The 110,647-nt window shown below is 33.6% G+C and overlaps 2 protein-coding genes across 3 annotated transcripts; one reads left to right on the top strand and one right to left on the bottom strand.

Annotated features, from left to right (window-relative positions):
- Window positions 1–5,309: 5,309 nt before the first annotated feature.
- LOC129234581 (phosphatidylglycerophosphatase and protein-tyrosine phosphatase 1-like) lies at window positions 5,310–24,621 on the bottom strand. The gene is made up of 4 exons (XM_054868604.1): window positions 24,268–24,621; window positions 16,639–16,719; window positions 14,458–14,649; window positions 5,310–5,597 (listed from the first exon to the last, which is right to left on the bottom strand). The coding sequence occupies exons 1-4, from the start codon at window positions 24,403–24,405 to the stop codon at window positions 5,475–5,477; spliced, it is 534 nt and encodes a 177-aa protein (XP_054724579.1). The 5' UTR covers window positions 24,406–24,621; the 3' UTR covers window positions 5,310–5,474.
- A 268-nt stretch (window positions 24,622–24,889) lies between these two features.
- On the top strand, window positions 24,890–52,071 carry LOC129234580 (UDP-N-acetylglucosamine--dolichyl-phosphate N-acetylglucosaminephosphotransferase-like). 2 transcript variants are annotated; one of them, XM_054868602.1, is made up of 8 exons: window positions 24,890–25,193; window positions 27,971–28,091; window positions 31,837–32,050; window positions 33,380–33,526; window positions 33,614–33,698; window positions 37,649–37,837; window positions 38,735–38,978; window positions 51,609–52,071. In XM_054868602.1, the coding sequence occupies exons 1-8, from the start codon at window positions 25,045–25,047 to the stop codon at window positions 51,705–51,707; spliced, it is 1,248 nt and encodes a 415-aa protein (XP_054724577.1). In that variant the 5' UTR covers window positions 24,890–25,044; the 3' UTR covers window positions 51,708–52,071. The 2 variants fall into 2 exon arrangements, with proteins under 2 accessions (XP_054724577.1, XP_054724578.1); XM_054868603.1 differs by lacking the exon at window positions 51,609–52,071 and adding an exon at window positions 43,396–44,655.
- Window positions 52,072–110,647: the final 58,576 nt, after the last annotated feature.

Here is a 110,647-nt window from a genome sequence, read left to right as displayed (position 1 = left end):
CATCGTGATGAATGGTAGAGAAGAATAGGTAGGATAGAACTGTCTGCAAAATAATATCGGAATGCATGTTCCCTTACCTCAAAATGTGCATATACAATTTACATACAATTGCAAAAGAAGCTTCTGATTTTTACTTTCTGTTATAATTCTATTCAATTCATATCACATTTTGGTTGTTAACTTCTATCTGCTACTTCACTTGTTTTTTCTCATAGTCTCAGGAGAATTGTAGATAAATGAGTGGTGAGGATTGTCTTTTTTTCTTTTATCAGGTTCAAGAAAAAAGGGGAAAAAAGTAATACATGTAAAATTGTCCGTCTTGATATGTCCATTTAACATGTTTTTTAACTTGAGTCACCATCTTTCCTGAATTGTGGCATTTATTGCATTCAAAGGTATATAATATGGCAATGCATTGCTTTGATTTATTTTTACTTTTTATTTTATGTTGAAGTAACTTGACTATAGTGCATTCTGGGAGAAGTGAGAAGGCTGGTGTTTGGTGCTAACATTTGCCACTTTCATGAATTACTAGTTGGATTGGCGGTTCTGTCTGCGCAGGGTTCGAACATATCATGATATTTTCCAAAATATTGAATATATCAGATGTTTTGATACGTCCGATATTTTCAATCAGCACAAACTAAAATCTTCAAAACAGTAAATGCATCCTTGAAACACTGTATCTTCTTATATTATTATTATAATATTTAGACTTAAAATTAAGGTTTCTTTCATTACTTCTATCTAATATTTCATTTTACATTTTCACCAATTTTAATGGAGTTAATTTAGCATTAGTTGTTTTACTCATTTTTCTTCTGTTAACTATGTTATATACTTTTACACTGTTGTATGATGCAGAAATAAAAAATCTGCATTAGTCGGTGCAGTCATAAGACATTTCCTTTTCGTTTAATATTTAATTAGGCACTTTTAATATGTATTACAATAGGATCCTTTCCCAAATTTTAAAAGTTTTTTTTTTTTTGAAAGAGCATGCTTAAAAACATAGGATTGGACCATTTTTTAAATAATTTGGCTAAATTTAGTATTTTTAAAATTATTTTAATTGTGCTTTCATTGTTTACTACTTCTGCGGATGACATCACAAATGATGAAATGCCACTCACTGATGCCATTCACAGATCATAATATTTAATTTGCATCTTTACTCATATGTAGTGGCAACGATATGGTTGATAGCAAGCTTAGAGCGCAATATTTAATTCGCTTCTTGATTATCATAACGTTGAGTCGCCAGTGAAGATGTGCAAAAGTACATCATTTGCAATGTCATAAAGACAACGCCTTGTTTTCAAAATTGGACACTTTAAAAAATAAAAAATTGTGCATTGGGAAAATGAAATTTTTTTCTTGCTCCATGTTACTTTTTTTGCTTATTCTATCAATTGCAGTGACTAAAAGTAATAATTTTGACTGAAGGAAACAACTTAATCGTTACATTACTAATATATTTATGAATATAACATAAAAAGAAATATTACGCTACTTTGTTTTTTATTGATGTATTAATACATCATAAAAATATAGTACATAACTTTTAGGTTATTTTTAATATTAAATAAACAATATTACTATGATTGATAGTTTCTGCATTGGAAATACCGTAGTTGAAAAAATATTGGAAATATCAAAATATGATATTTTCTAAATAAATATTGAATATATATCATGATATATATCCGCTGATATCTATTGGCAAACCCTGTCTGTGAACATTTCTCGAATCTGATTGGCAGTTTTTAATCATACAGACACCAATCAGATAACAATATGGCTTAGTGTTGCATTGCTTTTTGTGTACTTCCACCATCACTTCTTGCTAAATGCACTAAAAGTTGTCAAATCCTTTAAAACTCATTAATTTTAACTCTTAGAAATGAGTCAGCATCCAGTGAAAAACCTGATGCCTCCTTCCTGAAACTATAAAATCGATGCAATTTTCATTACAAACGTGTGTTTCACTTTTCTTACATTTCTTTTGTGGAAAAACTAATCTAAACATAGATATGCATGACAGTATATTTGGGTATGTAATTTAAAATAAATGAGGAAAAATACAAAGCATTTTGATACTGTAAATCAATAGATAAATATTAATTGGAAATCAAGTCGCCAATTTGGGAAATTTATCAATACTTTGACAAACAAGTTGATATGCATTTGGATGTTTTCATAATTATGAAGTGTTATATGCAATATATGTTTATATGCATTGCTTTTCAGTCCAATGCAATTTTTTTTTTCTTATCTAGGTTGATTTAAACAAAATATCTTTATACATAAATGGCTACTTCTGTATGTATTTATGTCCGGGATAATCTTCAAAACTACTAGACCGATTTTAACAATTTTTTCACCATAGATAGCTACATTATCAGGGAGCAACTTAGGCTATAATTTATTCCTAAAAAACTTAGTTTAAAAACGTTATGATGGAAAACGGAAAATGTTATGTAATTTCCTCATTAAATGATTAAGTATTAAAACCCATTGTTATGAAAACTTGTTGCCTTACAATAGCAATATTAAAAGTAATTATAACGAAAATTTTGAATCAAGGCTTCTTCGGAGTAAACATGAGTTTAAAGTCATTTAAACATTTGGAAACTCGACTTTTTGCACCCTTAAGGAAACATAGTAGAGAGCTTTTTTTTTGTGTGTGTGTTTGTACTATTTAATTAAATAAAGCACACAGTTTTTTTAGTGATCTTTGTTTTTGATAGTTCATGTTTTGGAAATTCTTCAAATTTTTATATGCTTCAATTGGTGCTTTTGTTTCTAAGTGAATACTCGTTCGTTCTTTATATTTATATTGCTATTTTACTTTTATGGGTAAGGAAGTTTTTTTGGTAATTTGAGTTAGGAAATACTGAATTATTTTCCAAATGACATACCCATATTGTCTGATGCAGAAAAAGAACTTTTTTGGAATCTGCAATTTTTGAAGGGTGAGTTACAACCAATGAATAGCGATTCTGATGCAGAAAGCGATAATGAAACTCCTATTAAAACTTCAAATGCCTTACATGGCCTGGAAACAAAAAAAGTATCTCATGTTTCATGCAGCTGGCTGTAAATGACCCAGTATTTTCTTCACTCCATAAAGTCCAAAGAGAACTATTTCGAGTCAAATATAAATTTTGACCTTAGTTTCCTGTTTTTAAAAAAATATATACAGATTTTTATTATCATTTTTATTTTTTCGATTACTGTTTCAAAAGAAGTAGGTAAAGTCAACTATGGTTAAAGAGTATTTGGTTATTATTATGGGAAAATCATTTCTGAAATATTTTACTAAAATAAAGAAAAACACTAAAAATGTAAAAATATTTCAACGAGTCATGTAATCAAGGAACCTATTTGAAAGTTCAGACACTTTAATTTTTATGATTCAGCACTACATATATAATCTTTTTATCATCAAATAAAAAACTACTGAAGAAAATACAAAACAATGATTGAATAATTTTATTTTGGGGGGGGAAAAGCGCACATACGAAAATAGTCTATTTTTGAATTGAAAATGTATGTCTAGAAAAGGTAGCTCTATAATAGGTATTGAAAGACTCCACCAAGTATAAAATCCTTGCCAGGTAACAGAATGCCCGTGCAACATAATTAATGAAACTATCACATCTTCACCCAGTACTTAATAGCAATATATGATAAGATGAAAAAAAATGTAGTGCCATTCAAACCTGCCATGTTTTATGACTTAATTGTAGTATGGACAGAAACAGGTTAGGTTTTATGATTCTACATTCATAAGTAATTTTTCTCCCCAATGTACTTTAGAGTTTAAATTATTTTAATGCACAAAAACATGGTGATTATAATAATACTTTATCATGAAGTTGTTTAATATGAACATTTTTTGAGCAATCACATTGCTTATTGTTCTCATTTGACTGTTTTGATGTCCTATGATTTTATTTTCCCCCCGCCTCCCTCTGCAGCACCACCATCGACCTCCCTCGCGATGCTGTTTCTCTAGTGAAAAGTCTCCAGGTTGCGTCCATATCCTACACACACATATGCATACACACTCCTATATACACATACATACACACATGCCTGCACACAGACACAAACACACACACTCGTGATTGCGAAAAACATAACTTGAATTCCAGATGTCAAAGTTCAAATTAGTTATTTATTTTTTTTTTATTTATTTATTTTTTTTTTTTTGTTTCTTTCTGAACAGTATTTTATGCTTACTGATTATATACATTTCAGATAATATAGGCTAATCTTAGTGATGCATTTTAATTATGCAAAACTTAGTAATTTTCATACTGTAGTAAGAGTTTCCTTCTTGTTTCAAATTTTGTTCTTTTTCTAAATTACTTTTTAGCCCATAAACTTTTTTTTATCCTAAAAATAAATGAGCAAATGAATAAAATTTACGATTTTTTTCTACTTGTATGCAGAAAGATATTCAAAAAGTAAATCACTTTTACAATTTTTTTTAATGCAATAACTATTTTATAGGTAATGGAAATTTTAAAAACTGGCTGTGCATGTATGATAGTGAAAATATCATTTAACACATGAAAAGTAATTTAGCTACACTTATATATAGAAAGTTGAGAATAATATCATAAAATGGATGGTTACTTTCTTTGCTGATTTTTCAAGTAATTTTCTTTTCTGCTACTTTTTTTTTTGCTCATTCCAAGTTTTTATCTTCCCAAATAGCAGATTATTTTGGTTTTAACACCTGAAAGTAACTCACCAAAACAACACTTGATAACATTTGTTACATTTTATAAGGGTTGATTTTAGTATTTATAGTCCTGAATTATAATCCTTGGCGCTTTATTTTGAATAGTTCTTTTTTTGGCGGGCAAAAGCCTTAAAATTAAATGATAAGTCAAAAAAGCGGTAAATTTTATTTTCTGTATAATTTTTTTAAAAAAAAGATGAGATATTTTTTAATGCTTACTTTAAAACTCAATTCAATTTTAAGTCTGAAATATTTGTTAAATTTCAAATGCAAACTAAGTACAAAAGAAAAAATCTTTAAATTACAAATAAACTTCTGAACAAAATATGTGCTTGCTCTAAAATGTGGATGAATGGATTTTTTTTTCTGTTATAATAAAACTATAAAAAATGACACTGAAGTAATTTTACACTTGGTTAATATGAACACATGCATCTTATATAAATAATAAATGAAAAATCAAAATGTAAAGTATTGCTAATAGACAGCAATAGATACACAAAATCAATATTTAAAATAAGTTTAATTTTTTGATGAATATTGGATTAAAAAAATTAAAAAGTCATGTGTTTAACTACTATATTGTTTCCTTTTTATATAAAAACTTTCTTATAATAAGGATTCTAAAGAGGTTTTTTTTTTCCCAAAATTGAAACAGATTTTTGTGCTTAAGAAGAAAATAAGAAGTTGGGCACTTGAAAATCACAGGTCAAACCACTTATTTTGCTACATTATTTTTATGGAAAATGTTCAGAGCATCCAATTGTTTTCGCCCCAATAAAATATGTGGTCGTCGACGTCGCATCAATTCTACAGCTTCTTCTGGAGTCGACTTATGTCTCTAAAGATAAAAGTTTTTTTAAATAAAACATACTTGAAAAAAAAAGTTCTGACATATATATATATATACTAAAATCACAAAAATGTTCAAAATGAAATGCTGAGTTAAGATATTCAAAGTTTGAAGCAAAAAAAAAAAAAAAATAGTGAACAAAGACGAAAGCTAATTTTTTATATGGTCTCCAAGTAATTCTTGTGTTTTGAGAAATAATCTCTATTGAAAAATAATAACCGACACAAAAATTTTTGAAACATTTGTAACCAAAATTCAAGGAGATAGAGTTCAAAATTAGTAGGGACCATGCAGAAGGCGAGATTGGAACATATCGCCTTTACAGAAAAATAACATGCTGCTGAAGTAAAAAAACAAAATATTTATATTTTTCATTGCTATTTTAAAATGAATGTAATGCTTTGATAAGGAAAAACTCTTACAATTTGAAAAAACTCACTCTAAGCAACCCATGGGTGCTTACAACCTTCCGTCTCAGGACGGATTTCCGTCTTGGACAAAATTTCCGAGACGGAGGTCGGGATGGAAAGAAATTCGATGACTTACTTCCAGTTTTTACTTAAAAAAGAAAGATTGAGTGTTTGAAAAATATGCTTTAATTACTGGACCGTTCCATAACCACGAATTTACATAGACATTCTCTCGGTTTTCGGCCGTGGGCTTGTTTTGTTTGCAACGTGCTTTTGGAGGCGTGCCTTTTCGACTCGCGCCGTTTGATTTTTTTAGGTATAAGCTGTGTTATTTCTAACTCACTGCATTGCAGACCGAGGAGCTTCTCGCTATTCTCAGTGATTTTTCGAAATAATCGGCTCAAATTGAAAATTATCATCCTTTCGTTTTTTTTTTTTTTTTTTGAAAACTTACATGCATAAATGAAAAGTACCTGGACGACCGAGCCTCGCTCGGCTTTAAAGGAATTATTTTTTGTCAAAAAGATTCTGAATGTAATTAAATCAACATTTTGCTTTAAACTATCTGTTACGTTTGTTTCCACTATACAATTTTCTTGTCAGTAATTAAAATATTTTGACCTTAGTTTTGCTATGGTGTAATCGTTTTTTAACCGAATACTTCCTTTCATACTATGATGCGTTTCACGATTTTATCCCAATCGAGATTTTCTTTTTGAATAAGTACTCTTAGTTTTTACGCCAGAAAATGCTACATACAGCATGATATCCATCAAAACTGATGATCCACAAACCATTCCAACAAATGATAAGAACTGTCTTAATAAAACATAAACAATCTCAAGCCATACACTTCTTCAAAATAAAATTTAGATGCGTGATTTAAAAAAACATGTTAAACTATTTGAAGTGTAAAAAGAAAATAAATAAAATAAAATAAAATAGGATGGTCAAGCAATAGTTTCACTTAAAAAAAGCCTTACATCGACTTACATAATGCTTTTCAATTTGTTTTCAGCCAAGTGTGTTTGAAATTAACCAAAGTGGCCAATATCAGCCAAGCCTGGCAACCCTAAGCAAGTATAAAATTTTAAAGGGAGAAGAGACAAATTTTCATTGTTATGGTTGCAAATCGTCTGCCTGATGCGTCAACTCACAGTTTACTTCAAGGCTTAACTCAATTTGACTTTATATTAAAAAACTGTTTTTCGTAAAAAATCGCGTTTTTACAGAAAAAACACTGATGTAGATGAACTTAGAATGCAAAACTACAATTAAATCTAAAATTTCATCCAAATCGTTAGAGCCGTTTCCGAGATAAGAAATATATATATATACCCACAAGAATTGCTCGTTTAAAGATATGAGATTATGTATGATCTAAAATGTCTTAAGAGTTGAATCTAAATCACCGATTGAGAGTGATTGCTGACAAGACGAAATGTTTTCGCCACAGCAAAGGGCTTCCACATACCAGGTAAAACTGAAACTATCAGGGATTTTGAAAATTTTAATGAAAATGGAAAGTTTTGAAATAATTATGAGGAAATTTCAAGCTGGTTGGTAGCACCGATGGGCAATCGTTCCTGCATTTTTGACAAAGACTTGAGGAATCACTAAAGTCCAATGTCATTCATTGAATAACACTCGCTAGAATGGAAATATGGGGGGAGGGGTGAGAGATATAGAGAAAGGAAAGGAGAAAAATAACGACAGCACGAGTTTGTGAAAAAACGCTGCTTTTGCAAAGAGGGTAAATCCACAAATTAACCCACGATACTGACATTTTAAAACGTTAATATCTTGGACAATCTAAGAGGGGGGGGGCTACTTAAGGGCTCTAGTATAAAATATTGAAAAACTGAATTGAAAGCCATTTCTGAAGCTAGGAGTGATTTGATATTTCTCCTCTGCAAAATCTTACAAATTTATAAGTCAAAAAGTTGTAGGCTGTCTTTAATGATGTAAAAGTGGGGAAGGGGAGGTTTAAAAAAAATCGTAAACTGTAGTCTTAAAAATACTAATCTAGGTAATCTTTGGTGAATTTATGAGAGATGGTTTTGGTGTTCTAACATGAAAATGTTTTGTAGCTGATGTATTTAAAATTATTTGAGGCTATACTTAAGTGACCTAAAGGACATTTGGGACCCTCTCTCGAAAAGTGTTTGTAATTGAAGTCTTAAAACTTTAAGGCTGTCTTTGGCAATGTTAAGGAGGGAGCTCTCTTTTGACGAAATTCCGAAACTGGAGTCTTAAAAGTGCAACTTTAGACCGTCTTGGGGTTCCTCTTCCCCGAAAAATATTCAAAGCTGAAATATTCAGAACTCAGCTTTAGGTAATCTTTGGAAGACTTAAGAAGAGGGAATTCGAAGGCTTTCTCTCAATAAGTTTTAGAATTTAAATTCTTAAATATTCGGTAATGAAAAGGGGAACCGCAAATTTAAGTCAAATTAAGTGACCTTAGGGAAAGCAGTTCTTCGGGGGGGGGGGGGGGGGGGGGGGGGTGGGTCTCTCTCCCAGAAAATTTCTCCGTTCTAAAGTATTGAAATGCTATTTTGGCTATTTTTAAATGAGGTAAGAGTTGGAGAATTCAGAGGTCTTTCTCGAAACATTTTCGAAATTGAAGTCTTAAAACTTTGGGTTGTCTTGGGCGATGTGTGAGGGGAGTTGCTCTCTCAATAGAAAAATAAATCTTAAACAAAAACTTACACTGCGTTTAGTAAACACAATGAGGGGAGGGGGTATTCCTCACCCCAATCCGAAATATTTCCGTTTCTGAAATTTCAAGAGCTTTGTTTTGGGGTATCTTTGGATGACTTACCGGGGATGGGTGTAGGAAGATTCTTTCAAAAAGTTTCCAAAATTAAAGTATTAAAATTTTTAGGCGGTCACAAGTAATGTTTATAGATAAGGGGCGTACTATTCTTACAAAAAAAAAAAAAAAATTAGAAACTGAAGCCTTAAAAATTGAAATTTAAGACATTTGTGGTGAACTCAGAGGAAGGGGTTCTGGAGTTCTCTTCCAAAAAATTTTTTTATGCTGAAGTATTTAAAGCGCCGCTTTAGGCTGTATTTGAGTGCCTTAAGATGGATGTGATTCGGGGACCCTGCCTGGGGTTAGGATTCAGTTCCCCTATTTCTATTTTTAATTAATGAATATTGGAAAGGGTACCTTGTTTAAAAATATCTATGTCACTGAAGAGATTTTTTTATTACTAATTTCACCACCTGCTATCTTATGAAAGTATCCTTTTTCAAATGAAGACTGTTTGGGGGAATGGTGCCAGTTCATTATCATTAGTCGGCCATACCCTCCCCCCACCTCTCCTTCTTTTCTGGTATGTTGGCGCTACTTTGGGTAAACTTTCCAATCAGAACTGATTTATGTTGCAAAAGTGAAAATCTCATGTCCTAAGCGATTTTATTGATACAATAAAAATGTTTACGATCGGCAAAAACTAATGGTGAGGAGCTGCGAACGCTTTTACCCCTAACCTTATCCAATATCGTCTAAAATTGCGTTTTTGGAACTTCAATTTCGAAATATTGCTGAACTAGGGTTCCTGAATTCCATCCCTTCAATAGTGCATTCAAAACGTGTATAAACGTTATGAAAGATGGACTACAATTTCGTTTTTAAAGCTTCAATTTCGGGGAGAGCCCAGAGCGGCCCCCCCCCCTTTATTATTTTTGAAGTTTGCCCAATAATGTGATTTTGGGACAATCAGTTTGAAATAATTGATGTAAGAATCCCTGAACCCCTCCTTTCCCTGAACTTTACCAAAATGGCCTACCATACGTTTTTTGGACTTCAATTTGAAAAAATTTCTGGGGGAGAGCCCCCCCCCCTTCTTATTGCCGGATTTTAGGTTTTTTGGAATTTGATGTCAAAACGCTTAAATATTATAATTTAAAGGCTTAAAATTTAAATCAAACGGATTCCCAAACTGGCATTGTTAAAATCTACAACATTCATACACATTAACTTTTCCTTAAGCCCGCGTGTGGGAGGGGGGGGGGATCTGAAAATATTTTCCGTCTTGAACACATCACCAAACTTGCACCCATGAAGCAACCACAAGCAGCAGTAGAAACAAATTTCAAATGCTCCAAAGGAGTAAAATTAAAAAAATTTTGTGCGGTTACATTAAAATCCCATATACATAAAATATGCATTCCTCAGTAAAAGGTAAAAATAATTTGTATTATGAAAATATTTAAATAATTTTGTTTTTCGGAAACATTTTCTGTATAATATAATTGTCTTTTCATAAATAACTGGGGTCATATTCTTTCACAAATATAAATCTTTTATTCTAATTTTATAGATGAAATATATCTTACCTTTTATTGAGGAATACATGTCATATGTATATGGGATTTTGAATGTAACCAACAAAAAATTATTAATTTTATTTCTTTTGGAGCATTTGAAATTTGTTTCTACCACTGTTTGCACCATTGGTTGCAATTGACACATGCGCGATGACTTTAAAAACGTGTACAACCAAGGGCATATCTAACTCAAGCATGAAAGGAGGGGGGGGGGGGCAGCCGTAGGGAAGCCTTGATGGGCAAATTTTGTTTCACGATATGGCAAAAATATCGCCATTCGGAAAGTTTTGTTTCACGATGTGTTAAAAATATCATTCGGCAAAATTTGGAGTTCCATTAGACGAATTATGATCATTCAGGAAAATTTGGAATTCCATTCAGCCCATTGAAAGTTTCCACCCTGATAAAATTTGAAGTTTGGGGTGCACCTGAAAAGTGCCATCATTTGGGAAGTTAGGAGACTGGTTTTTAGCACCCCCTCCCTGCACCTTTTTTATTCCAAGATTTTGGAAGCAATGAAATTCTAAAATGACGGCAGTATTAACCCAACTAAACACCAATTACTTTCCCTTTTCAATGAGCTCCCAAAGAAGATGTATACACTTTCAAACTTAGGAACAAGTTACTACCTCTGAACTCTTTAATAAATTTAGAAATTGAAGCAACCGTCAATTATTATTATTTTTAAATTCAAAATATTTTTTATTTTTGAGGTTGGGGAAGTGGGAGCTTCCCAACCTTGCTCCCTTCTGAATAGGCCCATGGGTAGAGCTGGCTATCGCCGACGAATATTGTAAAGCGCTAACTCTTTCATTCTAAGCAATCTTTAACAGCTGGCAGCCCCCACTTGCGGCCATTTTTGCGTGGGCAACCTTAGTTTATCATGTTCAGAAAAAAAAGCTTTAATTTGATATATAAATGATGACTATACTTTATGAGTGCATAAATGTGTACCAATAGTACCCCTTTACATGTGGCTGGGAATAGGTAGCGGCCAGTTGTGCAATAGCAACCTTAACATTTCAAGTTCTTTAGGTATATTTCTTTGGAATAGAGTATAGTTTATTTTAATAACAAATGCGTCATTTTTACCCCAAAATGTCAAACAATATTAATTTGATAAAAAATACTTGCATGCACTTCTTGCTAGAGAACTTTGCCAAAACACATTGCCCCCTTTCATACTGTAATATAAAAAATTGATTTTGACATTATACTCAATGAGTACAGAATTCTGCAGCCGGATCTCGTACTACAATGGGAAATATGCATCTAGGACTAACGGTTGCCAAAATAGAGGTCTTGCATGTTAAATGGGGGCATGCTATATAGGTATAACTAAGAACAACTGTAGGATATCTTACTGTTGTTTTCATGCCTTAGATGATCTGATATTGCTTTTAGTGTAGAACTAATACAGAGTAATTTTAGCTAGTTGCATAAAAAACTTCATAAGAACCTTAAAACTGGCCTAAAAAACTTCATAAGAACCTTAAAACTGGTATACAGTATATTTGAATAAAATTGCATTACTGACATTAAATTTGAAAATGACATTTTGATTATATGCTGTTTTCACTAATATATTGTTTCACTCCAGTCCCTTGAACAATGCATAAATAATATTTTACTGTACATACAGTTACAATAAAATCTTCTACTTGTTGATTAAAAATAAATGTTTTTAAATTCAAAAAGAGATAAAACTTATTCTTTAACATCTCAATGAAAGGTAAAGTGAGTTAATCTAGTGTTGTGCTTTTAACTACATATGTAGTTTTTCAATAAAGGGTTGTATTCGTTCAGACTGGAAATTTTTATTGTTTGGTAACTTGTTTGTGATATTGATTGAAATATTTTCCTTATTCCATAAAGGTGTTGAGTTCCTTTTCCGCAACACCCAGAATCTTTTCTATCAAACCAATGACTATCCGCATTAGAAGCAGGCCTTAACTATGGAGGTTTGACTGTGTTGACGAGGATTTTAAAGAACAATTGCACTAACTTTTAAAACATCTGAATATATAAAAGCACTCTCTTTGGGTGCGCCACTAATTTGAAATACCTTGTCTTCATCACATTTGCCAGTCTCAAAGACCCTCTCACCTACCAATTGCTTGGTGTATGGGTTTTAAATGCTCAGATAAAATCTGAACAAGTGAGTCCCGGAGGAACTTTATTTAAATATAAAAAAATAAACTGATTATTAATTACAATTTTGACTTGTTAGCTACATTAAACAGTAGTAATTCAACACCAATATATGTTACAATTAAGACAAAAACAATGCATTGCAACTTTATAATAATACAATAAAAACATAATGTGCAAGCAAGAAAGTTATTATTTTATAAAAAATAGTGCAATAAAGTATAGGAAATTGAAAAAATAATAAAACAAAATTGAAACAACAATAACTTTTAAATATGAGCTATGAGGATAGCTCATACCTCATATAAATAATAACCGATGATCGAGTAACTCACTTGTTTCAACAGTGAAACTCTCGCCACGGCATGATAATTTGATATTATGATTTGGTAGAGTTTAACATGCAGGGAAAGCATTAGGATAAGGCTGAACTCGATTTGGTGACATAACTGTTTTACTGGTAAGGCTCGTTTTAGGAGGGCGAAGAAATGTAAAAATGGTCAACAATGATCGCTATCTACTGGAGTTAAAGGTTAATCCACTGGAGTTAGGGTTAAAACTAGAGACGTACCGAGTAGCACTTTGGCCGAGTACCGAGTACTCGGCCTTTCACTACTCGGCCGAGTTACCAAGTACTAATAATGTTTTAAGAAGAACCACCGACACACATGTGATGAATTTTGAACTTATTGGAATAGTAGTAAAGACCTCCTTGTCCATATAATAGTTTTTAAAACTAAATTCCTGCTGAAATTTAATTACGCGTTATATAAACAATTTTGTTTGTGTCAAAAATTTAAAAAAAAATTTATTTTAAAAATTAAAAATAAATAAATAAAAGGTGTGATTAATCAAGTTGGAATTAAAACAAATAACAGTGAAATCCCTCTAATGCAGACACTAATAGGACAATTTTTTTTGTCCGCAATAGAGAGATGTCCGCTGGACAGGAGCTTAATAATGTTGTTTGCATTGGAACTGGGGAATTAAAAATTGTCCGCATAAGAGGGGTGTCCGTTAGGAGGGGTTTCACTTTATACCAATCAATTATAGTTATAGTCCGCCAAACATAAAATTTTTTTAAAAGCTGATAAAACAAATGTGCAAGAACACTGCAGACACATGTTTCTGCCCCCCCCCCCCCCGTTACAAGGAACTTGTTTCAGTGTATAACATGTGAGCTAAAGAATGTAAAGACACACGGCAAAAAAATCTGACTTTTGTCGGATGCCTTTAAATCCACGAGCTCCCATTTTGTGCATTGAAAAAGGAATTCCTTGTAACATTAAAACACGTGTCTGCAGAGTTTCTGCATTGTACTTTTAGCGTTGTTTTATTACCTTTTATTTTTTAAGCAAAGGTATTTTTACATTTTTTATAACTAATTTTTGTTTGTAGCAAAAATCCATTTTTAATATAAAAATTCCATATTTTCTATACTTACCTTTTTTGCGTAATTTTTAATAAATAAGTTTTATAAACTTTGGGGACATTAAAATAAAGATTTATTCCATTGAAGCATTACAAACTTCATTATTCTCAAAATTTAAATTTGACTTATAAATTTTAATTGTAAATGATTGCAGAATATAATGCTTGCTCTTTTTTTTTTATATAAATTTTAGTATATGTCTTGGACAATATTCAATTTTTTGCAACTACTCGGTATTGGCCGAGTATCTGATCAGAATTTGGCCGAGTACCGAGTACTCGGCAAATTGGCTGAGTGGGCCGAGTACCGAGTAGTTACCGAGTACTCGGTACGTCTCTAGTTAAAACTTAAACTACCAAAATATCACCAAGCAGGCAATTGCTGCAATCAAATGTAGAAGCAAATAAGTTAGCTCAACTGCAATTTAAATTTCAAATATTTTTGAAAAAAAAACATTTAAGAATTTAGCAATGTATTGAAGAGAAACTAAATAAATACACAAGCAATAAATGAAACGAACCTGCATCAAATAACATCCAACTAATGTTGCACTTCGCGTTCGTCCAGCTTTACAATGAACATAAACGCTGTTTCCGGTTCCAACAAAATCATTTATGAATTGAACCCCATGAGCTAGTTTTTCTTGACTTGGTGCATGAAAAATGTCTTGAGTGCAGAGTTGCAAAAATTTCACCCCTTTGCTCTTCCATTCCTGCACAAGAAAACTGCATTACGTGATACCCATGAAAATCATGAAGTCAATTTAATACAAACTAAGATGATGTCAACTATAATATTTTCTGTATGTACACATTTGCTAAATACAATGAACTCCTGATTATCCGTGGAATAGGGTGGCACGGTAACGGTGGATAATCCAAATAATAGGTAAAAAACGACATTTGCTGTATACAGTAAGTATAACAAAAAATATTAATAACAATAAACATAAAAAGTATACTGCAAAAAATATTAACAACACTCACACATACTTTAAATTGTAACTAAAAACGTTACTACATTGCATCTACTAATATTGAATATAAAAAATGTACATAAAATCTAAAAGCAAACAATAACACAATCATAAGTTTTAAAAAAATTATGGAAAGATCTACAGATAATCCGACCACCAATAATCCGGAGCTACTGTACAAAAACAATTATCTCTATATTTCGAAAGCTATTCATATATTACCAGAGAAGCTCACGAAATGGCGTCCACAGTGCAAACTACAGCATTTAAATTTTTAGGGGGGGCTGTGTTTAGGGTTTTGTTCTCTTCATCTGAATTGAGGGAGGGCTCGCATTTGGGGGATAATCTGTTGCATTTGAAGGGGCTGGGTATTCCAGATATAATAACTTGAGTATAAAAAAGATGAAAGTAAGGCATCCTGCGGTTAATTTTTTTTAATCTTAATTATTTGAAATTTTAATCCTAAGTGCTCTGTCAACCAAAATTTATTTTTCATTTTTTATAACTTACAGGAAAAAAAAAAAATCTTGAACTTTAATTTTTAGTAACAATGTACCCTACACAAGTGTACAAATTGGTTATTTTTCCTATATTTTTCTAGGGCTTTAGCTTTTATGAAGTATTTTGAAATACAAACAAACATGACGATGAGCATAACCTGAAAATTTTAACATGTTTTAATTTTCTCATCTTAATAAATATTACAAGTAATAATAAAGGTGAATCAAAATGATTGAGAAGTAGAGACACCTTTTCAGAAACTATCGTTAATTTAAAATTTCATCTATTGCATTGAATATGATTACAAGCAAGAACAGGGCAGATCCAAAAATATAGATAGGGGAGGGGGGGTAGAAAAATTTTACCTTTATCTTTCAGCGATAATCTTATACTGCCCCTCAGCATTGTTGGTGGAAGAGTCAAAAACATAAAATTGGTAAAAATGAGGTGGATCAGTAAACATTATAGGCAAATCATGACTTCTACAATATAGCTCATTATCAGGTAGCACACTAGTTTCCAATTGCAATTTAACTGTAAACAGACAACAACGCTTCACGAAAAAGCTTGTTTCGTCAACACTTCATGCTTTTGTTTTCAATAGGTTTTGAGGTGGACTCATCCAAGAATGAGTGCTAACAATGCTGAGGTGTAACAAGAAAGCTTCCTTTTTTTTTCTATTACACTAATTGAATAAGTAATCTATTCAAGCATTTTTTTTTCTTGTATCGAAGGAACAATTGCAAATTACATTCTATAATAAAAATATGAACCTTTTACAAGTAGAAAGACATACAGTCAGGTCATAATGACTATTGGTGAGTGTTGTCATGCAAATCACAAACTGAATTGACAACTCAACAACTTCAACTTAGAAATACAATATGATGGCAACAACTGCAAAAATGTTAAGAATAGAGAATCATGAGTTTTCATTTCCATTTACACATTAACTTTAAGGCAACAAACAGACTCTGCCTTAAATCTTCAAAAAAAAAAAAAAAAAAAGTAATCGAGTGTATTTAATACCTTGTATTTTAAATACAAATTTAGCATTGGGAAAAAAATGGAATTTTAAAAATGTTCAAATGAAAGTCAGTCATGGCGCAGACTGCGCCATTGAAATTTTTAGAGGGGGGGGGGGTTAGACATATTTTTGTTTTTTTAGGGGGTAGTCTTGCTCTTGGACCCCTGAAAATGCAAGAGTATCTATTCAAAATGTACCTGTTCTGTTGTCACCCATCTTTGAAGTTCAAAATCCTCATTCATAGATACAACACCTCTTACGTTTTCATTTTCTATCAGCTAAGAAGGCAAAAAGTAATTAATGACATTGCTTTGATACAAACAAAAAGTGAATAGAAATAAATTTTAAAAACATTAAAGTATAAAAACACTAAAATTCAAGATATTTAATTTTTAGTTTTTGTAAATTGAATTTGCAAAGAAAATGAAGGAAATAAGGGTATAAATATAATTCACACTTAATTTGCACATTTTCAACATTACTCATTCATAAAATGTGCATATTTTATGAAGTGCTGGGCATGTTTTCAGATGCTGCACCTATGCAAGTGGAGCTAGATTCATAGGTTCCTATGGTACTAATTGAATAAAAAATATAGAAAGACATTCATACAAAAAGACTAATTGTTGTATGAATTGATGTTTTACCATCCAGTGGCGCCGACTCCATGGGGCCTGAGGGGGCCCGAGCCCCCTCAAAAATTTTTTTGAGGGGGCAGAGCCCCCCCCCATGGGCGGATTTATGGCGGGGCGAGGGGGGTCAATGCCCCCCCAGTCTTGGGAAAACTTTATACATGGTAACAACACACCTTCAAAAATGTGAAAAGAAAAAAGTCATGATTTTTTTTCTTTTTTGAAAAGTTCAGAAGTGAAAATGAAGAGAATAGCGACTGTCCTTTTCTGATGGGGGGAGGGGGGGCAACGTACACTGTATTACAAAGACTGAAGCTGTTACCGGGTTGTTGAAGTGTGTTGAAAAGGACTACTTTGAATTGAAAACCATTAGAGCAAATATATGAGAAAAAATATAAGTAATCAGCCGCTATACTTAAAATAATCAACGACTGTTTCAACAAATTGAAAACTAAAACAAAGATTTAAAAAAAAAAAAAAAAAAAACTGGATTTACCTATAAACTAAACAAGCTATAGTTGAGGGCACCCGCTTTGTTGAAGGCCCCCAACTCCCGGAAAATTTCATGATTTGTTCTTTAAAGAAAAGAAGAAAAATGCTTGAAAAAATAAATTCTAATTTTTAAAGTGCTTGAAAAACCTTGAAAATTTGGGAAAGTGGATACAAACCATAAATTTAAAAATTTATAACAAATGATGGGGAGGGGGGGGGGGGAATGCTGAAATGTGTCAAGTTTAGCTCCTTGCCACATCCTGCATCAAAAATATAAAAATCATGGTTCTCACGTTTCTGTAGCATATTACTTGAGATAAATTTTTGTGACTCACGTGTTTCATATATTGCTGTTTATTTAATCTCGAATGCAGTAATTTTGGAAATTATTTTGTATTACTTGCGTTTATCTTACTTCTTCTGCATATTGTTAATCTGCTCAGCCCAGAAGGAAAAAAAAACTACCTCTTTTTTTTTCGTTTTTTTGCACTACTTGTAATTGAAAATAAAAAGTTGTTGTAATGAAAAATCAATAGTTTTTTTTTTTTTTTAAACTTAAAATGTTGTTGTTGTTCCTGATGGCCCTTGGAGCACCCAAGGTAATGAATAACAGAGGCGTTAATCCACTTTTGAGGCTAATATGAGCGGCTTCCGTTTTGACTGAGCCCCATTTTAGGTGGAAGTCCGACTTTTGCTCAGAAACATTTGATAGATAGCACAATTCAGATTTATTACAATACAAGGAATTCAGAAGAACACCCAGGGCAGTAGGGGGGAATCGAACTTGTGCCTCTATGCATGCAAGCAGTTGCTGAGCAATACCGCTTGGCCACCGAAGCCCCAAGCTTAAAATAGTTGTTTCTTACAAAGTTAGAACAATACTGTAAAACAGTACAATCAAGTACTAAATTTCAGAGACTGGAAAGGCCAATTTAAGTGCCTTAAATAATTTTAACTGTTCTCAAGTCCTTGAAACGGATTAGATGAGTGTTTGAAATTCCTAAACAAAGTGTGCTTCAACTTTATTTCTTATCAAGTGTATAAATTATGAACTGTCCAAATGGGCCTATTTTATAAATCTATGCACCATTTCTTTTAAAGCATTTTTTTTTACTATTGATCATTATGTATTTAATTCAATGTTGTATTTGTCGGTGGGTTGGAGGCGTGATCAAAAACTGATTGAATTGAACCCACAGCCAAAGTAAGCAAATAACAATGCATAATCTTCTATTCTTTCTCGCTTTTTCTCTCTGAGAACTGTTGTAATTGATTTGTCAACCCGAAAACAATTTTTACTGTGTATTATTGTAATTTAGAAAAGAGTGTCTTGCTATTTGTCTCCGAGATTTTAGTAGTTCCAATTACCCCTTCTAAGGCTTCAAAATGCAGAATTTTTATATCTATTTTACAAAAATTCCTCCGGGGGAGAAACCCTCGGACCCCCTAAAATTGGAGATATTCTACCCCCTACTTAAAAGGGACTCCATTTTCCACCTTAGACCTCATGTATAATGCATGGGGGGGGGGGGCTTTAAAAAATGGCCTTTTTTTGACGCCGATAGAGAAGTTGACCAGATTACTAAAGAGACTCAAACCCTGAAATAGCTTAGAGGGCACACTATATCTAAAACCAGCCAGTTGTAATCAATACAACTGATAATGCTAATAAAAAAAAATGCTGCCCCCCCCCCCCCCCCAGGAACTCAGTTCTAAATCCGCCTATGTCTTAAGGTCAATTCAAAAAGGACAGCATGAAAACACACACTAATGAAAACGACACACAAAAGAGTAAAGCATGGACTTATGCATTACAGGAAGAAGACAAAACACATGAGAGTGGGGAGGGGGGCAATAAAAATGTTGCTAAAAAAAAATCTTGCCCCCCCAGGAACTCAGTCTAAATCCGCCTATGCCCCCCCCCCCCCAATAATTTAAGAAAATTATTAGCTATTTAATGCTTTCTAAACTCAAATGTGTCTTAGTATTTTTTATTTTCCTTGTTTGGAGATAGTTACCTTGTAAAATACATTCCGTAATGTGTGTGTGTGAGTTAAAACAATTATTTCAGTAAAAAGCAGGTTAACTGAAAAGCAGAAGCGATTGAACAACTTGGCTGTTCTTCATAACCACCCCGAGATATTTTGGATGAATTGAATATTTGACAAGTCGTCAACGACTTCAAATTCAGTAGTACTGCATTAGTTTTTTTTCAGATACTAAAATATTTTTAGGGCATAAGACCCTATAAAAATTGGCTATTTACATACTATATTAACTAATATTAAACAAACTAACTTTGGGATATTATTTTCATTTAATGAACTCTGAGCCTTATTCAAAGCAAGTTTAAATTAGCTATTTCACTTATTAATCAAAGTGCGACAGCAATATTTTATGATTTACTTTTTAATGATAGTTTAAGATTTATTTAAATATAATTTCAATCTTTTTATAGATATATATTCACTGTTCTATAATAGTCTAAAAAACAAAATTATTATACTATAAATTAAATTAAATTTTTACAAAAATACCGTACAAGTGTTTTTTTTTTCTTTTTTCAAAACCAAAACGTGTATCGAGTTAGCAAAAGGGATTCTAATATTGATAATATATTGCTCTAAAATGCTCAAAAAAACTGCAAAACTTACTTTTTCCATCTCCAATTTAGAAAATTTCCTGGGGTTAGATCCGCGGTATGCCTCCCCACCCTACCAATTTTTTGTGGGTAGGCGCCACTGGGAGTGCCCTTCCATGCAAGTCAAGTTGCCGTACTTTATATCAATGCCTAGCCACTGCACTGCACGACGACTTCCCCCCAAAATAGAACTGTAAAAATGTCCCTCATTGAAGACAAGTGACATGCTCTAATTGAAACAGAAAATTTGCGTACCAATTCTTAGATTGACTTTGAAAACGCTATGCACATATTGTTTGTTTGTATAAATCAGAAAATATGTAAATTGGCATTTTCAAAGTTCAAAAATCTGAACTTTTATTTTTTTGGAAAAGGGCAGGGGGGGGGGGGGCCGTGGCATACCCCCTGGATCACCGGTGATGTTTAGCCCCCACCCCCCAATAATTTTTGCAAGTCGGCGCCCCCCTGTTACCATCAACTAGGAATTTCAAGTACAAAAAGAAAAGAAGTATAGAAACACAATTTACTTTTTCAATGCCACTAAAACTGAAAAAAAAAAAAAAAAAAGAGTACTGGTATTGCTTTCATACATTTCTGATACAAAAACTCAGATCCCACCTGCATAGCCTGGAGAGAACAACCAGAATTATATGGCTTAGGTGCTTAAAAATTATTGCAGTAGAAAATTTTGTCTGATTATTTTTTTTTTTTTTTTAAATCAGGGGAGAGTTTTTGTTTTAACCAATTTAAATCACAGACTAATTTTCAAATGCAAAAAAGAAATTGCATAGAATAACAAGCCAGAAAAATTGGTATTTGCACTAATATTTATTCATATTCAGTTTCCAAGGCTAAGAAAGCATAGAAGCTCAAAACAAATTTCATCTTTCGCAGGAAGTCCACTCTTGAATAGTATTAAAATTTTAGACATCCAAGTATGTTTTCCACCACCAACTTTGTGAAAATATGCTAATTGCACTTTATATTAATAATCTCTGCAAGTGTAAGTCCAATAAAGATGAGATAAGGTTAATAGATAACAATACTCCGGGTAGATACATAGTATCCTTAATAGGCGGTTGCATCTTTTAATATTATTCAGGTTCAGACAATGCAAAGATACATCCAGGGCAAGTCAAGCCCTCGCCTCAACTGCACTAAACAAGTTAGATAGAATTCTAGAAAATTTTATTTCATAACTGGTCCAACTGTTGTCTTTTCCAAAGGAGATTTCATGTGAAAATATTTACATTTAATTTATCTTTCACATTGGTTATTTTTTCATACTGGTTAGAACTAGATAAGCTGATCTTTTTTTTTTTAAATTAAATTTTCACTAACACCCCTTTTATCCATACAGCTCGAGCTTGATCCCAGGGATGGGAAGAAACACACCACTTCTCTCACACTAAAACACAACCCATATGAAAATTAAGGCTTCGTGTTAGAAGGGAAATAGTTTCAAGAGAAAAGTAATGAAATCATGAAAATGCCACAAAATAGTGAACTGTACAAAAGTAGGGCAAAAAGCTTGAACAAACCTTCTCTTTATATAGTTAAGACCGTACCCCAGATCTGGAGATTAACCGGGTCCAAACCTGTTCCAAAATTATAGAAAACTACACAGGAAGGGGGTTATATCGACTTCCTTGTATACTTGCTATGACAAACATTTGACTCTATCAGTTTAGGGGCCCTTTTAGTATTTTTTTGAATGATATTCATAAAAATACTTCTGAAAACATAAATTGTTTTGCTGATGAAGTCAAAGTTATGAGGGTTGTAAAAATGAAGAACAAGTTAAAACAAGCAAGAGAATTTAGATCATGTTACTAAGTGGGCAGATAAGCAGGATATGGCAGTTAATATTTTGAAATGTCAAGTGCTACATTTAGGTCATTAGGCAAATTGAAAATCTCAAAAATAGTCTGCAAGATAAACCAACATTAGGTGTGTTGTAAAACCTAAATGAGCACAGAGAAATATTTAAGATGCTAAAAAAATGCTTAAAAAATATAAGTACAGGCTACCTGTGGATCAACATCTCAGAAAACGAGCTGATGTGTGCATCACATGACTTCCTTTTACTCTAATTTAATGGCATTTCCCCATTACTGGCAATTTCAATGTGATTCAATAGTTTACTCTCTAAATATCACCAACAGTGGCCAAATTGAAACAGATTTAAGAAAAAAAAATCGCCAAGTTGGCGACAAAACTTGGCAACCAAAAGACTGGCGATATATATCGCCAAGTTTCGGACAAATTATAACACCACTTGAGTTTACATTTAAATTAACAATGATTTCCCTCCAATAAGGGGCAAAAGACCCCTTTAGATACACCCGAATGCAACCAAAAGGGGAGGTGCACAACTAAACCTCACTAGGAGTCTATGTACCAAATTTCAACTTTCTAGGACATGCCGTTCTTGAGTTATGCGACATACATACGCACATCCGCACATACAAACGTCATGAGAAAATTCATTGTTATTAACTCGAGAATCGTCATTACGGATATTTCCCGTGTCTATACATTCTTAGGCACTTATCCACGTGTGGTCGAGTCGAAAAGAAAACTCGATATTCATTCGGGAGTTTGTAAAATGGAAATTAAGGTCAATTTTTGAGTGAAATTTTTTTTTGCGAATACAATATTTCCTTTCTTGTAAAAGGAAGTAAAAATAGTATAAATCTTTGGGAAAGTCAAAATTATTTTTTCTTTAAAAGTTTTAGTTTGTTTTAGCCCAGACTAAGAAATAGTGTGCAGAGTATTTCGAGAATATGCAATGTACGTTGTAGGGTCTTGCTGTTTCTGCTGCTGGGGTCATGGATATAAGCATACAGGTTATTTACATGCTTCAGTCATTAGTCAGGCAGAAAATGTTATTGATCTGGGTGTCTCAATAAATCAGGATTTCAAGTTTAGTCAACAATGCAAGTAACAAAGCCAATATAATGCTTGGGTGTATCAATCGATCTATTTCAAAAAATTCTAAGGTTTTTCTGCGAACAATTTTAAACTTCTTTATACAGACGTTTGGTAAGACCGCATTTAATTGCTGTTCAGTTTCGGCCTCTTTATTTCAAGAAAGACATATCTTTATTAGGAAGGGCTGAAATGTGGGCTACTAGGCTAGTAAGGAGACTTTTAGAGTAAGATTATGGTACCAGACTCAAAATGGCTTAATATGTATAGCCTTAAAAAAAGAGAGGCTATGAGGTAAAGGTGATATGATTCAATTGTTTTAATTTATCAGAATGAAAGACGTTAATGGGTTAAATTTTTAAAGCAGAACAAGGGGCCATTGCTTTGAGTCTCAGAAAATGAGGAAAAATTACTGCTTTAGTTGGGTTGTGGGCAGTTGGAACAGCTTATCAAAAAATGCTATGATGAGCAAGGAAGTGAGATAACATTAAGAGGGTCATTAATCTTCATTGGAGACTAATCAATAGACTAGGACTAGCCTAGCTGGACCCAGAGCCTGTTGCTGGTCATCATATTTGTATACTTCAAATTCAGGCCCCTCCCCGAAAAAATATTATGGGTATGGACTTGTGTATAATGACATCCAGCTGTTGAGGTGGTTTTTAAAATCATTTAACATTCTGTTTACGGCTTTCACGGCCGGCGTCGATATGAGGAGATAACATTTCCGGGCTTATTGGCCGTGGTCTAATTGGAGTAGAAATTCCAGACGTTTCGGCTTGCTTTGCTGCAGCCATCATCAGTGGTTTGAGTTTGGTGAGACTTTGGTCAGTTTCGCCAAACTCAAACCACTGATGATGGCTGCAGCAAAGCAAGCCGAAACGTCTGGAATTTCTACTCCAATTAGACCACGGCCAATAAGCCCAGAAATGTTATCTCCTCATATTTAACATTCTATCATATTTTAACTACTACATATGACATTCACAGAAGACCCACACTTTCTATTTATTTAATAGTAGATTAAGCATAGCACATAATTCTTAACACTGAATATTTTTGCAAGTTTTCATTGGGAGTTCATTAAAAGATCGAAAGTTGTTTTTCTGGATGATAGTTGGATAACTTACTGTTTCTGTTAAACTACGAAAAGGTAAAGCTCCAAGTATAACAGTTTCATCTATTCTATCATACCACATTCTTGCTGTAAGTCTTTCCATAACAACATTGTACAACAAAGTCGGATAAAAAGTTGCTCTTGCTAACATTTTTCCGCAATAAAATGAACCGAACTCAAAGTAACTGCGTTTGTCACAAATGTATATGTTTTTTAATAAATAAGCTCATACACTGTTTCATTTTTAGCAGAACACTTATAAGGTATATTTAATAGGCTGTAGGCAAATATGGAAATATTCCTGCTGAGAAGTCAATCTCGTTAAAATTGAAATTATCATACTTGACCCGGAATTCGTCTGCCAGCAATCCAAAACACAAAATGGGATGCCATCTCACTAGGTAAATACTTTCGAAGTATGAATGTTTCGCACATAGTTCTCAGTTTCAAAAAAGCATTTAACACAAAAATTTAGCGCTATGTTAAATTTTAAAATTTGTAATAATGTTTTACTGAGACTTGACAACCTTTACACTTTTCAAATTTTCTTAAAGTTATTGAGAAAAAAACATTTTTAAAAATATGTTGGCATTACCGCTAGTTTTCTTGTGTTCATGTACTTTGTTGACGTTTTTGAAAATGATTTCGTTTTCATCGGTTTCTTACTGTGGTATAGTCTTATCACTGAAATCCTTGCAGAGAAATGTAATTTGGGTTGCAAAAATTGTGTTGCAGTGGTAACTGCACTTGAATCAATCGCAATTTTAACCGACAACCAGTTTTTCTCAAAATGAGTGTCTATTTTACATTATTTGTTAATTTTATTCTGTCCTTTTTCGGATTTTTAATAATTTATAGAATCATTCCTAGATTTAGAGATATGTTTCTTAAAGCAAACTTATACGGACATGATCTTGGAAAAACAAAACGGGACAAAATGTAAGTTTATTAATTGTGTCAGACATATTTTCGAGTTTTTTCCCCCTTCAAAAATCAGTTCTCTTCCGAGTTTATTTAATTCTTCTAGGAGAAACAATCTTTGTTTCTGTGCGATGTAGGTAAATCAGAACTGTAAAAAGACGGTTCAATGAATAAAAAACTGCTTACAGATAGATACACCTACATTTGAATTGAAATACTTTATATTGAAATAATGTTATGAATGAACTAAAAGTTTTTGAAAAGGAGAAAATAAGCTATTTCTCATCGACATCAATCAAAAGAATTGAAACTGGTCATTGGTAGAAAACGAAATTTAATTTTGGAGATGTCGCGAAAAACAGGAAAAATTACAGTCGACTCCCGCTACAACGCGATCCGACTTCCGCGAAATGGCTATAACGCAATTTTTTTCCCCCGGTAAAGAATTTTATTCCTAACGCAAATTCTTCACCCGCAACACAAAAATTTTCCGAAGGGAATCACGGTTTTTTAGTGAATGGACCTTCATCCCTTTGGCATAACTGAGAGCGGAAGTTCCCACACCGTACTAGTCTGACTGACGCTTATACTAATAACTGCTCCTCATTTTCCATTTATTTTTTTCATTCTATATGGGAAAGTTGATGAAATATAATGACACCTACGAGCGCTGTTTCATTTAAAGTTTGTGAAGAGAGGAGGAAAACGAGAAAGTTTCAACAACTATAGTGCATCATTTGTTTTTCTGACTACATAATGTACGTACCGTAGTGGTTTATTTTACGTCTTCCTTTCTCATTGATTTTGTGCATTGTAGCAGTTTTGTATGTTAAATAAAACATTTTTTTTTAAAATGCAATAAATAAAAATTCAATTTTTCATTAAAGAAACAGTAATGTATAGTTAAGAAATGGTTTTTAACATTTTGAGGTGGTGTTTACAAGTGTCTTTAATCGTATGGGTATGTTAATAAAAAATTTTACACATACCCTTTTCCACAACGCGAAATTTCAACTTACGCGAAAGGTCTTGGAATTCATCTCTCGCGTAAGTCGGGACTCGACTGTAATATGAAAACAATTTTTCCACAATGAAAAAAGGGGATTTAATTAAGAGGGTTTGAAAATATCATGATATTTTTGAAAATATCCGATATTTTGATATATATCTGATATTTTCAATCATCATAAACTAAAGTCTTCGAAATGGTAAATGCATCCTCAAATCACTCTTTATATTCTCACATCATTATAACAATATATAAACTTATAAATAATGAAAAGAAACCTTAGTTCTATATACTATTTCATTTTACATTTTTATCAATTTTAATGAAGATTATTTAGTTTTAACTGCTTTACTCACATTTTTCTTCTATTAGCTACTTTTACACAGTTGTTTGATTCAGAAGTAAAAATTATGCATTAGTTGGTGCTCAGTCTTAATACATTTTTTTTTCAGACCGACGTTTATTAATTAATATGAATTAAATTGTTCATCACTAATAATTTTATGGACATAAAATTAAAAAAGGAATATTATATTACTTTGTATTAATGATATTTTAATACATCATAAAAATATAGTACAAAGCGTTTTGGCTATTTTCAATAATAATGAACAATATTACTCTGCTAATATAATTTTTACATTGTAAATACCATAGTTGAAAAAATATATATCATGATACATATTGGCAAACCCTGGTTATAGTGTACATCATTTTAAATCTTGTTGTTTCTTTTGCATTTTATTCATTTCCCCTATATTTGGATGAAGTTACATAAAAACACGTTTGATGGCACCATACATAATTTTGTCTTTTTAACAAACATTTAAACAAAACATGCAAATAGACAAGACTAAATTTACAATGAAAATGTAAGATAATCTGTCCAAAAAAAAAAAAAACTATTTAAAGCTGACCATAAACCATGTAAACTTAATTGGAAACTAGAGACTGACCTTGGTTGGACTCAGAACCAGAGTTGTATTAGTTTTATGAATTTAGCCCGTAACCAAACTGGCAACCTGCCTTGGCTCCCTGCAGCCTTGAAGCTGATAAAGTTTCGATTGAAATGATTCGCCTACTATATAAAACAATGCAAATCAAAAATTTAAAAAATTCATCAAATAAATAAAGTCATTAAAACTATAACAGAGTGCAATTACAGATATTGGTAATCACTTGAATAAATTTGTGTGTAACTTTTATGTTGGTAAATGAAATGAAGAAATGACCCTTTGGATTGAAAATGTAACATTAAAATCTCCCATTAAAGTAAAATAATCCAAAAATAAATATATGGTAAAAATAGGAAAAGGTTTTGTTGGCGGTAAACTTTTTCAGTGTTTTACTTATTTGAAAACATTACGCGGTGTATTTCATGTTTTACTTACTGCTGTTTCATTAGTTGTTTTGAATAATAATCAAATATGATGTTGCTGGTTTCTTAGCACCGACTATTTTCAATTTTTTTTCATCTGAAAATAGTTGAAACAAGCGGCGTAAAAAAAAAAGCTACTGGATTGAGTAGGTAGAGCAATGGCACTATTAAAGCTAATTTCAATATTAAAATTTCACTCTGGAGATAGCAGAACTGGAGGAATTGTGTGTCAAAATCGGAGAAGTTGATGTCTTCTGATGGAAGAGCTCTACATGAACATTATTTAATCAAAATAAAATTATGTAATGAATGTATTCATAAAATTGCAGATCAATATAGTTTTTGAATTTTTGACTCTTTTAAAGCATTTTCAATATTCTAATGACAATATAATGTATTTGTTTGTAGACCAGAAGCAATGGGTGTAATTTGTGGATCTGTATTTCTCATTATAATGTTTATTTTTATACCCATTCCATTCATTCAGTACTGGACAACAAATACAGCTGTGTCATTTCCTCATCATCAGGTATGTGTGTTCATTTTTTAAATGTTAAAAAATTTTTTTGAATGTTTTTAACATGAAATTGCTGAGTTTTTAACTTGAATTATTTAATCTGTCCTCTATTGAAAAACTTTTCTACAAAAATATATATGTCAATATAAGTTATATAAGTTATTTCAAAAATTTTCTCTTTTGAACTTGATTGGTTTGATTGTAGAATGTGTATAGTTAAAATTAGTGTATTTAACTATTTTATAATTGAAGTCTTTTAGGCATTAAAATAATTTTAGATTTTAAATAATCATGCTTAAACAATATATTAATTGACCAACTGTATGAAAAATGTTAGTTATTGTGTACAATATTCTTCATTTAAATAGTTTTCTTATCAGTATACATATTACAGTATTTATCTGTAAACAAAGTAATGTGTGTTCAAATTCCTTTTCTTGAAATTTACTATAGGGGAAGGTGGGGCACCTTGGGACATGGCCCACCTTGGGACACCATAAATTTCAGTTTTGCTTTGTAAACAGAAATTAGTTCTCTTAGGACATTATCAATGGCAGTAGGATCTACAAAATAATAAAATTGAGTTAATAATAAAATTAAGTTCCTATATACTTCAGTGTATTTTGGAACTTCTCACATGAACAGGAAAAGTCTGGTCTCATTTTCTTTGTTTTGAAAGGTTTAGAGTTACATTAATAGGTGGTTTCATTAGTAAAAATTTCAAGTAGGAAATGAAATAATTTCAATCAGAGCATGTGGGAATTAAAATATGTCCTTTCATAATAGTTTCAAGTTTAAGAAATGTATTGTGCTACTAAGTCTAACTTTAAAAAAGTTGATACATAATAACAATCTTACGTGGGACAGGTTGGAACACACTGTGTGGTGCAAGTTAGGACACTGTCCCAAGATGCTCCACCAATGTACAGTACAGAAAAAGTCTATTTCAATGTATTTAATAAATCTAATGAGTTTAAATGAACTAAAATTGAGAAAATGGCTACTGTTTTACAGAAAATTGATTTTTCTTTCTAGGTAAAGTATTAAAACATTAAAAATTGGAAATGGTCAGATTTAGAACACAAAATTGGAAGTTCACTGTTGTTGATGCATCTGTTGTTTAAACAGCAGCAGAAAATGTTATTTAAGATGACAATTATAATTATTATTGCCGGTGTCCCAAGGTGCCCCACCAAGTGGGGCAGGTTGGGACGTTGTAATAGCTTTTTAATTTTTTTTAACGAAAGTTTAATTTGATGAAATAATTGAGTAAAATAAATTTTAATTGAAGCAAAAATGTCTAAATTGCATGTTCAGCTAAGTTTGGTGAAAATTGGTTTGAAAATAAAATTTCTAAAAATCATTTATCTAAAAAGTGTCTCAAGTGTTTCCTTCCCCTAAGTTTTCAGATAAATAAAAGCAAATTTGAAGAGTTTGTGGGAAACCCATAAATCCATCAGAGGGAAATCCAACTCATAAATCCATCAATGCAGTATGCAATTGGAGAAATCTCAATTGTGCAATCACGGAAACTCCAATTGCGCAACCAACTAACCTACCACAAGGCTAACTGAGAATCTGCTGTGGCAGGCAGAGTAAAATTATCACTGGAAGAGTGAACATATAATTTCATGTATTAAACGGTGCTTTAACTAAAACTGAGTTATGTGGTCAATGTCTAACCACACCACAAGTTATAAGGGCATTTGCATTGAAAGAAAATTACTAATTAATGTTCAACCTATTTTATCTCTGTACAAAATCTATTCCAAACATTCAATCTAATCTGACATGCATCAAAAACAAAGAAATTGGAATTAAATGCGTAATTCCAATATGTGGAATTAAATGCGCATATTACGTATTTTTATTTTAAATCCATCTTAAATGATGGGAATTAACAAACTAAACTCAGCGACGCAACAACCCAAGTGGAACAAGGCTGTACTCATCTCAGTTAACAAGACCAAGGGTCAGCCGAACGCGGAACCGCCCGCATTTAGTTCCTAAGCATGCTTGGTACTCATTTCATAGACCCATTGAAGTGATGAAAGGCTGAGTCAACTGTGCCCAACTTGGGAATCGAACCCAAGTCCATGGCGTGGACGGGAACTAGCAATCTGGAAATGTAGCAATTAAATGAAGTTTTGTTGTTTAAGTTCCATTATTTAGGGTTTTTTTTTTTTTTTTTTTCCCCCCTGAAAAAACCTAATTTACACAAAAACCTTAAATGTGAAGTCGACCCTTAAAGAAATATGAATAAAACCACAGACAATTTGCAACTACGACAACGAAAATTTCGCTCCCCAAATAAATATTAAAAACGACCGTCGCCATGGTGATCTAAAAAATCAGAACATCAGCTTTGGTCAAGAGAGATAATAAACAGTTCTTTACTACTCAAAAAAAAAAGTATGCTGTTTAAAAAAAAAACGTTTGTTTGGATTGAGAGTGCAGAAGAAAATTGCCTGGGCATTTGGTGGTTATTTCTTAAAAAACACAACAAATGCTGATGATCATTCCGCTGAAAATTACTTCTTTTTTATTGCATTTATTTATGACAGAATTTGGACATTTTAATGACATTTTGTAATGACTCTGGCTCTAATAATTTTGGATGCATGCCATGGTAGTGACAAGTTTTAAAAAATAATGGTGCCTCAACCACTCTAAAAAATTTCATTGATCTGTACTAATTCTTTAAAAAAAAGATAATAACACCACTAAGAGTTTAGTTAAAATTTATTATATTTAGCAAAAATAAAAAATCACACAACTCATTAAATGACATTAAAAATTTATCAAATTGTAAAATGGTCCACCCATTCTATTATTATTTATATCTTACTTCGCCAAGCGATTATGTTACCATAATCCAGTTAGAAATGAGGCATGGAAAGTTTTATTGAAATATAAAACATTCCATGGAAACTACATCAAACAATTTTAGGTATTTCTAATCTCGCCAAGCAACGGATAACCCCTACCAAAACACGTCATAATAATTATTACAGGCTGCATTAAAAATGCAAAACAATTTACGAACTAAATTAAACATCTAATTTCAATCTCGCCTAGTGATCAATAACTCAGCCAAAACATTTCCAAAATATTTAAATGCACAACTATCCGCTAACTAAATTAATCATTATTTTTTTGAATCTTTCAAGAAACCATATTTCCGTAACCCTTTCGAATTTTCAATGAAATTATTGAAATCTATTCATGATATGAATTGTTGACATGTTTACACATTTCAGATAAGTGGACTAGGAAAGCCTGAAGTAAAGCTTATTTGAGCATTTCACCGATTGCTGTTTATTCAACTACTTTCAATTGATTTTTTGTCATTAATTAATTGGTATAGTCTATGTTCTCAAATGAACGTTTACTAAAGCACCTTCTTTCACGCAACATAAAAATGGCAAACGTTATCGCTAAATATATTTGCATCTAATGCTGAGCTCCTATTGGTTGTTGGATAACGTAAAAATCTGTCAGAAACATAATAAATTCAATATTTTTCAGCTCTTGATTACACCGTGTTTACGCTTCGAGAAAATAGAAACACCCAAATGTAGGTTAGATTTTAAGTTTCTGCCTTCAGTTTCTGTCGATTTTCTGCCTATGTGGAGTCCGCCCCTGAGTAATGAAATTAATAGAAGCTATTACGTTATAGGCCATAAATTCGCTCTAAACGCGCATCACCGTGAACATTTTGTTAATTGTGTTAAATGTATTTCATTTTTTGTTTCAGTTTGTTGAACTTGTGGCTGCATTGTTATCCATTTGTTGCATGCTGTTCTTAGGCTTTGCAGATGATGTTTTAGATTTAAAATGGCGCCATAAGTTGCTGCTTCCTACAATGGCCTCCTTGCCTTTACTCATGGTTTACTATGTTACATACAATAGCACTACTGTCATAATTCCTAAACCCTTCAGATTGTTGATTGGAAAAGATGTTTGGTTAGGTTAGTTATGTGATTTTATTTATTTTTCAATGTATTATTTATTCATTACATTTATTTTTAGTTATTCATTGTTAGACTTAGCAAGAGTTCATTTAGAACAGGGCTGTCCAACTGCAAAGAGCCCATGGGCCAGATTTCCGGTCACTGATCACCTGGCGGGCCGCAGTTTGAAAAATTTGAGCAATAAGTTCTTACCTCTTATACAATAACAATTAACAACAATTCTTAATGTATAAGAGGTAATTAATTATAAAACAATGAAACAGGAGGATTATAAAACAATTTGCTTAAATTTTAATGGGAAAATTGAGGCAGATCCGCCTTTACAAGGGCAAGAATGCCAACCTCGATGTTTATCATTGCCAGCAGAAGAAGGTCTATCAATGAACTATCGGAGAGAGAGCTCCTGTGACAATTCTTGATAAAGTTCATCGTCGAAGAAGCACTTTCGCATAAATATGTGCTTCCAAACATGGAAGTGACGAGAACAAATTCTCAATTTCTTTTTCGAAATCAACAAAGGAAATCAGTGAGGGGGGGTCTTTATTTTTAACCAATTGCAGGCAGGTTTTGCTTATCTGAAATGTCTCTCTCTTCCCTTCCTGTCTCCCTCCGCCTACACGAGGCAATACTATTTCTAGGAATTCGTTTGAACACCAGCGTGCAGGGTAGGACTGTTTGACCTTGACCTGTAGATGTCCTGTACCTTTTTCTGTCAAAACAATGAAAAGAGTATAAAAAGGGGATCAAGAGGAAATTTCGGGGACCCCGGCTTGACCAAGAAGGGTAGTCTCGGATGCTTCTTGATACCAATAAATGTTGAAAAAAAGAAATATACTGAATAAGAAGTTGGCGGGCCGCCAGTTGGACAGCCCTGATTTAGAAAAATCTTGGATCCATTTACAGACGTTTAATGAAATTTCAAACTTTAAAATTGGACACTTCACAAAATTCTGTACTCTAAAAAGGGACCTTTCACAAATTTTCACTCTGAAATTAAACACTTCATGAACATTTTTAGCTCAAAACTGGAATTTAGTAGCAAATATTGGTAAAAAATTCTATTTTGTAAAAAAATTTCAACAGTCAAAATTTTATTTTTTATTGTAAACATTTCTAATGTTTTTTTCTTAATACAAAATTTCATAAAATTTAATTCACAAGATTTTCGAAAGTAATTTTATTTTTACAGGCTTTTGTAATTTTTATATTTCTTATACTTCCCCTTTCCTAACACAGAATAGTACTTAATATATTAAATAACATTTATTAATTAACACATCAACAAAAATTTATTTCACTGAATGTTTAATATTTTTACTGTTTCAGGTCCTTTATATTATGTGTATATGGGCATGCTAGCAGTGTTTTGTACGAATGCCATAAATATACATGCTGGAATTAATGGTTTGGAAGTTGGTCAATCAGGAGTGATAGGTGCTTCAATTGTTATTTTTAATACAATTGAACTTTTTGGTATGTATGTACTGTTATGTCCTTTTTAAAAGTCGTGTTGGAAAATAACTTAGTTTTTTCTCATTCTGGAAAATGTTTTCCTTTCAGGGGAATGTTGGAAAGCTCACCTTTTCTCGTTATATTTTATGCTTCCATTCCTCTCAACTACATTTGGTTTACTTTATTATAACTGGTGAGGACTGTATAAATACTTAAATTTTTTGTACAGTAAAAAGATTTAATGTTTTTCTTTGTGTGTATGTAAGTTTTTATTATTCAGTACAGTAAAATTTGTCTGAAACTAAACAAAAAGTTTGAATTACCAAAAATTTTGAGAAATATTTACTATTTTACATGGAAAATCTATTTAAATTTTGATGAAGTTTGTTATTTTTTTGAACTGCTGCTTAAATTTCTACTTGATATGGATTCACACAAATTGTGTAGTAACGTAAAAGTAAATAAATAGGCAGCAATAAAAAGAGTACAGTGAAACTTTTTTTTTTTTTTTTTAGATGCTTAAACAATTTGAAGTTGTCTCCTCGTTATCGAGAAAAAAATTCTTAAAAGTCCCAAAATTTTAAGAAAAGTCACCAAATTTAAAGCCATTGTAAGAAATGAACGGTAACACGGTACTTTACTGTCTGCAGTGGTAAGGCAACCATCTGCAAAGCGTGTGAAAAATGTCTTCCATTTGTCACCAAAACTGACTTTTGGCAACTTTTCTTAAAATTTCAGCAGATTTTATGAGCTCTTATTTCAGTAAAAGGGAAACAAGGGCAAAAATTTTATGCATCAAAAAACATGCTTTACAATGCTCTTTTGATTGCTACCTATTTAGATATTTATTATTATTATGGGATCCTGATGGGTTCTGATCTTGACACAAAAATGACTTTGTCACTCAACGAATGATTCCAATTAGTACTCGTAATGAAATTTTAATTGATATTAGCACTTATAAACAAAAGATATTTGCAATTACAAAATTACAGATCAACTTCTACATTTTAAACCAAGGCATTTCATAACGAAATTATTCGGGCGGCTTTCCCGCACATACATTCATTCTCATTCTCTTTGATGTTCTTCGCTCGCCACAGACTCATGGGATATTTTGATTCCTGTGTTGCGCTTGCTGTTCAAGCTCTCTCAAGGCAGTCGTTGTTATGGGGCCCCCGGTCTGTGTCCCTACATTATTGCATGGTGAGGCATTTAATTTATTTTATGATTAGAAAAAAAGTGTTTATCCAAATATAGTAAACATTTCCTATTTCTTTTAAAATTTAATCTTTGAATGAGAAAATGTGATCTTAATTATTGCCCACTTCAAGTTGAGGTTTTTTTTAAAGGCACTTCATATTATCTTTTGCTAATATTTTCAGTTACTTTAATCGCTAAATTAAATGCAGTCATTCAGAGTAAATTTGTGCTACAATTTCTCTACTTGTAACTACCCCACTCCTATTTGAGTAGGGTTGTTGCATCAATTGGCACAAAATAAAACATCCTTTAAGTATTTTATAGTTTTCTAAAGTTAAGAAATACTGATTATTAAAATCAATTAAAATGAATCACTATTCTGGTGCTAAGTTAGCCTGACGCTCAGGATAATTTTGATCCACAGAAGAAATCAGGGGTGCCCCCACCCCACCGGGGGCAAGGGCACACCTCCGTTAATATTGCAAAGACTCCCTTCCCCAAAGCAAGAGTGAAAAATACCCCTCAAACCAAACCCCTCCCTAAAAATTTCAATGGCACAGTCTGCGCCATGAACCCCCCCCCCTCTCCAGGTGGGCACCTTTGCGAGAAATGTATTGAACAATAAATCTATGCATTAAAAAAAAGCAACATCAAAGACGTAAAATTATGTCTGAGGTGGGCTTGCGTACAGGAGACTCTATTGCACCTACACACCTACAGCCTTTAAATTTTGTACAAAATTATTTCAAGCTCCTGAGGGTTTGCAATCTGTGGTCTACTATTTCTCAATTTCAAATTAGTATCTTAATATATAAAAATCTTCTGTGCGTACGTTTGTCAACATAAGGCTTTCAAACGGCTGGACCGATTTTGATCAAATTTTTTGTATGAAATTAAGTTGTGGCAAGCATGGTTTCGAAGCGTGATTGATCGAATCGGAAACATTTTTAATAATTAATTAATTAATTTAAACATTGGATGGCAAAATCTCCCAAATGATTAATATTTATTTTAACCTATTGTTGAGCGAGAACTGAAATAAATATTTAACCCGTTGCCAAAACACAATAAGAAAGGCAGCTCTGCTTTTTATAATGAAATTTCCTGCTGTGATATGTCAACTGAGAATAGATAAAACGTAGAGAGTGAGAGTGAAGCCTTCATTTCTTGAAAGCAACGATTTTAGGTCCAGTGATATATTTTAAAGTAAAGTGCTGTAAGGTTCATGCAAAACGTGTATTCTGTCGTCTCGACTGAAATCCATCTGAGTTTTGGCACCAATGTCAAGAATACTTTAAAGATTATCTAACTAATCAGTACATTATTAAAGGAAAATATGATGGAATTTAAAGACAAAACAAATTTATTTTCGTCCAAATAAATTACAACAGGGTAGTTTTGTACACAAAAGATCAGTGCAGTGGAAAATCTTTATCTTTGGTGGAAAGAACAAATTAGGCAATATATAGAGCTTAAAAAGTTTTGGTTCAAAAGATCAGACCACTAATCGGTCGGAGTTGGCTTCTCTCACTAATCGGCTGGATTACAGTAACGTGGTGACTTGGCGACTTTGGCTATTAACAATAGAGTTGTGCAATCATTTTGTTTACATTTTCAAGATACTGCTAATGTAATTTATTGTATTTTTTGTTTATTTGGCAAAATATTTCAAATTGCAAAGAATTATTTTTCGTTTTTAAAGAGTTTTTAGTCATTTTAGTTGAAGAATGTGTTTTGTTTTACATCGGGAGGGGGGGAGGGATGAGTGATTTTCGCTTATTCAATGAACTGTTTTTACCTTTATCATTTTTCTAAACGATATCCTTTCGATTGTTTTATTCTTTTTCATATGGGGGATGTTGCAGCGGGATTTCCCATTTGTTCTAGACGGGTAGTTAGATTTTTACGCTTAATATCTGAGGACGTTTTTTATCTTTTGAGTATGGCTGAAAGAACAAACCATCAAGTACTAGAGAAAAAATAGTTAATAAAACAACTGCTCAGTGGGCATTAGATAAATCAAGTTGTAATAAATATACGAATTCTGACACCATAGCAGCTTAAAACATTTTTTTTGCTTCTTTTTTTCAACAGAACAGTTCAAACACTTGATAGTGTATTGAATTTTTTTAACTTTTCAATTTACAAAGTTTAAACAGAACAACGTCTGTCGAGTCCTCTAGTATATATATATATATATATATATATATATATATATATATATATATATATATATATATATATATATATATATAAAATATAAGCTGAAATGTCCTAAAATCCCAACAACAGCAAATTTATATTATATATATATATATATATATATATATATATATATATATATATATATATATATATATATATATATATAATATATATATATATATATATATATATATATATATATGCAATGAATTTTTTAAGCAAAAATTTCACATAAATTGCCCATTGAAATGATGAAAATTTTCCCACTCTTGAACATTCTATGTCATTTGAAAGTTTTTTTTTTTTCAAGATGAACTTTGTTCCAAATATCTCAATCAATTAGAACAGGAGAATTAGGGTTTTTAACTTAGCAAAAATCCTACACTGAACTCTGGTCAAGCACAGAGCTAAAGAGCAAAATATTACTGGAGACCATGAATTTGAAAAACTTTTCAAATATTGAAAGTGACTGTTTTGTTATGTTCAGGATGCATACCACATCTCAATCTTTTTAATAACAAATGTTGAACATGTTGAACTACAAACATCTGTTGAAGGAAATTAGAAAAATACTTTTGATTATAAAATGTGATTAATTTTCTCATTTTGTTTATTAAGTTTTATTTTGCTAAATGTGTAACTGTTGTCATAAAATGTATCTGAAATGTTTAATATGATAGATTTAAAATATGTTTTGTCTGTAAAATAATATTGATCCCTATTGAATTATTTTAGGTACCCTGCATCAGTTTTTGTCGGTGATACATTCTGTTATTTTGCTGGGATGACCTTTGCTGTTGTTGGGATTTTAGGACATTTCAGCAAGACAATGCTTTTGTTTTTCATTCCACAGATTATAAATTTTCTATTTTCCTGCCCTCAGTTGTTTCACTTTATTCCATGTCCTCGCCACAGACTGCCAAAGTAAATAGACATCTTAGTTTTTATTTATTAGTAGTACTATTTATAAAATAGATTTATGTATTTTGTGTTGAGAGCAATGGATATAAAAATACACACACAGTTTTTTCTCATTTATTAAAAGAATCCCAAAGGACATTAAAAAGCTTGATAGGTATTGGGCTTAATAGGTAGACTATCAAAATCACTGTTTAGAATAAAAGTAATTGTTAGTACTACATAAAACATATCTTTACAGAGAATAAATTTTATAAAGGCACTCAGTTACAAAGAGAAAGTTATTTTTGACTGCCTTGCTTTTGTTTTGTTTATTGCAAGTAAAAAAAGTCGCTAAGTTTGTGAAACACAAATTAAACTTTCAATTTTTGCCCAGATTAGAAGTTGTCCATATTGTTGCCTGCTGGAACTAAATAAAATTTTTGTTTCTCAGAAAGTTGCCCAGTTGCAACTTTTTGAGAATGAAGCTCCTCTTATAACCCACAAGGGGTGGGGGGGGGGGAGGATTTTTTGTTTTTTTTTTTTTTTTATTTTATTTATTTTTTTGCTAGAGTTACGTGCATGAAGTGCAAATGAAACTTTCTAAAACCTTGACCTGAAAAAGTACACATTTGAGATAGAAAGACAAAATTTTCATTTGAAATGAGTAAATTATTTTTGAATCCAAAGCAGGCCAGCTGGCCCCTTATAGATAAAGGAATATTTGAATTATCGTGACTTGATATATATGGTGTATGTAAAGTTTTCCATATAAATAAAAAAGTATATTTTGTGCCTTTACACAATTAGTACAAAAGATTTTTGTAGTCAATAAACATAATATTTTTTTTTATCTGTTAGTATAATGTATTTTCACATTTTTCTTGTTATTACAATATCTTACCGATGCAATTTTCCTTTCAGGTACAATAAGGATACTGATTTGATGGAAAACAGTACTGTGATTTTTAAACCAAAAACTTTAAACATCATTGGTCGATTTTGTTTGAACATTGCAAGGTTATTTAGACTGATAACATATACTGAAAAACTTAAGGATGGAGAAGTTTTTGCTGAAAGCAGTAATTTTACTTTGATTAATTTCATGTTGAAAGTTGCTGGTCCAACTCATGAAAGAAAACTTACTTGTTATCTTTTGTCAATCCAGGTATGTTTCATCTCACTTCTTTTCATTTTGAACAGGCAGTAAATCCTCTTATCTGATCTCTGTTTAACTAGGTGTAGTCTAAACTAGCACTTTTCCTAACTGAAAAAGAAAAATCTTTTTCTTCTATAATAAAAAAAATCTAATTTTCATCTAAAAAAAATTGCTAATTTGTTTACAAGTAGTTCTTTGTAATGACATACATGTAACAAAATGCAAAAAAAAAAAAAAAAAAACTCCCAATTCAAATAATTAATTTATTGCGTTACTTATTTTTACTATTTCCCTCTTTCATTTCAACAATACTTCCACCAAGCCAGCTAACCATTGGTCCTAGTTATGTCAGTTACGATAGAATTTACTGTGTTAAATCAACTTTGTTATTGTAGTTTTATGAAGATCTTAAGTGCAGATTTGAATTATTTGGGAAATACTTGCCCCAGCGTTTAGGGGGTCAATTGTCTCCCCTCCCCCGGCTCTGAAAACTTATTGTTCTTACATTTGCGTGGGTGTTATTTTTGTTGTTTTCCAGTAGAATTTGTACTGAAAGCACCCCCCCCCCCCCCCTTCTCCTCCAAACCCTTTTTTGGAAAAACTTTCAAATGACAGACTTGACTTTCTCATTTATTTATAAAGTATATCAAGTTTTCTTTTTTCATTAATATAATGTCACGTTATTTTTTGAATTTAATCGGAATGAATCGTTTTTAAAATCTTCACACCAACCTGAGGCAAGTAAAAGATTTCTTAGCAAAAAAAAAAAAAAAACTTTTAGACTAATGAAAGATTTTGTTGATAATGAAAAGATGGAAGAATTAAGGTGAGCATACTGCATTGACTCTTATACAAAAGTTACCTCTTAATATTATCTCTACATATTAAAATTGTAACGCCAAAAAAATGTCTCTGTGGCAGTCCCAGGTTTAGGAGACCTATAGCACCTAGAGCCTTGAAATTTGGTACAAAAGTACTTGCAAATCTGAGGTTTTTTTTTTTTTTTTTTTTTCAATTTCAAATGATTTTTTATGTAATTAATTTTTTAAGGTAAAATTTCACCTAAATTGCCTATCAGGCAGAGGGATGAATGATTTCCCACACCCCATAATATTCAATGTGTTCAAAATAGCATTTTTTCCTGCAGAAGATGATGTTTGTTCCAACCATCACAATTATTAGAACATGAAATATAAGGGTTTTTAATTTAGTGAAAATCCTCGGCTTAACTCAAGTACGGAGCTAAAGAGGGAATGTTGGAAATCCTGGATTTAAAAACTACTTTTCAGCTATACAAAACCACCGTTCTGCTTTTATTCCAAAGCACCTATCACCTATAGCTGTGATTTTATACAAGAGGGAACTCTGGGGAAGGAATGCTCTTAGAAGCATTTTTTAACACGCTTTTATTAGCTTCACTTGTATGTTTGTGAGTAACTCTCCTTTGGACTAAGAGCTAGTGGCTTATTACTGTTAGTATATTCCACCACTTAATGAGCGTTCTAAGGTGCGGGACTTCGCTGACGTCCACCTCTGGGAATTGTTGAGAGTGCATTCTAATCCTGTCTACACCAAAATTAAATTTGTAATCTTGCAACTCAATTTTTGCCCACTTTTTGTGTTCGGATTCTTTTAAAATTTGAAATGCAACCTCAGACCCGATGACAATGCAATATTCTATAATGAAATTAATTTATTGATGATAAGTTATTAGTTTATTCTAATTAACACGCTTTTATTAGCTTAACTTGTATGCTTGTGGGTCCAACTTTCCTTTGGACAAATAGCCAGTGGCTTATTAGAATTACTTACAACGTACAAATCAGAGCTGCAGAGTGTAACAATGTTTGCACATGAATTTACCAGAACAGTACAAAAACTAGAATCGTAAATCCACAATCTTGAAGTTTTCCATCCCTCTAAGAGTCTTCCCCCCCCCCCCCCAATTAGAATCATCCAAAAAAAAGACCGCTTTAAAATACCCTCTACCCTAAAAATGTCTATAGCATAGTCTGCGTAATCCCCCCCCCCCCTCGTGAATCATTAATGATAATTCGTACAAAACATAATAGTTTAAAAAACTAAAAAAACATGCTTTTGTAGCAAAATTAACTAAAAAGTAAAATAATAGTTTAAAAAACTGAAAAAACACGCTTTAGTAGCAAAATGAACTAAAAAGTTAAAAATCATCTTTGGATGACAAGTATATAAAGTAATTGACCAAACACTTAATTTTACTGTAATAAAAAAAAAGCGTAGGGGGGGGGGGGGTTGCCTATTTACAATTTTGCATGGATAACAAGTGGAAGAAATTTAAGTCAACTGATAAGAAGTTCTCCCCCCCCCCACGCTTTTTTTCTATTACAGTAAAATTAAGTGTTTGGTCAATTACTTTACACTGGTGTGCAAAAATTAAGGATGAGACATTTTTTTCAATATAACTTTGTACAAAAGCTTTCCAAATCAACACATTTACTGCCGTAAGATCCCCAATACGTAAGGACATGTGTAATGTAAGCAACACTTACTAAAAGAGAAATCAGAGGGATAAAAAGAAGCTTTATTGAAAAAGTAGCATGGAGCGCAATGCGACTGAAGGTCGAAACATCCCTGTGATGGGTGTCCAGCAAGAAACATCCGGTCTTTAGTAGGGGGTATGATCTCCCCCGACTGCTAGGCAGGTTTCACAGCGTCTGCCCATGCTGAGAATGAGGGTGTCAATGAGTTGTTGAGGCATTGCTGCCCGTTCGTCTTGCAGCGCCAATCGAAGCTCCCGAATCGTTACTGGTGGTAAGGTACGAGCTGCCAAGCGTCTGCCTAGAAAATCCCATACATGCTCGATAGGATTGAGATCCGGAGATCGTGCCGGCCAATCCATACGTTCAATATCCTCACTCTCTAAGAGCTGTTCGGCAGCTACTGTGCGATGACATGGTGCATTGTCGTCCATGAAAAGGAACTGCGGACCCATAGCCCCTCTAAAAAGACGCACATATGGAAGAAGAATCTCGTTACAATAACGGGTCCCGTTGACTGAACCTGCGTCGAAGATGTGAAGGTCTGTACGACTACCAAGCATGATGCCTTCTCAAACGAGAATACTGCGACCTCCATACCTGTCCCTTTCAATGATGTTCAAGAGATGATTGCGGCTTTCCCGCTCTCTCCAGATGAGTATGCGATGAGAATCACTACTCAGACTGAATCTGCTCTCATCTGTAAAGAGTACTCATCCCCATTCGTTGTCTCTCCAATTCCGGTGTTCCCGGCACCACAGAGAACGCCTTCTCTGATGGGCAGGCGTTAGAGGTACACACCGTATAGGGCGTCGTGCAAACAGACCACCACCGTGCAGTCTTCTGGCCACGGTAAAACGCGATATCGGTCGTCCAGTCGCCTGTGTCGTGTGCCTAGCGATTTCTCCCGCTGTCTGCCGCCTGTTTCTTCTGGCCTGTAAGACAATATACCGGTCATCTGCGGGTGTGGTTCCTCGTGGACGACCACTACTGAACCCCCGGATAGCTGTTCCTGTAGTTTGAAATTGTCTCCAAAGTCGTGAAACGATGCTGTGAGCAATTCCGAACTCTGCTGCCACACTTGTCACACTGCAGCCTTCCTCCAACTTCCCAATGATTCGACCTTGGGTAAAAGCATCCAGATGTCGTCTAACAGATTGATTGTTCGCCATTTCTCTCTGAGGCAGCAACTCGGTGTGATTTTAACTGCTATACGGCGTGCAATCTCTTGGCCAGAAATACTGATCTTGCACCGACAACATGCTTTATACTACTCAGACACTCCCCCATTACGTCTGTCTGCATATCTGCGCATGTGCTACTGTACGTCACCTTACCTAATCTCCTGATTGGTCTTTCTGTCCGCTCTGCCTCTTCGTTCAGCTGATATGCTCATTTTTCGACTTCGTCCTTAATTTTTTGCACACCAGTGTATATACTTGTCATCCAAAGATTATTTCTTACTTTTTAGTTCATTTTACTACTAAAGCGTGTTTTTTGAGTTTTTTAAACTATTATTTTATTTTAAAGTAATTTTATGTGTAATTTCATCTTTTTTTTTTCTTCAGATGGGAGCAGGATTTTAATATTGTTCTAATTTATTCATATTGAGACGACCAGACCTTTTAGACATTATAACAATTATAAAATATTGTTATATCTATGGAATAGCAAATGGGGCTTCATTAATTGGTTGTTATACAAAAGGGTCGCAGTAACGGGAGGTTGTTCTAAAGAGCATTGACTATTTTCAAAATTTACCCATGTTTATTTTTGAAACCTTGCATATTTTGATGACACTCATTAGCTGCATATTCATTCTTGAGGAATTTTAATTATTTTAAAAATTTATATTGTTATTTTTAAAAAAAATCCTAATTTTAAAAATTTTGTGTTTTATATCTTTTTAGGTGCTTTGTACATGTTTTGCTTTTTGTGTAAGATATGGCCTTTCTCGAGTCTTCTATGATTGAAAACCTAGTGAAAATGCCAATTCAGTCATCATTTAAACTGGAAATTTTTTGATAGTCAAATGAAAATGCATTTTAAATGCATTGTTTATCAATGTGTTACAAGTGGTGCTCATTACTTTGATTTCCGTACATGTTATTGTTTAACTCAATTAGAAAAAGAGTATCTCGTGCTGTACTGTCTTTTTTGTAACTGAACTTGAAAAAAATATATTTGATACTCATGTTGTCTGTGATAAATAATCAACAATAGTGTACAAGTTGAAATAATACAAATTATTGTGTTTATTACATTGACCCTCCTCTAATAGCTGTCATGTTTCAAGTAAATAGTTTTCTGCCTGTTGAATTTATTTTCATGTTCAAGTTCCACAATTAAAAATATGAATTTAATCCAATATCAAAACAGAAAAATATAACCAAGTAGAAAACTTTTGAAATCAAAGCTTGGATAGAATCTTTAGTAACTCTTTGTCCCCTAAAATCAGTTCATTTAACCCTTCTTTTACTTAGCTTTTTTTTTAACCGTACAAAACTTTATTATCTTTAAAACTGCCCATTTAATATTATTTGGCATTACAATTTTTTGGCTTTTGCAAAAGTCCCCTCCCCCCTCTCCAAACTCTGATGAATCGCATATCATTATTTATATTAGGGAAAGCATTTTTTTCAGAATTTCATAAGCCTGATTTATAATTGGCTCATGAACTCTTTCTCCCTTATATGTGCTGAAGCACCTATTGATTGGCATAATTTGGGCCAGTCTAACTATCTAAACTCCACAATTTAGAGCCCAATTTAAAAAGACATTGTCGAGTAAATCTCATAGGGTTTCCGATATCTGTCTATGATATTGCGTTGCCTATTCTACTTCTTTGGTTTGAAAACTTGAGACCTATTAAGAATAGAAATAACATTATTTAACTTCTTTTTGATAAGATACTATGTAACATGGGGAAAATAAATAAATTATAAATAGATTTTATGAAGAAATTAAATTTTGAATTTACATTTGTCTGCAGTTGCTCAGCATTCAACATTAGTAGTGGTAAAAAATACATATATTGTCCATTACATCTTTATTTCTTGTGCAAATTAGTTATGTGTATACTGTGGGATGTACTATACTCGCTATGTATATTTTTTTACATGATTCCCATGTATGTTTAAAAACTGTAAATAAATATTTAAGATTTAAAATCCAAATATTTTTGTGGCTTTTATCTCTGTATGTTAACAAAAAGTAATATCAAACAAATTGAAATTCTGTATGTGGCGGATCTGCGTCCAGGAGACCCCATAGCACCTCCACACCTACAACCTTGAAGTTTTATTCAAAATTACTTTGAGCCCGCAGGGGTTTACACCTGGGGTTTTTTTTAAGAGAATTTTGAATTTTTTTTTTTTTTTTTTGTGTGTAAGTAATTTTCCAAGCTAAAATTTTACTGAAATTGTCTTTTTAAGTGATGAAATATTTCCACGTGTCTTTACATTCTGTGTTGTTCGAAAGAAATTTTTTTTTCTGCATCAAATATCAAATACAGCTTGCTCTATTTTTTTAAATTAAATAGAACAGCAGGTATAAGGGTTTCTATTTTAGCGAAAAGTCCCAGGGACAACTCAATACAAGCCTGGTGCTAAAGAGCAAATTATATTACTAGAGACCACGAAATTGAAAGCGACTTTTCAAACTTACAAAACTGCCATTTTGCAATGTTATAGTGCCTAGAAAGAATAGTGTGCCGATCGGCGCTTTTTCCCCTTCGATTCTTGAAGACAAAATGTATGAAAACCGCTAGAGGGCAGTGCGGTCGAGGTGTACGTTCAATTTCGCGGTGTTTACATTAGTAGACGCGGGATTTTGTTACAATTTAGTTCCGCGTTTCTCTTTTTTACCTTTATTTCGTGAATATTTGATGAAACAGCGTTTAAGGCTTTTAATGGAGGCATCAAAGTTTAATATTAGAAGAAGTAAAGCTTCATCTTGTTTCGTACCAGGGTGCAAAAGTGGATACAAAACATGCAAAGAAAAAGTTTCGCTTTTTAAAGCTCCAGCAGATGAAGAAAAACTAAAGAAGTGGAACTCGTTAATTCCCAGGTTAGATAAAGTTTTTGATAAATATTGCTCAATTTGTGCTCTGCATTTCGAAAAACATTTTATTGAAACGCATTATAAGCATATTATAAATGGTGAGGAAGTTTTGATTCCTCGAGGAAGACCTTTTTTGAAAGATGAGGCAATTCCGACAATTTTCCCAAATCTGCCAACATACTTTACTAAAAAAATACCAAAGCAAAGGTCCGTCAGGAATTATGCAGTTAAGAAAAATGTTCCCTGTTTGAAAAAAATAAAACTTGATCTTTCCGCAGATGAAATTGAAATAACCACGTATAAATCTATTATAGATGAAATTGTTCATATTAATTTGCCTAACGAATATTGGGTTTGTATGAAACTTAAAAAATCTCCAAATATTGTAGTTTTTGTATATAATGAAAATTATGTGGAAAATAATATTGACGATAAAAAGATCATTATTGAAGTAGAAGAAAATTTACAAATCAATGCTACTATTTTAGTCAAAGGTGTAAAAGTAGATTATCCTGTTCTTAAATCAGTGTCGGATGTCAGAAAACTTTTTATTGACGTTGACGCTAGAATTGTGTGCAATGGGATGGGTACATCAGAGGAATTCAAATTTGTGTTGCCTGTAATGAAACGAACTGAATATTTTGCTGATGGTTCATCTTTAAGACACTGTAAATGTCAAGGTTTTGTATTGAGTGAAAAATTAAGTTGTAATTTTTTTAAAAAGAAACGTAAATATTTGTTGACACAGAGAGCTCTGAAAAACAAAAGAAATATAGCAAATTTACAAAGAAGTATGGTTGCGAAAAAAATTAAAAACATGCATCAAGTAACTTACCGTCTGAAGAAAAAATCAATGGATTTATCAAACAAATTAAAAGTTAAGGAAATTAAGAATAAGGCGAAACTTTCGAAACCTTTACAGTTAACAGCAAAGCAAAAATTAGCAATTGATGCTTGCGTTGCTGCATCCAATCGTAAAAGTTGCAATGGAATGAGATATTCCAACGAGTGGCTTCTAGAGTGCATCATAATGAGAATGAAAAGTCCTAGGCTATATGAACACATAAGATTAAATAAAATATTAGTTTTGCCTGGAAAATCTTGCATTAAAAAGCATATTAGTTCATATAAATCAGGATATGGATTCAATAAAAACACATTTTCTGCTCTGGAACAAAAGCTAAGCGATTTTGATGAATTTCGAAGACATGGTAGCATCCAATTCGACGAAATCAAACTGTCAGAAAGTTTGAATTTAACAAATGATGGAAAAATTCAAGGTTTTGTTGATTATGGATGCTTTACTCCAACTTCTAAGCTAAATCAAATATGTGATCATGGTCTACTGTTACTCTTTCAGCCATTTGTTGGGGATTGGTGCCAAATTCTTGGTGTGTTTGCTACTAAAGGTAACATGGAAGGTAGCATTCTGAGTAAAATTTTATTAGAAGCTGTCATGTTGAGTGAAAAGTCTGGCCTTTATGTTGATGCTTTGATTGGTGATGGTGCTTCCTGGAACAGGTCGATGTGGGCGAAAGAATTCGGATTGGGAATTTGTGACGATGGAGTGGTAAAATTTAGAGTGACCCATCCTATGGATGAAACTCGCTACCTGCATTTTATATCAGATTTCCCCCACCTAATAAAATGCTTGAGAAATACATTTCTGAAACATGGCTTTAACACACCTGATGGAGAAGTAAGACCAGAACACATTAAGACAGCATGGAAAGAAGATTCGCAATTAGTCAGATTGAGAGCTATACCAAAACTAACTAGTGCTCATATCGCTCCAAATAATTTTGAAAAAATGAAGGTCAGCCTAGCCTTTCAACTTTTTAGTAAAGAAACATTAAAGGGTCTATATATTTATAAAAATACCATTGATTGACAATATGGAAGTGTGGAACCTACAGTGAGCTTTCTTGAAAAAATTGTCAAACTGATTGAAATAATGACGAGCAGATATACGGCCAAAGGATTGCAATATTTAAGCCCAGAGGCTGCTTTTATTTCTGATTTTTTGAAGTTTTTAAATGAATGGGAGAGTCATGCCCAACATAATGGATATATCAGTAAAAGCACATCCATCGGATTAAAGGTAACGCTGCACAGTACATTGTCTCTACTTGAGTATTTAACAAAAAAAGTTCAATTTTCATACCTTTTAACGTCTAGTTTAAGTCAAGACAAAATTGAAAATCTCTTTGGAATTGTAAGACAGTGTAAAGGGTGTAATGACCATCCAAATTCTGCTGAATTTTTGACCATAATTCAAATGCTCAGTTTTTATAATCTCGCACGACCTCCAAAAGGAAGTAATGTCCAACCTAGTTTATTAAATTCCCTATTGAGTATTCCTTCCAGTTCTCAAGTATCTACTATTAGCAGTAACATTGATAAATTTATAGAAGCGGGAAATTAAATAGATGCTGACAAGTATATTACGAAAAATTTAAAACTAAACCATGATCACGAATCTATTATTGTTGAGAAGAGTGATGAGAGATTAATTTTTTATGTTGCTGGATACGTTGCACGCACTTTTATTAAAAAAACGGAATGCAGAGAATGCAAGGATTCCTTAGAAGATGATTGCAATGCGGTTTGTACAGCAGCAGCAACATTTACAGAACATTTTAATGAAGGCGGTTTAATATATCCTTCAAATTCATTGCATAAACTTATCAAAGTTTTAGAAGAAAAATTTACTCATTGTTTCAGCATCAATGAATTACATTGTGATAGCATTTTGGATATGATTAGTTTCATCAATCCAGCAAAAATCCCAAAAGTTGGTTGTTTACAACATCAAAATGAATTAACGCAAAAAATTGTTGTAAAGTTTATTATCACGAGGCTACATTTTTTCATTAAACAGATAAATAAAAATCGTCAGTCGAAAAGAAAAAAAATCGCTTTTTTAAAGATGAGAAGAAATAACTGAAGGGTAATACATTAGTTGTCTATCAATTTGTAGACAAAAAGACAAGGATGTTTTCAAAACAAAATTTTACACAATTGACTCTGAAAGTTTGATTTTTATATTTTAAGGCAAATGTATTATCAATCGAGATGGCTTAGGGCTCCGTTTGTTGTTGTTTTTAATGCCACTTGGGAGACTCAAGCCCCATTCATGTAGCCAGCATGAGTTTAAATCAGAAAGGAGAGACTCCTGAGTCAATAAGACCCCTAAATGAGAAAGAGCTCGAATGCACGGTATATGGTAGCACCACCTCTACTGTTTATAGGTCTGGAGAATAGGTTGGAAATCTCCAGCAACGCTACGCCTGGTAACTGTAAGCGACCGACCATAAGACTTTCGGACAAACGGAATCAATGAGCACGTAAGTTATATTTAAAATAAAAGTTTTTTTTCTTGAATTTCAGCTTTTTAAAATCCTGTACAAAATTAATAATTATTATTGTTATCGTCCCTCGTTATCGAGATAAAAGGTATTTAAGTCTCCCGAAATTTTAAGAAAAGTGGCAAATTTAAACACTTGGCGAGAGATTGAAGGTACCAATTTCTCACAGACGATTTCCTCCTCTGCATGTGGCAGGACATCCATATCTACAGAGCGTGAGAAAGATTTCTGTCCCCATCGAAACTCGCTAAATTTGGAACAACGAGACTCGCTTTTCTTAAAATTCCCATAGGCTTTAAAATCTCATATATCGACAACGGGAAAATATTTTTTGCGTCCAAAAACATGTATCACAATGTTTTTTTGATCGTTACTTTACATTTTTTAATTGTAGCACTGTCATGTTGTTTCCTGATTAAGGGTAGGGAGATTCAGAAGCTGTGCTTCCTTTTAAAAGAACATTTTAAAGATATCATAAACAATGTTAGACAAAGGAGAGGGACGAGGAGGTTCCCCATTTTTTTTTTAGTTTTTAAGGATACATTTCTTTCGCTGTTTTACATATGAGATAAAAGATAAAGATACATAAATACTTTTTTTGACAGTGATAGCGTCAGATTCAAAAACTACTTCTATTTCGAGAATTATCGACAACAAAACCGTTTGCTGACAGGTTCTAAAGAACGTTGTAAAAATAAACAAACTAGCAGTTTGACGAGTATTACCGAAAATTCGACAAATAATCAAGCCAGCTGTTTGCCAATTGCAGTTATTTGCAAATTAGTATGTAGTTAAATATGTGATCGGAGCAAGTGGCCCTATTATTTTTTTAATGTAAGGAAAGTCCTTGAAAATTAAAAAAAACAAAAAAAAAACAGGTCGGAGTCGGTAGGTTTTCAAGCGACTCCGACTCTTCGACTCAGACTGAGAAGCCCTGATAATTTTAATTGGCTTCAAGAATTTAGAAGCAGTTTTATTTTGTAACTAGCGGTACCCGCACGACTTTGCCCGAAGGAGAAAATTAAAAGGTCATTTGATTAGCCTTTATATTTACAAATAATGGATGATGAATTTCTCGCCAATTGGCTATGCTCATTCGCTCTTCCCCATGTTACGATTCCACGTCAGGATAATTTCGTAATTTACTCGTCCATTTTATGATAATTCTGCTTCGGAAACTGTTTTTAAAATTTAAAAATAAAAAAAGTACAAAATCGAATTTTCGATAAATCGCTTCGAGGTGCACACCCCCATGCTACAAACTAACTTTGTACTAAATTTCATGAAAATCGGCCGAACGGTATAGGCGCTGTGCGCATCACAGGGATCCAGACAGAATTCCGGACAGAAATCCAGACAAAAATCCAGACAGAAATCCAGACAGAGAGACTCATTTTTATTATTAGTAGAGAAATAAGAGACGCGCTGTTATTGAATACTTAAGGGCCATTCATTAATTACGTAAGGATGATTTTGGCAATTTTTGACCCCCCTCCCCCATGTAAGGGTACGTAAGAATTTTCACCCCCCCCCCCCATTTTTATGTAAGATTCCATTTTGTTTTTCAAAATGATAAAATAACAAATCTTGAATCGTTACATCACTGGAATCGTTATTAAATTCACATTATTAAATTAAACCTTTTGCGTAAAGAAATAATTACTGAAAAGAATCTGAACTGAATGTTTTTTTCGACTTTTTTTTGATGTAATATTAATTACAAATAAAACATGCCGTACGCAATGCGACTCCTTTATTATATTTTACACTATAAATTCTTTGTAAAACAAATAAAAAAACATCTTACCCTAACACGTTTCTTACCTTCCAGACGCAAATGGAACATAATCTCTGCCAAATCACTTGACCGCGCAATTTCTAATGTGAAATATCGACTTGGAAAATTTTATGTAAGAATGAGTTTGACCCTCCCCCCCAAGTAAGGGTACGTAGAGGCTTTTCCAACTCCCCTCCCCCTCGGGACCCTTACGTATTTACTGAATGGGCCCTTATAGTCTACTATTTTCATTGAAGTAAGGTAGTTTTATAATAAGGTAATTTTATATGCTTCAAAAAATAAACGAACACCCATGTAACAATTAGTACTTATTACAGAATTTGTCTTTTGCGCAAAAAAAAGTTTAATCCGAAAAACGGGGCTTTTAAACTGCGAAATGAGCATGCAATCGCTGATTTAAAACGAGTCTGATTGAGGAGCATAACGTACTACTCGAGTGTAGCGCCACCTGGATTTTCCTCAGATCTGACCTCACTTTTTCCCCGCCGATCGGCACACTACTCTTTCTAGGCACTATAGCAATGTTCAGGAGCCCCTTAACACCTACAGCTGTGCAAGTTGGTACAATTTAATTTAGTACCCAGGAAAGGGGTGCTCTTCAAAGCACTTTTTTAAATAACTCGTTTATGAATATTTCTATGCAGGGTCGGACTGGCTATGCGGGCATTTGGGCAAACGCCCGGTGCGCCGCTCCAAAAGCGCTGGTCGACCTTCGCCCCCTTTTTTTATGGAAAATGTTATTGTATTAATTTTGTTGAGAAATGAAGGTTTTTTCTTTTTTTGCTTGCAATAGAAAATATCGAAAGGAAAAAAAGCTATTTTTAGACTTCCCGTAATTCATTCCTTTTAACACAATATGGAGAATTGTTGGCACTTATCCTAATGACCTTTACAGGAAAAGACGGGATGGAGCAGAAGGACTAAAGAAGAGATGGCCCTGGGGCAGAAGATCTCACTTCCCTTCACACCACACCACTCACCTTACAAGATTTAGATCTTTACAAGCAAATGAGCTATATCTGTTTTTTGTTCATCAGCAGCTGATAATGATGTAGTGCAATGTATGGTACTCAACTGTCGACTCACATGGAACATCTTGACGATTTTGTTTCCAAAAGTGCTTCAAGGCTCCTCCCTGTCTATGTCATAATATTTCCAAGAGAGTTTTATTGAACTTATTGCTTAGGGCCCTTTCGCAGGATGCCGTGTTTTGAGATTTCCAGTGTTCATATAAAATAACGTTTCATTTTAGCTCTTTGACATAGATGACGAGGACCATGTGCGTGAATTTGCTTTTGTAAAATTTTCCCAAATGTGTTTTTAAGAAGTGTATTTAAATTTATTATACAACAGTTGCTTGGAAGTACTTTGAAATGTAAGTAAAAAGAATGTTACATACATATAAATATATTAATTGATTTATTGTAATTATTTATTGTAGTTATTTATTTTGTACTATCTTGTTAACAGAGTGCTTTGTTGTTAGCAATGGATTTTTCTTGTTGTTGTGGTAAAAACGGTTCGTTCACTTCACTAACGCCTCGCAAAAAAATATTTATTGCTGTTTATAATTATTACACAGTAGGGTGCAGTGGAGTACTCAGGGGTGGTTTGACAGAGCTGCAACCCCTAAAATTAATTTCAGGGTACACCACTGAAACATGCAGCATGCTATTTATTTAACTTCTTTTCTTTAGCTGGTATTCATTTCCAATGTTGCTGTATATTGGATGTCTCCAAATTATAAGAACATTCTTTACTCATATCATACCTCTAGACAAGAAAAAAAAGGGGAGCGAAATTGCAAAGCTGCATCAAGTAAGGAGTCTTGTGGTTAAACTAAATAATAAAATATGCTAACTAGTTAATGCTATCTGTTTTTTAAACTTTTTACATTTTAATATGGCTCCGCCAACAGAAAAGAAATTTTTTAAAAATGTTCCTGGGCTGAATAATGTTTATGTGCAGGAGAGAGGAGGCTTTAAAAAAAATCAGTTGAAGTATGAGTTATTCAACAAAGTTGTTAAACTAGTTGCAGCACCGGACCTAGAAATTTTCCAAAGTGGGGCAAAACTTCAAACTGCCCCCCCCCCCACACACACATCTATCCATCTTGCTTTAAATTTTTCTATCAAGTTGAATTTTCTCATCTTTAATAAATTGTAAAGTGCAATATAGATTGATTAAAAATTCGTTTTGTACTAAAAATGTCATTATAAACTATAAACTTTTTTTTTTGCTAAAACAGGAATATATTGTTACAGAACTTGCAGTTAAAAATTCTCTCTCTCTCTCTCCCCCACTTTTTCCGAAAATGAGTTCTCGAGCTGAGATCAGTGGTTTGGATACAAATGCTTTTCTTTAAATCTTTCAGTTTTCGCTCCTATTGCTTTTCCGCTTTAAGGGAACATTCCACCCTGTAAATCACAGCGTGTATATTCAGTCAAAAAGGGAGTGTCGGGGGCTACCTCCCGGCAGTTTTTCGAAATTTAAGTTTGAAAAAGCGTAGTTTTATATATTTTACTTTTATGAGAGAGGTGGTTCTAGCAGGCCCGTGTCCAGATTTTCATAAAGGGAGGGGTTTTAATCTTACCAGTAGGGGGGGGGGAGAATTCAACCCCCTTAAAGCTTTTAGTTTTACGACAAATTGCCGATCCCAGTATGGCGTTTGTTCACATGTAAGGACTGCTGTATTCTTGAAGGATACCTCTAGCTGTACAAGTTACCAAACTATTCCTTCGTTTCACAGATTCGCTTTAATCAAACTTTGCTTGCTTTTTTTTAATTAAATCTGTTTACTATGTAGTATATTGCAATGAGTATTAAAACTCTTCACAAATTCTTTTATGATGTAGAATGTATATCAGGTTGTTATGTTCTGAAATAAAGCTTAATAAACTAAACAAGAAAGAGCTCTTTGCAGATGCGAATTACATAGCCAAGCACAATCACTAATGCATCTTCATAGATGTAACATATGCCAAATTCACCATAAGCTCCTTACAATAAGCAATATTCTTTCTTTGCATTGATGGATCATTCAGCGGTTCGTCCGCCATACTTTTTCCGAAATATTACAGAGAAAATTAAAATAAAATAAAAACGCCGAACGCAAACTTTCTCATTAAAGTAAATTTAAGTCAAATATACATTTTTTTCATTTTGCTTATTTTTTCCCCAAGGGAGGGGTTTAACCCCTAAAACCCTCTCCTTGGACACGGCGCTGGGTTCTAGGGAGCCTCATCTGATAATTTTTCGAAATTAAATTTTCTAAACACAACTGCACAATATATTCGATTATGCCCAGGAAAGAGAAATGGGGAAATTGTAGTACAAAAAAAAAAAGTTTTAGACTATCTATAAACCGTGGGCCACCCCCAGATAATTTTTCGAAATGTGACAGGGAAAGGAAACGCCGGAGGAACCCCTCTTTCGGAGCACTCTCCTGGAAGTTTTTCGAGGGGGAGTTCCATGGCGCAGATTGTGCCATTGGAATTTTTAAGGAAGTTTTTTTGAAGGCTTTTTTTTTTTTTTTTTTTGAGGGCTTTTATTCTGGAAGGGTATCTTGTAACGCTTGAGGGGTGCTCATCGCTTTTTTTTTTGGGGGGGGGGAGGTAGTTTGCAACCTAAAAGTAGTGATTGCAGTGAAGTACACAAACAAATTTCACTGATTTTTAACTTTTCTGAAATAGGTTAAAATGCCTCATAAGCTCAATAACAGCTGGCGTAGCTACAGTTTCTGCTGCGCGGATGATTTCCCTATTTGGCCGCCCTTTCATTAAGACATATCTAATACATTAATCCGTCAAAAAATATTGAACTTAAAATTCAAAACTTCTTTTAAGGAAATAAAGAGGAAATATTTTAATCTGTATTCTTCCTCCAAGACAAAAGGTGGGGGAGGGAGGGGTCAGGTGCCAGTCTTAGAGAAATATTCCAAATTTACGTCAAAAATTGCAGTTAAAAGTAGCGTTTGGGGTATGCGGTTCTCTCTTAAACCTTCATCAAAACTGAAGTCAGTTTTAGATTTTGATGACTTTAGGAAGTCGGGGTCTTTTCTTAAACATTTTCCAAAATTTAAGTTTTAAAAATGCAATTTAAGTCTGTCTTAGAGGGCCGTTAAGAGAATGAGGAAGGTTAAGGGGCTCATTATGGAAATATTTAAACTTTGAACACTGAAAAGCGCAATTGTATAGTCATATCAAAACCTTACATTTCGAAGGGTTTTTTTTTTCATTTGCCTCCAGTAATACATAGATTTAAAGTATGATTCCTTTATTTAAATTTTTTCACATCAAAGGTGCTGAATTGTCGCCCCCAAAGGTATGCCTCCGCCCTGCCCTAGCTACGCCACTGAATATAGAAAAATCAGAAGGCTCATCCTAATATGATTTAAGTGAGCTCAAAAACCAGTTTAGTTGTGACTGAAGTTATTTAACTGTTAAGAGCGCTGGAATAATATCTATAGCATATATAATAATAATATAAGTTCAGCATTTAAGCATAAATGAAACTAGCATAAACCCAACTCTACACTATTTATTAATAACTCGCATTCCATAAATATTCAATGTTTCCACTCACATTGTAACAATATACAACATCAAAAACTAAATCCCTGTGAAGCCCCCCCCCCCCCAAAAAAAGTCCAAATTTTGACTGCAATTTCCTTTGTCCTTAATTAATTTACTTCAACTTTTAGATTGGACAAATTTGGATCTACTAGTTTTAACTCGGAATTCCCTTATTACAATCTAAATCATAACATCGTCTTATCATACCAGTATAGTATAGTGATGGAAGATGAAAGACATAAATGTAAAAATTATCATATTTTACAGAAAGGGGGAAAGGGCGAGCTTGGGTAAAACTTAAAAAGTAGGTAACATAGTTCATCCTCGACTGCACTACTGTCTAAAATTAATTTAAATCAAAATTTATCTAATTTACTTGATTAAAATAGTAGCAATTGCAAATAATTTCTTTAATTCCATAGTATTGGTTTCAGAAAATGATGGTCACGGACGCAATGAAGGCACTGCGCCCCCACCTAACCCCTAATAAGTCTCCCACTGAAGCTTTTTGCTAATAGCTAGTGTATAAATAAAACATTCTCTTAAAGCAAAACAATTTCCCGTTATTTTATCTTGAATAAAATTCCTAACTGTTTTCATTGATTGTCATATCTTTAATAAACATGGAACAGCTTTGTAGCTCTTTTTTAATAGTTACTTTTGTAATTATGATATTTTATAGTTGAACTTTTCTTCCTTTTTTAGAATATTATTTTCCTTTTTTTTTTCTTATTTTTTAAAGCATATTTTTACTATTTTTTCCTATTTATGAAATTTTTGCTCCTATTTTTCCTATTATTTTTTTTCTTCCAAAAACTGTCTGCAGAGCCTGAATTTCTAATCTTATCCATTTCCTAATTATCATTCTTATTCATTAATTAAAAGCTTGAACAAACTATTAACTTTTTGAGGGACGGAGGCTTCCTTTGATGCCACCATTTTTTAATATAAATTTTTTCATCAGCCAACGGACACAGTGATTTCAGTTAGCTGAAAGAAAAAAAAAAGAGAGAAGAAAGAAAGAAAGAAACGGGTTCTCAAAAGTGAAGTCAATATTAATCAAAGGGTAAAAGCTGTTCGAAAAAAATTTAAATATTAGAAAAGTCGTATTTCCATTTTTTATCAGAATTTTTTCTTTCTAATGGGGCAGCGTTAGAGGCTTTAGCCTTTTGCGGAACAAATGCGAACCAACGATATGGCATCCAGTCTTTCATATGCCACCATTAAGTTACAGATGTGAATGTCACAGGAAAATTTGATGCCCAGTTTCCACCAGATGGAGACACCTGAGCTCTCTTAAATGTGAAACTGCACTAGGAATTTAATTTTGTCAAAAGCATTCACAGCCAAACTACCTAAGGGATATCTTACATGCCATATAATGGAATGTTATGCCTAATGAACAGGGCCGATCCCAGCAGGTGTGCAGAGTGTGCGCCGCACAAGGGCGGCCAAAGCAAGGGGCGGCCGCAGGCCGCATCATATAGTTCTAATAATCAAGCAAAATTCATCAAGAATTTCTCACAAGATAACTTATAATTAGTAGAATAAATATGCTGATTTTTAAATGTTCAATTGGCAAAGTATGTGTCGATTTCCCGACACTATAGCATAGTTTCAGAAAAATAGAGTGTTAGGGAACATTGTGTTGGTTCATTGTCCATTAATATCTACTCTTAACACATATGCACCATTTGGTTGCAAAGTTTGTGGCAGAACCGGTACACTGTTAAAACCAGGGGTTCCAGACGAGTGAAAATATTCCCGCTAAGGTGAAAGCATAGTGCCTAAAGGTGCAACACAGGCTAGAAAATAGAGCAGAGGAGTTAAAACTACAGGATGCATTCGGCACCTTTCAGGGGAGAAACGCTTGTTCACCAGCGGCACCCAATACGGAGCCGAAATCGCACCTCTAAATAGGGTGAAAAACAGGCACCTTTTAAAAACTAGACAGCCGGAGTGAAAAAAAGGATCCTTCGGAGAGAGAAATGGCACCCTTACTATAGATCCTCCTCCCCCCTCCCCCGAATTGTGTGCGTTTTTGAATACAGTTGTGTACTTTTTTTTTTAGTTTTGATTTGATTTATGATATTCTACGTTTTGGACATTTTTCACATTGAACTCGGTATTGGAAATGATTAAAACATGTAATTACAGCATTTGATCATATTTCAGAGTTTTCAACATAGTTAAGAAGTGCTCATAGCGTTAATTCATCTGATCGTGCTCTAACTCAGTGTTTCTCAACCTCTTTTGACCCACGGGCGCGGTAAAAGCAAATGAAAAACTTTGCGGACCGGTGAAATCTTTATCGTTTTCTTAAAGTATCATAAAATAAATAATATGAATAATAACTCTGGGGTCGTTAAAAAACATGTGAAAAAATTCAGGGTTCTAATGATTTTTTTTTTTTTTTTAACAAAAAGTAATGTTAAAAATTAATGAAACAATAAATATCTACCCCTTCACTTGTATCAAAGATCTGTCACAAATACGTTATAATTTAAAAACGAGTAATTATTTAAAACATGTGAGAAATTATACATTTACTAAAACTTGACGTAGTCCGAAAATGAAGCATAGCTGTACTTATGGATTATTTAAATAATGAGCCAAAAATATTCAGGGATATTACAATTACGGAAAAACAAAATCGTTTCATAAACGTTAATCAGGAGTAACAAAAGAAAATGCACATAAAGTTTTTCAACAGTTAAATAAAAAACCAAAAGAAAGTTCTAACGCTTTCGAGGACCGCTAACAGGAAATGATTCTAACACTTGAATGAAAAAGCAAAAAAAAAAAAAAAAAAAAGAAAAGGAAAAAAGAGCTAGACTGAGAGAGATTTTTTTTTTCGCTTGCTTTATGTTATAATCTACGAAGCACAAGAAACATTTTTATTAAGGTTCTTTTGGTGACTAATAAAAGCTGTTTATCGAGTATTCAAGAAAATAATGACAGATATTTTTAGTAGCGTTTTGAATGATGGAAATTTCACGATAGTAACGGTAAACGGGAACTAGAAGACTAACGGTTACTCAAAAGCAATAAATGCACTTTTAGACACTTAACTATGTTTGAAAGCCCTAAAAGCTACAAAGTGATCAAAGGCTGTACTTACTTGTAATTTCGGATAATTAATCCTAGAAAGGTTGGGTTTTAATCCAATAGTGTACTTCATTCAATGTGAAAGACACACAAACGCAATCATCATTTGTCCGCCATATTGAGGTTGTTGAATGTATGACTAAGGCAAAAAGCGCATGCGCAATGAGTCTTTCTGCGATTGCATGATGTTCTGGCTCCTCTGCTCTATTTTCTAGCCTGTGTTGCACCTTTAGGCACTATGCTTTCACCTTAGCGGGAATATTTTCACTCGTCTGGAACCCCTGGTTTTAACAGTGTACGTAACAAACTGTAACAATCGTGAAGAGAAAGGGGAAAATTGCGACTCCCTTGAGAGTAACATATATGAATGACGAACTAAAATGTTGTACTTTTCACCTTTTACGACAATTTTTCTGATTAAAATCTTGAATGAACTGCCCGGTTTCAGATCAGGTAGGAGGACAGGGCCCTTGCCCCGGAAGCAAATTTAAATGTGGCTCCAAAACGAAGATCCGAAAGGATGCCATGACCTCCTTGACGAAACTTAAGAAGGCTTAAAATTGCGTTTCTAGGACTTTACTTTCGGAAAATTTCGCTGGTTGAACCATCGATCTTAAGGACCCAATTAAGTCTCTGATTTACCTCTTCCACCTTAACTTAATCAAACATAGCCTAAAAATGTTGACTCCAAAATCCAAAACATGTTTTCAGACGACAGCCCTTCCTATCATCAAACGTCATATAAAATTGCTTTGGCATTTTTCGAAATTTTTGCAGTGGAGGACCCCGAAATTCATTCGCAAACTTTGCCACCAAAGACAGTCTCAATTAGCGTCTTTAGAGAAGCCCCTAATTCCACCCCCTCTCACTTAACGTATTGAAAAACAAACTAAAATTGCGTTTTTCAAACATCAGTTTCAAGAACTTTTGGGGAAAGACTCCGGATCCCCCTTTTCTCCAACGCAATCATTATACCTGAAAATTTCGTTTCCGTGGAGCCACAACTTCCTGCCTAAACTAGCCTGAAATTGACTTCAGTTTCAAAAACACAGTTCGTGAGGGCAGACTAAACCCCCGCCCGCTCTTTCCCATCGTTATCAAACAATGCTTAAAATACGATTTTGGGACTTATATTTCTAAAGAATTCCGGAGGAGAATTGCCAGGCTTATGTAACTTTTTACGACGCTAGGACATATCCATCAATCGTCGAGGTGAGGTGGACAAAAGTCTATAGTTATATTTTTCAGATATTAATGTTGAAAAATATCCGAAAGATCCGTAGAAGCTTCCCAGTTTTGTTAACGTCACCAAAGATAATATAAAATTGCGATTTTAGAAATGTCCACTTAAAATCCCCAAAATCCTTCCTTCCCAAAAATAGCCTAATAATGGATTTCAGTTCCGAAAAATATTTTGGTTTGGAATATTTTCACGTTTCCCCTATTGTTTTCGAATCTAACCAAAAACGGGTTTTTGAAAAAATATTGCCGAGAAATTACCGGAGGATAACCGCCAGATCCCCTACCGTCACCAAAGACGGCCTAAATTTGCATTTTAAACTTATATTTCGAAATATTTCGATGGGAGACGATTGAATCTCCCTCCCTCTTGCAACGTCAACAAAGGTAACCCAAAATTGCGGGTTTAAAATTTCAGTTTCGGAGATTTTTCGGGAAGAACGCCGATCCTTCCTAAGCTACGGTCTTAAAAAAATAGCTTCAAATTGATTTCAAGTTTGAAAAAATTTTAAGAAAGAACTGCAACATTACTTTCACCTGAAGTCTCGAAAAAGTTCCTAAAATTGCGATATTTGACGTTAATTTCGAAAATTTCTCCATGCACCTTGAATATACTTGACTCTTTTGTCCTTGCAACCAAACACAACTAAAGATTAACTAAAAATATTTTTCATACGCCAATTTCGATAATTTTCTTGGAGCAATCCTCCTCCCCTGAACCCCTGACACCTCCCCCCACGCTTCCCCTTCCTCCGTCCCTTCTCTGATGTCACCGAAGAAAGACTATAAAATGCGTTTTTACGACTAGTAAATTTTGGTATCTATCACTTTCCTCAAAGATATAAATTGTACCTAAGGAGTTTCTTATTATAAAAAATTTCTTCCTTTTTATAAGATCATTCTTCTGTCCCCCCCCCCCATTTTTTAAAATTCGAACTTTGCATAGAAATTTTAAGAAATATTTATATAGACGTTAAAGATTAGTCAAAATATGCAAATTACTCTTGAGGGCGGCACATTAGGTCTTCGCACACGGGCGGCCGACCCCCTAGGATCGGCCCTGCTAATGAATTAAATTAAGCATCAGTGTATTTTTATTTTAACAACATTTTGTTTATTTTAACAACAATACATATCATATTTTACAACGCAGGTAATTTTTTTTTCATGAGAAGTTAGTAAAACATACTCGCTCTATGGCAAGAAATAGCAAATACTTTTAACTTGAAGAAAATATGAGTTTAAAATTAAAAAAACAAAAACAATATAGAAGCGAAAAACACAAAGAAGTTTACCTCGCATTCATCATTTTTGATTCTTTGCTTGAAACGCAGAAAATAGCGGAAATTTTCATCTAGTAATTTATAGTTAAATGCACATGCCTGTTTTTTGTTACGTTTAATAGTATCTTCACAATTTACTGATGATGGATGCATAGATGCTACTTAAATAACTCATTGAAAGAAAAGGTATGGATATTGGATGAAAGCTGTCCTGAAAAGGAGTTTTTATCAGGCTCGAACCTACCAATTTTGAACCCCACTGCAAAAAGATCACCAGAGCCCCTAACTGCCTACTGGATTCCTATGCCAATAAGGGCCATGGGCCTCTTTAGTGGTGTGCCCCTTCCCCCCGCGCAGGGTCTGCGGGTACGTAGAGAGGGACCTGGTTTTGATGATTTATAAGTGAGGGCTAATTTATCTAAAGGGAACATATCTATTTTCCAAAAATGTTCAGGAGGTGAAAAAAAAAGGAATTAAACTCTCACCAAACTATTTTTTATTATATTTTTTGTGTATATAATTAAGCACAAAGACATAGCAGATTGTGTCTCAGAGTAAGATATTTTCAAACAAAGAAAATCAGAGAATATATCATCATTTTAATTTTGGATATGTGTCTTTTTGTTTGAAAAACGGAATGATGTGCCCTTTTAACAAAAACCCGAGTGTTAACGGCTCCAAACTGTACCAAACTCTAATACATCACCAACTCATGTCCTCATACCAAAGTACTTGGTCCTAAAATTAGTGGGTCAAGTGTTTTGATCATCAAGATTTGTGAACTTCAACCTTGGGATTGGAAAGCAAGAACTTTTCTTAGCTTTTTACTTCATTATTGTTCATGATTATACTTTTTCATAAAATACAGGATGTGGTGAAATAGAACAAAGGTAAAAGGTAATAAAAACAAGAAGTCTACACCTTAAACACCGATTAAAAAATTTTATTCACAAATTTATTCACACAGAAAAAAATGTGAAACAACTTTTTTTTGTAAAATTTTCTTTGCTGAAATCAATTTAATTTTTTAAAACAATGCAAAGTAATAAAGATAGACTATATTTGTAAAGAGAATAAAAATATCCAATTCGTTAAAACTCGGTTGCTGGTTAAACTAAACAGGTACTATATCAATGTCTTCTTCGTCAATACATTTCCCATCATCCATACCTCCCTTCCACCTCCCATGATCCTCAGAGCTTATTTGATGACATACTTGCCGAAGAAGGTTGTGAATGCACTCTAACGATAGCAAAATTTGTATTTTCCATGAATCATGCAAAAAATCACATGTCACCTAACAGATATTTTGTCACTTTTCAAAGAACACTGAGACTTTAAATATGTGTTACTTTGAAGAAAAAAAAAAGTTTTCGCTGAACAGATTTAGTCAGGATATGTTTCCTTATTTCTGAAATAACCTGAAAAAATTGTAGGGGATTGATTTGTTACCTTTTGATTTAAAAGTCTAACATTACCTTTTAATAAACCATGGATTTGTCCCGCTTTTAGTTCAAGAGACTAGGGGATTTGATAGAGTCCATCTGAAAAATATCGAAAATGCTAAAAAACGAGTTTTCTTAAAAAGTGGATATGTTCCCTTTTGATAAATTACTCCTCAAGTATTTGTGATTGATATTTTGAAGCAGGAATTTCATTACAGACAAGTTTGTCTAATTTGATAAGCAGATTTAGCTGATGGGAGCGGAGGGCGATCTCCCCCAAAAGCAATAGCGAACAAAGAGATGTAAAATTTGCGGAAATTTTGTGGAGGTGTAAAAAAAAAAGTTTTTTTCTGAAAAAAATGTAAAAATTTGTTTTTTTTTTTTTTTTTTTTTTTACAAATAAAACCAGTTTTTTAAGATATTTTCTTTGAAAACAAAGTATTAAACTTTTAAAAATTGTTTAATTCATAATTTTTGGATTCCTAACATGGATCTACGTAAAACATTTACTTATTAAAAAAAATAGCCTATCCGTTTCAACTCTAACCACCAATAGAACAGTTATGAGAAACAGTAACAGAAGCAACAGGCGATATATATATATAGATATATTAGGGTGGTTCTTATATGTATGGGAAAAAAATTTTTTCGGAATTCAACAGGTGACGCCCCCTAGTTTTGTGACACTATAATAAAAAGTAACGTGTGCAAAATTTGAACTCGATCGGTCAATAATAACACGTGCCCCTAGGCCGTTGAACTTAAACACTTTTGATAATTTTCTCACAAATTTTCCAGTTTTTACTTCAGACTTAGTACATCGTTTCTCCTAGGATTGCAAAATATTTTTACAGTGAGGTAGCACTAAAATTAATCTTTGTAATTACTTTATATCATCTAAAGATTTTACGTTGAATAAAAATGAAATAATGCTTTAGAAACTTTCCTTAATCGTACGCTTTTCTCGATGTATCTAGATAGTGTGTATTTTTTTCCGATAGTCTTGGACGGTCTGTAAAATAAATTGCTTTTGTGACTAATATTGGGTAAATTAGTTGCGAAATTCTTTGATTAATATTGTGCTCCTCTTTCAGTTGTATCATTCAATTTTCAATATTTTAACGATCTTTCTTCCCTTTAAAGAGTTTCCTTCATTTTGCCGTAAATCAGGATCAAATAGAAAAAAAAATCTTTTAGTATTTGTATTTTATCAAACAGTTTTATTGACTCGTAATTGATTCTATAAAGAGGAAGATCCTTACCAAGAAAGTATTCCAAATCATCTACTGTTATCTGAAATTTGTTAAACAGTCATCAGATACGTCTTCCTTACTACAAGCATTTTTTGGACTAGTCTTTTCCTATCTTCAAAGTTAATTCCTTCATCCGAAGGGCTTTCTTTTCATGTAAGGTCAATTTAAATTGTTTCCTAAATATAAAAATTTTCAAACAAAAATTCCTTTTGCCACCTATGTGGCTCAGGGATAAGCTCCAGGTTGCCGAAAACATATCCGTTTAGGAGGAAATTCACCAGGAAATATTATTACAAGTTATGAGAATTATCTGTAATCTTTCTCAATTCCGCTTTTTACGAACAATAAATAATATGTTGTCAACTTCGTCTTTTAGAATTTAAGTGGTATGTGTACTTGATTGAAATGTTATAAGTTCTGAATGATGGAGATCTTTCCACAAAGTTTTGAAGCGCTTAAATAATTGAATATCTGATCTAGAACTAAGAAAGGCAAGAACTTCTTTAAAGACATACTTTGCAGTACGATTTCAAGTGCATGATGGTGGCAATCCAAATGTAATATATCACCGTTCAGTTTTTGCTCTAAAAAACTGCATGCACAATTTATACGGTTGGTATTGCAAGTCGTTGTATCAAACACTACAGCTAGAACAGTTAGTAATAAAGAGCTATCATATAAGATATCATAAGCAACTGAAGAAATATCTAAGAAAATCCGTGTAGCTGTTCAATATTAGGACCTGAAGCTATCACGGTAATCCTGTCGACGTTCTTTTTCTAGTTACATCTGGATGTAGCTTTGTATCCCAGTGAAAACTTTGTATCCCAGTGAATAACTACAAAATCTAAATTCAAATTCATGAAATTTAATTTTACCCCTCGAAGATTTTCTTTTGCTCTCTTAAGGAATGTATTATTGATCACTAGGTCATTTGGATTCAAATTTACTGCATCTAGGTTGTAAATAAATGAACAACATCTTTATCCCTAATATGGCATTTGTCTAACAGTGATGAAAGGCGAGCAGATATCAATAGTTGTCATTTTTTGCATTGAGGTAAAGCAACTGTAGAAAACAAAAGATCAACAGTTTAGGATAGATATCCATTTCGGTTTCTAAATCTTGTGAATCGCAAGAATTTGATGATAATAAAGGACTGTGTACTGAAGTAGAAGAAAATTAATTTAAAGCATAGATTTCTAAATTGTTCTGATCTGGATATTTTTTTTTAATTTATATTTTAGCTATGGAAAATACAGTATATTTTTATGTTAGGAGTAATCGAGGATTTTTCGAAATTTATATTTTAAAAATTAAAAAATGTATAAGCATTTAGGTATGTTTATAACTAAAGAGCAGCGAATTAAAATATAATTGCAATTACTTATATTTATAGCATTGAAACCTTGCGACTCTATTTGCCACACCTATTACATATACAGGGAATTTTGTAAATCAACACCCCCAAAGCCTGGAGGAGGCAATTTGTTGCCGTCAAAGATCATTCATTAATGGCCTAGGCCATTCATTAATGGCTTATAGAATCCCTTGTGTCCATCTTGGTGGGAAGAAACGTTCCCTTGCTGCTTGGTTCGAACAAGCGCAGAAGAGCGCTACGCTTGACCCAAGGCCATTGGTGTACATGTACACTCTGTAACATGTTAAATTTTACAGAATGAAGGTGAGAGAATGGTCGATCTGGAAGTAGCAGCACCTATGGAGGTTCAAAATTACTTTAAATATAAAACGTTAGAATTATTTTTACATAAAAGTGAGAAAATACGCAAATTTTTCTTCGAAACTCAAAAAGGGGGCCCTAGGGGCACGTGTTAATATTCATGGACTGACATAAAATTTTGCAGGGATCATTTATTTGTATAATGGAACAAATTGAGGGAGCGTCGCGTAAAATATCCTCAACTTCAAAAATAAGGACCACCCTAATATATATATATATATATATATATATATATATATATATATATATATATATATATATATATATATATATATATATATATATATATATATATATTTAAAAAAAATCACCAAATTGGTTAAATTATCATTCAACCACTAATTTTATACAGGATGTGATTTTCGTTTATTGTCAAATCAATTTGTTGCTAGTAATTTAGGTTTTTAAAGCTTCTTATTTTAAAATATAAATTTTTAAACAGAAAATGCTTTTTTAAAAAGCTTTAAATATCAGTGTAAAATATTACAATATTTTTCACTGCTTATGAAATTAATAGTAGTGACTCATTTTCTCTACTTCTGCTTTTCCATATTTTAAAACTCATTTCCATATAGTTTCAATGCCTTGTGGGTGGCAGAGTAAAATGTAAAATTTCTTGAGAAATGATTGGAACGCATACATAAAATAATGAAAGTATTCGTAATTGGTGTACAGAAAGAGAAGAAAAAAAAAATGAATGGGAAGCAAGTTGTGTATTTTGCTATGTCACAGTCAGTGAAGGGGAGGGTTAAAAAAAGAAACGGGGGGGGGGGGGAGGTGAAAGGAAATATTGCATAAATTAAAAATTTCTTGGAATCGGCCCAAAACTTCTTAAAGTGAAGCAAAAAGCGATTGCAAAGATTGTAATGCATGACAATTGTTTTAACAATGATTGAAAACGGTATAGCAAAAGAAAAAAAAAATCAGTCTGACAAACACATGGCAAAGGGAAATTCGGAGTGCTTTATTTTTTTTACAGAATGAAAAATCTGCGAGTTTTTTTTTTTTCTTTCTTTTTTTGATGAACACTATTTATTTAAAGAACATTTTATTTTTTAAAAAAATTATTTTCTTTTCATTTTTTAAAATTGTTTTTTGGCAATGGGGAAAAATAAAATCCGAGGCGCTTTTGTACCGGGAAAAAAGAGCATCATAACAAATTTTTCTTACTTTATTTTTATAATAATGTATTAATAATGTTGAGGCTTTCTATTAACTTTTTTTTTCTTTTTGCTTATTGCAAGTGATTAAATATTTTTTTTTATGTAAAAAAATATATTTTAAAAGCTTTTTACTACATACTTTAAAATGTGCTACTACTTTATTCGTTTATTTATTTTTCATCTATCTCTTTCATCAGATGAGCAAGGCATAACTTGTTTTTAAATAAAAAAAACGTTTTAAAACGTTAAAAAGGTGTGTTTGACATAATTGCAGTATTAGTTATTTTAGAGAATATTGATCAGAATGTTCCTATGCGGGAAGTAGGTTCGTTTAGTTCTGGACGGCACTTCTTTTAATTATGACAAATTTGCTGCGATATGTGTTGCTAATTCTTGTTAATCTCCCGTATTTTAGCCAATTTATTGTTCTAAGCCTTCTTCTAAGCCCCTCCAGCCAAATTCATCTCCTAAATGTAGTTACGTTGCGACTCGTTTCGAAAGTATTTTGCAATCACTACGTTTCAGTTGTAACTAACTGCATTTGGGTTTAAGAAGGTAGTTGTAGTTAACTTTCAAAAAGAAAAAAAAATGTAATTTTCTCAACCACTCCGCTCAAGAATGTTTGCATTGCTCATCAAACAAAAAATCTTGAAACTATAACCGCCTGTATGGAGCAAAGCTGCAGTGGGTGGGTAAACGGCAGGATCTGTTTAAATGAGTTTTCGAGATATTTGAAGAAATGTGTTTCGAATTCAATATTAACAATAGAGAAACGTTGGAATTCGACGTTTTTTTTCAACGGAAACCTAATAAGCAAGCTTCTTTATCTTTATCTTTACTAATAATAAAGCTGAAAGTCTGTCCAGAGGATGTCTGTGACGCGCATAGCGTCACAGACATCCTCCGGGCCGTTTGTGCCTCCGGGCACAAAATTGGCCGTTCGGCAAATTTTCATGAAATTTGGCACAAAGTTAGTTTGTAGCGTGGGGGTGTGCACCTCGAAGCGATTTTCCAAAAATTCGATGTGGTTCTTTTTCTATTACAATTTTAAGAACAAAACTATCATAATATAGACGAGTAAATTACGAAATTATCATAACGTGGAACCGTAACATGGGCACAAGCCAATTGGCGAAATGCGAAATTATCATAACGTGGAACCGTAACATGGGTACAAGCCAATTGGCGAGAAAATACTCCATACATTATTTGTAAATATACAGGCGAACCAAAAGACCTTTTAATTTTTCTATTACGGGCAAAGCTGTGCGGGTACCACTAGTGTACAATAAAGCTAATATACAATCGATGACAAAAATGCAAAGAAATGAAAAATGTGCAGTTACTGCCCTTTACCTGCGCACGGCAGAAAAGCTTTTAGCAGTTTATCCGTGAAGAACTAGTCAATCTAATGCTTTAAGCAAGAAATAAATACCTTTGTGTCGATAGATAACAGGAAACATCCAACGTTGTTTTGCACAAATGAACAGATTACATAATACACGTGTTTCGGGGTTTCCAGGAACCCCTTTTTGAATTCAAAGGTGTGAGTTTTTGGATGTAAAGACATTCAGTAAAAGCTGGATGCCTTCAAATCCAAAAGCTCACGCCTTTGAATTGTAAAAGAGATTCCTGGTAACCCCGAAACAAGTGTATTCTGTAATCTGTTTATTTGTGCAAAACAACGTTGGATGTTTCCTGTTAATAATCTAATTCTTTCTCCATGCTTAACTGAAATATGAAAATGCTAATAAATCAATAGGTTGCTCGCCTCAAATGCTATGAAAGAACTTAAGCTTTTTCTTATGAAAGTTCTAAGCATTCCTAGTCTTGAAATCAAGCCAGGGGTGTTGGTGATCCGAAATTTTTGGGTTTTAGTTTACGAAAATTTTGAGCTGACAACACTTTCTAAAGCTAAAAAAAATATTTAAAATCTATACTAATATCATAAAGATAGAGGGCGGATTTTTGTGTGTTTATATGTTCGAGGTTATCTCCGGAACCACTGAACCTATTTGAAAAATTTCTTCACTATATGAAATTGCACTATTTGCGTTTTTAACTCGAACTTTTTTAGGCTTAGCTGAAATTTAGGCACTACTTTCTTCATTAAATCTATCAATAAAAAGTGAAGGAACTGTCCCACAGTTTTCTTTTTGACACCATTGGAAAAAGCGACATTTTTTACTCCAGATTTCTCTCTTAGCTTCTATCTTCAAAGGCAAAAAAGTTACAAGCGTTTTTAAATCAAATTCGAAAAATGTCATTTTGATTCAAGTTGTCAACCATTTTATTTTCGCATTTCCACGGTTACGATTTTTGAATCCATTGTTTCTTTCCTTATTTTGCATTTAATTTCTGAAACTTATTTTATTTCGTGTTTCCATGGTTACGCTTTTAAAAAATCCATCTTTCGCATTTTAATTTCTTAAAAGTATTTTAATATCTGTCATCATTGTTTGGAAGAGTAATTTTGCATGGTGTTTTTTTTTTCTTCTTTTATTTAAGCCTGATTGTTGAATACATGTCACTTGACACAATTTTTACTCTCAAGGTAGACCGGGAAAAGCCGAGCAACGCAGGTTTTAATATATAAAGATTTGAAAGCTACTGTTAATATGATTTTATACTTTTTTTGTTTGTTTGGCGAAACATTTATTATTGCCAAAGAAAAAACATCCGCTTCACTCGCAAAAGGGCTGGGCTCCGGTAGTGTGGTCGCTTGGCGCGTTAGGCGCTGAGCAGTTCAGTCTAGGATTATTGTTTTAAAGCAACCGTAAATGTAATTCATTGTTTTAGCGATCTGTTTTGAAAGAAAAGAAACTTTTGCTTTGTATTTATCCGAGTGAAATGTACGATATTTTTTCTTTTTTTTTTCTGATGATGATTTTTGAATGTTCTACTGGATGTTTCGTTTTTTTTTTTCGTTAGACGAATGGATTATGATAGCGTGGTTGCTGGGCGAGTTTGGCGATAAACAATAGAGTTGCGGAACTATTTTTACATTTGAAAGCAGGACCGATCCTAGGGTGTCGGTCGCCCGTGTGCAAAGATCTATTGTGCCGCCCCTCAAGAGTAATTTGCATAATTTGACTAATCTTTGACGTCCATATAAATATTTCTTCAAATTTCTATATCAAGTTCAAGTTTAAAAAAGAAAAAAAAATATAGTAAGAAACTCCTTAGGTACAATTTATATCTTTGAAGAAAGTAATAGATACCAAAATTTACGAGTCGTAAAAACGCATTTTATAGTCTGTCTTCGGTAACATCAGAAAAAGGATGGAGGAGGGGGAATCAGGAGAGGAGGGATTGCTCCCAGAAAATTATCGAAATTAGCGTACAAAAAATAGTTTTAGTAATCTTTAGTTCTGTTTGGTTGCAAGGAGAAAAGAGTCGGTTATATTCAAGGTGCATGGAGAAATTTTCGAAACTGACGTCAAATATCGCAATTTTAGGAACTTTTTCGAGATTTCAGGGGAAAAGCAATGTTGGAGTTCTCTCCTAAAATTCTTTCAAAATTGAAATCAATTCGAAGCTATTTTTTGTGACCGTAGCTTAGGAATCATCGGCGCTCTTCCCGAAAATTTTCCGAAAATGAAGTTTTAAACAAGCAGTTTTGGGTTATCTTTGTTGACGTTGCTAGAGAGAGGGAGATTCAATCATCTCCTCTCGAAAGTTTTCGAAATTGAAGTTTAAAACGCAAATTTAGGCTGTCTTTGGTGACAGTAGAAGATATGGCGGCTTTCCGCCGGTAATTTCTCGGCACTATTGTTTCAAAAACCCATTTTTGGCTCATTTGAAAACGATAGGGAAAACGGAAAAATATTTCGAACCGGAAGTATTTTTCGAAACTAAAATCCATTTAAGGCTATTTTTTAGAAGGAAGGGTTTTGAGGCTCCCAAGTGGATATTTCTAAAAGTGCAATTTTATGCTATCTTTGGTGACGTTAACAAAACTTGCAAGCTTCGGCTTACCTTTCAGATATTTTTTGATATTAATATCTGAAAAACACAACTATAGACTTTTGTGCATCTCAACTCGACGATTGATGGGTATATGCCCTAGCGCCGTAAAAAGTTACATAAGCCAGGCATTTCTCCTCCAGATTTTTTAGAAAATCGTATTTTACGCATTGTTTGATAACGATGGGACAAAGAGCGGGCGGGGGTTCAGTGTGCCCTCACGAACTATTTTTTGAAACTGAAGTCAATTTCAAACTGAGGGGGTGGGATTAGAGGACATTAGGGGTCTCAAAAGACGCTAATTGAGATTATTTTTGGTAGTATTGTTTGGGAATGGATTTCGGGGTCCTCCATCGCAAAAATTTCAAGAAAAAAATACTAAAAATGTCATTAAGCAAATTTTGATGACATTAAGAAGGCCTGTCCACTGAAAACACATTTTTGATTTTAAAGCCAACATTTTCAGGCTATGTTTGATTAAGTTAAGGTGGAAAGGATAAATCAGAGTTTTAATTGGGTCCTTAAGATCGGTGCTTCAAACAGCAAAATTTTCCAAAATTAAAGTCCTAAAAACGCAATTTAAATTAGTCTCGTCAAGGAGGTCATGGCATCCTTTTGGATCTTCGTTTTGGAGTTACGTTTAAATTTACTACCCGGGGCAAGAGCCCTGATCTGAAACCGGGCAGTTCATTCGTGATTTTAATTCGAAAAAAATGCTGTAAAGGGGGAAAATTACAAAATTTTAGTTCGTCATTCATACATGTGTGACTCTCGGGGGAGTCGCAATCTTCCACTGTCTCTCCACGCATCCGCGATTGTTGAAAACAGAATTTGTTGTTTGAAATGCTTGCGAGAGTATCTAATCAGTATAATTTTTTTTCAATATAATATATAAAATATGTCTTCATTGTTTAGGTCTATAAAAGCTCGGGGGGTAAACATTAGTGGCCGAACTGGGCCCTGAGTGCTCCTTTTAGAAGGTTCTCTTTCATGCTTCAGGAGGGAGCCATTTCCCTCATCTCCACCTCCCCGGTATCCATGCCTGATTACCGGTTCTGTCACAAATTTTGCAACCAAATAAAGCATGTACGTAAAGAGTAGATATTAATGGACAATGAACCAATACAATGTTCCCCAAAAATCTATTTTTCTTAAACTATGCTATGCTGTCGGGAAATCGGCACTTAGTTTGATAATTGAACATTTAAAATTCAGCATATTTATTTGACTTATTATAAGTCATCTTGGAGAAATTCTTGATTAATTTTGCTTGATTAAAAGAACTATATGATGCGGCCTGCGACCGCCCCTTGCTTCTTGCTTTGGCCGTCCTTGTGTGGTGCACACGCTGCACACCTGCTAGGATCGGCCCTGTTTGAAAGATATTATTTGATGTCTTTTTTTGTTTATTTGGCGAAATATTTTAAATTACAGTAAAAACCACTTCACTCGCTAAATAGAGTTTTAAAGCAACTGTAAATCTAATTTAATGATTTGCCGAAAAGTTTTAAATTCCAAAGAAACGTTGATTTTTTTTTAAAGGTGTGTACGCATTTTATATAAAGAAAAATGATCATTTCACATCGGAGGAAGAGAGGGCGTCAATTTTTTTTATTCAACGGACTTCCATTTAATTTTTAGCACGGGCATCGCTGTTCGGGTACTGCTAGTAAATAAATAAATAAATATTTTTTTCAATGATTTCAACGAGTTTTAGAGTTTTTACGGGAGTTGGGGGGGGATCGAGCTTCCTGATAGTTTCTGGAAATTTCACTATCTTCAGAAAATTTTCGTTCATCCCCCTCCCGAATTATGCTTATGTGTGTGTGTGTGTGTGTTTTTTTTTTTTTTTTTTTTGAATCTGAGCTTGTTTTATTCTTAAAAATGTGCTTTGATTGTAAAGTTTACAAAATTAAACCACATGTGATCTGCTGCTGTTTGTGATTGCTTGCTTCTCAGACAGAAGCTTTCGATGGGATGGATTTTGTTTCAATCTTTCCTTTGTTGTGAATATGCAATTGGTTTTTCTTATACTATAAAAAAGATTGGTAGTTCAAAAGTATTTGTTTTTTATCTTATATTTTAAAGTCATCATATGTCATTCATTGTACATGTCATCAGGAATATCATTATTTGCGGCATTTTTCCGGAATGTTAATAAGACAAAAGAAATTGCATGGCTATTTGATATCGAAATATGATTAAGAATATAGAATACAAATAAGGGGAAATTATTAGGATGTTTTGTATGGCCGAACTAACACTTTTAAATAAAATTTCGTTTTCTAACAAATTGCCCAATCGGAAAAAGTAGAATTCACTATTTCAAAAAGGAATTTTGTATAAAATCAAAATATGAAACAAATGCATAAAATTTCTAACTGAATAAAAAGTTTCTTTTTTCGGAATCAGCAAGAAATTTTATTCATCCACCATATTACCTGTTATTGAGGTAGTTGAAAATTTTAAGAAGACTCTCACAAAATCGGTCTTATGTTTTTATCTTTCGTACTGTTGTTGAGAAACTAGTAACAACAACATCTTTTCCTAAAAAGGAAAGATTTGTGCGTCCCTTTTCACATTCATCTCTGAATATTTTCAAATAAAATTATTTAGTACCATGACATTTAGTTAGGGATAAGATATCCTCTCTCTCAACGTCCATGATGTATTATTTCCATTCATATAGATTCTGTGAAATTACAGGTTTTTCGTAAAAATCAATACTTATACCATAGTCGCTGAAGTTTTCCTTCAAATGCAGAATAATCGAAATGCAAAAACAGGAGAAGAAAAGGATAACCAGCACGAAATTGACTGCAGATAAAGAAATGAATAGTATGTTTATATGTGACACATCGGGATCTTGTTTCCTTCAAAATCCCAGAGTGCTAAAATCCCTTATTTTACGGAGTGTCCAAAAAATGTCGTTTTTGACACTTCACGAATAATTGGCACTTCTTTCGCACGCTAGAATATAAAAGTAATGCCCCGAGGAATACCAAACGGGCCTATTCGCCATTTTTACTTGTGGGAGTTCATCGCCATTATATTTATTACTAGTGGCACGCGTACGGCTTTGCCCGCAATAGAAAATTAAAAGGTCATTTGGCTCGCCTGTATATTTACAAATATAGGATGATGAATTTCTCGCCGATTGGCTAAGTTCATTCGCTCTCCCATTCCACGTCATGATAATTTCGTAATTTACTCGTCCATCTTAGGATAATTTTGCTCCGGAAATTGTTCTTAAAATTGAAATAGAAAAAGAACAAAATCGAATTATCGAAAAGTCGCTTCGAGGTGCACACCCTTTTGCTACAAACTAACTTTGTGCCAAATTTCATGAAAATCGGCAGAACAGTCTATGCGCTATGCGCGTCACAGAGATCCAGACATCCAGACAGAGAGACCTTCAGCTTTATTATTAGTAAAAGATAAAGAAGATAAAGATAAAGAAAGAAGATATCTCGCCAATTGGCTTGTGCCCATGTTACGGTTCCACGTTATGATAATTTCGTAATTTACTCGTCCGTCTTATGATAATTTTGTTCTTAAAATTGAAACAGAAAAAGAACAAAATCGAATTTTCGAAAAATCGCTTCGAGGTGCACACCCCCATGCTACAAACTAACTTTGTGCCAAATTTCATGAAAATCGGCAGAACGGTCTAGGCGCTATGTGCGTCACAGAGATCCTGACAGACAGAGATCCGGACAGAGAGAGATCCTGACAGAGAGACTTTCTGCTTTATTATAAGTAAAGATAAAGATTATTTATTCGGCTTATTTTAGACACAAATTATTCACGCTCAATTCACCAGCAATGACATTATGGTTTCACGTTATGATAATTTCATAATTTACTCGTCCGTCTTATGATAATTTTGTTCTTAAAATTGGAATAGAAAAATAACCACATCGAATTTTCGAAAAATCGCTTCGAGGTGCACACCCCCATGCTACAAACTATGTGCCAAATTTCATGAAAATCGGCCGAACGGTCTAGGCGCTATTTGCGTCGCAGAGATCCGGACAGACAGTGGGACTTTCAGCTTTATTATTAGTAAAGATGAAAGGAATTGACATTGGAGCGATATAGAATTCTATTTAAATGTATAGAAAGTGTCTTATAGAAGCATTTCAAGTAGAAATTTCGAAAACTATTATAAGGACTAAAATTTCTTTGAACCATTGTTTTACAGAATTCCCCTCTGACATCTTTGCGATGCTTTTCTATAGTTCCATAGAACAACTTTCTGAATAGGCATTTTAAGAAGAAATATATTTATAGTCTATAATGATATTTTAAATCCTGTAGCAGCTATATAAAAATGAGCTAGTATATGTATGAAATTATATTAATTTATTAAGCTTTAAAATTAGAATTTCGTAGAACTCATATAGTCATGCAACGATTTTACTCAGTTGACTCATCTTGGCAGGTTGTAAGGGACTTCTGGGGAAGAATACAGCGCTTAAAACTAAAGAAATTTGTGACCCAAAAAGTTCGAAGGAAGTTAATTAGCTCTCATTTTTGTTGACATTACTAAAATCAACTTTTTAGTACTAAACGATTTCACAAAAACACTCAAGCGAACTCGCATGAATCTTCAAGTAAGAACTCATTGGAAGTTATGCATTTTTGACATTTAAAATTACTTTTCTTGTAATTAGGAGAAGCATAGTGTGACTCCTATTTAGCCCATATTTTTACTTGTCATCATTTTATTTTTACAATATTGATTTTGAGGAAATGTTCTCAGCCCAATCTATCGCTTGTAATGGGCGACAAAGTTATTGTACCTAAATTCTATATGGAAATTACATGGTGCAATGTACTTATTGACGAATTTCTATTAATTTATATCGAATATGTTTGTGCTTCAAAAAAGTCCAACCTCCGTGATTTTGAAGAAAATATCTGAAAATGATAGCAATACAGAATACAAGATTGTTTCGATTTTTCATAGAAGCGATGGACTTTTTTTTCTTCTTCTTTTACACGTTTAAATGGTTAAATTAGAACTCAAAAGTATTACTTTTTGAAAGGACGGAGTCAAAAAATCCTTTTTACTTTATGTGCTAAAAGATGTAGAATCTTATCTATACTATTAAAATCTGTGCGCGTCTGTCTGTGTGCCTGTAATCCTATCTCCTTCGGACTCTGATTGTCTACCAGGTCAATGTACTGTCGGAAACAGGATATTTAGGGGAAATTATTCCCCCTATCTCACTCCTCTAAACATACAAAACATTTTTGGCGATCCAGTTTCTGACCTTCTGCGGTTCACCAGTTGCCGGCTGTTGCATTAGGGAGAAGATTTTTCCCCAACTTGTCTTACTGGCCGTTACTTTCTTTGCAATCTACTGTTTCATAACCTACATTTTATAAGCTAATAGTCGAAACAGAATGTCAAAGCAGATGGCATGTAAAAGCCGAGTAAAAAACATGAGTTATTTAATGATCTGTTCGTAATAGTTAACATGCTGGCTAAATTGTAGGAAGTTTAATCTTGTTGCACTCTTTCTATTGCCCACAAATTCAAGACATACCTAAATGAAATTTCAGTGTCGGATATAGGAGGGAGCAAGCCGAGGGCCATTAACCCCGGAGGCATCTCCAGAGGGGCGTCAAATTCGTTCTATTTCTGTGGGGGGGGGGGTTCTTTTGCAACTGGGTATAAAAACAAGAAGGAAGATGGGAAAGGGCAGCAGTTTCAAAATTTTGCCCCGGCTTAGAAAAATCGGAGATCCGGCACCGAGTACTTTTTAAATAACTACAATAATTTTGTATTGAAGGAAATTTGCTTGTTTATGCAGCTTACTTTGTTTGAAGCATTTGCATGTAGGATAGATGTATAGAGTACGACTAAGATTAACTTACTCGTGTACTTCAGTCTTCATTCAAAACGTCACGGGGAACTACTTTTTCCGTATCAAAATATGAAAATGGAGAGGGAGTATAGTTTTCGTCCTGAAGTAATGCGTTTGACCAAACTGAGATGCAGTTTGAAATGATTATGTTTCACTATTTGTGTTCGTAGCCTCATCATATAAGGAGAAAAGAAAAAAAGATCACATAGAATTTGTAGTCGAAGCAATTTTATCGACAGAAGATGGTTGAAATGCCAACGCCAATCACTGATGTGGTTAGATTTTTTTGGAGCGGGATGCAGTTTGATTTCGTGGGGGGAGATGCATTTAGTTTAGTCCTTTCCCATTGTCAAAACAAGAAATTTTCTGAGCATCAGTGAGGGGGGAGGGGATGGTATATCCCTAAATCAAAACCCTGGATACACCCCTGACTCCAGTTGATTTGTAACTCCTACTCATGGAGCTGAAAATGTTTTGGTGATATCTTCTTCAGCAGCACTACAGCTTGGTGCAAACCAGGCTTTTTCTGTCTGCTTTCTCCGGGTAGTACAACTTTTTTCTAGGTTTCTTCACCTGTATAAATAGGTGGTTCTACTTATATAGTACCGCTATGTTCCCAAGATCTCCAAATCTTTCTCTATGCCATCCAACCATCTTGTTGCCGGTCTTCCTCTTTTCCTAGTACCCTCAATTTTTGAAAAAGTTATTTTTTTTAACTGTGTTTAAATCTGCACGTCGAAAATACAGGATACTTGATAGTTAAAAAAGAGAGCTTGGGAAAAAAATTATTCAAGACAAGTGTTCTGGATGAAAATTCAAATCCAATGATACTAATTAAAGTCATGCGCGCAAGAAATTACTTGTCGAGCTCACCCTTCCCAAAAGAATGCAAACAATTTACGATACACAGCAATTCTGATACCAAAGTTTTCCAGCTCAATGGAGGTCCTCATATCTTGAAGACCTTTTTCAACTCTGTATCACTAACAAACAACTAAAAGCGAGTTTTAATAGCTTATCACCGCCATACAATCGCGAAGAGAAGCGTTTGTTTAAATTACTTTCCCTTTCTTCCAGCCAGAATTGAATGCTTTAGTCTTTTTTTTTAAAGCTGAACAAAGTGAATGGGGACCTGATAGTTGACACCTTCAATTTTCCTGAAACTTTCAGGATATTTTATTAGTATGGTGATAAGAAAAATTGAAGCTTCTTTTCTCTCAAATTTGACTTGTTGGCTCTCGAGTAGAAGCATAAACATTGAAAGCGCGCCGATTTAAATAATTTTTTAAAAATATTAAACTTAAACAAATTATTTAAAAAATGATCAGATCCTATGTTTTTAAGCATGCTTTTTCAGAAAAAAATACTTTTAAAATTTTGGAAACGACCCCATTATAAAGCTATTTTTATTCACACACAAAAATAAAAATCAACCCTCCATGGAGCGATTGGCTCCAAAATTGAACCAACGCCTCTTTACATATGGATTCATATTTATTCCAAATTTCATCCAGAAAGTAGCATTACTTCTTGAGATATGGCACTAACAATGGGAAAAAAAAAAGAATTTTCGATTGCGCCACCCCCTTTTCAGCTGTTGACGCCAAAATAGAATCAGCTCTTATACTCTCTAAGGGCTACTTGTCGATAAATTTTTGTTCGATTTCGTTCATTACTTCTTGAGATACAGCAGTCACAATTGACGACAAAAAACGTTCTATAGCTCAACCCCCCTTTGAGCTATTGACACCAAAATCGAAACAACACCTGTACCTGTTAAGGGCAACATATGGACCAAATTTGTTTGATCCCGCCAGTTACTTCTTGGGGAAAAGCAGGCACGCATAACTCAAAAAACGTCCCATTGCTCCACCTCCTTGAAGGAATTCGTGCCAGAAACCAATGGGCACAAGTTCACATAGGAGCACATATGTGTACGAAATTTCGTTCGATTTCATGCGGTAGTTTTTGCTGTAGAGCGGCCACAGAAAACTGATCACACACTAACACAGATATTTCCCTAAAATGGTCGAAATGGACTCAGCACACCTCAAAACGTTCGAATTCGTCAAAATTGGAAATTCAAAAATTCGCACGAATCCATTACTTTCTTCTATATATTAGATATTGAAGAAAGTAATAATTGAATCTAAGTTAATCGATTATCATTGGGCGGAACAAGTAATCTGATTAGAACCAATTATTGTTGTATGTTACTCGCCTTTGGATTTTTTTTTTCTGTCCATTTACCAAACTGCATCGTTGACGATGATACTGATACCTTCACTTAACCCTTGCCACCCGTAACTAAAAATGGCGGCATTTCGCCTGGAGTGTCCAGAGAATAACGCTGTCGTAATAGTCAGATTTTGCAGCTCTTATCGGGGCTCGTAAAAAGAGATGCAAAACCGGGGGAGAAAAGGAGGAATAAATTTTCGCCCACGAGAAGAAAGGCGACCAAAAAGAAGTTACGCAAGATCGATTGCCGGACTGTCTAAAGGAGGATAAATGTGCGGGGGGGACGGGGTACGTGCCTATCAGTGGACGAACAGCGTTTTGCAATAAAGTTGCCACGGGGGTCATGAAGAATGATGGGGTCCGGCAGCGGGCACGTGGCGGCCGTAATGGAACAATGGGTTTTAAGGCGTCGTACGTCATCATTTTGCTTCGTCTGGGACGTCACTTTATGAATTTTTCTTCGCTTTTGCGTCTTTTTACCTGCGTCTCGAGTGCCCGGGTGTTATAACCTAATAAAAAGGGGAGGGAAATGCTTGGGGAAGGGAAGTCCTAATCGCCAGGCAGAGAGAGAACTTCGGAAGAATTTGCCTCCCTTGGTCAGTTTGGTTTTGGATGTTTATTTTGACTTTATAGCCGATGTTGCGATAAAAATTGCATCAATGCAAGAATGAAAAAGTGTTTCCCAGCCGTTTTCTTTCAGCAGGCTGTTGGTTCAAGTTTCAGTTCGACTACATCAATAGTAGGATTAAAAATGAAGTATGAAATGAATTTAGTGACATTTTGAATGAATGAAACACACACACATATTTTTTAACGGGGCGCCACGAACTAAAATTTTTGGGAGGGCAGAAGTTCTTAATTTGCGGAATGGAGCTCCAAATTTTGCCGAATGATAATTCTTTTGCCGAATAAAAATATTTATGGAAGGTCACATTGCCCTCCCGGGACCTTCCATTCCCCGTCCGTGAGCTCTGCCTTTTAAGCTCATTACATTGACGTATCAGGGCCTGATTTCTAAGTAGGCCGTGGCCTAGTGTCCCGAATTTTTAATTGTCCCCGAATGGTTAACATTGTTTTAGCCAATAGCTAAAATTGTAGGGTTTGACTACAAGCCACCCCGAAAAAGAGCTTGACTTTGGGCCTTCCGATATCTTAATCGGGCCGCGGACCCTGCTTATTATAAACATGACACAAGGCAAGGGGAGTCATTAAAATCAGCAGTGTGAACAAAATTACCTTGTTAAGCAATCAATGACTGCTTACTGTTTTTAATGCAGATAACTATTTTGACGTTTCGCTGATTTATTTATTTTTCATTCGCTTTCGTGAAATTTGAAGAACAATCTGTTTGTGGAATGCTAAGCCCCAGATTGTTCGAGAGAACTTTCTTTTTGTGTAGTAGACTTCGAAACTTTTCAAAAATACGACTGCTTACGAGATGTACATTTAAATTTCCTTCATTCTGTAATATATTAACATGTTTTGGCTATAGGACTTTTTATTATAGGGATTTGCAACAAATATATGATAGTATATTTCAACAAATGATTGTTTTAAGTTTGGACTAGTAACAAAATTAGTAGTTTTCATAAGCGATGTTATTTTATTGTGCACATAAAACACATTACTTTTACTTGTGCATAGCAACTTACAGTTTAACTACGGATTGTATGGAATTCGAACTCTAATGAACTATAGAGGGCACTGCAGCCACCGTCTAATGCAAATAAAAAAGGTGAAACAAACGCATGCCGAAGCGTATAAAATGATAACACAAGGTCAACATGATTTTTGTTTCTGGCTTTTGAGTATTAAATTGTGGTTTGTTTTATGTTTCTAATAAAGGGAAAAATAATTATTTTGATCAAAGTTTGTTTTTGTAGAAACTAGAGGATTTTTTTGAATTCTAAAATGAAATACAGAATTTTTTTTTAAAGACTCAAGTAGAATTTTTTTTGCTGAACATTATTCCTTTTAATTTAAAAATAATATAATAAATAATAGCACATAAACGTAAAATAATAAAATTCAAGCTCAAAAAAGAAAGTTTTGGTGATTTTTTTATGCTTTTATGAACTGTCTCGTATTAAACTCTAAATATAATCTCCCATCATATTCTCATTATTCTGTCCTTGGTGACGTTTTTCAAAGTTCATCACATCTTGGTGAAAACGCTCTCCTGGCTCCTATGAGTAGGCACCCATATTATCTTTAAATTTGTTTAGGTGAGTGTGTAGCATATTAAGTTTATTCGACACTTCTACAATCCCTAATTTTAAAGCTGTCAAGCATGTTTTTAATGAATTCTTGATAGTTGTTAGCTCTGTTGTTTCCGAGAAAACCATTCATTACTGCTTTAAGACTCTCCCAAGCTTGTTTTCTATTAGGATTGAGTAATTATGTGAACTCATCACTGGTCATTATTATTTTTTATTTGTGGTCTAACGAAAATACTCAATTTAACTTTGGCTTCAGGTAATTTGGGGAATAATTTCTTTAAATATTCAAAAGCTCTAGAATTTTGATCCAGAGTTTTCACAAATTGCTTCATTATGCCTGATTTTATATGTAATGGTAGCATCAATATATTCTTCGAGTTTACACTTGGTTCCAATTTGACATTATGTTTCTCTATCTGAAATTCGACTCATCAGGCCATATGCACTGTTGGTAATGTACTGAATTTGCTCTGCTATCCCATAAGCAAAGATGACAAGGTATACTTAGTATGCCCTTGGATTCCCACCAGAAAATTAACCATCTTGAAATCTCCTATTACTGGCCAATCATATTCTGTATATTTGAATTTCTCCAGTACCATTTTAACCCTATCGTCAATTTCCTTGCACATTACAGAATGTGCTAAGGGAAGACTGGGTAATTGGTTTCCGTTGTGAAGAGACTGATTTTAAGCTTTTTGCAGAGCTATCGATGAAAAGTCGCCAGTCAGAATATATGCATGGTATTCCAATGTTCTCGAACAATCCCGTCACGTTATTACAGTAACAAAATCCATCTTCTTTGTTTAAAAAAAAAAAAAAAAAAGACAATCGCTTTGATCAGTTATTTTCACATCATTTGCAAGCAAGTTCCACTGTTTTAATCGGGCTCTTAGAGTGTGCTTTATTCTTGGGGTCTCGTACTAAATCATTGAACTCTGTCGAGCTGATGAGTGGAATCCTAATGTTGACGCTATCAACTTTCTCCAAAAATATTTTCCTTTATTTTAAAAGGGGGAGGGGGTGCCAAAACGAGGTCGTGCCCCTGTTCGGAAATGGCCTAGTTACGTCCATGAGCAGACGATGAATTTGCAAGTAGCAGATTCAAAAACCAATTCTTTATCAATTTTAAACTCCAAAACATATTTCTTGACGTAAAACAGACAAAAACAAACTTTAAAAGTTATGGAGAGATATTTTAGTGTTTTTTGATGGATAGTATCAGAAGTCATGCATTAAAACAGAAACACAGAAAAAAAACGTTCTTTTTTTTTGTTAACCTGTATCATAAGCTTAGTAAGTTTTGTTTCGATGTATGATTATTTTGTTTTATTCTTTTGAAATTAATTTTTTAAGACTTGTGGATATTCTGATCCACGCAGAAAGAAATGAGAAATCAAAAAGCATTACTAAACGTCAGAAATTAATGCAAATCACTTAATTCGTAGTTCGCAAGCAGCCATTTCCACAATGTTGAATTCGATATTCATCAATTCTTCATGGAACTGTGTTTTCATTGCGGCGATAAGTCTGACAAGTTACTGTAGTGGAAACATCGTGGTCCGTCTTATTGGCACCATATTTTGTGATATAAGCTAACTAATTAAATCATTTTTCGTGTTCTTACTGTTGAATGCAAACATAAAGGATTAATGGATTTTTACACTAAGGAAAATGCTGTAGTATACTGTTATAGTATTGACTCTGTAATGGATGTATTCATTTTTTAATATCAAACAGATGAGACTTGGTATTAACTCTTTTGAAACTAGTTTAAAAGCAATACTGTTGCATAACTGAAACACGTTGCGTTCGCTATGACTAGCATATTCGGTTAAAATGAGAGAGGTATATGGATATTTGTAGATTTTTTTTTTCAGATAAATATTTAACACAACACATATCATGGGACGATTATTTTTGGCCTAAAATTAAATTAAACAAATTTCATTGCCTGCTTGGGTTTTACACACTGCTGTTTTCTCCTTTGCGAATGGGATAGCAAATGACAAGAAGGATTTAAAAAAAAAAAAAAAACACTTTACTTGTTATTCGAATGGACAACACTTATTCAAAAACTTACTAAAGCTGTAACTTGCTGAATTTGAATACTTAAAACCAGTACTTCTCCGCATTATTGATGTAAAGCGAAAAAACGCATTTTCGGAGGGGCCCCCATTGTTCAAGCGAATAAATTCTTGCTTATTAATGCTAGACACTTAAGAGAAATGTCCCTAATGCTGAATACAGAAATAACTGAACAATAGCTAACTTTTTGCTCATTATTTTAGCATTAATCATGCATGTGAATATGTGTATTTCTTTCAAACTTCAATCTAATGTTACACAAAATCTGTGGGTGATGGAGAAAAACTGTTTACATATTTGAATTCAGCGCATCATTTTACACTAGGACCAGGTATTTTCCAACATGTAAGAGAAAAAAAGTTTTTTTTTTTTTTTGAGCAATCACGATTGCTTATTGCTTTCATTTAATCGTCCTTGGCGTTTGGTTCCTTTTTCAGCTTGAACCAGGGACACCAGCACCACCGCCCACCGATCTCTGCAGGCGCGGCTCCGAGCACTGCCTTCTGGAATCCGTTTCTCCAGGTCGGTTCGTCCATGTCCTACACACACGGGCGCTCATACACACACACACACACACAAGCCTTACACAAGCCATACACACGCTTACATGCATACACACAGGTCTACGCACAGACACACAAACCTACACATGCACGCACGCGCTTCTACACATACACACACGCCTGCACACACACACACACACAACTATACACACGTAGCCGCCCAGGACAAGGGCTAGGCTTGGGGGGACAGGAGCTGTTTCTAGAAACAATAGCCCCCAATGAGTAGGGCCTTGTCGCAACTCGTGATTGCGAAAAACATAATTTGAATTCAAAATTTTAGAATTCAAGTTAATTTTTTTTGTAGTGTTACTTTTTAATTAGGTTTAGATGAAAGCCCTAATTCTTCAGCTAATGTTATCAAATCCTCCTTCCGAGCTTAAGATGATAAGAAAAACCTCATCTTTTCATAAATTCACACAAAAGAAGGAAAATATTTTGCCTGGTAAAACGTTATCTTCTTTCCAAAAAAAAAAACAAAAAAAAACAAAGACACGTCGAATGCGTTAACAAATACTCATAACAAACTGTCTATGTTTACATCAACAGACGCATGTGGAATGCAATGTTTTACCTTTTTCTTTAAATTTATAAATCACCGCAAGGTAGAGCATTCGAGCGCTGGAGTTGCGAGTTGGCGAACATCCAGTTAAGACAAGTCTGTCTGAATGAGAGGGAAAAGTAAAAATTAGAAGCGCGTATTCCTCTCATTTGAATGAAACCCTGCTTAATTTAGAGGCTAACATACATTTGCAAATGCTGACATCCCTGAAAACTAATAGATGCGTCCATTTCCGCCAGTAAACCGGATATTTGCCTTTCCATACAATTTGTGGTCAAACAGTACCTTACCTTATTCTTTGACCGAAATTATTGGTCAGTGTGGCGATGCACCGATATGCAAACGAGCACACTAAAGTAAAGTGATTGACTTTTCGACCAAGGCCCTAACAAGCCAAGATGATGCTCAAGCCCTGGTCAAATTTCGTGCTCCTCTCTCTAGAAATCCGCTCGCTTTCAGAATATTAAATTTCAAAAATAGAGAAAAAGCAAGAAATTAACCCTATTTTGTTGTCTCTAAAATTATGGTGCTCGGTCCACGGGCCAGCAGGATCGTGCATTAATCAGGCCCTAAGGTTGAGGTGAATGACGAGACTGAACGCTGGAGAGTAACAACTGCTGTCTGGACGCCATGACCAGCTTGAAATCTTTTTAAAAATTTTAAGCTGTTTTGTTTTTTCGGTTTTACCTTTTAATATTTTTAAATAAATGTTCAAACATTCATTGTGTCATGTGCTTAACTTTAGAACTTGCACCAACGCCTAAATTGGACAAAATTATGAAAAAATGAGTTAAACAACAAAAATTTAAAAAATGAGTTATTCACCTGGATTGAAAAATAAACTGACGTACTATGAGATGGAAAAATGATTTAATTCAAATTCTGTATTACTGTGCCATCTAATGAACAAAATGTCAACCCACCTCCAAGAAACTGGGTATTGTGTGAGAAGCAAAAACCAGTTGATGTGCTATTTGAATCGATTTTTTCAGAAAGGGCATAAGTCACATTTTTTTTTTTCGAAATTGAATCAGCTGTGGTTTTACCATATTTGTACGTAAAGAAATCGACTAGTGTAGCAGGGAAGTTAATCCTTGTACAACAAAGCACTTTATTTATGGGCCACGTTTTTAGGCTACTTTCCCAGTAAAAGTCAGAGAAAGAAGAAAAAAGCATGAAAGAAGGCATAATGCATCTTAAAAATATTGCGAAAAAAAAGTCAAAAATAAATAAAATAATTAGACACTTGGCCAAAAATTAAAAATTGGAAAGTGGGGTATTGAGATGGAGAAAAATGTCTGACTGTCCACCCCCCCCCCCCCTAAAAATTTTGAGTGAAACTTTTTTGTTCGAAAGATCTCGACTAGGACACCTCATTCCCGCGTATTTCACTTTTTGATTTGAATAATTTTTCGTTCAATTTTGAACAGTTAAAAAAAAAAAATTTAACATTAGTGCCTACGGGGAAATTCAAGGCAATCCCGAACATAGAGGCGAATTTGCTTCAAAAAACTTGAATGGAAAAAGTTTTTGATAAAGAACCCAAGCAATAGAAAATATCTTTTTGATTTGAACAATTTTCCGCTCAATTTTGAACAGTTCAAATAACTTAACATTAGCGCCTAAGGGAAAAGTGGAAGTCAATATAGATTCCGAACTTAAAGGCGAATGTACGAGTACTTCAAACAAATTTTGTTGTAAATATCTCTAAACGAACAACTCTTGACTCCGACTCTGAGAGTTTTGGGGCACTTGACTCAAACTCCGATTTCTGTGCCCGAAAATTAGTCGGACTCCGACTCTCTGACTTCGTAGCTTTAACAAAAACTTTACACACGGAGGAAAAATGACTAACTCTCCGACTCTCAAAAATTTGACTCCGACTCCGATTCTTTTCTCCCTAAATAAGTCCGACTCCGACTCCACAAAAATTGGCAGAGTTGCATTCTTGAGAGGAAAATCGGACCGATTCCAATTCCGAGCCTTTGAATTAAAAACTTCGGCCTTCCGAATCCAACTCTTTTGTCAAAAATGAGATTGACTCCGCCTCCGACGCCATAGTTTTTACATTGAAATAATTATTGTTGATATGATTTGTTTTTATTTTCACGCTAATGTTTTAATTTATGTATTCAGTGTTTGGCGGAGATATTCGCAACTCCAATAAACTATAGCGGCGTTGCAGCCACTGTCTAATGGCGGATGAAAAAGGTAAAACAAACATATGCCGTAACTTATAACTTGCTTTGACGCTTTGTGAATGACAGTAATGTTTCATCGTGTTTGTGGGAAACTTTCTTTTCTATTCTTCTGAAATTACATTACACCACAAACTGTCTGAGGCTTGTAATTTCCTCCAAAGAAAACACGTGGAATGAAATGTTTTCCTTTTTCGGTAGCATTGTTAATCACCGCAATGTAGCGCATTCGAGCTCTGGAGTTGCGAATTCATGTTTCTATATAAAGATATGCGCAGACGATTTTTATTTATTTATTTATTGAGCAATCACGATTGCTTATTGCTTTCATTTGACCGTGCTTGATGTTGTGGTTCCTTTTTCAGCTTGGACCATGACACCAGCACCACCGTCCACCGGCCTCTGCAGGCGCGGCTCCGAGCACTGCCTCCTGGAATCTGTTTCTCCTGGTCGATGGCATCAATGTCCTACACACACACACACGGTCATACACACAAGGCTTTACACCCGTACACACACGCCTACGTGCACACACACAGGTATACAACCACACACAAGCCTACATAGCACGCACGCGCGCCTACACATACATACACACATACAACTATACACACGTAACCGCCCAGGAGGAGGGATAGGCTTGGGAGGACAGGAGCTGTTTCTAGAAACAATAGCCCCCAATGAGTAGGGCCCTGTCGCTACTCGTGATTGCGAAAAACATAATTTGAATTCAAAATTTCAGAGTTCAAGTTAATTTTTTTTTTCATTTATTTATTTTGATAATAAAAATTATTTCTTTAAGTTTACATTTTGTTGTTTTTTATTTATTTTGAAAGTACATTAATTGTATTTTGGCAGCAGGGGAAAAGCAAACGATTTTTTTTTTTTTTTTGATATGATGTATTTATTTTAATAAGTTTATTAATTTTTTTTTTTTGAAAGTGGTTAAAGGATTTTTTTTAACAGAAGAAGTGCATTTTAGCTACTTTGTTTAAAAGGTATGCTGCTATTTTATATGTTAGTTCTTTTTTCTTTTCTTTTTACGCATCTAATTTTTTAGATGAGTGAGGCATATTTTATTCCTATAAATCAGCTTAAAATATTAAAAAATTATGTTTGAAATAATTTGCGATTTTAGCTACTTTTAAGAATATTGATCAGATACTAGGAAGTCGATATTAATATACGGGAAAGTAGGTTCATTTAGTTCTGGATGGAACTTCCTGTTAGTTTAGTGAAGAAAGGTCCTAAGTCCCGAGCCTACGCCCTTTATGCACTAAACGCGAAGGAAGGAATGGTAGGACGCAATGTGAATATAAGGCAAGATCATAGAAGAACTATATTTTTTGGCAAAATTTGTTTAATGAAATAAAAACAAATAACTCTTTTGATCTAGCATTATTACGGTAATGGTAGATTTGTCAGTTAGGGGGGTTAGGTGGGTGGGGATTCGAAATCACGGAATTGGAATGAAATTCGCTAATTTCTCAGGGGTTTTATCAACATCACTCTAGGAACTGCGAAAAAACTCTATGCTTTCAGTGAGATATACGCTGGTCAAAATAAAAACAACATTGCAGGAGTCTTTTTCTAGAAATAACGCTGAAAAAATTTAACAAAATTGCTGATGACTTTCCTCTGAGAGGACATTCGTTTGTCCTTTGCGACCGGGATTTTGGGACAGTAAAACGAATGTTAAACAGATATGACAGATTATTACCATGTGAAATCTAATCTCTTAAAAGTGAAATTTTGAAACTTACATCAAGATTCACCGTCAAATCTGTTGAAAACATTAAATCTGTAACTGCCCATCACTTTTTAAGAGGACTTATCTTCCCAAATTGAGATTGTGGAAAAAGATTCTACTTAGCGACAAATGTTCAATTCTCAATATTCATGATGTTTGAATATTCGATAGAACACCAAAGGAACGGTTTCAGGCTAGTTATTTTACAGACAGTTTTCAAGAGAATATTGCAAAGTAACGCTTGTAGTCTGAACTACGTTTGAAATATTGAGTACAAAGGGAAAATTTTCATATCGTACAAAGAAATTAAACTCTTCAAGATTATTATTTAGTGCATTTTGAACATAATCATACTGATATGTACATCGAAAAAAAGCAAGACGAGAAAAAGGGGAAAATACAAGATGTATTTTCTTAAGATAATGAATTTATGCAAGCGAACTTCACCAATTATTTTTGTCCCTTTGTTATATTGATTTTCATTATGATAAATCAGTTTGAAACAAATCTGTTATACTTGATTTACATTTTCATCACTCTAAACTTTTAGGACATTTATTAAAGAAAGGACATAAGTCCAAATTAATAAATTTTTTAAAAATTAATTTCAGTGATGAAAAGAAGCGTAATTTTAGGTGAGGTAATGATTCTATTTGGGGCTGAATTAGTCAGAATTTTTTTTGCAGAATTTAGTTCATTTATAAATGAAATAATCACTTTTTGTTGATTCCTGAAACGTTTCATAAGTTGGACCTTATGACTTTTCTAAAATAATCAATTCAGTTGTGGTTCACTGATTATTAATTGCAATCGTTACATTGGAATTAATGGTTCAGTCAGAACGTTCTAACGGACGTTAAAATAACATTGCATCTATGGAATAGCAAACGGGAGCAGTGGCGGATCATGCGATTTTGGGGCCCCAGGCGCAACCTATCCGGAGGCCCCCTTTAATTGACACAATGAAAGTGATATGGTTTCCTATATTTACAATGCAAAAAATCATATTTTTTTTAATCAACAAGCTTGGGGGGGGGGATTATTCTTATTTAAAAAGGAAAAACAACGATATTTCTGACAAAAAAAGTTTACTGCGAAAAATTTTGTCTTTGTTTTTTGGTAATTTAGGTAGTGCAGGGTGTGAGATCCGAACCCCAATTTCAGACCATCTAGCAAAATCGCAGCTTTCCCCTGTTTTTCAATGCGCATCATTCAGTGGCGCAACCAGAGAGAAAAACAATCTTAGGGGCGGGAGGTTTTTTTCATTTGGCCCAGAAAAAAAGAGAGAGGAGAAAGAGAACCTTTAATTGGATAGCAAAAAAAAGAAGAGAGGGGGGTCCGGGGGAGAATTCTCCCCCGGGAAAAATTTTAAACTCGTAGTTTTAAAAACGCAGTTTTAGACTTTCTTTGATGATGTTAGGGGGCACAAAGGTGCAGCTGCAGGCAGGTCCGGATCTGCGCACCCGCAGACCCCGTAGTGCGGGGGTGCACCTGGTTTTTTTACGGCCCAAGAAATTGAAGAAAAAACTGAAAAAATCTAGCACTGTAAGACTTATTAACGTTACAAATATACACTGCTGGCCTCTGAGGCCCTACAAATTTTCTTGTAGGGGGTCCGAAATTTATAGATCCGGTCCTGGGTGCAGGGGTCTCAGCGGAAAGTTGTTGAAATTGAAGTCCTAAAAACACGATTATAGGTTATATTTATTGACGTTAGGGTAAGGGATGGAGCTCAGGGACTGCCTTTAATCGATTTTTTTTTTCAAAACAATAGATAGAGATCAATTCCTCCTCCCCCCCCCCTTCCCAATTTTCGAAACTGTATAGTTTCAAAAATACAACAGTAGACAAACTTTACGGGATATTTAAAATGTGATGAAAACCTTCGTGAGAGATTTGCTTTTGTTTCTTTCTTGAAAATTGTACAGTATAATGAAATCCATACTTAAAGGATAACTTAATAGGCAAGACCGGTTATAGTTTAGACACATTTTATATTTTGATTTTTGTTATATTTGTTATTTTATATTTTTCTTTACGAGGGTTACGTACCAAATCAAAATTTCATCGGATGCAAGCACTATTTTCTTATTAAATAATGATTTCAAACCTTTGTAGAGATAATGTATTCGCAACAATAATATCTTAAATTTCTTCTCGAAATTTATTAACTATACTCAACGTGAGTCAAGTAGATACACAAAAGAATAAACTGTTGCGCTGAAGTAATGAGCGAAATGAAGTTTTTAAGGATTGTTTTGAAAGAAGATTTTCACAAAATATTTTGTTCGAGTGAGATGCTAAAAGTAAATTTGATTTAGTTAATGTAAATAAATTATGGCTATCTTCTCCGAATTACGCTCTTTTAAATATTTCTGGAGTAATTTCATTCATTTGAGGGTTTTTTTTTTTTTTTTTTTGAGCAATCACGATTGCTTATTGTTCTCATTTGACTGTTTTTGGCGTTACGCTGATTTTATTTTTCCGCTAGCAATCTCTGCCAGCACCACCGTCGCGTCCACCGGCCTCACGATGCTGCTCCTCTTACGAAAACCGTCTCCAGGTTGCGTCCATGTCCTACAAACACACGCATACACACACACGCCTACACACTCATGCCTGCGCACAGACACAAACACACACTCCTACACACATACACACACTCATGCCTGCACACAAACACATATGGCTACATACACATATACGCACACTCATGCCTGCACACAGACACAAACACATATGTCTACATACACACACACGAACGCCTACACACACAGTACTGCAGACACAACACGCACACACATGCATACATACACACACACGCACCCACACACATGCGCCTACACAAACATACACGCTTGTGATTGCGAAAAACATAATTTGAATTCAAGATGCCAAAAATTCAAAAAAAAATTTTTTTTGAGCAATCACGAATTGCTTATTGATTATTTACTTGACCAAAGTTGATGTTGCTCTGATTTTTCAGATTACCATGGCGATGGCTGTTTTTATTATTTATTTAGAGAGCAAAATTTTCGTAGTCATAGTTACAAATCGTCTGAGGCCAGGGGCTTCAAATAGGGAGGGGGTGAGAGGGGCGGTTGCACTCCCAAATTTTTCACTCAGAATAATAAAAAAAATGGTCAATTCATTTAAGATAACTTATAAAATCATTTGCCTGCATTTTCAGAACAGAAAAAACTGATTTAGAATAATTATTTTCCTTAACGAAAGAAGTAGTCTCTTCATATGGGTTAAATATGTCAAAAATGCGTAGTCTATGTTATGATCGGGCATCTTGTATGAGATGCCGGTACAGTGTTGAGACTCCGCAATTTTTACGCGTAAACTCCATGTCATTTTACATAAATTTTAATGCTCATGTTATATTTTAATGTTTAGCTAGTAAGTATTCATTGACTCCTTGTACTAGAAACACATTTTAGTAACTCGATGTATTATATGCTTTCTTAGAAACTCTTTGTAAAGCTATGCTCTTTTTGAAAAACATCCTATATCAAAAAATACTTTCACGTCTACAAATATATCTTGATGCTCTTTACTTGACAATCTCTGAGTGACACACGATGGTATTCAAGAGTTAAATCTATAAAAGTCCCCTGAACGAATTACTGGAAAGCGACTTTTTCAATGATAGGAAATCTGATGTCATTTTGATAGGTATGACTTTGTTTGAATTTTCGTTTACTGTACTTATATTGTGGAGCGTTTTTTTGAACAATGCTACACTCTATCACAAAACTTTCAATCCGTTAATCATAATTCATGGATTGACAATTGAAACTTAGTAATTTTCGAACAAAATGATCAATTCAGTTTCTCAAGAAATTGAGACAGGATTTGATTAGATACATTTATCATTGGTCTTAAGTTCAATATTACGTAGATCGGTTACAGAAAACAAAAAAGAAAATATTACACTTATAAGTTAAATTTATAGCATGAGGGAAGAAGAACTGTTTTGTGAATTGCGCGACTATACTTTTTAATGACGCAAAACAAATACTAGCCCAATTTAAAAAGTTTTCTTGGTTATTTTACAGAGAAGAATCTGAAGGAAATGTGTTTTTTAACATAACTTTCTTGCTTCCATTGTTTTTTGACTGTTTCAATCAGGTCAGTCATTTGAAAGATGACTTTTGTGTCTCGCTCTCAACATCAAAATTGCCTTATTATTCTTAACATTAAAACCATTTTGTTATCACTTTCTGTTAACCAATATGTATTTTATACCATACTGAGGAAAATCCTGTTCAAGAAAATCGACCCCCCAAACGAAATTCTGAAAATACCGCCCCTGTCTGAGGCTTAGCTCAAGCAGACTTGGCATTTAAAAAAGGCTTTTTTTGCGTAAAATTAAGTTTTTCAGAACAAAAAACTTATCTAGATGAAATTAAACAGCAAAAATTCATCTAAATACAAAATTTAAAGATAACTAATTCCCATCTTTTGAAATTGATAAGAAATAAAAATACATAACGTTATACGCTGCAAATAATCTTTATTATAAGTGTACCTACTGGTCGATATGGGCTATTAATTCTTCATCTGTATTACCGCATCCGAATCACCATTTCTTTTTTGTGGATATGTCTTGTATTACCAGGAGGGTGTAGAGAAATTTTGGGACCCATCACAAATAAAACTTTTACGGGCCCCCTCCATATTATTTACCCCTACTATTTGGGCCCCCATCAGGCTCGGGCCCGGGTCAACAAGTGTCCCTTCTCCCCCCCCCCTGTACTCCGCTAATGCGTATTACCAATTCTAGAAAATCCAAAGTCATAATATGACGGGTGTAACGTTCTTGACCATTTCCATTATCTTCCATTTGTAGAAACAAGAAACCCAACGTGTAGGTACTTATCGCAATTCATGATTGTAGAAAGCGTAATTTGAATTCAAGAAGTCGAAATTCAAATGCGAATCCTGGATGCTCTTTTTGTTTTTTTTTTTTTTGTGTGTGTGTGTGTGTGTGTATAGGGGGGGGGTCATTTCTAAGCCTTTCTGGAAAAAGAAAATAACCATTAAAATTTGTGAGCCTAAGTATAATTCGGTTTCAACTAGATCTAAACGCAATGTATCAACTTGACCGAAACAACACCATTACGTTAACTCAGAAACGTGGGAAAAAAACATCAGCGAATATCAGAAACTTCTGTTAGGAAAAATTATGTCTTCTATTCAAGGAACACAAATCTTGGTTTAATATGATATAACTACTTAAACACACTACGCGACAGTTGAAAACAAACTATAAAAATTTACTTTTGTGCGCAAGAAAGCATTTTTTTTTTTTTTACGGAAAACTTGCAAACAAAAAAAGACAGCTGTGGAATAATCATAACTCGGCGGCAGGGCTGTGGAGTCGGAATCGGGATCATTTTAGGGTAAAGGAGTCGGAGTCGTTCGAAAACATGTCGACTCCGACTCCGGGTTTCATTTTTTTCTTTAATTTTTCCTGACTCTCCTTGCATTTTTTTAAAAATTAACTACTAATTAATTTGATTACGTGTATAAATACCTACTAATAGGAAAATAACTCATTGTGGCAACCAACTGGCTTGATTGTTTATCGAATTTTCTGTAACAGCTACCTACGCCGTCTCCTAGTTTGCTTATTTTCTAACTTAATTTAACTGATAGCAAACAATTTTGTTGCCTAACATTTTCTAAATAATTACTTTGAAATAAAAATAATATATTTTTTACCTCGATCTCTGTTATAAAATAATAAAAGGAATGCATGTATCGCTTGAGCAAGTCGAGAAACTTTTCAGGGTGCTTGGTAAATTCAAAAGAGTGTTGGTACGAAAGCACAAATACAAAAGATCCGATAAAATATAGGGGATAATGTTGTACCTTGGAACACTTTTCATATTTTAATTTTTAACGTCAATTATTTGAATCAAATTTAAAATCTAAAAGTCACATTAAAATAGCCCAACATACTTCTATAGAATATATATATTTTAATTCAGACAATTTGAAAATAAAACGTTGCCAGCCATTTAAAGTATAACTTCCAAGCTACCCCAAAGTTCAACATCCTATTGTACCTTGGGACACATCCTGTTGTTCTATGGGAAAGTCTTCATGATTCAGGAAACAGCCTTTTTATACTTGAACCAATTTTGCACCAGAAAAGAAAAAGTTGTTTAAAAGACTACATATAAGATTAGAACATTGTTCCATGTTCCTAAACATATCTTAATTATTAAGAATCATGCATATGTTGTACCTTGGAACGTGTCCTAAGGTACAAAATGTTTGGCTTTCCTAAGGTACAATCACCAATTTAATGAAAACCAAAATGATGGTCAATCTAGAAGCACTATAAATAATTTGCTTATGAGAAACTAATGAAAGTACTTCTCTTTTATAACAGAATAAAATTCAGTTGACTAAATTTACAAATACATACAAAGACGGAAAATGAAATGAAAAAGAAGAAAATATTTACTTTTGAGTCATGAAATTCGCTTTCTCTCACAAAATCGTCAATTTTACTCCTTTGATGCTGATTTTTACTATGGCACCATTTAGGGTGAAAGGTTACTATTAGAGATTATAAAAACATGGCTGCTAAAAATAGATTCTTAGAAATTAGCAGTGCCCCAAGGTACAACACCCCCCCCCCTAAATGTTTTTTTAATTCTAAAAATTTTATCTAAGAAAGCTTGGTTAACACTGAAAAGTACAAAATAAAATTAGTATATGATTTATTGCTTACAACACTCAATAATTATAATTAATCCTAAAATCTTCATATTAAGGTTCATTCTGAAGCCGTCAATTAAAAAATTAAAATTAAAAATTGAGCCAAGAAATGTAGGTATCTAGTTAAAGCTATTCGTACAAAGCTGTATACCGCCGCATTTTGTGTAAAATTTGCTCCAGACGTACATGTACACGACCTCTCTCCGCAATATAGTGCAATATTTTTGTTGAAATTTTTAAGATGAAATTTAAGATTTATTATTGGGGAATTTTTTCAGAATTAAAGAATCTCAATTTTTATAAACTCTGAAATTAAGTTGAGGTGTCACCCACCAGATGAGTGCCACCCGGGAGGGAGGGGGAGGGGCGCCACCTCTCAAGAAAAGTTTTTGACTTAGCAAAAAAGTTTTTTTTTCTTTCAAAACTCTTGCTCTCACTCTTCTCAGTGCTTTCAAAAATTGAAAACACATGATTTGATCAGCATCTGTTAAACATTAAAGGGGAGCAAATTAATCTTTTTCATTTTTTTAAAAAATGGGACTTTTTAGTAATCTTACTTTAGAAATCGCACCTATCGGATAATTTGATTTTCATATTGAATTTCTAACGTTGTATGCATCTTAGGTTTACAATAAAATACAACGCGAAAATTTCATTAAAAAGGAATTAATATTTGAATCTCTATTTAGGAGTTTTCCCCCTTCCCATAAGAGGGATTTGAAAAAATAAATTTAAAAAAATAAAAAAGCCGCAGTCGGAGTCGGATGTTTCAAAATCTGGGAGTCGGAGCAGGAAAAATTCAGCATCGTAAAAAGAATGTTGCGTAGGAGCATTGCCTCAAAAAGAACTTTTCCCGACTCTTTTGAAACAATTTCGTTTTTAAACTTATGATCAAAAAGGAAAACGCATTGGAGAAAAAAAAGTGTGATTGCTCACCTAAATCCCAGGGCTGTTTTATTTTTGTAAATGCTTTTTTCTTTCATTAAACTAGCAAGATTCTGAACACTTACAAGACAACACTCACTGACTGAACTACTGAATTGGATTGAAATGTACCGGACAGAAAAGTTCTCGCGGCGATTTTCCAAGGTCAATCCAACCCCCCTGTCTTAGTGCCATAAAAATGCCTTTCCTTTTGTTACTTCTTATCTAACACCCCACTTTCTCAGGGACAAAATACGACCTTGAAGAAAAAAGCGGGAATCCTCCTATCTCAGAAAAAGTGCTGAGTTACGGTACAGTGCGAAATATGCTAGATGAAGTTTTCCGGAGGAAAGAAACAAATATATATTTTGAAACTTTAAACCTTATACACATACAAAAAAAAAAAAAAATTGTCCAAAATTTCTCTTCTGGAAAAATTTAAACAAAGCCACCAGAAGCCTGGGGCCCCTTTAGATGCAGGGGGAATTATTGGGAGCAATCAGCCAGCATCTAAAATCCATGACTAATTGTCAATTTCCAGTAGTTTTGAGCATTTTCCACTCAAAATTATGATTTTCCAAGGCATATCCACAAAAAAAAAAAAAAAAAAGCAGTTTTTTCTTCCAGAAAAATCCAAACGAAGACAACTGAAGTCTGAGGGCCCTTTAGACGCAGGGGGGACCTATTGGGAGCAACCAGCCCGCGCCTAAAATCCATGACAAACTGTCAATTTACAGGACTTTTGAGCATTTTCCACTCAAAATTTTGACTTTCCATGGCAAATTCTCAAAATAAAGTTTTTGTCCCAGAAAAATTCAAACGAAGGCAGCTGAAGTCTGGGGCCCCTTTAGACGCAGGGGGCCCTATATTGGGAGCAATCAGCCCGCGCCTAAAATCCATGACTAACTGTCAATTCCATGGGTTTTGAGCATTTTTCACTCAAAATTATGACTTTCCATGGCAAATTCTCAAAAGAGAGTTTTTTATCCCAAAAAAAATTCAAACGAAGGCAGCTGAATCCTGGGGCTCCTTCAGACGCAGGGGGGCCCTATTGAGAGCAATCAACCCGCGCCTGAAATCCATGACTAACTGTCAATTTCCATAAGTTTTGAGTATTTTCCACTCAAAATTATGACTTTCCATGGCAAATTCTCAAAAGAAAGTTTTTTTCCCGGAAAAATTCAAACGAAGACAGCTGAAGCCTGGGGCCCCTTTAGACGCAGGGGGCCCTATAGGGAGCAATCAACCCGCGCCTAAAATCCATGACTAACTCAATTTCCAGCAGTTTTGAGCATTTTCCACTCAAAATTTTGACTTTCCATCTTTTAGGAAGTGACGCGGCTCCGAGGCCCCTTGCTTTGCTGGAGGCCCCAGCTAGCGCCTCATGCGCCTATTCGGTGATCCGCCACTGAACGGGAGTACATAAATTGGTCTCTATAAGAGAAGGGTCGTAGTAACGAGAGGGGTCCTAAAAGGGTCGCTTTGTATTACAGAAAATAGTTACACTTCTGTTACTAAACATTTCGTGACAACCCAAAAGTAAGAAAGAAATGTATATGTTATACACAATGAGAAAATAAAAATGTGAATGTCGTTTTAATGTAAAACGATACCTTAGACGAAAAAAAAAAGAAAAAAGAAAAGTTTACATAATTAACTAAATAGGCTCTCCTCTGATATGCCCCCCTCTTGGCGAGATTTTAATTTTTCGCTCGATACGAAAATCGCCAATAAGGCGATAACTTGGCAACCCTGGTTTTGCAACTTGAACGCTGGAAAGTAGTTTCTCGAAGTCTCTTTTTGCACGTGTATGTGTGGTAGGAGGTAGGTGCTCATATGCTTCGCTCTTAGGGAGATTTTAAGTTGAATACTCTAAAATAAAGTTTCAATTCAAACTTTATTTTAGAGTATTCTTTTTCTTGTTGTTTTTTAATGTTAATTTAGTTGAATTTTCTATTTTAATTATGAATTCGGTTTGTGATGTTGTCCAAATGTATCAATTGAAATTTTTGAATGAATCTTCTTTTTCTTTTTCGTCAGGTCGTCCAACGTTTGGACGTACTGGAGTCCTAAATAGATTTTTTATATTTAAACTAATTGAAAATAAAGAGGTTAGGTAAGTGAACATATTTTGAATTATTGTGTTTTTAGTGTGTTTCTGGTAGTTTGTATTTTGGTCCGGTTGGCATTTTTGTAGCACAAAAATGGTGTTAATTTCACATAAAATCTGTGACTTTATTGTATACTGAACGGAGGAGATCTGTGACTTATATCCGACTGTGATGTATATTAAAAGTCGGAGGTATAACGGACCGAGCGGCAGCGAGGTCCTGGCGAGCCCGAGGTCTCATAGTACTTTCGTAATGAGACCGAGGCAGAGACCGAGGGCTCGTATCCCGGAGAAACAACGGAAAAAAATTAATGCATTAATTTCATTAAATAATTAATGACATAATTTGAATTTTTCCTGTTGGCGCTAAAAAAGCATCGCTAAGAACGATGTATGACATATGACGTCATACATAGTTTTCTTGGCGACGCTTTTTTGGCGCCAACAGGAAAAAGTCGCCAAGAGGGGGGTATATCAGATTTGTTCCACTAAATATGACGCAGAAAGTTCTACTTGCATAGAATACTCGAAATTACAGCGAGTTAAAATTCCTCTTAATGTTCAGTTTTGTAGAAATCAATTTTTTTGTTAGGATTTCATTTCCTTCAGTTTAACAAACTAAAAACATAGACTACCACAATTGAACAAATACCACGTCGCAATTTCGATTACCAACTTGTACCTTAGAATTTTCTCAATTATGCACTTAAATTCTTATTTTAATGTAATCTATTAAACATGTGAATGGAAAAGAATATAATGAACTGAAAGCATCTAAGTATTTTGAAAATAACAATAGCAAAATTACTTCAATCTGGAAAGAACTAAGAGTTCTGAATTTATTTTTTAAAGTGAGTCAACCCAAAAGTTTAATTGGCAAATATTATGTACGCATTATGCTGCACTACAGATCAAATGAAATTTTAACAGTAAAAATAGCAACAGAATCACATTTTCATGATTAGGATAAATGAAATAATTATCACTGATGTCGTATGAGCTTGGCGGGGCGGTTATTGTTTTTAATCCAAATTATATGTTACATGCACGAAATTACGTTTTTCAAGTCTAAGAATAAATTGATCGCAAACAGTAAATTTAAAATGAACATAATAAACTAATTCATTGAGAAGAAAGCATCTGTTCCACAAGAAAACTATGAATTAAGTGTTTAGAATAATTTCACAGCAGAATAAAGTAAATTATTATACGATTGCTTATCCATGTAAATCTCATTATTTTCTGTGTTTTCTTCAAAGATTGCTGCATACAATAAAAAAAAACTGCACGTACCTACGTTGGTGTTAGAAATTAAAAATTTCCACAATACAATCACTTAAGACAATCAACCTATCGGTTAGCAAATGTGACTTCATTGAAAGCGTCATCTGAAGTTGTTTAATACCGCGTCAAGTCGCACTCGCACGCTCGATTTAAAGTAGATGAATGGATTCAATACCTTTCCCGAATTTAAGTCCCAGCTTTTTTTCTTTCGGGATAGTTACCAGCAGGGCTGCAGAGATGAAGGGAAAATGACGATTTCGAGAATTTAGGGCCTTTGACTTCATTTCCTCCAAATCAGATGAAATACGTACGTAAAAAATAAATAAACGAACATATAAACTAGTTGCAGTCGCCAAAAATGGCGATAATGTACTTCATTTTTGTTAAAAATATGTAGCGCTACGACTACAAGCCAATCCTATTTGAATCCCTCCCATGAGTCTCTAGTAAACGTTATCTTGATTTTATACCAATTAAGTAATTTTCATTCGTTGCTAATTTTAGTTCAAATATTTTCAATTTTGATTCAAATATTTCATTTTTTTTTTTTTTTGTAACAAAATCACTGACTCCTGACGCTTTTACGTCTACTTGGATTTAAAAATCGTCCGTTTTTACGATCACGATTTTTTTCTTTTGATAAAGGGTTCGTTTCTGCGTCTATGACCTTTTACAATTCCAAATTCCCTGAAAAACAATCGTGTCAGGTAATTGACATTTTCCAACTAATAAATAAACCAAATCCTGTATGAATTCTAAAATCTACTTTGATCTAGTTATTATTGCCTACATTTGTATTGCATTTAAACGTTTGCAAAATATTTTCTTTTATTGTGTGCTTTTATGTCTTTATATTAAATAGTATTCATTGAAATTTTGTTTGTTGTTTTTATAGAGTATCAATTGAAATTTTTGTAAATATTACTAATAGCGAGCAGGTTATTTACTATATGCGCTGCGCTACGTGCATACTAAAAAAAATTAAAAAAAAAAAGGAGAGCTACTGTAGTAGGGATGGCCGTCAAGCTTTGGCGTGTGTAATTTTGTTTTTGTTGGGAATATTGCTTCCTCGTCAAGCATGAGGAGGGATCAGAATCATAAGAAAGATATAGAAGAAAGTTTCGTGATAGCCAAAACATACTAGTTATTTTTTGGTGTAACTTTCCTATTTATTATTATTATAACACTCACAAACCTGTGCGACTTCACTTCGCTATTTTTTTCTTTTCTTTAAACTCGTAAACGTGTGTACAATCTTTTTTTTTATTAATAATAATAAAAAAAACTCTTTGCATTTTTTTCCTTCCTTTGGAGGCCAAGATTGGCATTCTCTTGGGGGACCCAGTCCGCCCCGGGACACTTATGTGAAGTTTTTTTGGTAACTGTTCAAAATTGAACGAAAAATTGTTCAAATCAGTAAATGAATGATGGGAATGAGATATCTTAAACGAGATCTTTTGAACAAAAAAAAAAAAAAGTTTCGAATCGGACTACTCTCTCAAAAGTTATTAGGAGGGAAGGGCAGACTGATTGACCAACATACAATTTCTCTAATCTCAAAACCTTATTTTCTAAAATTTAATTTTTCAACATTAACGAAATTATTGTATTATTATCGATTTCTTTTTTTAGCAATATTTGTGGAAAGCATTAAGCCTTGTTTCATACTCTCCCCCCCCCCCCCCTTCTTCGATTCTTTCGGGAAAAGAGGCTAATAAAAACATTAACAAAAGAGTCGTTTTCCTCAGTCAGTAATGGAAATTTTTCCTTTTTTATATATCTCCTGAAAAAAAAATAAGTAAACTGTTAAAATAATTAAGATTTTTGATACAAAATTAAGCACTTCAAGGGGTCCTTTGTAACAGAGGTCTATGAAATAAAGTCCTTTCTTTTAAGGACTCATAGAAACCCTACTGATTCTTACATAGGAATTGATGTTAGTCTGAAACCTAGGTGCAGTGATGTGGATCGGGTAAATACCCAGTGGGTAGGTAAATATTTTTTGGTTATTTACCCTAGGCCAGTGTAAATGCCTAAAACTGGATATTTTGGGGAAAAAAGTAAAAGGTGAACAAATGATAAATTTTATCTAAATACAAAATAAAATGCCTAAAACTGATATATGCATATGTATTTATCAATGTAGTATACAGTTTATATTATTTTTTATTGAAAAATGTGATGAAATTATTAAAAAAACAATAAGAAAAAAAATTGTGAATCGACTCATTTTCAGCCTAAAAAAAAATGTTGGTGGTTCAATTCACCTTGCAGATTTCAAATCCAATGATGCAAGGAAACAATCTGACACAATCCAACCTAATTGATAGTTTACCTTTTGTTTATGAAGGACAAAAGCATTTGGATTTGGACAGTGTTCAGCTGAAGACATTATAGGATTGTTCATCATAAGATTGTGGAAAAATTAAGAGATCACACGAGTTTACTAGTATGATGGAGAAGTTTGTGAGGAACAAGTAGCTTAGCCGATTTAAATGCATTAGTTACACCTGCTGCAGAAGAATGAACTTTCAGTTAGATTCACAATAAAAAGTTTAAAAAATCTGACAGAGCGGCTAAGCTCAAATATGTATCTTATAATTAGGAGCAGTTACATTGCGAAAGGGGAGATAAAACAAAAAGAATAAGAACTAGAAATGAATAAAAGAGCTATTACACAAAAAATTGAGCAATTATTTATAAGTGTAGAATTTTTTAGCCTAAAAAATATATAACTTGTGCAATTCGAATGATAATTCATAATCAAAGTCTGACTCTGAAATGTTTGACTGAATCCATAGTTTTCTCTTAAAGTGAGCAAACACTTGTAACATGTTTTATCTATTACTTTCAGAAGGATACATTTTAAGTTCAGATGCAATCTTTCCTGCTTTTACTTTATTTGCTTCTTATTTTTTTTTTTAAATGTTATTTTAAGGCAAGGCCGCAGACAGGATTTTTTTTGGGGGAGGGGGGAATTTTCGACAAAAAGACAAAAAAGTCACTTGTTAGTATGATTTTTGAAGCATATTGCACATTGGTAAATAGTAAACATGGCCGGGGGCTGGGGGCAAAATAGAAAAGTTTTAAAAATTTAGGAAGAAGACGAGGGAAAGGGCAGGTATTATTGGTCGTTTTTTTTCTTTTTTTTGAATTTTTCCTTTTCAACAGTAACTTTACTGAATTACCAAGAGTTAAAGTTATTTTATCAAAATGTGAGCAAATGTTTTCTCAGATAATTTAAGTACATTATTATAATATCATTTCGTCAAAATTTAATAATGTACAAGCTTTCCTGGTTCAAAAAAGATATGTGGTGTGGTAAATGTCGCAATTACGAAAGATACCAATGGCATAAGGACTTTTAATTGGTCCTCAAGTTGGACATGAAATAGCAATATGTACCACCAATCACTTTTCATGAGCTATAAGGGTCAGGTGCGCCGAAATGATTGTTTGTAAGGAAGGTACAGACCTAGGAGTATTTTTAATATTTTGAAATACATGTCAAACTGACATTTTGTTCGATATTTCATTTAGACGCAATTTCAAAAGACATTTGTTTTTCAAACGCAACTTCAGGCTATATTTGGTAGTAAAACAGTTGAAAAGATTTGGTTTGCGCGGCGCTCCCCTGGAAATTTTTGAAGCCCTAAAAGCGCATTTGGGACTGTCTCCGTAAAATTTTGTTACTGAAGTTTTAAAAACGCAATTTTGGGATGCATGTTGACATGTTAGAGGAAAAGGTGGTTGCTCTTACTCGGAAATTTTATTGAAGTTATAAGGCCTACGCTTGATGATGCTGGGGGGAGAAGAGAAGGTTCGAGGGTTTTCATATTTTTCGCAATAAGACTTTAAAACCGCCATTACAAATCTTCTTTGGGTGAGTTTACGGGAAGGAGATGGAAATTTAGGAGTTTTCTCTTCTTAAAACACATTCTACAGTTCTCTAACGTTAGACAAGGGAAAGAGGTTTCCTAGGGAAAATTGTTTGCAATCAACATCCAAAAAATATGATTTTCGATTATGTTTGATACGACTATAGTGTCTTGCAGGCACTATAATACGACGTCAAAAGAGGCGGTTAAGCGGCGGCTGTTCTCCCTTAAGTTTCGAAATCAAAATTCTGAAAATGCAACTTTAAGTTACCTATAACGATATTAGGGAGAATAACAGGGATCGGGGACTCTGAGCCGAAATTTTTCCAAAATTAAGGGCCTAAAAACGCAATTTTGGACTATTTTTGATATTTTCAAAGGGGTTAAAACAACTCTTTTGGATCAGCAGTAAGTGTTTTTATCGTAAGACTTAAACTTGCTGCCCTTAGCCAGAAGTTGCAGGCGCGGTATGATCCGACCCTCAGGGCCATTCCAAGGTAAAAAAAATAATGGGAGGGATATTACATGTGACATGTGGGTGTCTTAAATATACTGGTGCTTCTCCCCTAGGAAGTTTAAGGATTTGTAGTCTTGAAAATGCATTTTGACGATCTTTGGCAATATTAGAGGGAGAAGAGGTTTGAGGAGGCTCCCCGTACATTTTTCGAAACTCCAATTGTTTTAACTCTAATTATATTAATAAAAGGGCGGCCAACGAAATTTTTTACACTGTTGCAGTTTTAGAAGATTAAGAAGAGGAGAGATTTTAAAATGCAAAAGAGATAGAAGGGGAGGGGGCGGGGGCTTTCCCCGAAAATTTTCGAAATTATAGTTGCAAAAACGCAATTTTAGACGATCTTTGGTGATATTAGGGAAAAGAGAGATTCGGGGCCAATCCCCGGTAATTTTTTGGAGTTGAAATCTTTAAAACACGATTGTAGGACCATCTTTGGTGACGCTAAGGGGACCGGCAAACCTTCCTAACTGAAGCTCCAAAACCGTAATTTTGATTGACTTTCAATGAGGGAGCTTTCGGAAGCTCTTCTCCGGAAAATGTTCAAAATTCAATCCCTGAAAACTAAATTTAAGACAATCTTTAATGATGTTGGCGAAGAGACATTCCTCCAACAAATTTTTGAAGTTAGCTTATAAAACGTGGGTTTTAGAAGATCTTTGGTAATATTTTTTTTTTTTTGGGGGGGGGGGGGGGACGTCTTGAAATTTTCCGAGTTAAAGTTCGAAAAACGAAATTTTTGACAACTTTTTATAGCATGTAAAATTTTGAAAATTTCGGGGGGGGGGGGGTCTGACCTCCCGGACTCCTCTCGCTGGCTACGGCTTTGCTTTAAAGGTTTTTAAACAGGGTTATTCCTGCAATGGTTTTAAGGACTTTTGAAATAGCATCGCATATCCCCCTTTAATTCTTGCTATCATTGTTTCTGGTTTTCATTATCAATTCTCTTCCTTCTCCATTTGAAAGCCAAACTTAACATTCTTTCCTTTTGAAATGATCCCAACTGTGACTTAAAGTTGGCAATTATGTCATTACTATAAAAAGGGTAAATATTTAAATCAAGTATTGCATGAAAAATACATGATGTTATATGACATTTGTGTTTCCTGATCTATTATTTTGATTCTAAAAAGTATAAAAAGGGTTCATAAGTTTAACTTTTCTTTACATTCAATATACTACAGTCAAACCCCGCTACAACTAACCCTCAGCGGACTGGCTTAGGAAATCGCTATAACAGAGGGTTCGCTACATCCGATTTTATTATTTCCATTTTTTTTTTTAAGTCTTCGCTTGCTAACATAAAACTATAATGAATCTCTTTATTACACAATATTTAAAATAGTTTTTTTTCACTTTTAGGGGGGCGTCTTAGCAATATTTAAATGGGGACGCCCTTGCTCTTGGGGGGGGGGGGGTTCCTCTGTCTTAGAATTACACTTCAGCCAGATAACGATTACAATAAATTTATAGAAAAAAAAAAAACCTCGCAAATTGAAAATAGGCTTTTGCTGCTATCCCCAATTTTAGGATTAATTTAACTTAATCCCCTGCACATTTTTTTTCTTTTGACTTGCCTAATTTAGCTATGGTCAGTGTGAAGGACGCAATGCAATATTATCAGAGGAGCAATAGTTGAGGAATTTGGTCTGTACCGGGGTATTATAGTGGAAAAAGGGTAACTATTGCAGAAGATGGTGTTTGCCCACGGAAATTTTTTTTAAAGGAACGTAGCTGGGACAAGTGCTATGAAAAAGTTGGAAATGTTTTACTTTTTTTGGATTGTTTTAGCCTTATTAGTGATCGTTACAAGCGTGTGAAAATATATAAACGATTCGGGTTTGCTACAGCGAGGTTCGACTTCATATACACACTGCAATATCATTATACACGAATGTGGGTATGTTGTGTGAATAGAGTTCACTGACTCTCAAAAATAAATACCCTTGTATTTTACATCACTGTCTAGATGGAGTCGATTTTAGTTTTTCATTGAAATATAACAAATAAGCAGACACCATTCTGTGGTCATTCCATTAACTTGAACTAGAAAACAAATTTCAAAAAGAAAAACAACTCCTGAAACAAGACCCATTGTTATCATATTCAGCTCGGTTTTTGTAACAATTTACAAAAAACAATGTTCCTGATTGATGATTTTTGCCTCACTGTTGTTAGCATTCGGCAAACTATGAAAATAAATTATTTTATTTACACGTCTCTAGCAAAATTTTGAACAAAAAAAACATTGCTTCACGAGAATTGACTTCGATATTGCATAATTTTAGCAACTCTGGTTTCTTTCGTTTTCAATCGATTCATAAACAAATTAACCTGAAGACGAATGCGTGAGGTAGGCTTTTTATCTGAGAAGGTTTACAGCCCGAAAAGATACATTTTTTCGTTTAAAATTTTTTCTCTTCAGACAGAACATTAATCTCTTACTAATCCAGAACTACACGAATTGTGTCATAATAATTTATATATATATATATATATATATATATATATATATATATATATATATATATATATATATATATATATATATATATATATATATATATATATATATATATATATATATATATATATATATATATATATTAGGGTGGTCCTTATTTTTGAAGTTGCAGATATTTTACGCGACGCCCCCTCAATTTGTTCCATTATACAAATAAATGATCCCTGCAAAATTTTAAGTCAATCCATGAATATTAACACGTGCCCGTAGGGCCTCCTTTTTTGAGTTTCGAAGAAAAAATTGCAGATTTTCTCATTTTTACGTAAAAATAATTCTAATGTTTTATATTTAAAGTAATTTTGAACCTCAATAGGTGCTGCTACTTTCAGATCGACCATTCTCTCACCTTCATTCTGTAAAATTTAAAATGTTACAGAGGGTACATGTACACCAATGGCCTTTGGGTAAAGCGTACCGCTCTTTTGCGCTTGTTCCAACCAAGCAGCAGGGGAACGTTTCTTCCCACCAAGATGGACACAAGGGATTCTATAGGCCATTAAGGAATGGCCTAGACCATTAATGAATGATCTTTGACAGCAACAAATTGATTCCTCCAGGCTTTGGGGGTGTTGATTTACAAAATTCCCTGTGTATGTAATAGGTGTGATAAATAGAGTCGCAAGGTTTCAATGCTATAAATATAAGCAATTCCAATTATATTTTGATTCGCTGTTCTTTGGCTATTAATATACCTAAATGCTTATACAATTTTTGATTTTTAAAACATAAATTTCGAAAAATCCTCGATTACTCCTAACATAAAAATATACTGTATTTTCCATAGCTAAAATAAAAATTAAAAAAAAAAAATCCAGTTAAGAACAATGTAGAAATCTATACTTTAAATTATTTTTTTTCTACTTTAGTACATAGTCCTTTATTATCATCAAATTCTTGTGATTCACAAGATTTAGAAATCGAAATGGATATCTATCCTAAACTGTTGAACTTTTGTTTTCTACAGCTGGTCTACCTCAATGCAAAAACGCTTGACAACTATTGATATCTGCTCGCCTTTCATCACTGTTAGACAAATGCCATATTAGGGATAAAGATGTTGTTCATTTATTTACAGCTTATATAGATGCAGTAAATTTGAATCCAAATGACCTAGTGATCAATGGTACATTCCTTAAGAGAGCAAGAGAAAATCTTCAAGAGGTAAAATTAAATTCCATGAATTTATATTTAGATTTTGTAGTTATTCACTGGGATACAAAGCTACAAGATGTAACTGGAAAAAGAACGCCGACAGGATTACCGTGATAGCTTCAGGTCCTAATATTGAACAGCTACATGGAATTCCTTAGATATTTCTTCACTTGTATATGATATCTTAGATGATAGCTCTTTATTACTAACTGTTCTAGGTATAGTGTTTGACACAACGACTTGCAATACCAATGAATTGTGCATGCAATTTTTTAGAGCAAAAACTGAACGGTGATATATTACATTAGGATTGTCATCATCGTGCACTTGAAATCGTACTGCAGAGTGTGTCCTTAAAGAAGTTCTTGCCTTTCTTAGTTCTAGATCAGATATTCAATTATTTAAGCGCTTCAACATTTTGTGGAAAGAGCTCCATCATTCAGAACTTATCAAGTACACATACCACTTAAATTCTAAAAGCCGAAGTTGATGACGTATTATTTATCGTTCGTAAAAAGCGGAATTGAGAAAGATTACAGATAATTCTCATAACTTGTAATAATATTTCCTGGCGAATTTCCTCCTACAAGGATATGTTTTCGGCAACCTGGAGCTTATCCCTGAGCCACACGTGTGGCAAAAGGAATTTTTGTTTGAAAATTTTTATATTTAGGAAACAATTTAAATTGACCTTACATGAAAAGAAACCCCTTCAATGCTGTTTTACAATTAAATGCTGCATGGAGATATGGTTTTTCGCAGCAACCCAATCGAGGCTCCTTTGAATAATATAATATGTCTGAAAAACTAGCAGCGTACAAAATGACGACAAACATGCAGCAGAAGCAGTGATTTTAAAATTTATAAATCACTTATGATATTTAGGGGATAAACTAGTAGCGTTGTCCGTATTGGATGAAGGAATTAACTTTGAAGATAGGAAAACACTAGTCCAAAAAATGCTTGTGATAAGGAAGACGTGTCTGATGACTGTTTAACAAATTTCAGATAAATGTAGATGATTTGGAATACTTTATTGGTAAAGATCTTCCTCTTCATAGAATCGATTACGAGTCAATAAAACTGTTTGATAAATTACAAATACTAGAAGATTTTTTTTCTATTTGATCCTGATTCACGGCGAAATGAAGGAAACTCTTTAAAATGAAGAAAGATCGTTAAAATACTGAAAATTGTGAATGATACAACAGAAAGAGGAGCACAACATTAATCGAAGAATTTCGCAACTAATTTACCAAATATGAGTCACAAAAACAATTTATTTTACAGACCGTCCAAGACTATCGGAAAAAAAATACACACTATCGAGATACATTGGGAAAAGCGTATGATTAAAGTCAGTTTCTAAAGCATTATTTCATTCTTATTCAACGTAAAATCTTTAGATGATATAACATAATTATAAAGATTAATTTTAGTGTTACCTCACTGTAAAAATATCTTGCAAACTTAGGAGAAACGATGTACTGAGTCTGAAGTAAAAACTCGAAGATTTGTGAGAAAATTATCAAAAGTGTTAAAGTTCAACGGCCTAGGGGCACGTGTTATTATTGACCGATCGAGTTCAAATTTTGCACACGCTACTTTTTATTATAGTGTCACAAAACTAGGGGGCGTCACTTGTTGAATTCCGAAATTTTTTTTCCCCAAATAAATAAGGACCACCCTAATATATATATATATATATATATATATATATAGTAATAAAATTAAAAAATAGATAAATTAAAAATAAACATAGCAATCAAAAGAGCAGATTTCTTTTTTTTTGACTCAAAAATTATTTGCTCTCGTCTCTTTGTTATCGAAATAAAATGTCTTAAAATCTGCCGAAATCTTAAGAGTCGCCAAATTAAATCCCTTGGAGAGAAATGGAAGGTACCCTGCGACTTGAACCGTCTGCATATAGCAAATACATCTATATAATGCAAATCGCATGAAAGATGTCTTCCATTTCTCACCGAAACTCGCTAAATTTGGCTATTTTTCTTTACAATTTCGACCACATATTTCGATAATGAGGAGACGAGAGCAAATAGTTTATGGGACCAAAAACACATTTTCGTATTCTCTTTCGGTTGCTACCTATTTTTAGATTTCTTTCATTATTACATAAAAGAATGGTTTCATAGTTTATCGGTGGATATAGTTTAGTCTGCTTCCACGCTTCAAGCATAATGTCAAAATGAAAATGTTTTGTGTGTTTTATCTTATTCTTTTTGAATTAATCCAAAAAATGCAAAATACCCGTCTCAGAAAAGGTTTCTCAAAAAAAAAAAAAAAGCTTTGTTTGATGAGTTAGCCCTTAAATGCTTGATTTTTTAAAAACACTTTAAAATATGTATTTTAGCATCTCTTCTAATCACGAGAGAAGTATTTAAAGAAAATTACAGCGTAATTTGTATATGGTTTATGGGGTTATACAAGTACTTGGCTACATTGAGCTTTACAACAGCAAATAATTTACCACCAACTGCCTTACTATTTAAGACGTCGTAAAAATTTATTCGTCCGAGGATGAAAAGAAGTCACTGTCAAGCGCTTTAAACTTTTTTTTAAAAGTCCTACATTTTGCGAATGCAGAAAAAAGTAATCTATTTTTTTTCCCACTAGATTGATGCATTTTCAAGTTTAAAATTGATTTAATAGGATTTTCAGAGAATATTTTCTTGGTTATTGGCAACTGCGGAGCTGCAGTTTGTTCTTGTAGTGTTTTAGAAGACGAAATCGGGTATATTTTCAAATGGCAACACGATGCTTGTGTGTGTTGATATGCATGTATGGGTGTAATGTGGTAGTAAATGAGAAGACACAAGACACGTGGAACAGGAATCTGTGTCAATTTATTGCCCTCCTACTGACCTGCTCCCTGATAACAAATCAGAAACCAACCAAAACACAACACTCTGACAACGGAATGGGCTAGAAAAAGGGTGGACTGGGGGGTACATTCGAAAGTGGAGGAAACAAATCTCTCCACTTTCAAAAGAAAAGGTGTTTTGGGGGGAGTGTGGGCAAAGTGAGGAACGATGGCAAAAATGTCCAAAAGTAGCCGTGCCTCACAGATAAAATTTATTTACAGGAGTAAAAACTATTTTTGCCCTTTTAAAAATATGTACTGTTTCAAAAAACACAAAAATCATCTGTTTTTTATACAGTAAATGGCAAACGTAAACAAATGAGGTATATCAGCATGTAAACACTAAAAATACAAACACAAATCGTAAGATACGGTCATTTTTTTATAATTACATGTAACATTTGATATTCTAATTAACTTTTTTTTTCATCTTCAGAATAAACAACATGAATACATAACTGTAACGGGAAAACAAACACAGTTCTTTTATTTTTTTTATATATTTTTTACTTACGCAAATTGCATAACAAACAATTAGGGACAAAATATATATATATAATAAAGGGAAGAAAAAACATAGAGTAACATGCACAATATTCGCTTCTTAAAACGACAAAGTAATAAAGGATTTCGATTAACGATCTAAACGAGATCTATTGCTTC

This window comes from Uloborus diversus, chromosome 1, assembly GCF_026930045.1.
Source record: "Uloborus diversus isolate 005 chromosome 1, Udiv.v.3.1, whole genome shotgun sequence".
NCBI lineage: Eukaryota > Metazoa > Arthropoda > Arachnida > Araneae > Uloboridae > Uloborus > Uloborus diversus.
The sequence above is the reverse complement of the archived record's forward strand: the minus strand, read 5'-3'. Positions and strand labels throughout refer to the sequence as shown.

Coding starts and splice junctions, on each gene's coding strand:
- LOC129234580 (XM_054868602.1), top strand. CDS start 25,045: ATGAGTGTCTATTTTACATTATTTGTTAATTTTATTCTGTCCTTTTTC. Junction 25,194..27,970: donor AAAACAAAACGGGACAAAAT/GTAAGTTTATTA, acceptor ATTTGTTTGTAG/ACCAGAAGCAATGGGTGTAA. Junction 28,092..31,836: donor TGTCATTTCCTCATCATCAG/GTATGTGTGTTC, acceptor TTTTTGTTTCAG/TTTGTTGAACTTGTGGCTGC.
- LOC129234581 (XM_054868604.1), bottom strand. CDS start 24,405: ATGTTAGCAAGAGCAACTTTTTATCCGACTTTGTTGTACAATGTTGTT. Junction 16,720..24,267: donor TTCGTAGTTTAACAGAAACA/GTAAGTTATCCA, acceptor TTGCCTTCTTAG/CTGATAGAAAATGAAAACGT. Junction 14,650..16,638: donor GATGGGTGACAACAGAACAG/GTACATTTTGAA, acceptor TTTCTTGTGCAG/GAATGGAAGAGCAAAGGGGT.